Raw genomic sequence first — 144,179 nt, 5'->3', positions numbered from 1 at the left:
GTACTGGAGAGTTGTGTTGTCAAATGTTTTTCACCACTTGACATGTCAGCAACAGGATTTGGGCAGGTGCTATGAGAAAAACAAAGTATGTGTTTATGCACATTCAACACCCCTCAGGAGGCACTCTTGCCTCACACTGTCACACTGGTTGCTTTCAGCACGTACTGTGCTTCACAGGGATAAAAATAGCATAGATACATGATTTTGCAGAACACAGTAGTGTTTAATAGAGAAAGCTGAATAGTTTTGGGAAGAGCTATGATACATGGGCTGATGCTGAGAAAAGGGGAGGAGATAAATGTTGATTCTCTACAACTGAGAGAGCTCTTTTCCTAGGTGTGCCAATACAGGAGGTAAATTACTGTATGGTGTATGCTATTTCCAGTATGTCTGCTTCAACAAACAAGAAATAGAATAAAAAATATTTAAACACCCATAGAGAAACTGCTTTTTAGGTGCCCAGCAGTAGTCAAAGCTGCGTTTCTGAGATTTCATAGTAAGATAGTTGAGAGTTTTTCTACAGATCTCAAGGAAAATTTGCTTTTTATCTAACTGATATTTAGATAAAATTCATGCTTCTCAAAAGGAATTAGCAAATATTTATGTGAGTTAGGATTCTTCCTTTTGTTTCTTATTTTGTCGGGTTTTGGTTTTGTTGTTTTGGGGTTTTGTTTTTTTTTTGTCGGGTTTTTGGTTTGGGGGTTTTTTGTTTGGTTGGTTTTGGGGGGCGTGGATGGGTTGGTTTGGTTTTTGGGTTTTTTTTTTGGTGGTGGTTGTGGTATCTTTTTTTAATTCTGCTACGGAATCATTTGTAAACTGAAGGAAGTAGCTGGTGATTTTAAACTCACTCCACACAATTAAGGAAAATAAAGATAGCCAGGCCTAGACACATAGCAATTTACTTACTAAAAAACTTTTTCAAATCAAAAGTGATATCCGGCTCCATTACAAAAAGTGAAATCACAGAGAAGTTATGAAAGCCTATTGATAACTGTCACCATATTCTCCCTTTTGGAATCTAATATTATTTCTATAGTGCTGACAGATATATAATAATACAAATTCACTACTTCAAGAAAGAAAGATCTGAAAAATGGTACTACCAAGGTCCTTTCTCAAGTGAAGGAGGGACAATTTTTAATTAGTTATTTATCAAAAGATCTCAGGAACATGTTGAAATACCTGTTTAACATTATACAAGAAGATAATTAGAGACTGAAAAAGTATGCACTATCTTAAATAAAGAGTGTCACTGAAGAGACTACTGGTTCTTGCCATCCATGCTGAAGATTGAAATCCAATCAAGCAAAAGAGTCCAATTAATTAAAGAGCAATGATGGAGGGTTTTATTGATACCTGCAAAAATATGAAAATAATGGTTTTTTACTGGTCTTAATTCCTTCATATAACTTTATTAGAAGTAGTAAAAAAAAAAAGCGAGGCCATGGAATTTCTGGTGGCAAGAACCATTTTGAGTGTTTTTTACTTAATGTTTGGACCTCTCTCCCCAAAAATATGATTACATACTTCTTATCACCTCCTGACTCTCCAGCAGATAAAGACAAACAAGTATTTCTCATTAGAAACTAATCTGCAATTACTCTGCTCAGATAAGGAAACAGATAAAGAAAAATATCAATGTTTATATCTTGGATATGTAAAAAATTAAGAGAAAAATACCAACATGTTATATTCATTACTACCAGACACATAACAGTATCAGGTCACTACCCAAAGAAAGATACCTCAGAATATTTAGATGTTGCTGATGGGTTTAGGCCAGCTCTTTTTTTGTCCTGACTCTTCAAAAAGCTACCAGTTTCCCTGCTGATTGTACAAAATCTTGTGTGCAAGTTGCTAAGGGGCTTAAAATTTTTAAGTCCATGTGAGGTATCCCAAGAGCATGAAACCAAGGCTGAAGGTCTTTCCATGGAAGAAGGAAGGTTTTGCACTTTGCATATTTTTTTTCCAGCTAATGAAATGTAGAAAATCACCATCAGATGATGAACAATAGTTTCAAGAAAAACAACCAAAAAAACAGTTGGAAAAATCTAAGTGAGAAAACTATAAATATATGTGTCATTAAAATTCTACTGACGTGTCACATAAAAATAGATAGCTAATGTACAGATCACTGTATCAGGTATTGACCAAGCTAGGAATTGTCCTGTGTCACAAGTTTCATGTTAAGTTTGAAGGAGGAAAAGCCATGCAGAAACTCTTGAGCTACCCAAAACTGAGAAGCTAATTAACCTGACTGGGGCAAGGACAGTGACTGCTCCTTTTCATGACTTGGTCTCATGTCTCTAATTTGAATCACATAGATTCATACAGAATTAGTCTCAGGGCTTAAGTAAGATTTACTGGCCTTCTTTTTAAAGCTAATGAAACACAGTTCTGTAGCCCTCTTGTAAGTCATCTAACTAGAAGTGCACTTTTGGTCTTCCACTTTTGGAAAAGTTGACTTCTGTCTTTAATATGTACTAATTGCTTACAAAAAGCTGCCTTTTTTGTTGTGGTTTTTTTTTGTTTGGTTGGTTTTTTGCTAAGGTGACAGGCCCCTGTTTGAATAGGAAGGGTAATGTAACACAGAAGCATTGCAAAGTACACTATTTTTATTTAAGCTGGACATCATGCTTGTGAAGGTTTATAGTTTTGAGCTAGAAATATTAAAGTGTCATTGTTGGACAACCATATTCAGGAACAAGCCAGACTCCAGTCCAGCCTAGTTCCTAGGTGTGACTGCAATATACTAGAATATATCTAGTAAAGCAAATAATACCAGATAACTGGTAAAGTTATGTAAATGCTTACATGTCTTTTGAAGCAAAATCCACTGGAATAATTCTTTTGGCTTGGTGGGGGATACAGTTATCCCCATAATGAAAAGAAATGCATTATAGAGGAGTTCTAATACAGCATGGGAAGAACTTACCATGTCATGGAAATTGGACTTTTTTTAAACAAAGTGAAATTTTTTGGAACTGCTATTGAAGTTGAAGTTGTCAATTAAGAAATAGCTCACCTCAGCAAAGGGAAGATTGCACTTTGCTCAGTTTCAGGGGAGGCAGAGGTTGTGAAGAACATCATAAGTATTTGTGGTCTCCTTGCAAAGCTGTTTATACAATTTGAGAAATAAAGGACACAGGGAAATCTCATAAACATACATAGGAGGTATTTAATCCCAGTGGAGTCTGTGTGGCTTCAGTAAACAAAGCAGGCTCATCTCTCCCAGAGCCAAACCAGTCTGTAAGGAGCTGAGTCTAGTTAAAATGGTTATCCTCATACATATGTAAATATTTTAGCTAATTTTTTTTCACAGTTCTCTAGTAGGTCTATATTAAAGCTAGCATCTTTCATATGCTTGAAATAAAATCAACTAATCAGCATTACTATCATAACCAAAGTAATATAAAAGGTATAAAACAGTCAAAGCAATTGTTGGAGTAATATCTTAATCCTCTTTCCCCTCATTATTTCTGTTAGGAAATTCCCCAGCATCATCAGACTATGTAAGAAGTCCTCATACACCTCCAGGTTAAAAAATAAAAATAGTAGCTTTAATAATCTGTGTTATTCAGCCTTGTTTCACTGCAGAGTTATTGCCTTCATTCCATTCTGGAAGGAGTTAAGAACCAGCTGTCTTTAATCTTGTCTCCTGTTCGAGTCAATCACGATTCTCCTGAGCAGCAGGGAAAGGCAGATTCAGGTGTTGACACTTGCTCCTGATTCCTGTGTGCTGATGAAGTACAGCTGCCCAGATGAGGTGCAAGTAGCATGCTTCTCCAAGCTTGAGTTTTTCAGTTTGGCATCATATCCTTTGGTCAGTTTTTTGATTAATACAGCAAAGTTTGTGTTGGTTTGGTTTTGTTTATTTGTTTTTGACAGTCTATACTATACATATGTAAGGATAAATTAATATCCACCTAAGGCTAGACCAAGATTCTTGGTATAAAATCTTGTTCTTGTTGTTGTTTCACTTCAAGTATTGTAGTTACATAGGTGAATTTATATTTGCTGGAAAACAGCCTAATTTATCAGGGCCCTTTTTTCTGTGTGTTTCGCTAAAATTCACTTGCCTTTATATTATAGTGAAGCTATGGGTACATAGCATAGAAGCTGAAGGGAGTAAGTAGAAGTGAGGAAAAAAAGTAAAGAATTTTAATTGCTGTTTCACATTAAACGTGCTTCATTATTGGAATTCTCCTTTCTCTATAGTAGAGGAATTGGAACTACAGAATCTCTTTTATTGTAGTGGTTTAATGTTTCAGTATTCTAGCAAAAGAGTGAGATTAAAGGTAACAAATCAACACTTTCTGTGAGAGAAATTATGATGCCAGGAGTGGCTGATATTTTTACTAATTTGAAATTAAAATGCAGCCAGAAAACATGGATTAAACTCTGGGGACAAAAACAAAAAAAAGTTTGGGCAGTATTTTCTTTTTTCCAAAAGGAACTTGATTTGGTCCCTGGAAGAATATCAAGTTGTCCTTAATCTATACTAAACCAGATGACTTTTAATCATTAAAGTAATATTACTTAATGTTATAAACTAATGTGGATAATATATCTTTTGATGAAAAAATTCTGCTGTAATGAGTGGGAAGGGAATTTGGAAAATCTTACAAGGAATTAGTCCATAGGTAGTTAAGGAAGCACTTCCTCACACGCGTGTGCGTTTAGCACCTGATATTTATTATCTTCTTTGGTAAAGTTTTAATTTGACTAGGAGTAAGTCTTATGACATGTAATACTTTATTGACTACTTGTTTTCTCATTTAAGTGCTGGGTTGATTTCATAGAACCTTTAGGTGAGGAAATAAGAGAACAGCATGAAATAGAAAAATCAAGGAAAAATAGCATTAATATCACAAACAAGAAATATGTTTATGTTAAAAAGATATCTAATTATGTATTTCTGAACAAATAATGTTTCAGTAATATTAAATAGGTCACCTGGAGTAAATATGTTGTTAGTTATACACCAAAAATTGCTAGCAAAATCCGTACAGCTCTGTTGTTATGGCAAGTGCACTGTTTTACAGTCTGGCCTACGTTTTCCTAACCACTGAAATCAGTCAAGCTTATTACCTTTTCTAGCTTTTTAGGTATATAGCTGTTAGTGAAACCCACTCAGTGAATGAGTCTTCCTATTTTCTTATGTCTAACCCTGGATAATTTACTAAAGGGGATTGTTCTTACAGAAATAAGATTTTACAAATGGAAAGCAGTTTTAAATAGGTGCCATACAGACTGTGAAAGTAATTTTTTTTGTTGCTTTTTGATGTATGTTTAATTGATGAATATATTTCTGGAATTAGGAGGGAGACAGAATGAGATCCAGGGTAATTTCTGGAACAGTGAAAAGGTATGTTAATCCTTTGGGATTTGGTGATTGAGTCAAAATGCAGGCAATCATACTACTTTGATACACTTTTTAAAAAAAATAATTTTGAATAGGTGTAGCAGATGTTTTCTAATGCAATTTGAGAGCCCCAATTAGTTTTAGCTAGTGGGTTGCTTTATTTAAAGTGAGAGGAGTTGGATGGGCAAATGAAAGAAACTATACCTCAGTTGACAATCTGTAACTGAAGGAAAACTAATGGAGTAAGTGAAGAGAAAAAAATTAAATGAAATGAGATCTTCCTGTGAAAAGTGTTCTTTTTTTCTTCTCAGAGGGGAAATATAGTCCTTAGAAAGGTGTTTCTCTTCTCTGAGATTGTAGTGTTGATAATTGATTTTAGGTTGTTATCATATTTTCTACTCTTACTTAAATTTGTGTCCTGAGTGTCTCATTACTGTATTGTTCCCTACTCAGTGGATTTGGACAAAGCAAACTACAAAAAGACAACTTTACAAATGTGTAAAATGTACTAATTTGTAACCTGTAATCTGACTTTTTTCTCTCTTTTCTTGTGAGTAAAATTTAAACATAGAGAAAGAATACACAGAAAATAGTACTTTTATTTCCCTCCCCACCTCATCAGCACCTCTGGCTGGTTAGTATCTAATTAACAAACACTGCTGGGGTTGTTAAACATTTTTTTTTTGTTTTTAATCTATTTTGATGTGCAATTTAATATTGAATTTTCTTCTGTGCAATCAGATTTCTGATATTTAACTATTCCTGATTCCCAGAAAAGTTCAGTGGAAGAGATCACTAAGAAGCAAAATGTTATATCTTAGTTCTTCAGGCTTTGTGCTGTTTTTATTGCATCCTGTACAGCCCAAAAGTCTGGGATGTTTACGTGCAAGCAAAATTTTGGCCAAAAACATTAACCAGGAAAAAAGTACCAAAACAGTTGGTCCAAATATATTTGCACTTGCAGTAAGGAGAAAGTGACTTGGTATTAAATACAATAAAGAGGCATCTTTTTTCTCAATCTTAAAAATTTATTATATCACTACAAAAACTCCGCTAGTCTTAAAAAAAAAAAAAAAAAAAAAAACCAAGCATTTTTAAGTAAGGATTGTAAGGATTAATAGTTACTCTTAAGTGTCTAATTTTGTGTTACCTACTTAAGGAGAAGACATGGTTTCTGTTGCCTAAACCTTGAAAATAAGGAAATCATGTCAGTTTCTCACCTCCTAAATTAGTTTTCCATTCAGCAGATTTTAAATGTATTTTTAAATTCTGTTGCCTATTTTTGATCCCAGAAACCTCAAATTGCTGTTTCAGGAGCTCTTTCATTGTAGAAAAACAATTAAAAATATAGTCTGAATTTGGTTATGGTCCTGAGGGGAAGGACAAATCTTGTGGTTTTTGCATCTCAGGCAAATGGCCACAACTCTGCATATAATGATCTGCTTAATATGGCTGAAACATACCTGTTTGTTTATTGCTAGTGTTCTAACAGCCTAAATCACATACTAAACACTAAAACAGCTAAAGGAAAGGAACATTTTCACCCTATCTCACTCTTTCTTAGTTGAGGAAAGTGCTGCTGAATCATCGGCAGTTGTCCTGTGACTTCATTCTGTTTATCCCTCTGAATATAGAGTACTGGATGTTGACACATCTCTTAATTCTTGGTGCTTTAAGGTGTTTCCTAAAGAAACTGAATTGAAGGATAAACAAATAAGAGATAATGCAACTTAAAGAGTGAAAATCTTCATTCCGGCAGAAGCCATCCCATTTCTCCTCTAATATCTATTGAAACATGACAGGGTTATATATGCATATTATTAGTTGCAGAAAAGTGAAATAATTAGAGCTTCTGTTCCATTCTTCTGGTGGAAGTGGGGGCTTCTAGTTGCCCCTTAAAACATAGGGTTTTTTTTGATTTTGACTCTCAATTCATAAAACTAAGAAGCAGTACAGAACTCACTGGCAACATCAATACCTAGACAAATTGCTATTCTAGCTTGCATTTTGCTTCTGTTTCTATACAATATTTTAAGTATGTATTTATAACATGTAGGAGAAAGTAAAATATTGAATTTATCTAAGGCAAAAAATCACTCAAACAAATTAGAGATGATAATGGATGTATTTTCCTTTTCATCCACTGTATAATATTTCTAATTAAAAAAAAATCTGAATTGAATATTTATGCTGACTCATACCAGCTAAGTTCCTAAAACAGCAAAGCAACATCCTTATCTACAATTCTAAAACTCAATTGCCATGCCATTGATCAGGCGTTATTTAAAAGGCTTAAGCAGACTTCCCAGGGAGGCTCATTTCCATCCAAATCAAATCTATGGCGAGTGTAACCCCACCTTATTTGTAATGCCTGGTGGGACACATGGGGCTTCTGTTGTTTATGAAGTATTGCAGTGTAAGTAATTTGCCTGCATAAGAGATCTATAGCTTGAAGGTCAAAGGTCTTGATCGCCTGTGACCCAGAAACAAGAAATGTTTAGCCTTTCTGTGTACATAAAATTTGGCCACTTCAAAACCTTTTGAATGTGCCTGTGCCGTGCCCCTGCAGCTTTATGTGGATCTTCTCTCAACAGTAATTGTTTCAAAAATTCCTTTAGAAATAGTACCTTGCAGGAACTGCTTGGCCTCCTCCCAGACTGTGAATAAAAAATACTTTCCCTGTCACAGCTGAGCTCTTGGGAGTGAATGATATACTTGCCTAAATATTTGTTGCCTTAGGTTACTGTGAAACCAGTTGCTTAAACTGTTATTTCAAAGACAGTATTTATTTCCATGGTTTAAATTACCTGTGCAACATGTGATATGGCAATTAGCCTTGTTGATTTTTTCATGTTCCATAAAATCTCAGTTTGCAATAATGCATTATATATAAATAACACGTTACCTAAGAAAAGAACTCAGTTTGATCAGCTTCAGGTATCTTTCAGATGAAGAAAGGATTTTACCAAATGATCTGGAATTTATCACTGCAGCTGCCGGATCAGGCAGCAGTAGAAATTAATCCAAAAATATGCTAAAAATTTGAACAAAACCAGGGATTTTAGTGTGGTCTCTTTTCCAGTCTTGAGTGTGACCTCAGCAACGTTTTAACTCTTTTTATTTAAAGTTACCTAACCATGGTGTGATGATCTCTCAAGGTTCTTGACAATGAGATTTTTATAGTGAGTTGAATGTTTCTCCTGCCCTGGGCCAAGTGTTTTCAAAATATTCCTTTTTTTGGTAGAGTTACTGCCATGCTACTAAGAGCCCTGTTAGAAATAGCCTAAATCCACTTTTGGGCAAAGTAGTTCTGAAGATGGTCAATCAAATATTTATATTTGTCTCAAATTTGTAGATATTTTCACTACTAATGAATGGAAGCTGGTTACAAAATAGGGTTTTAAGAGCAAAAAACAGATTAAACTGTAGAGTAGCAAATTGTGGGTTAATGGGAAGAGTGGCTCATTATTCAATGATTGTTGAGGATACAAATTTACTTCCAATGCTGAGTAGAAAAGCTTTCCCTGGCATTACCCAGCAAAGAGCTTTTCTTATGAAGAACTGTGCTGGTCTCTTCTCACTGGGTACAGCTGAAACATCAAGTTGTGCAGTAGGCAAGTCATGGTGGAGTACAATTGGGATAAGAGTTTACACATGAGAGTTTGTAGCAATTCTAGATTAAGTCACACAGACTTGGTGTTTCATGGATATTTTGTTGGGATAAAGTGTCCATATTGCTCCAGTTACATGCTTATTTAGCTGATTTAAGGCATAAACCAATTAAATTATTCAATTTGACCAAAGTTTTTATGTGAGTTTAATCTCTGAGATACTGCCTTCTCAAATTTCCATGCTTCCCTTTTTTTGCAACCTTTTCTTATCAAAAGAGTGGCTAGAGAAAAACATGTTGTGACTATTAAATTTTTATATTTTCTTCTTAAGGGCTGAGGCAGGAGTAGAAAAAAAACATTATTGAATTTGATTGTAAACAGATAACAGTAATCCATGTAAAGCAAATATGTTGAATTCTTGACTACACCTTGTTGTATGTTAGTTATTAGTGGTTCAGTTCTTTTTTTGCTCCAGCTACCTCAAGTAAACTTCAGAAAAATATTTCAGTTAATTTCATTATTCTAATTTTTCCTTATTGTGTAAAGCCCTGTGATTGGACAGATATTTATCAAGTTAAACAACTAAATCAAAAGGTGGGGTTGAATGTATGTTTTTATGGTGTTCTGAAAGGTCTCTGTCCCCTTGAAGCTTTTGTTTTCTGAGCTGGTTAAAGGTAGGATGACAACTGAGAAATCTAGATGGAAAAAGAAACTAGGATACAGCTCTGTATGCAGTTCGTAAATTACTCACATTGCTATTTCATTTCTTTTTATGATATCATTAAGAAAAGTGCTGAAAATAGGAACATAATATGCTTTCCTAACTACATCTCTTTTGCATTGCTTGTCACACTTTGGCAGTAGATACTAGTGTAGACTTACATGGAAAATGTAAGTTACTTAGGAGAAGCAGGTTTATTGTAATTCTGAGACAGACACAGCATGCCTGCCTTTACTGATTGTCACAGCTTAACTTTAATTTTTATAGCTGACAATGTTTTATCTCTTTTGTACATGGATCTCAGTCCCTCATAGATTAGATCCAGCTATTAATTTTCTTTGAAGGGATGGGGACTTACAGGTCAGTGCTGACTTTAAATTACCATTTATTTTTAAAGAAACTCAAGTAGTCAGTAGACCACATGGGCTGCTTTTCACTTCAGAAGATACCCATAATTGTAATGCTATTTGTCATTTTAAGACTGGGAATATGACCTAAGTTCCCAGGCCCACATAGCAAATAAACACTGTGTCTCTTGGGAGTAGTACTACCACTCTACTACTAACTTTGGCTCATTATACTGAGTTTGCTGAACATTTAGCCCTTTCAGTGTACTGTGTATGTGATAGATGAGAATGAATAAGTGGGTGTTGCTTGCAAATGTCCTCTCTTCATCCATAATATAAACAGGCCATCCTTACTGGTCCCTAGGTAACCAGTTTCTGGCTGAGTGTTTAAGCTGCAGTCTCCTGGCAAGATTGTGTGTTGGACCTGGTTCTGTTTGTATTAGAAAATTATCTAGGGTTTGTAGAACTTCTAATGATTTACTGTACAGGATTCTAGCATATATAACCTAATTTGAATGCCCTGATAACTCCTTTACCCTATATATTATAGATGCTTAAGCAATAAATCATTCTAATCCTTAGGTTTGACCCCTACAACTTCTTTTCTTTGTCTTTTAGAGGCTACAGCCAGCAAACTGAAGTTCATTAACTCATGGCCTAACAGTGTTGTACTTTTTTGCTATTCCTAAATGCCTGCTCCTCAATGTTGTTACCATCACTTTTTAAAATATTTAGTAATTACTCATATAAAGTAAATAAACTCACTATACTGTTTTGAAAAATATTTCTTCCCATTTTAAGTTCTTATCTGAGACACTTAGCATTACAAAAGAGAAAATGAGAAGGAGGTGTATGAGAGTCTGTGCTTCACGAGTTGTAATTTTGTCGTTATGCTTACTTTTATTGCACTTACCACCTCTTGCACTGAGGTTGTGATTTGTTTCTAGTTGTTCTGCTTTGTATCCAAATGACGAATAATCACTCTTTTTAGTACAATGGAGCCTTCATCTCACATTTTCTTTTCCATTAGAATTTGCAAAGGATGCTCAGGCACTCAGGAGAAATTGATTCCTATTTGATTGGGATTTTTTGGTTTGCTTTGGGATTTTTTTGGTATTTGCAGAAAGAAGACTTCAAGGTGAACTTTAGGACTTCCCTCTTACACTAAGTTCTCAAGGTGTCTTCACCTGTGAAGTCCCTTTAGCTGATGCATGTAAAGTATTCCAGCACATATTCCTGCCTGTAGAGTTGTGGCAGGCAGCTTCAGAGTCTGAGTCTTGTCCACTCTTGTAGTCAGTCCTCTCTTCTCTTTTGTTTGCTGCAGACCATACACTCTCCAGCTCTTGTGGTGTTTATCAAACAAAAGCATTCTTTTCACTACAGAATCAATCATGATCGTTGCTTTCCTCTCTTACGTTTGCTAAATTGTCTTTTATATTAGACCTGTGCTTCATCCATTACAAAACACTGCCATAATTTCCCGCCCTGCTCTAGCACAGACAGATCTTTAGGTAGATGATATTCTGAATGTCATTTTGTAATGTTTCCTTATTTTTAGCAGGAGTGAATATCTCCTGTTTCTCTGGACCCCAGCCACCCCTTGAGCACCATGTTGCTCCAGCAGTCATGTCTGTAACACAGGCATTCCTCTGGAACAGCACTTAAAATGTGCAAGCAGAATGCAATACACAGTAATCTGGGAATTGGTTGTGACATGAATTTTTGGAAGACTACTCGAGCATTCTTGTTCTATAGCAGCTGTTAGTTACTCTTAAAGAATTTCAGCCATGAACATAGATAAAATTGCTATCATGAAACTTTTTACATAGTGGTCAATATGGCCTAATGTGTAGGTCAACATATGTTTGCATGTATTAGCATCTTATGACAGAATATTCCAAAAAGCTAATAGAACCTCTTGACTGTTATTTTTAATTATACTTCACTTCTATAAAGTTCACAGTTTTAGTATTTATTTCAGAACTCTTCTTGTTAGGTGGTGCCTCAGAAGCATTTCAAATACTAACAAAGAAGAAAAAAAATTGCAAAAATGAGGCTTATTACCTGCTTGTTGATTACTACTCACTTGGACAAATTAGCTTGTGAGTTCACCAGTGCATATGGATCCATTTATATCTTTTGAACTGCACTTGTGTGGATGCTCCATGCTGGGCAACTGAAAAGGAGAAGTGGAAGTACAGGAAGCCACAACTGGCAGTTTGATAATTCATGTGCAAGAGCTCTTACCTGAAATGCATGGGACTTGTAAGATGAACACAATTAAATGTATAGTGGTATTTCAGAGACCATATTACTTACAAATGTCTGTCCTGTGAGCTTGAACAGTTACAAATATTTTCTGGTTTATAGCCTCTCTTGCCAAGTATTTTTGATGCCTAAAAGTACTGATAAATATGACATGTTCATACCTATACCTTCTGAAAAAAAAAGTTAATAAACTTTCAGATCCTTGCCACACACTTTGTGTTTTGTGGGTTATGAGAGCAAAGTCATTTGATTAAAAAATGAACACTGATGAGTAAATACTCTGTTTTACTAGGAAACATTATGGGAGTTGGAAGAGGGAAAGGAATAAAATAGTTTTTTTTTGTCCAGATTTAAAGCTGATCACACCATCGTAACACCATATGTAAGAATTTGTTACCTTGAGTTTTGTAACCTAGAACATATCTTCAAAAATATCTAGATCTACCTAGAGGACTTGTAGTAATGGTTTGTTTTGATGAGTGCTGCACTCACTGGTTACAAAATGCTCTCTTCATTAGTACTTGCTTTAGTTTGTTGGTTGTGTTACATTTCTGCTACATTAAATGTTCTCATTTCTACCATTCATTTTTCATTTGTTTTAAGCTTTATGGAGCCAAATGTCTGAAGTAAAGGCAACATTGCAATGAGTCCATCGAACCTGGTCAGTTACAATTTTCTGCTCTTTAATTAACCCTAAATTCAAAGTGAAGATCACTTAAAATAATTTTTTATGTTTTAATAGAAAACTCAAACTGAAAACAGTAAATCTTTTGAGAGCTGGCAGCAGGAAACAACATCTTGACCACAACTCAACGGAATAGTTTATCTCCTATATACACATCTTTTCCTATGAATGTAATTTTCCAGAAATGACCGTCAGTTGAGTGACTGTGACAGATGTCACTGTCAGTTGCTCATTGGGCAAAACGGCCTTTGATACACTGACTGATCCAACATCAGCAGCCCTTGCAGAAGATGACTCTGCTGCTGCAAGCCTTGGCTTATACAGGGCATTAATATATTAATTCTGGATGGTCTGGATGAGTCAGATAAGACTTAGGAAGAACAAGTTATTGCAGCATTATATGCTATCCTGGAAACACTAACACTACTTCTTAGCAAGGGCAGGTTTTGTGATGTTACAAAATGGAGAGCTTTTCTTCAAACATTGCTTGATTTCTACTTAACATCTTCAGCAAAACAGCTGTAACTTTAAAACTGAGTCATAGGCTTGGCATGAAACTCTGTATGACTTGCAATATGAAAGAAAACTTTTGTTTGTTTAGATTTCTCTTCAAGGGCAAATTTTTGTAACTATATAGGGAATATTTCTTGACTTAATGATTAGTAATAAAGAAAGAAATCAATGTTAAAAATTACTAGGAATGTAATAAAGAAGTTAAATAGAAAACATCACTGTCATTATTTTTATCTGTAAAAAACATACAGGAACTGTGTACAATTTTTTTTAAAATTCATTTCAGTTATGAATAAAAAAAGGTTTAGAGAAGGATGACAAAGATAATTAAATGTATAAAACCATCATCCGCATAAGTGAAGAGCATACTGACTAGGACCATTCAGTAAAATGAAAACTAAAGAATATGTGGAAGGAGGTTTACAAAATGAAGTGCTGAGGAGAAGGTGGATAGGGATTTATTTCTGTTCCATCACAAGAATGAGAGACATAAAAGAAAACTAGTAGTATTCAGAGCAAACCAAGGAAGAAGTTTCTTCACACAACTTGCTGAGCTGCCACATGGTGTTATGGATAGTGAAAATCTACGCGATCTCAAAGTATGACGGTTGATTCGTGGAAGAAAAATAAGATCTGTTACATAAAAAAATAGATAATGTTTCTGCTCAAGAAGTTTTTAAGCTGCATCTTGCTGAGGTTTAGATAATATTCTGAGAAAACATAGCTACGTGCTTGCTTTGATCTTCCTCAGGTACCTGCTGTTGGTCACTGTAAGGGTCAAGATAGCAGGATAGAGAGACTCTCTTTCCCCCAGTATTTCCACTCAACATACAAGCTGCATCTATTCCAGAAATACTTGAGGGTACCAAACAATAAAACTGAAAGTAGGAAACCTTTTTGTGTAATATGTTGGAATTTATCCCCAGAAAAAATGTCTTACTTCTCTGAGAAAGAAACATTACTTTGAGGATACAACTCCCTGATAAAGGCTTTATGATTTTCGTCTTTCTTGCTTCTCAATCACTTTTGGTTCAAATAAGTTGTTATTTGTCACTTAACCTATATAAGCAATATCATCTACGAATGTTGATTTGATCAGTTTTAAAATGACTAATGCATTGCATCAGAGAGAATTTTGCATTTTCTAGCAAATATGTGCTCAAATTCTTTCATGTCCTTACTGATTTCCTTTATTGAAGTTTTACATAGCTTTCATTGTTATTCCTATCGGAAAACGATATATTCATATTCACTTTTTAAAAGGAGAAAATAAAAAAGAAAATTCTGGTACTGTCCGTCACATATGAGCAACATAATCATGTATCTAATTTGATACATGCTGCCTAATCTAGTAGTGCTATTATTCTTGTCTCTTCTATTGCTTACTTATTTCTCATTCTGTGGTTATATAAGTGAAAATACTGTGGTAATAAGAGGTAAAGTAACTGCTTTATTTATTTTTAATGGAGAAAGTAAAGATATTTTCATCTGTTAACTGCTGGGCTTTTTTTTTTGTCTTAACTGAAATCACATTTTAATTAATTCTTTATTTACTAGTTTATTAAGTCTCTTACTTTATTCTGATGAATACATTTGTTTGTTTGTTTGTTTGTTTGTTTCTGGCATTTTCCCTATTTTTCACAGCCAGAAAACTAGGGATTTTTGTGCCAAATGCAAATTCCTTTCAAAGAATTCAATTTCAGAATCACACAAAAAAGTCCTTGGCTAGGATTGCATTTTCTTTGTAACACTGAATTATACATTTCACATTTTTTCTCTGCCTGGTCAAAGCAATGTCATGAAAATGACTCAATATACAATCTTAAAACTAAATGTTCAATCTTACAAACTACTGTCCCTTAATGATAGTTTATGGGCTGAGGCAGTACACTGTCCATTAACCCTGAAAATAATAAACTCCCATCTTTCTCAATTTGTACTTATTACATTTTATGTGGTACCAAGGAAAAGAAACTTGGTAATATGTGGTTTTGGTTTTTGGCTTGTGCTCTGTAGTGGTTTGCTGTGGGTTCCTAGTAGTCATCTTTAGCAGTATTGTTGGAGTTTTACAGAGACTGACAATTCTCTGCTTCTGATGGACTTTTATGGCTTTGCAAACCCTAAATTACCTTTACAAATTTTTACTCGTATTGAGTTCAAAAAGAATTTTTTTTAACAGAAAAAAAGTAATCTTATCCAATCTGAAGAGAAAAATCCTGAGGTTTTAGCAAATTCCCCCTGTTCTATAGCAGTTGTTTTTACTATTCCTCTTCTTCAATGTTGCAAAACATTAATTTACATGTTTTATTTAAGGGAGGAGGAATATTTTGTTGGTTTTCTTGTTTTGCTTTCAGAAGTAGATATAAATATTTCTAGAGGCATACAGTGGTATATGAGGTTTTCCCTGCTCCATCAGTTGCGATTACAGGGGGGGAAATATAGAAAAAAGTCCTTTTTTGAACAGAAGGAAAAAACTAATTAAGCCTTGCCCTCCATTTCTGAATGCACACACCTGTAAATTTCCACTGTTTAAAAAGAAGCATTTTTATGGGAGCTGTTTGGTAAAATAGTGCAAACTGTGTAGATTCTTGGCTTGCTTTCTTCTATTCAAAATACGTACTAATTTTTAAATGGAAAATAAAGCACTTTTGTAATGACAGAATCAGCTTACTGTAAGCCTCATCTTGTCCTTAAATTACATTTTCATTCCTATAGAATGAAGAAATAGAAAGATATGTTACTGAATGTGCCAAGTTGGAAAAGGAACACTTCCCTTGCTTTCAATACAGGACTAAACTTGATGGAGAATCAGAGATTGGTTTTGCAACACAAAACACTGGTGCTATGTTGCTATCAATTTTGCCAAGACCAACATATTTGAAAACCAAAATGTCTATAGATTTCTTCATCATGTACTGTTCTGCCTAAAAAGCAAAGCACTAGGCATGAAACTTTCTCACTGAGTATAGTGGGAAACTTTGTTATTGATTTTTAGTAAATTTTGGATTTTATTAGTATTGGAAAATCACATTCCCCCTCATCCCCATCCCCAAGGCAAATAATGAACACAAGGCTCTAAATTATATCCAAAGTGTAACTTATAAACACTGTGACTTGAGTCAGATTCACAGGTAAATACTTGGTAAACTTTTCTACTAATTAAGTACAACCATAGGTCTTACTTCATTTTAACATTTTGGTCTTTGAATTGAAAATAAAATCTTACTGAAAGGAAATGGGAAAAATCATGGAAATGGAGACAGCAAATCTTTAGAGTAGCACAAATTCTTTCAGAGTTAAATATTGGACGCCAAAAGAGGAAAATAGCTATTTAAATCCCACATTTTCAGGATCTTTACAGTTTTTCTGTAGGTAACCAATCTTAAGCAACATTTTGGCTACATGTTTTATTCATCTAATTTTAACTATTGTGGTAGCATGCATGTGACTGAGCAGCAGGATATCTTTCATGTACAAAACACCAAGTATTAGTAAATTGCATTCCTGTCAATCTCTTATTTAAACAAAAGCAAAAAGAAGTTAAAGGCCCCAGAAAAAACTGCTGAAGGTTTGTGTTGCTTTCTACTCATACAGGATAATTACAATTGTAGGAAGATATCAAGCTGAAAATTTCTGATTTGTAAGTATAAATAAATATTTTAATAAAATATAAATGTACTGTAAGTGTTAGTGACATGCTTTCTACTTTCCATAGACGTCTTGTGGCCTTCTGCCTGATCTTTAGAAACAATAACTGTGACACTGATGTATTCAGTGCTATTGTGCCTGTTGTATAAGGAAAAAAAAAGACACTTCAGAATAAGATATTCTGCTTAAGACACGTTTGGATGAACCTGGGGTAAATCTGCCTGAGAAAATGGGATTTAAGTGTCTAGAAAACAAGATTAGCCTTTTCCATTTGATCTTTGGTGAAATCATGTTGAACTGAGATGTTTCAGAGTTGACAGCTCCTAGTGAATTCGCTTTTTCTTCACATTACAGAATTGGAGAGCAGAGGCCACAGGCCCTGCTGCCCTTTTATTGTCTTATAGTTCTGTTGTGTCAATTCTCATGCAAGAACTTGTGTTTCATGTATTGAGTAGCTAAAGCTTCACTAATAGTATTTGACATTATAATAGATGTCTAGCCAAAATTATAGAAAAAAGATTAGATGGATTCAAATCTCTGTGATTAATAGGATATGTTACTTCACGGAATTTTTTCTTCTTTGAAGTAAGAATACGTAGTGAATATCATAATGTAATTGTAGTTTTTGCAGCTTCCTAGTATTGTTACCCTAAATAGGTGGAAAAAAAGGTAAAGACAACTACCTGTTTCTTTTTTTAATAAATGTAAAATGTCTCAAATATTAGAGAAACTAAGTGTTGCATTCAGATAAAATAAATTTAGAAGCCCATAAAATACAATATTTCTGCAAATCAGACTACTTATATAGAACAATTGATATTTAGCTATAAAAAAAAGAATACCTGGAACACAGTTGTCTTGTTTCCATTTACTTAATTCTTGTGACATGCACAAAGGGAAAATAATGCTGTTTAAATTATAACCATGAACATGGTTCCAATAGAAGGAATGGATCAACTTGTGGGGAGTTTTCACATCTGGTTTGCTAAGAAAACCTCTCATAATATTTAGGGTGTAAGGACTAACACAGTGCTATGTCAGTAAGGGAACTCTGCGTGCTTCTACACTAGTTTGTGAAAACCTGAGGCTCTTATTGAAAACGCCACTCCAAAATAGTCTTCAAAAACCTGATCTGGACATATAATTAGTCATGCCTAACTGGACAAGGATCTGTTATGATCAGATATGGTTTTCAATCAGAGGAGTTCCTTTGCAATGAGACAGACATGGGAGTGCATTTTGTCTCAGGTATCTATATTTCTAATTCAGAAGATTTCATAGGTGTAGGTAAAATACTTCCTGTTTCTCCCCTCCTCAAGTAGAGTTGGGTTTTTCTTCTCAGTTTCTTTTTCTTTCTTTTTTTAAATCAGTTTCATTTCTACTGGGAGCAGACTTCTAAATCTAGTCTGGAAGAGGGTAAATGAAGCAATGTTGGATTTCAATGCTTAATATTAGGTATTTTAGTCATCCACAATAAAATATAAGAGACTTTGTGTGAGATTTTGTTAAATGACTTTTTTTTAATCTACAATAAAATCAGACTTTTAAAATACCTACCTGCCCACTGTTTTTCATGGCAGGGTTAGTATATGTTTTGTATCCATTACATGATACACACAGCAATTCCAGGTATATTCTATAAAAACATAGCATTTCTATAGAAATCGCTCCTGGTTCATTAAAAAAAAAATACACCAAAAAAACCAACATCCTTACTATCATACAGACTCCAGCAACACACTTCCCTGTGTTAAATTTAAATCCTCATAAAGTTATGATTATCAATAATACATGTTGTAAAGAATTATAGTTGCAGTGCAATGAAAAAAGGGAAGAAAAATGGCATGTTCTTTCTAATGGCAAAAAACAATGAACCTATAAATATTGTTTCTCCTTGATAAAACTGTAACCTTTACTTGTTGATCAGTCTCTGTTCACTTTGCTAGCCAGAATATTTTGAATGCATTACTGCTGAAATACCAAAGGAGCCTTGAAAGAGTCAGTTCCACCTATGTATAACAGATTAATCAGATCATCAAAATTGTTAGCAAGTTTGTCTCGCAATGTAGACTTCTATAAGAAAGGCTCTTTATCTAGAAAGAGACAAATTGGCTTTTAGTTTCCAGAGTTTACAAGATTGGCAGGAAACAAAAGTGGGAGGAGATATGAGGTTTTTCTGGGGTGAGGGGTATTAAATGAGAACCTTTGGACTCAGAGAAGTTATTCTCTGGTTAGGATTACTTTTAAAAGACTTCAGACTGATCAGATGAAATGTAGGGGTTTTTTTCTTTTTTTACCTGGAATCTTCTTAATCTGTTCTTTACTCTACCTCAATTTTTTAAGATTTTTCCATGCCTGCTGTGTTTCAAATGCAATTTCCTTAATTTAATCTGTAGTTTCCTTTCACACTTTGTAGAGCACATAGCTCTTTCTATGGCTTGTTTCCCAACAGATGACTGCGTCCCAAAACTCAACCAAAATGTCGGATCATCTAGCAATATCCTATTTTTACACGGCTTGATTTTGGCAGTCCAAATATCTCAGATAGAAATCAAAGTACTTTAATAGAAATTACTCCATGAGCAAGATGAGAGCATTAAGAACCTAATGACATTTTAGACTGACTTAATCAATTGCAATGTGAATTTTTTTCATTCACTCATTTGATAATTCTCCAGTAAAACCTACTGACATGTCTAAAGACCTTTTGTCACACTTTCATTTTTTTTCAATAGAGAGCTAAAAACATGGGTAACACACCAACTTTAATATGAAAGCATTATCAGTGAATAATCAAATACTCATTTTATCAATTATGCCACTATAATGTTTACTCCATTTTGGCAATCAAATGGCTATGTTGGAGACTAAGTTCCTGTCCCTCTTTCCACCTGTATTTTTTGGGCATCTCCTTATGGCATTGGACCTCCCCAGGGACAGATATTCCAGTGCAGATTCTCAACATGATTCTGCAACTTTAGGGATTTCGAAGTTAGCATTCTCCTTCTGTCACCAATTCAGAGAAAACATATTTTAGCACATGTCCTAAAGAAAGTGCCAAAGAAATGGAAAACTACTTCCTCTTTGGAAGGAGGGTGTTTTGTTTTTCATTGACTGTAATGGGCCATCAGTCACTTGGCTTTAGACTAGAGCTTTAATTCTGGGATGACAGAAGGGAGATCAGATCCTCTCCCATTTGTTCTACTCTTTCTGTGTACAGCAAGTTTTGATGAATATCTGCCCACACATGACTACTGTTGAAAACAATTGTAGTTCTCCGTTTGGATTTCACATTCTTTGGTCAGTAAATGTTGGCATGATGCAAGAGAAATATCAAGGCAACAATGCCCTTGAGGCATCCTGGCATTTGCATGGATTTGAAGATTTCTGTGTATTCTAGAGGCAAATACAGTTCAACTGATGACCTTAAGAAAATGTCAAGAAAACAGAAATGTTTTTTTTAATCTTTGCATGGTAAAAATTAGTAGAAATAGCCTGTAAATGTCTATTTTTAAGATAAACTATCTTTTTAATGAAAGAAAGCATTTAAACATGCTTTGAAATGTCAAACTGACAGCTCTGTTTTGTTAAAGCCAAATGGTTTGGCTTTGCATCTTAGGAAGGGAGCAAAAAGGAGTTTGCTTATAAGGTCAAGTGTTCAAGCCAACCTGAAAAAATGAGTTGTGTTATAATTACTCCCACTGATGTGCAAACATGAAGCTGACTGAAATGAGTCTTCTTAATTATGAACTTTGATATTGTATATCTAGGGTAAGCTTTTGAAAACTTGCTGAGTTTGATCCCAGCTCTTTTTGACCTCGACTGAGAGTAGATTGAATTCAAAAAGTTGTTTTATTCCTACTGGCACTCAGCATTATTATTTAACAAGGCATCTGTTACACAGTTTGGCTAAACAGTAGGTCACACAATGTGCAGAAAATCCTTTGAAACTAGCGTACATCTAGACTTTGAAGTTATGTTTTTAAAAAAAGGGAATACACTTTTGCTACATAGTTTTAAAAATCAAATGGCTTTTCAAGATCTCCTATGAATATTAACAGCTTTGCTAAGAATATCACTACACAAATACAAGTCTTTCTCATTTGAGTCTTATCCCTTTTGGCTTAGATGATTGGCATATGTGGATAAGGTAAAGAAAAGGAATAGGGACTTAGAAAATCAGATGTGATTTGAAACAAAGCTATTACCATGTAAAAGTGTAAAAGGATATAATTAAAATTAATTATTGTTCCTAATTCCTTCCTGTTGCCTTAGAGATTTCAGTCCAAAACTGTGGGCTGTAAACGTTAGCCCATGAGGTCAATAGCTTCAGAATTGTGTGAAAACAAATATTCCTTTGTACTATTTTGATTTTTATGCAGTTTTATCAACTAGAATACTAGAATTCCATAGATCCACTACTAAACACCTATTTTCATTATAAGAGATTAGAAACTCACTAGAAGTAACCCAAGAGCAAAAAGCATGTGGTGAAGCCATCTGCTATCTGCAATGCATTGGAAGCAGAAAAATGCATTTAAAACTATAGTATAACTTGTCTCATCTCTCTTGTGGCTGTCTCTGTGGTCTCAGCAGAAGCACCATGTAGTTAGGGTTCACTGAGCTTCACCAGGTTACATACTTAATATGGTCAGATCCCTGAAAAAAATCCCATCTCTCTTGTTTCTTCTCTTTCCATGTAGCTGAGCTCATGGGCTTGGAGAGGCTGTCCTTGACTGTGTACTAGTCCATAAAACAGATTAAAGTTAATGTCAAGTCCTCTGACAGTCCAACCTCCTCTGTACCTCCTCAGCTGGGGCAACTCAGAACCCAGCACCACACTGGCATGTTCCCTCATTCCACAGTCCTTCCGCAGCAGAGGGGCTCCTCCTGACTGGTCCCATCTCAAGGGAACAAAAAAATAAGATGAAAGGATGACTCAGACTTTTCTCTATCTTGCTAAAGCGAGATATCTATGAGTGGCCATACAGTTGCAGAAAAGGTAATTTTCGATGACTGAAAATTAAAAGGCAGAAAAAGTTAGCATAGATAACATCTGTGCATCTCTGAAAATTATTTTAATGTAATAATCCACAGTTTGGAACCTATTTTTTTATAAATATTTGCAATTTTTAGATTTTTTAATTTACATGCTTGTCTCTCTACCTCCTCCTTCTCTCTCCAGATCAGCTGGTTACCCTGGGAAGATGCCATCACTGCAGGGAGTCTTACTAAGAAGCTGGGGTTAGTTTTAGTGTTGAATACACTCAGGCTTATGTTCATTATCAATAGAGAAGATTAGGTTGAGTCCCACAGCTGGAGCCTGCTCCTGAAAATGGTCTGTTGATCTAGCCTTTGCACTTAAGAATTTTATGCTGGGCAGATTAGTTGAAATGTCCCTGTGGAGTATAGCTACAGGTTAGTGATGGGATAGGAATTCAAAAAACAGATTAGGCCCAGCATGCTACCTGTTTTTAGGTCAGTAGTAGCTGCTTAAATTCAAGTTAGAAAGATAAGCAACCAGAAGAAGGATGGATGTGCTCTGCTGCAGCCTGCTTTGCCCAGCAATGATCTGGTACCATGGTGCATGCATCAGTTCCCTAGTTTAGCCTGAAGTGTTGAACATCAAGACACTGGTCAGAGACAGATTGACAGGTTGTGCTGAAAGTAAGAAACAGTCAAGAACTGGTCTAAGCATGTCTCTTATGGCACAAATTCATTAGTGATAATGCGGGAAATTACCGTGGCTTTCACTGTATTACAGGCAACTAAGATGTCTGTCACCCAGTGTTGACAGCATAAGAAAATGAAATTTCCTGGGCAGATGGTGAAGGAAGGAATTGTTTGTGGCCTCTGATGCAATCTCCCTATCAGTGCACCTCCGTTTTTTAATTTGTTGTCATTGCTTTTGTTTGGTTGGCTGGTTTTTGTTTCTTAGCAGCTTTTGAAAAATGAAAAGGTTAGGGATTGAATTTTGAATTGTTACAGATGGTGGGTCTTCATCCTTCCAGGTCTGTGCCCAGGATGTATCCTTAGGTCTGACAGCAACAATAACACTCTTGGTTCAGCACAAAACATACAACTTTTTGAAAGGAACATGTTATGATTTTTTTAAGCAATTGTTTAGAGAACAGAGAACAAAGTCTTCTTAGTAACTAAGTTATGCATGCTGCAAATTCAAGCTGTTGGTAATGGTAACTTCCTGACTGAAGGTTGGTATGTAGATTTCTTGTTTTGCTTTGCCTTGTTATAAAAAAAAAAAAAAGGAAACAAATTATCTGAAACTGCTGCTTTACTGTTTTCCTGTGAGATATATCCAAAAAGCTGATACACAGGGTTTGATTCAGGCTTTTTCTTTTTCTGACTGATTGATTAAATCCAGTTTCATAGAAGATGGCAATAGCACTCTTTATTAATTTCAGTGAAAAGTATAAAGCCTACGTTACAGATTTGATTTCCTGTGTACTTTCTTTCAACAGTATCTGTTGGACTGACTTTTGGTGCAATAATGATGTGTAAAAATAAGTATTTTTGTTATGACTAAGGATAGTGGCCTGAACATGAGACTATAAGACAAGAACAAATTTACTTTGTGGTTTGGATCTGAATCAATAAGAAATTGATTCAGTTTCCCTCAAAATATAAGATATGTCCTATTGGCTTAGACAAACCATCTGTCTAGACTGTTTATTTTTTTGTCTCCAACAGTTGCACTTGCATATGCTATTTGTGGAGAGCACACTGACTGTCTACTACTGCAGTCCATTTCTTTCATACTTTTCCACCATCTTTATTCATTGAGATATATATTTATTCATATATATACAGTATAGGACTACTCCTGCCTTTCCCCACTCCAACTCCCTTTTTTAAAAAAAAAATCATTTTAAGGTCCTGATCTCCAGAACTATATCTGATCTATACTTAAACTTCACAGTTTAAACCTCTCAAACAACAAATTCCAGAGGTTCACTACCTGGTGTATAAAGAAAAACAAAAAAGACCCCAGAAAATAAACAAACCCACACCAGAACCCAACCCGAACCACAAATCATTTTTAAACTCATCTCCAGCTATTTTCAACTGTGTGAAAAATAAAGTTGGACCTAAGCAAGAATCTCAGACCTGAATGTCCCCACATTTTGGCATTTTTGGATTCTGAATCAGTATGATGGGCTGAAGAAAACCCTGCAGCCTGCATCAGCAAGTCAGGAAGGAATTTTCGACCTTTAACTAAGCTTTGCAATAGGTCAGTAACAACACCTTTTCTGACCACAAGGAAACAAGGGCAGCACAGGTGCAATACACTTCAATTTTGTTAAATATACAGATGAGACTAAGGGAGCAATGAGAGCCAAGACAGACTTAAAATTGGAAATGATTTTCATAAAGTGAGAAAATTACTAGAAGAAATAGGAGACAGCAGACACCTTTCTCTTGGGAAATGTGAATGTTCCACTTATGCTGGAAGAGTCAAATCTACAACTACAGGAAAGGAAACATCCAGCTGGATAGAAAATCCTCAAAAAACATACAATTACATCCTATTGCAAACTGAAAATTAATCTGCCTTAAAAGAAAATATCACATGGGAATGTACATGCAGAAGAATGGGTTGTGGTGGTTTGTTCTGCACAACACAGAACAAAAAGGGTCAGTTTTGAAGTACCCTTTTTCAGTGTTGAGCATCATCTTTTAATGAATCCCTGGATAAATGTTATTCAAATGACAGTTATCAGTGTAATTTTAGAAAACAAAAATTTATAAAAAAATTAGCTTAAAACGAGGAGATTAAGTAAGGAAGAGTAAGTGTTCAAATATGTAAAAGGCCATTTGCAATAGGAGAAAAGAAATTTCTTGACTTCAGTAAAGAAAACCTATTAAGAAAAAATTAGGATCATTACAATAATGCATTTACACTATTCTGAGTTTGGAAGTGAATTGTTCTCAATCCTGTTTGACAGTTTTTTTAAGGTTTTAAGACTTCAGCATTTTACATTTGAAGGGTTTAGCATATTCTTAGTTTCTAGAATGGGCAAAATATTGAACAGAATGTTTGAAGCACTGAAGAAATAGAGAAGGAATGCAGCAGATACATAAGTGGAGAGAGGTATGCAGGAGCAAAGTTAAGGGAAACTGTGTCTCTTTAAAGAAATAATTATTTCTGCTGTTTATCAAATATGGAAATGTCTCGGACTGATTTGGGGCTGTTTTGCCCTGTTATATTACCAAATTTTGTAGGTATAGCTGGGGATAAAAAATATTTTGGATATGCTATCTCATAGCTTGTCACTTGGCAATCTACTGCAGCAAGGTATGTATCTTATGTGTTTCTGTGTTTAGTGGTCATGTGCTGTTAGTTCCTAATATTTTTTGTTGAATCTAAGATTGTTTATTTGGTGACATGGCTTTAGCTATACACAATTTAGATTGTGCACAGCTTTCAGTTAAGAGGCAGCATAAATTTGCAATCAGTCATTTAATTGTCTGTAGTCAGAGGTTATAACAATGGACATCATCAATTTACAGGACGTTAAATTAATATTCTATGCGTACCTGGTTTTGTGAGACCTTACATCACAAGAGGGAAGAAAAACAATGGTAAAGAGAAAAATCCTAATGTAAATCAGCTGAATAAAATGTGTGCTAGGGCTTTCTCCATTCTAAGTTTGGGACAGCTTTAGAGATATGTAATTTACATTGGGTAATCCAGACACTGTTCTTGAGATGCCGTCTGGTGATGCACATTTTTGCATCATACTAACCCCTTATTATAGCAAAGGTTGGAAGGGTTTTACTCTAGTGCAGTCGTTTAGTCTGTAGCACAGAGAAATTCTAATGTTAGATGCCAGTGGTTTTCATTTTAACAGTTTAAAAAGGGAATCCCTGAGAACAAAGAAATCCCAATAATCCTGTAATCCCTGAGTATCAACTGGTGTCAAAAAGCTGAATTCTAAGAATTCTTGTCTTGTTAATTAATTTTCAAAAGAGACCAACTTTTATACTAAACAAAAGAGAAATTTCTAGGTAACAAAGTGCAGGTTGCTAGGTCAAGCATTGCAGAAAATGATTTTGCAGCAATGATGTCTTTCTCATTGAACTGAAGTTATTTGTTCAGGCAATAATGCAAATCAATGGATAAAACTCCATTTCAGGAGTCCTAGCTGGAAGTTTGCTGTAGAACAGTTTCCCATGGGTTAATTTTTACAGTGATAATGCCTAATCAAAGTCAATGAAAATATTTCGGTAGCTATTAATGATCTCCAAGTCACCATGCTTAGATCCTTTTCTGGGATTATATAAGGATGTGCTAAATGAGAACCTGTACCAAGAAGAAGATAGGTTTTTAAATGTGCTTTTGGTGAGTGAGGAAGCACATTACTCTCATAATCAGTACAACTGGCAGTACTCCTAAATACTTCCATTAAATTACGTTTCATACAAATGAGAAATTTAGAGAAGTGGACTACAGCCTCAAATCCCCTGTACCCCCCTTTTTCTAAATCTTCTATAATGGTGGTTACTTTGAGTAAATGAGCAATATGACAATAAATGTAATAAAACTTTGGATTGAATGATTCAATGGCAGAAAATGCATCAGTGAGTAGTTCAGTTCAGTTTGGCGCTGAATCTGAATTATCTTTTCTTCTTTTCCCTTTTTTCTCCTAGACATTTACAGCTAATTTATGGTATCTACACCAGACATTGATATTTTAGACATTGATCAATATCCAATTTTTGGTTTTTTTAAGCATGAGAGGAAGTATGGTGGAATCCTATCTGTAGAGGAACTAAGGAAGCTTACTTAGTGCCTTCATCTTTTGGGATGACTCCAGAATGGCGCTTGCACAGTGTTGCTGCACACAGGGAGCAATGTTTTCTACCTTTGAGATTTACATTAAATATAAATTCCACTGAAACTTACCAGTAAGACTGGTATATGTATATTAAATGTAATATGAGTATTAAAACAAAAACAAACCACGGTATCTGATTTTTACTCTTGGGTATGCTTCTGTCTGTCTGTTTAATAGGAGAATGAAAAGGAGATTGCTTTGAATCAAACACAATAATTTAAATATAAAGAGAATGGAAATTACATTCTGTGAAGACATTTGTTAGCATTTAATTCTATATTAAGCTAATATGACAAAATCATGCTACTGATTTTTCTTGCTGCTCTTAACTTTCCTATTTCCCAGACTCAGCTCACATTTCTTGTAGTGAGTTTTCATACTGCTAACAAATGGACAGGAAACAGGCACTGAAATGCATCCATGTTTCAGAAGCAGACTGTATCTGAAAGGAACACTTCAGGTATGTCTGATACAGGAGAGGAGTGTGCTTGGCTGATGCACATTACACCAGCTTGAACAAGGGATTGGGGCCTGGATTTTTTAAACACATTTTTAAAACAATATCAAAAGAATTCATTTGAAGCAATGTTCTGACAAAGAAAAGATTTCTTTATTTTTCAACAGTAGCTATTGTTGTCATTGAAGCATATAGGAAAGTAAGGCCCAGACCTTTACACTGTTTGGATATCTCTTTAGTAATTTGTGTCTAGAAGGTCAGCTCACTGTTAATGTACACAGTGTCACTTAGAATTTTAAATTGTCCTGTAGGCTGATTTCTACTTAATTTGAAGACAAGAGGAGAAATATGAACCTTTAGGTGGTGGAGAAAGGACAAAATATATTTTAATTTGTAAACCTTTTAATTAGCCATCTTGTATGGGATGGAGACAAATACAGTCTAGGTTGAGGAAAACCTTAGTGTCCCAGAGCCAATGGAATATTTATGTTTGTGCACAGAACATATAAAGTATCATGGTTTTCAACCACTTTCGTTTTCAAATTTTCTGATTAGACCGAGACTTTAGCCACCATGATTACTAGCTTTCAATTATGACACATTAAACTTGCTATACAGGGCAGTTGGTGGAAACGCTCTATTACATAAAAGCCTTTGATCCCATGATGGATGTTCTATGAATTGTGGGGGGAAGAATGAAAGTGCTGGAGAACTGGGGAAATAAATAATGAAGCCAGCTGATATTATGATGGCACAGCAGGAGTGGTATGTTTCATCCTGTTTTGTGATTTAGTTATGCAGCTTCTCCTTGCATGGCACTCAGTTCTTGAAATAATATTATCTGTGCATGATTTGTCAAGCAGGTTTTAATAAAGTGCTGCAAAAGAACCTCCTTTCAATACCAGTCTGTGGTACTTTTGAGAGATTTTAATATGTTTAAACTCAAATTGGTAATGCTGTATTTCTATTTAGATGGATTTTGCATCCTGGACTATGCTCTCTTTAGGCTTTAATCCTATGCTTTGATCTGAAGTGCTCTAAGGGTCCAGTGAAGAACAATGGGCTTTTTAATTTATGTATGCTATTTTGTATCTTCATAGGTTTTCTGTTTAACTTCTACCCCTGTCTTTATTTCATTGCTTTACTTTGTTGTGAAGATGTTTAAAAGATATTAGCGCTTCAATAATTTTCTGATGACTATAAAAACTCTTAAAATACAGCTCTATTTAAATTTCAGATTTTGTTCTGATTGCAAATGAAGTGATTACTTTCAGGCATCAAAATATTTATTTGTGTAGCAGCATGCTGAAATACCATCTTGGAAATGATAAAAAATAAATCAAAAAAGCCCAGGAGGTACCGGAGGGCCTGCTAAAGACACCTTTATGTACAAATTCCCGAATGTCACTCCCAGAATAGTAACATAATGGGATTCCCAAAGAATAAGAGCAGTGTAACATGAGCAGACTGCCAGCATCTAGTGAAGGCAGTAAGGGATCTGCCCCCACAGTTGGTTCCCATACAGTCTAATTACCAAAAGATGTACACAAGTGACGCAGAAAACAAATTAAAAACTTTTAAAAAATTTACACAAGGTTCGATAATCAAGCAAAAAATAAGAGTATAGGGAATATAACATTTTCCTTTTGCACTGCAGAGATTTGAGCAGGCTGTAGTGTGTTACTTTGATAGCAATGTGCATTTTTAAAAAAAACTTTTAATCACAGTGTAACTGGAACACAGGATCTCTGCTCAGTTTTATTTAGGGCTCTGAATGGGGTGTTACTTCTCTTCCAAGACGGCTCCAAGATGTCATTGATAGGAAGGCTACAAATAATTATGGTGCTCTTTAAATTATCGTTTCTAAGATGGCAAAAATCTTTTTTTCTCCAGCCAAAAATAGCTGCATACTGTCTTAAGTGAAGCTGCCAACACTGCTCAACAAGTAACTGATTAGGATTCACAACATTTTTCTTGCGTGATTTCTCTGTTTTACCGAACTTCACCCCTTGGTTTCCGAGCCAAATGAAACGAGCCGGGCACTTCGCTTTTTCCTCGGGGCTGGGACCTGCCGCGGGCTTCATCTCGGCGGAGCCGAAGCTCGGGGCAGGACGAGCCCAGCTCTGCGGGACGGGCGCGCTCGCCTCCCCTTCCCGGCAGAGCCGCGGCGCGCCCCGGGCGGCCTCTTGCCCGCGCTGCGGGGCGATCGCTCCCCGGGGCGCCAGCGGCCGGCGGCGCCGCCGCGCCAGCAGCAGCGGCTGGAGGAGGAGGCAGAGGAGGAGGAGAAGGAGGAGGAGAAGGCGGCCGCCGGCCCCTCTCGGCGCGCAGAGGCGCAGGCAGAGGGCGCTTTCGCCATGCGCGGCCGCCGCCGCCGCCGCGCAGCCCCAGGAGCCGCGCAGCCCCCGGCCGCGCCGCCGCTGACAGGCGTCCGCACACAGCGCGGCGGGCGGAGCGCAGCGCAGCGCAGCGCAGCGGGGCTCCTCGGCACCGAGCCCCCGGCCCGGCCCGGCTCGCGCCAAGGGAACTCCCCGTGTGCGACCGGCCGCTCGGTCCCGCTCTGCTGCTCCCTGCCTCTCTCTCTCCTTCCCTTCCCTCCTCCTCCTCCTCTCTGTGCTTTCCACCTCCCCTGCTCCTGAGTGAGCGCAGCCTCGGATGTCCGGTTTCCTGGTGGGTTTTTTACCTGGCAAACTCTGGATAACTTTGGTGAGAATTTGCAAAGCGGCTGGGAAAGTTGGGAACTCCCCTGCAGGCGCATAGGAGCTGCTGCTACCGCATCTTCTCCATCCCACGGATTTTACTGCCTTGGATATTGCGAGGGGAGGGAGGGGGGAGAGGACAGCGAAAGAAGGGAGGGAGAGTAAAAGAAGGAGCCTCATAATTTCGGCTGCATTCCTCCGACTGCCCCGCGGCCCCGCTCCGCGCTCGCTCTGCCATCTCTGCACCATGCACTTGCTGGAGGTGCTCTCCCTGGGCTGCTGCCTCGCTGCCGGCGCCGTGTTCCTGGGACCCCGGCAGCCAGCCGCTGCCGCCGCCTACGAGTCCGGCCAGGGCTACTACGAGGAGGAGCCCGACGCGGGGGAGGCAAAGGTAAGCCCGTGCCCCCGCCGGAGATGCCAGCTTGCTCCTCTGGGCATGTGGCTGCGAGTCCCTTTGAACGAGCGGCTTGGCAGTTCCACCAAGGAAAAGATGTGGGAGAAGCCTTTTGAAGTGGGGGTGTTTCCTTAAAAGTGGGGGAAGGATTTTTTGAAAAGTGTCTGAGTTTTCAGGGTTACTGGAGGGCTGGCTGTGCGGGGAACACCTGCATTTGCAGAGAGACGCGAAACACCTGATGAGCAGAGGCAGCCCGCGGGCTAGGCTGCTGCCCTGGAGCCGGAGTGCCCCGCAGAGAGCCATCCCGGCCCGGCTCCGCCGTTGGCAGCGGCGCTGGGACGGGGCAGCGCGCTGGGGCTGCGGCTGATGCTGGCGCTGGCAGCTGGGTGCGCCCCGCAGGCGCCTCCGTGCGGGGTCTGCGCTGGGGAGCGCTCCGGGGAGCAGCTGGGCACAGGAGCGAAGCGGCGAGGGAGGCGTGGGGGCACGATGACAACAAAATCCTAGACTTTCCATTTGTTGAAAAGCCTCTCGGAGTTACTGACGCTTTGGGTGAGCTGCTGCTGCGTGACAGAGTTGACGGGAGGTGTAAGGTGACACTCCAGGCTGAAAATCTTAGTTCTGCTCAGACGCATGGTGAAGGCTGGGCTTAAATTCTCGGATTCCAGACACAAATACTTACAATTCTCGGTTAATATTTGTTTGCATATTAAGTTTCGTAACATAAACCTCAAGTACCTTTGGTACTTGTGGTTATGCAGTTCCCGGTATGCTGATGCATAAAAAAGATGCATAGTATGTGGTTGTATAAGCATGTGGCATTGTTAGGAAGACCTTTGATGTCTGTCTTACCCTCACCTCATTGTTTTAAAGATTTCTGACATGCTTATTGAAAGCAATGAGGGCCCAGCTCATTCATTATTCATTTCAGTATGGGGCAGGGAGGGAATGGTGTGGATTAAAATTTAAACTAATATTCTGATTTTTTCCCCCCCATGCTGTTTGCTTTATTATTAAAAGTGTGGGAAATTTTACTGTAACTACATGGGAAGTCAAGTTTTGACAGTATACATTACCTGCACTTCAGGTGTTCAAACTGTTGTAGACTGTACATTGTGCACAGAAGTCATACTTTTCAAATAATAATCTTCATGGAAAAGTTTACTGATTATACTGTAGTGTCTCTTAAAATATTTTCATTATATCTGAATGCTTGCATTGCAATTTTCTGAGTGTTAATACACTATCAGTGATCATATTGCTTAAAAGTCTATAAAGTGTTTTTCACACTTAAGTATTTAAAAGTAGGAACACAAAATCAATTCAGTTAGCCACTCTTACCCCTTAGACTATTTATAAAGGTTAAAAAAAAAAAAGTCAAAACTTAGTGGAGGGTAGAAATACCTCAACTCTTTCCAACCCATGACTGTAAGTCAGTTATTTACTGGGTGAAACTGGCCTCTGAGTGTAAAGCCTCAGAACAGCTCATGCTGGAAGGGTAGAAAGAATCCTAACTGAAGCTGAGCAGATATTTTGTACACTTAAACTGCTGAGGTAGAACAGCTGATAGTGAAGGTAGCCTCCTCAGTGATGCTTTGCGTTCCCATGCATATGGTGCGGAAAGTCACTGTCTTTCTTGAAGAAACCTTGAAGCCTTTGGGAGCTGCCACTCTGGTGCATTGTGTAGAAGTGCAAGTGCTCCCTGGAAAAAGAGGAACTGTCAGCAAACCAAAGGAAGGAAAGGTCAAGAGACCGGGAAGTGAGTGGGATAGCATGTGTTAAGCGATTATGTTAATAGGAAAATGTTTTTGTGCCTGACTACTGCTGAGTAGTAAGCAGAGAGAGAGAGAAAGATTCTGGATCCAAGCAGATTTAGTCATGTTGGAAGCCTTTAGTTGTGAGTTTGCTGCTTTTGCTAGAACTGTTTGAGTGAGTACCACACATATTTGTTTTTGTGAATGTTGAGATGAATATCTGAAGTAATTATGAAAGGATTAAAAAAGTAAACTGCAAATAATTGTTTCAAGGAAAATATGATTGTATTGTCAGTATAAAGTCATCTGCTTGAACTTTGTTAACTTCAAAGAAGTTCATAGATGTTATGCTTCCTCTGTTTTTACTTCCCACCAATATGCCATGGTGCTGCATGTTAAACCGATGCCTAAGTGCAGGTCATAGAGCCCTTTGGGTCAGCTATTTACACAGCATATTTATTTCTCTCCACTCATATTTTAAGAGTTTTAGCTTTAGAAAACACTTTAAAAAGTGTGGATGATGTGGAGGGTCCTCGAACATAGGAGGAAAAGCTGGCCTGAAAATAAGGATATTGTGTTTTTAAGCAGGTAATTTTCACTCATTAAACTTGTCTAGAGATTTGCAGCAGCTTGGAAGTGTTACAGATATAAATAGTAGTAGTTCTTCACACACAGCTCTTGCAAGGGCATGTTCTGCAGCAAGTGGGCACTGATAAGCTTGTGCAACACTGCCTCATCCCCCTCCACTCCTACCCCCCACCCCTGCCTTTTTTTTTTTTTTTTTTGTAAGGGTGAAGTTCGTTGTTTAACAAGCTTTCAGGGCCCAGATTAATACTTTCCAGCTGAACTGTCAGCTCGGTGGGATGGGGATGCATCCCGCCCGTAAATCACCTCGCGGATTTCCTGCACGCAGGGGGCTGTCCCGCCGAGCTGAGCCCCTGCAGCCACAGCCCGCCCCTCCCGGCGGGGCAGCAGCGGGCGGCCCTGGCCCTCTCTCCGCCTGGGTGGCTTCTGGCGGAAGGCAACCTGGTACTTCACTTCTCCCTCTGCTCGAGGCGGGCCCGGGGGAATCAACGCTCCTGCCCCAGATTTCACGCCTTTTCAGCCGCCGCCCCGCAGGGATGCTCGGAGCAGCTGCAGCAAGGGGAGGGTGAGCTGGTTTGCCACACGGGTGGCTTGAAACTTTAGCTCTTTGTACCGTCTGTGAGTGTTTTAATAACTCTTATAATATGTTTAATCTCTGGGTTTTGTTTTTTGAACAGACAACGTGGGGTAAGTATACCGTGCCTGCCTGGGAGAGTATTATTTAAAAGAAATAAATAATTCATTATTGTTTGTTTGCTGAAAGTTTAAAAATGAACTGGAGGAACTACGTGGGCATTCTGTTCAGGAATTAAACTTCTTAGATAATTGAAATGAAGGTGTGGCGGTAGCAAGTTCCTAGACTTCATTAAAGGCAATGAGGTAACATTAGCAGGGATAGCTTATTATGGTAACAATAACTGGAATGAAACCACACAGCTGGGAGGGTTTGCCACACCTGCACCATCATGTGGTTGCATAGCCTAACCTTTAGAATTATGTGACTATGCAAAAGCAGTGTTGGTCAATTGTCCCATGTAATTTGAATATGTTTAAAATTATATTTATGCAAAGATTCTTAGTTTTGTATTAGAATGGGGAATAGCAAATGAAAAGGTATTTCCCTGTTCTAAAGCGCATCCCTGAAAATTTCATTACACAGACAGCAGTAAAGTACAGAACAGTTTGTGCTGTGTTTCTGTGATTTGGGGTTTTTTGCAAGGAAATTACATGCACTTACTTGAGCTGCATTTTTCTCGGATACTACCTGTGATACACCACTTATATTTTATTATTATTTAATTATTTTAAATCTGACCTAATCATGGAATGCTGCTCATTGATAGCTAACAGAGTTCAAATACTGTTAGGTAGTGGGAATATGAGGAAAAGCAGTGGGTCAGTTTCCAGGGTTTCCTGCTGTCACTGTATCTCCATGGTATAATCTCAAACCCATCAGTTTTATGTCCACCCCTAAGTTTATGCAGTGTGCTTTACTCTGTGTTACATGCATAGGTCAGTGATGAGGCTGGATTATCTGTTCTGAAATCAAGCATACACATCCCTCTCAGTACTTAAACAGTGCTAAATTGAGCATGTAGAGAGAATGTTATTTTTTCCTGCTGTTGCTGTTTAGTCTGTTGCAAATTTTCTTTGAAAATGTGTGTAGCCACTCTCTTTTCAGACACATACACATAAAAAGATCTGGGTTTTTTGAAGTATGATTTGTAACAGATGCAATGGGATGAACATTGATAGTAGGACCTATTCTAAAGACTAAGCAATGCTTCTGCAAACATAGCTATTAAACCTTGGTCTAGCCTTTTGTGTGAGTAAAGTGCAGCACTGAGCTCTAAGAGCTCAAGGCACTTTCTAGTTCTTGGAGTAGGTATGTGCATTCCTGGGTGTCTAGTGTAAGCACGCTGGTGTGCCTGGGAGGGACTTCAGCTGTTTGTCAGCAGCAATCCCATGTGTTTATGAAGGTTATAAAAAAACTTTGGTGATCATTTTAACTGCAGTTTTAGAGAGATACAGAAGCGTCCCAATCAGAAATATCATTTTCACGCTCACTTAGGTTCCGTATGCATTCAAAGTATTACCTTTTTTTCAAGGGTTTGTGTCGACTTATTTTAGTAAAAATAAACCAGTACTTCTGACTGTTGTAGCTGAGGGGGATGGTAATAATAGTTTCCCATTGATACCCAGCATCCAGGATAGAAAGTTTGTGTACAACCTTGTGTTCAGCTGCTGCTTTTTTGAATGTGGTCAGTGATTCATTAAAAAAAAAAAAACCAAAAACCCTCGGAACAAAGACAATCCAACTAAAGTCACACTGGTTTCCTATCAAATGTAATATCCTGTTTAATGTAAAAAAAATTGTTACAGCTATTTGTAGAATAAGTTATATGAAACTCCAAGCAAGATCTTTACTTGAAAGTTGCAAGCTCTTTCAAAGTCTAAGTTGCTTCTTAAGAGTTTTGTTTGGTAAAGTATTGAATTTTGTTTGGTGAGTGGGATACTCATCAAGGGTTGTTTTCCTTATCTATTATAGATATTCATTACTTTTTAAATTTCATCTTGCTTCTCTTGAATGTGATACTGTAATACCAAATTCCCCTCTGTGTAAATGTGAATCTACTTCAAAGACATTAATGGCTGCATAAATTGCACCAGAATTTTAATTTAAAATATTGATAATTTATGGGAGCATGGGCGATTGTTTGTTGAACTCCTATTATGTATCAGCTTGTCAACTTGTTCGTCCTGTTTTGTGTTTATCTGTCTCCAGAACTTTTGGTGACAATATTTGTGTTGCTCCCCCTCTTTGTTGCATTTCAGGCTTTAGTTAGGAAATAGCTACACTGTAAGTAATTTATTCTTCCATTCTTCCGTTGTAATCATCATGAATCAATCCCTTTAGCTCTGTGGTAGTTTGTTGGGTTTTTTCTTTTGGCATTTCCTGACTTGTCTAAGATAGCTGTAACTCCTTACAAGTATTTAGAGACTTCAGTAGCTAGTGGAAGGAATTAATATTGTGGTAAGAAGCTGTATTTTAGCAAAGTAACCAAGAGAGATGGTGTTCTTTGGGTGAGGAGGAAAAAACACAGCAGGAAACTGATAAGGAGAAGGAAAAAAATAGTAGCAGTTGGTGTATTTTGACTATATTGTAGTCTTTACTGGGTCTAGATGAGCATGTAATCATCCTATATGTAGTTACTAAGGCCATATATCATCTGCAGCAAACTTTTGGGATCTTGATTATGGTTAATTTCAATGAAAAATGATTGTTTGGGGAAGTTAATGACATTGGTTACCCAATACTGCTGTCATCCTGAACTCTGTAGTACTCCATTCTGTTCACATAATGACTTCACCTACTCAGTGACAGTTTTCCCATAGCTTGACCTTGAGAATGTGGCTTAAAAATTGTTGAAGGTGTTTTATGTCCTGTTTCTTACTGAACTGAGCAGGATTTTCCATACTGGACAAAGGAAAATTCTGGCAAAGAGTTGGACAGTTCTTGGAGGAAGATGCCAGAAGGCTGCTGGGGAGGAAATGACACGTGTATTTCTGTCTAGCTTCAAGTGTGACATCACCTGTATTACTCTGCCTACCTTCTTGTGGCAGAACTGAGACATAAGTCATTTCAGGAATCATCTAGAACAAAATTCTTTACACCATTATATGGTTTAATTCTTTGACTTTCCTTACTCAATAATTGTGTTCTGTTGAGAAAGAGTGAAGAGAGAAATAAAGCAGAATGGAGAGCTTCTGAGAACAGATTTAACAATCGGCTATTTATTAATATTTTTCCCTGAAGATGACCCGTAATAACTCCCCCAGCACCCCACATGCATGTATGAAAATTTCTAGTATTTCTAAATATTTTTAGAAGCAGTAGATATCCTGCTCTCCCGCTGTATTTAGCATTGTTGTGGCCTCACCCTGAGTTCTGTGTGCACTTCTGAGTCCCAGAATTCAAGAAGGATGTGAAGGTCCTTGGATGCAGCCAGAGAAGGGCAACAAAGCCGGTGACAGGGCTGGAAGGAATGTCCTGTGAAGAGCAGCTGAGGACTCTGTCTAGCTTGGAAAGAAGGAGTCTATGGGATGACCTCATTGCTCTCTCTAGCTTTCTGAGGGGAGGCAATGGAGAGAGAGGTGCTGATTTCTTCTCCCTCACATCTAGTCATTGGATGCATGGGAATGGTTAAAACTGCACCAGTGGAAGTTTAGACTGAACATTAGGAAGCATTTCTTTATGGAGGAGGTGATCAAACACTGGAATGATCTTCTCAGAGGGGTGGTTGATGCCCTGAGTCTGTCAATGTTTTGGAGGCATTTGGACAATGCCCATAACAGCATGCTCTAGCTTTTAGTCAGCCCTGAAGTGGTCAGGCAGCTGGACTAGATGATTGGTGTAGGTCTCTTCCAATTGAAATATTCTATCTGAGATTGTTTAAAAGAAGCAAAACTACTGTTGTTGTCCTTCAACTTCCTTCAACTGCCAGATTCAGCTGGCCAAATGCATTTGTGGTGAGCTGCTCCAGCTGTCCAGAATGTACTTGTGGCATCAGTTACAATATTAAGAGCCAAGAGAAAAACTGGCCGAGTGAAGGTTTACACCTTATCTGGTCTTGACTTGCTCATATTTGTGTAGACAATGAAATGTTTGGAGGGCTAGTTAGTTTGTTTCATTGTTCCATGGGTGTATTTGTTTTAGAAGGAGAGAGAGAAAGTTACAGCTGGCGAGTAAACTCTCCAGTCTGCTTAAGGAAAAGTTTCTTTGGTTTTGTTTGTTCCTTAAGAAAAAAAAAGAAGTGAGAGCATTTCTTGACTCGAGTATTGGAAGTAATTCTGAGAGGGTTTTGGCTTTGTTGGGGGGGGTTCTGTTTGTTTGTTTTTTAATAATCTATTTTCTTTGAAATGTGGCCTTTGGAGCCCTGTGAATTTACCAGTCTTGACCTGTCATTCTTCTTGACTCACAGCTGCTAGGTGTTGCAGACTATTTGACAGCTTTGTGACTGCTGTGAGTTGGAGACTGTGGGGATACCAGAATAGTAGGTTTCACTGCAAGTCAAAGACAGTATTTTGTACCCCTGAAAGGATCATTCATTGGTGTGCTTCTGAGGAGAGAATCTCTGCTTATGTGCACACTCTCTATTACTTAGAGCACACCACTCCTATTTCTTCTTAGAAGTAAGGAACTTCAGTCATTCCAATTCTACCTATTTGTAACTGCCCACAGATACACTTGGTAGAATTTGCCTGTAAAAGTAATAGTATCAAGAGTCTTGGCGGAGATAATTGTACAGTTTTTACAAAATTTCTACTTATGGTTAGGTCAGCAGTGCAATTAACTGTGAAAGGAAAATACAAAATAAACTTGTGAGATGATGCCTTATTGACATCTGTCCCTTCCCTAAGGACAGATGTTTCCAAATTAAAACAGAGCCTAGAACTTCCTCTTCACCCCACCCACCCTCCAGCACATCTTCCATAATGGGCGAAGTGCTGCTGCAGTACAAACACGAACATTTCCTTTATTTCATTTGTTTTATAAATGTCAAAATATTCATGTTAAGCTTTCAGTATCTCTTTGTCACAAGGATATTTTTAAATTTTATCTTCTTTAAATCATTAGTACTGATATATTCTGTGATTTGGAGGAAATGAGATGACCTTGTTAATAAGCAGGCTTGAATAGTCAATTCAATAAATATGGAGAATTGGTTTTTTTCTAGGAAGGGCAATTACTTTGACTTTCCAGCTGGATGTTTTTCTGGCTGGTTAGAGAAGGGCAAAGTGTTGGTTCATTTGCAAAATGTTGGTTCAAAAATACCAAGAATCCTGTTGTGCAGCGCACAGGGCACAACTTTCAGGAGAACATTTACAGCTGCTAGAAGTCCCAGTGACACGAAGCTGAATATGCTATGTATTGGACTGTCTCCTTTGTAAAGCTGCATGGCAGTTCCATGCAAACTGCCAGACAACAGAAGCAAGAGGCCAGGCTCAAAATCAAATTCTCCAAGTTTCCTTGCTTGGTGGAGTGTCAGTGATGCTCAAGTTGTTCCTTCTGCCTTGTGTTCCCAGGCGCACCCTGAGGTATGAGAACATATTTTGTTGAACACACGGTTTGGAGTGGTCTGGGCTGCTTTTGTGGCTCAGCAGAGCCCAGCAGGTGGGCAGCTTCTTGCTACCTCTGTGCAATTTGTTTCAGCTGCAGGAATGCCACGTTAATAGTAATGGACACATGAGAATGTCCCCACTAAAGAGGGGATTCAATGTGTGTGTGCTGAGGGAGGTGGTTTTGATGAACAGACTCAGACTGAGATTAGACCAGCTTAGAGTTGCACATTGGTCAATAAAGGGCTGTCTCTACAGTTGCGGTTCCCTCTAAAATTGTGGTGCTCAAGTCAGATGAAATGCAGCTTGCACAACTAAAAGTTGTAGTCTTTTGTGATAAACTGCTTTTGTTTTTCTCATCCAAGAAGAGCTGCTGATTTTTCTCTAATTATCAGCTTTGAAAATAATGAAAATCTTTAAGATTAATGATTATTTTTTTGTCCATATGCTAGGCCAGCAGGTGATCAAATCACTAAAAAGAAATAAAGGAATAAAATCCTATAGAGGAGCTCTGAAGTACTTTCCTTTTTGAAATGTCTGCAGAGGGGCTATAAAACAGTAAAAGCACAATGAACCCTGAATTTGGAACAGGAAGTAGGGAAAGGAGCAGTGAAGAATTTTCAGAGGGCCGGGCCATGCTTCAAAGGAAGGAAGAATTAGGCTGTTCTATTGCATCAGGTAGAACTAAAGAATTAGGCAAACTCTAAATTGAACAGTCACTACTAATCTGGATTAACAGCATAAAAAGGCTCTTTGTAGTAATGAAACTCTTTGAATATCTTAGCTAGCAGTTTCAGAAAATTAATGAAATTTTCAAATCCTCATCTCATATGACAGATGGATGATCTCTGTTTTCCCTTTGAGCCTGTAAGTTGCTGCTTTACTCAATGTTTACTTGGCTTATGCTATATATATGGAGAATTGAAGTCACATAAGAGTAGAGGAATATCTGTAGCTGGTCAGACAAAATTCCTGATTAACCCCATATGCCATTCTCAGCAATCTCATTGGAGAGCCCATGCTGCACAGCCACTAAACTTGCACCCTGTGCCCCACTAATGATGCAGAGGATGACTTGGAGAGTGGCATTGGAAGCCTCATGCTTCATAGAAGCATTGGAAGCCTCATAGTACGTGATGAGAAATGATCTGTCACATCCTGCCCCTGTCCCCCTTCTCCCCAGTTTCTTCCAGGTGAAGGCTGCCCATTGGCCATGGCCATGTCTATTCCTGCAAGACTGTGCCCAATGAGTCCTGGCCCCCCATAGCTTGGTTTTGTATCTTCTGTCATGTGAGCTGCCCTGTCTGATTCACCTGCAAGGAGTTTGTTGTGCAACATCCAGCTAATTTGTCCTCAAACCACCCCATGGAAATTATTTGGGAGATTTCTATTCCACTTGCTTTGCTCCTTCACCTTTGCATCCCACAGACCACATTCAGCAGAAATCCTGATAAGCTGCTGTGTCAAGATGTACCTGCTGCTCACTCCTTGGCCAGCTGGGGACTTCAGTTAGAAAACCCAGCAGCAGGCATTTACAGGATCTCCAGACTGATCGTGTTTGTGAAAGGGCAACCATGGCAACATGCACCTGGCTACAGGCGCTGGCTCTTCCAGTACCTCTTAGTTTTCTTGGCTGGCCTTCTTTTCTTTTATTTATGCCCTTACCACCCAAGACCCTGCCAAATTACAGGACCTACTTGACAACCTCCTTCTGAGCAAAGAAATGGAAAGTGTCACTACATTCTGACGGGCTGTTGGCAGCAGCTTGTGAACTTCCTTGCCTTAAATGATGGGGTGCGTGTGTGTGATTTCGCTTGCTTTAATAGCTTTCAGTTGACTTTTCTCCAGGTGCTTGTTGAGCCCACAGAATCTTTTCACATCAACACTTTTTCTGTATCAACAAGTATGGCTTTAAGTGGATGTTGTTTACTTAATAGTAAATTTAAAAAACAAACAAGAAAGGCTCAAGACAAGCAAATGGAATAGTTCTGACACCTGCTGATGAAATATGAGACTTCCAGAGTCCCTGCTCTGGACAAGGCAGGGAGCAATTCTGTCCATGACACTTGTGATTTTATTGAGTTCCCTTCTCCACTGTTCTTTTTCAGGCTAAAGATCTTCCACTTATGTGACCTGCTTTTAATTCTCTAACTAAACTGTTCTTTACCTCTGATCGTCTGACTTCATACCTTTGTAATTCTCTTTAAGACTGCAGAGCAAGGAGAGGGGAGAGCCAGGAGTGCACACAAGATTCCAGATGTGGGACACCACAGATGTGGCTAGGGATACAATGCTGTTTTGTTTTCTTTCCTAATAATTCCACTTGTGTATTTGTTTTAAAAGAAGTGTGTCTTGATATGCCAGTATTTTGTAACATGTCAGACATGAGTATGATTAAAATGCCTTCTTTAAAGAACTACCCATATTTATACTGAAGAACAGGATGGGGGAAGGCATTTCATGGTTATTACTACTTCCTCAAAATTCACATAAAAGCTGTTCTTAGGGGCCTGTTTCAAGATGATGTATGATTATTTAAACTTTTGTGTTCATTATGCTTTTAATGTGTTTTTCTGCCTGCCACATGTGCACAGTGAGAGATTTAATGGGACTAGCTATCTTTTGAGTTGTAAACCATGAGCTGTATATTTAATGTCCATAATGATTTTTCTTTAAAAATGAGATGTGGTCTCAATGTGATCTGTGAAATATGTCAGCAGTCTTGCAAAGGCTGTTTATGCCTGCTAACAATAAGATGTTACTGTCAGGCAAGATTTGTGAGGGCTTGGTTGTGTGCACTAACTAGGTACATATGATGAAGCAAATTTAAAAATATGCCCATGCTTGCAAATTTTTAGATACATGTCGAGCATAGCCTAAAGCATAAGAATATAGGAAATAACCCACTGGGGCAAACTAATGGTTTGCCTAGGCAAGTGGCCTCTGTCATGTCAGCAGCATGTGCTGTTCTGCTTAAGGAGAATATTTGGACTTAATCAGTCTCTGCAGTTCCCTCCCCTCATACCCACCTAACATCTACAGTTGTTGGATTGAGGATATGAGAAGACCTGCCTCTGCCTCTTCAGTATCTCTTTAAGGACATCTTGTCCATAGGTTTGTCTGTTTTCATACTGAAGATGCTGTGAGCAGTTAGTAGATTCTGAGCTACTTCATACCAGAATGGCACTGGTTTGGGGGCACTGGAGCTTTGATTTTGTTGACTTGCAGTATGTGTAAAGACTTACTCTGCATTTAATATTTATTAATATTTTAATAGTTTATAATTTTAACCTTGTGTGTTACACAGGCACAAAAGTTATTTTCAACACCTGAGGGGAGAAAAAGGCATTTTAATTGAGGATCTGTGTCCTCAAATTTTTGAAGACCAAACTAAGGAAGAAACATAAATGTGTCATTCAATTATTTCATTCTGTATTTCAATCAAATACAGATTTGATTTTTTAAAAATATTTCTCCAGTCAGAGTGACTGGATCCAATGTCAAATTTCCCCTACACTCTTGGTTAAGAGACTGATTTTATTCTCATCTTTAGAACCTTACGACGTACATGGTGTCTCTTTAGTTGCTGTCTGCCTGAGGCTTTGCCAACTTGGGGCAATATTTTCCCACTAGGTCAGAATTAAAATTTATAGCTCTGTTGAGGTGTTTATGGTGCCTGAAACCCTTATTATGGATTTGTCGGAAATTCCATCTTCCAAGTGTTGTGTGATGCACAGTAGTGCAGTGCTGAGCATGGGGCAGTCCAGGAGATCCTTTCTTGCTCTTCATGCCCTACTCCATGGAAAAGTTGCAAGAGTATGTAAAGGAAGGTGGTGGAGCTGGGTCACAAATTTCCCTTAATTCCCTATTCTCCTCTTCTAGGAGAAGGGAGATGATAAGGGGATTACGAGAAGCCCTTCAGATAAGGATTATATAGTTTGAGCTTTAGCTGACATTGAGTGTTACCCCCTTAGAAATATCTGTAGTCTTCTGAAGAAGGCTAAGTCATCTAGGGTTAGGATTTTTTTTTTAAACTTCTGCTTTGTGGTGTTGGGACATTTTTTCCTCTGCCTCACTAGAGAAGTACCATGTGCTCCTGTACTTGAGGAACTGGTGCATCTTGCCAAGGGTCCCGCTGAGGCATATTTGTTTAAATCCTTATTGTTATTCTGGAGATATTATCTAACAAGTGATATATTGAATAAAATTGAAGTTCTTCTGGGTAATCATAACATTTTTAAATTATAAATATTTATTTCATATTTGTGCCAACCTATTGATTTCTGTTATTGTTCTGCATATTTTTATTACAATTGTGAAAGCAATTGCAATTACAATTGTATTTAGCTTGGATTTTGTTCTTTCCTTCCTCAAAATCTTTGTTACATGTGTTATCATAAAGCCCCTAACTTAGACAATTTAACATGTGTTCTTGTAAAGACTTATATGTACAGTGGTGATAAAAATTTATTTCTTGACCTTCAAACTGCCTAAGGAGGAAGCTATTAAAAAGAAAGCTTATTCTGAGCCAGAGCAGATTGTGTTCATTAGCTAATTAGCTTAATCAGAATGGGAATTTCCTTTTCACTTTAAGAGTTAGTGCAGTATTGAGAAATTTAAAGTAAATGCAAAGTCTTACTAAGATGGGAAATCAATTGTTTGTCTCATGGAACTAGCACTGATACCCCAGTAGTAATCTTGAAAGAAAAACAGAATTAACAAACAAAAGAAAAATTGAATAAATTATTTTGATAATCATTAAAGTAGCTGAATTTCATACAAAACTACTCTAATCCACTGCTTACCAATCTTCCCACCTCCTTTCATAAAATCAGAATTAGTTTGCAGCTAGCAGCCTGATACTCTGATGTGTAAGTGCCTTAACCGGGCTGCAGTATTGGTTTCAAAGTCTTCTAGGATATTGAAAGAAAACAAAGAAAGAAGAAAATCCCACAATTTCTCTGTCTTGACTCAGTGATGATCACAACAATTTCAAAAGTTTCTACCACACTCTTCTAGGTCATTATATCTCATGCTAAGGTCTGACAGAGCTGTACCTGGAAAGGAAAAATTACATTAATTATTTTTTCTCACTGAGTTTGCAGTGTTTTTACTTGAGTGGTCTGAAATAAATTAATTTTCTAGTATAATTATGCTGCTGTAGGCAAAACTGATAGAAAGGTGTAATTGATCATACCTGTCTGAGTACAGCCCTAGTAGTTAAAGAAGGTGGAGTCTGAGTAACAAGTAGCTGTGTTGCATCCGGGTTATGGTAAATAAGACTGTACTTAATGTGACAGAAGGGGTGCTCCAGCCAGAAGCCTGTCCCTGTTTCCCTAGCTCTTACTCCTCCCTATACATGTGTTAGAAAAGCTGTTAGTGGGGAGGTAAGTACTTCTTTTTGTAGCAGCATGGATTTATGCTGGATTTACAGTAACTGTGCAACAGTTTACTTATGAGTACTTCAGGTAAGTAACTTCAGGTGGCTGATCTTGCTTTACCGTGTAGTAGAATTAAGTAAGAGTCGTCATGTGGCTCTTAAACACATCCTTATGAACCATGATTACCAATGAGAACAGATTATTCTAACAAAATTATCTTTTTCATTTAATATTTGTAGGTAATTATGTTCTTACTAACCAAACTAATATTTCTGGTTTAGCTTTTTTTCCCCTTCTTACTTACACATAAGATTCAGCAATATTAAAGTGGAGGCCTGGTAATACTGGACTGTATTGCTAATTTAACTAGTCAGCCATGCTTCCTGAACACAGCTCAGGATCAGCTATTAAGCTCCAACTCAGATTTTTTTGTGATTAGACAGTACTGTGGTTGTGTTCTGTGTAGTGAGAAAGTGATCTGGTTAATGATGTAATTGTAAACATTAATTTTTGCGACAAATTCAGTGTAGTTCATGAGCAGCTAAACTTGTGCTGACAATTTGTAAGACAGTCTGTTTGTGGGTTATTTATGTTGGGTGAAAGTAGTTGTCCAAAATAATTTCTGTAGAAATAACTAAACTACTAGAAGGACATATAAATATTGTTTATCTTCTACTTTGTACTTGGACTTTCAGTGACACAAGTCTGGCGTCAGGAAATCTTTCTCTTCCTATGATATGAAGATTTATTATCAATGTCTTGCTGTCGTTCCACATACATGATATGTTAGCCTAGAGCCAAGATAAATCTAGCAGTGCTGACAGGCATTGCAACCACAAATGCATGTGGTATATGAAAATATACACCACAGCTTGCTACTTCAGTACGAATCAAGTGTTCAGAAGTTGCACAATGCTACCATTAAAAACTTACTTTTTTTTTGTCTGGTGTTCTGCTGATACTCTTTGGATTTACCTGATGTGTAGGGACTTTGAATATAAAAACAAAAGTGCCTGCAGCTGTATTGTCCAAGTCTAGAGGACAGCCTACAGTGGGCATGGGCCTGTATGACCATTTTCCCAAACTATGGGGAGTGCCACCTTTTTCCTTATTGGTTCCTTGCTGTCATCCCACATCCCAGCCAGCTCTATCCTCCTCCTTTACCTGTTCCCCTGCTTAACTGAGTGGGCCTGGGTATGGGGAACTGGGAAGCAGTGCCAGCCAAAGTGCTTCCAACTACCTCCCTTACTGCAGCACGTGAATTACATGCTGAACCTAATTTGAGGTCTGTGAATTGATACACAAACTGATCCAGCTGAAGAGATAGAAACCTGTGTGTCTTAAGGCCTTTGGGTGGTTTTTGCACGTTCAAGGCTACATTATGTAAATAGTAAAATAGCCAAGGGGACAGCAAGCTTCTGTCTTTCACCTGTGTTCTTGAGCAGTTCCCATGTTTTTAAATCTGTCTCTAGTTTCTCACTGTTTTCTCTATACCTTGCTTCTCTTCTTCATCAAACTGTGACATAATCTTTCCCTTCCCCTCTTTGCACCCATTATCCTAATTTTTAGTTGCCCTTTCTCATGTGAATAAATGGCAATGAGTTTGTACCAGGCTGTCACAGCTCTTTGACTCCTTTTCCACTTTTTCTGTGCATAGCAAATTCAGTGCCAGCTCAGGTCCCTCTTCAGTGTGTGTCTCAGCCCTGTCTCCCTCCCTAGCTTCAGATCTCAGCTTTCTTTTCCTGTTTCTCCCACTCTCTTCTCTGAGATCCAGGTTTCAGCTTCACCCTCCCACTCTCTTCCTTCTCTGTGTCCTTTCTTTTTCTCATTTTATTCTCAGGGCAGACTGAGCCTTTTTCTGCCTTGTGTTTCCTTGCACTGAAGTTTTTTCTTCTCGTTGTTGCTTCTTGACCAGCTACAGACCAAAGCTCTACCTGCACAGCAGATCTTGTTCAGCAGCTGCAGGGAACATATACTGATTGTTCCTTAAACCTTTTTGTCTTTTAGCAGAGCAATCTGCTGAAGTCTGCTGGAAGTTCATAAGCTGTGATGCTTACTTGTTGGGCAAATTTTGCTGGAGATGTTAAAAGTATGTCCCTGAGGCACCCTCCACTTTTTCTTTCTCTTGTCATGACTCCATATCATACTTCCCTGTCAGTTTAAGGTCCTGCAAATCTTCAGTGAGGAGGCTGCACTATATTAATGTGGACAAGAAGCAGACATTGGGACAGTTCCTCAGTGGAAAATCAAACTTCAGGTTAAAGTCTGTCAAAAATCTTTGAATAAACAGCTAGAAACAAGGTCTTACAAGTGGAAAAACTGGGGCAGTTCCAGCTGAAGTTAACTGCCAGAACCCACATAGTTTGGTGCTGCTAGCCCAAATGGTATTCCCATTGCCCACTTTCTTGTTTGTCCCCTGCACTCTCCCTTCCTGACTGCCAGTAGGAGTGTGTGGGGAACTGAGTTGGGAACATGATCTGAGTGACAGCTTGCCTGGGGGGAAGTTGAGAGGGTTAAGAAGTACTCGGTTAAACTGATTTTTTTAGTCTGGTTTACTTCTTGGCTTGACATGTGCCTAGTCTACACAGGAGACAAGAATTTGTGGGAGGGCATGAACAAGCAGTTGGGAATAAAAAGAGTGGATGTGGGTGTTGGTTTTGGTTTTTTTTTTTTTTTGTGATTGTCTAGGACATTTGTTGATCAATAACTTAGATCACAGTGGTCCTGTTAACCCAGCTGTGAGGGCCTGTTTTCTTTTCACTTTGCAATGTCCCATGGAAAAATACCTTTAGAGCAGAAAATGCCTTGAAGGAGGCAGTAATACTTTGAAAAAACATCTGTGATTATTGTGCCTTAACTGCTCAAAGTTTAAGCAGCTGAGTCACGCTTTCTGGACTCTTGTAGCTACAAGACAGGGACTGGCAGCTATGAAGAATACATGGCATGGCCTCATTAACCACAGCTCCAAGGTTTATTCACAATTTTCAGTTTTCAAAAGTTACCACGTTTAAACGGGCAGGCTGATTGAGGGGGTGTTAAATTAAATAAGTGTGCACTTGCACATTTATCCTGTGTAAGTAGAGCAACTCTTTTCAGTTGCATTTGGTGTTTTCCATTGTCTCTTTGGCAAAATTGCTGAGGGACTTTTCTGAAATATACGAAACTTGTCCTCAAATGAAGTTCAGAGGTTTCTGCAGTACTGAACCTTTGCTCAGTGTTTAAATCCTGTTGGTTGGTGCTGAGTTACACATAGCAAGTAGCTGAAGAAGGTGAAAGGGATAAAGAAAAGCAGTGGTAAAGAGATGGGAACTGCTATCAAGTTTAGTCCTATTGCTCCAGCAACATGTATGCAGAAACTAAGGTTAGTAGGAACGCTGTATAACATGCTTTAGACTCACTCAGCAGAAAGTATATTTCAATTTTTTTAGAAAATAAAACTTTGTATAGATCAATGAATCTGATACCTAGCACCAGCTGCTGTCTTGATTCCCATTCAGTGCTAATACAGTGGAATTAAAGGAGAGATAATTTTAGTATGGAATTTCCTGAGATCATATAGTTTTATTTTAAGGTATTGTTCTGTATCCGGATGCTGTTGCTTAATTTAGATCTAACTATAGAATATAATCATACTGTTTCCACCCTTTTATGTATGGACACCCAAACACACACACGCACATTCACAGTATGTGTCTGTATCTATATATACACAGAGATTCTTTAAATAACTTGAAAATAAGAATATGTATTTAAATGTGTATTTTAAACGGTCAGCTAACAATTCTGCTATAGCTGAAGTAAAATTACACACTTTTTTCCCCATGAATTAGTCTCTTCTAATTTCGTAGTTTTGTTTTTGATAGGTTAGTTGCAATTTAGAAAAGAGAGGATCTAAGGGAAAACAAATTTAAAATGAAAATAGTCTGAAAACCAGGTATTTACTTCAAAATTTTAAACTTTAACTGCCTATTTTTACACAATGTGTAAAACTTTCATACTGGTTGACATGGTTTAACCCCAGCGGTCAACTAAGTACCACACAGCAACTTTTGCTTCCCACCTCTAGTGGGATGGGGAGGAGAATCTGGAAACAGAAATGTGAAACTCATGGGTTGAGATAAGAACAGTCTAATAAATGAACTGTAGTAAAAGTTAATAATCATAATAACAATTGTAATGGAAAGGAGAGAGAGGACTAAAACCCAAGAGAAACAAGTGATGCACAATTGCTCACCACCTGCTCCCTGATGCCCGAGCCCATCCCTCAGCAGTGATTGACTGCTCCCAGTTTCTATACTGTTTGTGACATTTTCTGGTATGGAATATCCCTCTGGCCACTTTGGGTCAGCTGTTGTGGCTGTGCTCCCTCCCAGCCTCCTGTGCACCTGTTCACTGGCAGAGCATGGGAAACTAGAAAGCCCTTGGCTTAGGGTAAGCACTGCCCAGCAACATGGTGTGTTTTCCGTGTCAATCCCATACCAAATCCAAAACACAACCCTGTACCAGCTACTAAGAAGAAATGAACTCTGTCCCAACTGAAAGTAGGATGCTGACTGTTAAATTGTGAGGAGAGACTCAAATTGCAGATTGATAAGCAGTTTTCCAGGACTTGGTGCTTATAATTGTTGCAGTCTTTGTGAGAATATTTTACATAGGTATATGTTAAGACTCCCGGATATTCACTTCTTATGCTTGTTAATACGTTATTGACATAAGATTTGAAGTCTGTATGCTCGTTTACAATTGGAATCTCAGTGTAGTAAAATATAGCAAATCTGCGTAATCTGGAGAACTGTTTTTATTTAGAATGAAACATATTTTCAAGCCAAAATTTGGTCTTTGTTTAGAAAAGATTTTGTAATTGTTAGCTACCTGACTCACCATACAGTCAAATCACAGGGTGCACTTTATCTGATGTGGATGAATAGAAGGCTGACTGCTTTCACTTGAAGTATTGCATTGTGTTCTGTATCACTTCGTAGTATAAAAGGTGGTAAAGATATGCACAAGACAGAAGCAACTGACTTAGTAACCATCCTTTTATTAATGAGATACTTTTAAGTAGTTTTCCAGGTCTTTATTCCCTGATCTGCATGGATTGAATTACATGCATGGCTATAACTTGTTTCGATCTAAACGTGACTGTCCACAAAGGTACCTTTAGATAAACTCAGAGGCCCTTGTGGCAGTGTCAATGGAACAGTTGCCTATGCTCTCAGATGCCAAAGGTGGGGTCTCTTTCACTCCTTCTCCTACCTTCTTGCTTCATCTTCATCCTTCTTTAATAGTTTTATTCTGACTGGGAAGTGAGACCTGAGTCACCTCTCTCATGCTCATTTTGTCTGAGTCAAAAATGTTTCTTAGTTACCTCCTTTTTTTTCTCATATTCGTCCCAAACTGTGAAGCATAATATAATGCATCTCTGCTTTAAGTAGAAAAAAAGTTGCTTATAGTAGACTGTGATTACAATAAAACCCAGGTGATTTGTAGCTGAAGTGCAGTTCTTTACCTCAACACTCCAAATGATAGTTTCATAGAAAATATGACAAATGAGGAACACTGAATGCAGTTCCCTGTATTTTCCATTCATGTTTTTATGGCAAAAGTCTGTTTAATTTCATTAGAAAGGAAAGCAAAAATGAATCAATTAAATCCTTTGCATCAAATCCAGTGGAGTTCCTTGATTTTTTTCAGCTTGATAGTCCTGACCCTGCCAGTCTCATATTTATGGTTGCTAACGGACATTGACAGAAACAAAGCATTAGAGAAAATGTTTTCTTGAATGCCTGGAAACTGTAATTGGAATAATGTTTCAACTGTCCTGCCATGCTAGTTTAAATGGCCTTACTAATAAATTGCGAGTGTTTTATACGGTCTGTAAAATAGCAACCTATAAAGATAGGGAGAGCAATAAACAAATGTACAATACTGCTGCAGAAGTGCTTCCTATGTCTTAGTTATCTGCTGCGTCACATAGAGAACCTTTTTTACCTGCTGTAGTAAAATGCCAGCATTCCCAAATGTGAAAAATCATGACTCCAGCTAAGCAAAATAATGAAACTTTAAACTCATGGTAGTTGAAGTACATTTGATTTGCCTTCTAGTATTTAAGATTGAATATACATGTTACATAGAGGACTAATCATGAAATAGTACAAGAGGATTGGTTTAAAAGCCATAGTATTTTCATTTCTACATTTCAGGGTTTTCAATGAGATAGGATCATAAGAATAACTGGGTTGGGGGGAAGAGATATATAATAATAGAGAAGGAAATAACTGTTAGTAAGAGCTTAAAGAGTTTCAGATCAAGAGATGACTGGGAAAACCATGTAGAAATCTTTGGAAAAGGAAAAAAGTGGCATGGTAGAAGGCATAAAACTGAAGCCAAAAACATTGGTATGGGGCTTTTTTTCTTCTGACCTGTGAGAATAACTAATCTTTGGAAAAAAAACTGTCAAGGGAAATGGTGACTTTAACATCTGTTCTAGTCTTTAAGTTTAGATGCTCTAAGATAGGAGCCTTTATGTTTCAAGAGATTTGATTCAGTGCTAAAATACATAGATTGAAATGACTGTTGCACGCAGGAGGTTGGAGTAGACTTCCTTTGGTGTATCCGGCTCTCCAAGCAGAAGACCTTTGTACCAGCCTATATAGTATGGCATGCCAAAATCCTCTTTGGTGTGATGACAGGTACAAAAAAGCCTTGGAAATACCATGATGAAGTCTATCTGTGTTAATGTTTCATCTGATTGTGATGTTAACACTGAAAGACGGCTTCTGAGGTGGAGATGAATTTTTTCCAGTTTTATCCTTTGGCTTTCACCAGGAAGCAGATAAGGTCTGAGCCAGGGTACCTAGCCCACCAAGTTTATTATCCAGTTATATATGCACCCACCCAAATTAGCTGAACTCCTTTGTTGTGGCTGTTTGTAGCTGTTGCCTCCACAGCAATGAGTTTAAGTTGCATTGTGTCATTGAGTCTTGGAAGAGAGGTTGGAACTCTCTTCTCCACCTCCTTTTCTTTGTTATTTGATTACTTTTCTAGATTTCAAACCGTTCTGGTTTTGTAATAAATAGTGTATAATTATTTGTGTATTGCTGTTCATGATAATATTTGTATTTTACAGCTCTCATACAGAAACAGTTTGGTACTGTGGTTTGGTGGTGTGGTTTATTCACCTTGTCTTCTTGTCTGCTTGTCAGATCCTCTTGGCATTCTGAAGTGCGGCGATCTGATTAGTGCAATTTTTGAAGAGAAAGTAGGCAATTAATGATGTTTTATAATACAAGACCAAAAAGTAGTTATTTCTTGTTGAAACAACTGGTAGTAGCATTCAGTTTTATTCAAGTGATGCATCCAAATGTGATTTCAGCCCTATCATGCTCATCAGTGAGTAACATGTGGGTGTCACTCTTCACTGTAATGATTATATATCTCATCATGTGATTGAAGATGGTGTGCTACCTCTTACATGTCCTTCATGTCTGTAATTGTCCTCTTACAAGCACACATGCTGCTTTTATGTTAGTGTGCATTCAGCCATCATAGGTCAGTAAACCAGAGCAGGTATCATCATGGCTTGCCTGTTTCTAGTTAAGTGAAGAGAGAAGAGCTGTGATCTTTCCATAAATGTTGTGACAGGGAGCAAGCTGTGAGAGTAATTCATGCAGCCCCAGCTTGCCCTTATTTACATCTAGGAGGATGTGAAAAAGAGCACTGGATGGAGGAAGCTGTAGCTACGTGCAGAAGGAATTATTGTAGTGAGCCAAATCCAGTCAGTAATTTTGGGCATCTCAGTCCAAATGACCTTTTTGGCTCTGGAAGAAGGGTTTAATTTTTTAGAGTATTTTGTCATTGCTGGGTTTTGTGTAGAAACATATGTGAAAGTTTGAATTGTGCCTCCAGAAGTTGAAATAAACCAGTAAAAGTTCCATTTGAAGATGGAAATAAGATTTGGCAATATTGCTAACATGGGAAAAAAAACGCTTTCAAGCTGAATAGTTAGGGAATAAGGAAAATTTATTTTATGATTAAATATAAATGCACCTTTCCTCAGCTGAGCATTCTAAACAACCTCGAATACACTTTGCATATCAAAAATATGTGGCTGTTCTGATCTGTTAAGAAGGAGTTTAAAACTCACAAACTAAAGAAGTTAAGTCTATAAATCTAAGAGTTATTTTGGCTTACATTCTCTTATTTACTCAGTTTTATATCTCAAATAAATGCATTAAGTCAGTAGTTACTCTGGGTTTGCACATGTGTGGAAGCAGATTGCAATGCATGTTTTTGTCCCAATCTGCAGACTTATGTCAGATCCACACGTAGAAGGAAACAAAACTTGTAGCCAACATCCCCAGTACAAATCTCAAGTCTTTGCTCTTGGTTATACTTTTGGGTAAAAGATCAAGGGTCTGATCTTTGTGGCAACAAAGTGGGGGAAAAGCACAGCAGGCTGCTAAGGATGTGATCCACCATGACTGCACTCTGGTGGCTTCTTGGCACCGAGATGCTGGGGAGCAGCCCAGTGTGAAGCAAGACACCCTGATGAATTGGGTAGCTGGTAAGACTCCCTGGGTGGTTTTGACCTTGTGATAGAAACTGTACTGGGATAATAGATCCCCATTTCCTGGGAAAGCATTCAGGATACCAGGCTGTACATAAAGAGTGGTCACTGACCCCCTCTACTAGGTGTGGTTTTTAGATGGAAGCACCTGTTGCACTTTGTACAGAACTCAAGCTCATGAAACTCTTCCAGAATGTGCCAAAGTGATCAGCTTCCAAGGGAGTCTCCTTGGTGACCCTCCTTTGTGAGTCCCAAATAACTGCATGTGTGGAAATGGTGCTATTGTTTCAAACTGGTAAGCAGGCATTGGTAAGTGTGGTGCTGAGCATGGTTAGACAGAGCTAGCAACTCCAGTTTATTTTGTTGTGCCCATAAGTGTAGTCTGATAAAATGCTGTTTGGCGCGGCATGTGATAGAAGCATGTTAGGTGCATCTTCAGTGGTCATAATTTTCTGTTGTAGGCCAGAAGAAAACTGTTAGGGGGAATTTTTAGTCTTCACATTCTGAGAGGCACAGAGATAGTGTAGGTGGGTGCAGGATCAGAATGAGCCTTAAGACCCTCTAGCAGCCTGCTGAGTGAATTAGAGCTGCTTCGAAATTTCAGGCCACAGTAACTGTGGCGTGGAAGTTCTTCTGTGGGCATTTGTCCTTTTTCTTTCATTCCCTCACTAAGAGGCTCTACTTAGAAAACCTGTAGGACTTCATATAAAACACTTCTGCTCCAGAAAATGCTCCTTAGAGACATTGAGTCCCCTTCCCAGCCTGTGAATGGAGCTGCAGTGTCATGTACAGAGGGCAGACCAGGTCAGACTAATTCCCTGTTTGGGAAGCATGGGCACCAGCCAGAGACTTGAAATATGCAAGAAGCTAGTTTTGGAGAAGTCACAGACATGGTAGTGAGAGTTGCTGTAATTGTCTTCTTATTTATGGAAAACAAACAAAAAACCACAAACCTCCAAACTACTGCATTGCTCAATGTGTATATATAAAGCCATAATAATTGCTATAGAAAGTGGAGACCGAAAGGAACTCCTTTTGTTTTGCTTCTGTAATTTCCAACAACTAGCTGTTTAGTTAAGGATCACAGGTGGGCAGGGAAGGTTAGAAAGCAGTGTCTTGTATTTATCAGAGGACACCTGTTGTTGAACCCCTGTTTAAGATAACTAGTGGGGTACTTTTAGGCATGTAGCTGGGGCATGATTGATCTCTGGGAAAGCCTGCATGAATTTTCTTGGATGGATTTTATCCATGCTTAGTTCTGTTTTGCAACAGCCACTTTACTGTTAGTGCTTCACCTGTTAGTACCTTCACTAGGTAACTAATTTGCTGTTAACTTGTGCATCGTCACAAACTACCTTCATTTTCTGTTTGAACTTGAAATAAGTGCTGTGATTGAATGTGTGGTAGGTACGGCGAAGCAGTGCCAGGCTGTCTTAATTCAGGTGTCTCACTACTGGCTTGAAGGCCTATTTTGGGTATTCAGGCATTGAATAACAGCTGTGATATCCACTTGGAATTCTAGTTCAAAAAAAGCAAAAGCGTAAATGCGGAAGCATACTGCTTATCACTGTGTATGTAGCACTGGCTATGCAAACTTCAAACTGCAGTTTCAATTTTTTCTGCTAGCTGTTGTAATTTTGAGATCAATATCCCCACTTTGAGTTTACTAGATACATTTGTGTTGAATATTTTGGAGCTGATGTCCCTGTACATAAAGATTATGAGCCTTCTGATAGACATGAGGTTCAGGATTTGATTCAGAGTTTCTGAAGAAGGCAAAAGACAATGGGTTTAGCAGGCTGTGAATTAGTCCTAGTGTGCATAAATAGTTATTTTAGTGGGAATAAAGTGTGTATTTCAAGATCATATAAAAATTTAAAATTACAGTGAAAAAGTTACTTTGCCATTACTTATAAGAGCCAATTAAAGATTGAAGTACATTAATATTATTAGACAACTGCATAGGGATATCTGAAAGTATATTAAGCCACATGTTTCTTTTTAATATCTGTTTTTTAAAAGGCAGTATAGAATAATTTCAAGTGAGTGGTGTTGACTTTTTTCCACAGTCTAAATAAACTCAGTAATCTTTGGAAAATGAGGGATTTGCAAGTTTGTGAGCAAAGGAATAGTTATTACCATTTGAGGACTTCAGTGTGCTTGTTAACTGAATTGCATTTTGAACACAGTCCAGCATCCATGGGCATTTAGCCATGTGCTGTATTAGAAACTTGGTCACCCAAAGCTGTTGTGAGAGATCAGGGAGAGGGAACAGCTTCAAAGGATAAACCCATGCAAATTCTAAATTAGCCCCTGGAAGTTCTCCCTGCATGGACTAAGGCATTGGGAAATTTGAGATTACTTAGTGCCTGAAGTGGAATGTATGTATATGTTAGATTTTTTTTTTTAACTTGTTACAAAATGTTCCCTTTCTGATAATAAAGGTCAAGCTTGTTTCCTACATTGTTTCTACTGAGGCAGATTTAAAAATATTGACTTTTTGGTTCATGACTTGGATACATTTTCTATTTATTTGGGTTTGCAGAGGTTTGGTGGTTTTTTGATTTTATTCTTATTTAAGAATCCCCTATTCATGGGTTTGCTGTGCATGGATCTCATTAGGATGAGTCTGCATAGGTTTGTGTTAATCAAGGTAGGCTGAAGAAACACTGTATCCTGCCTTGGTATATCTCTATCTCTTAGAGCCAGATTTTCAGACACCCTGGGCATCCAGTAGCTTAAACATCTGCTTTCCCAGGGGCTTCTTCACTTCGACTGACATAGATGAGTCAATGAACAGCTTGAGGCACTATTAGAGAGCTTTAGAGGGAAGCCAAGATTTTGCTGCTTCCAGGTGGCTGCTAAGATGGAAGTTCCTTCTTCCTCAGGTGGAGCTGTAGCAGTCTAAAATACCATTCTGCTATGAAACTAAGTTCCTTCACTCTTCTCTGTTCCTTGATGACATCCTGAGAACTGAGTAAACTAGGCTGCAATATGGACTTATGACACTATGTCTAATGCAACCCTTCATTCGATTCATTCATTCATCCATTCAAAAGTTGTAGTCATAAACATATGCTAAGTGTAAATACCAATTATAATTACATCATGCGCTTTTAAACAACTAAGGTTTATAGCAAAGGCTCCTTTAAGTGCTCCTGTAAATGATCTTGAGGAGATGATTAGCTCTGGATTTGGCCATATGAATTATTGCAAAAGGCAGCAAGGCTGAAAGGGTTTGGTTAATACCCCTCGTTTTGGTTATTTCTTCTTGTGTCTTGCACTTCAGATCACTTTCTGTATAATCAACAGGCTGGAGAATTTTGGAGGATGGTGAATCAGGAAGGCAGTAGTTATGCTTACCATGGCTCAAATCTAGTTTTGTAGATTCAGGGATCCCTTGTATGTGTGTGGTTCCTTGTCCACCAAAAACTAGTGGATATTTCATTATTGATTTTAGCGGTGGGTTGGACCAAGATTGTGTATTTGCATAATCTCTTTCCTTTTTACTTAGAAGCTTTACTTGTATAAGTATGGTTTGTGAGCTTCTGCATTGTTTAGAGGAGTTTTTGGGGTTTTTGGGATTTTGTTTTTCATAGAAGAAGGTACTGTTTCTGGGGTTTTGGTGCCTTAAAACTACCTTACTTTGTGTGAAAATGTGATATTATTTTATATTACTGTGGTGAAATACAAAGTAAGTTGTAATATAAACTAATGAAATCCACATTTTTCATTCCTTCACTATAAGTGTATCTCATTGTCATAAAAATTTTATTAAACAAAATTGAAAAATAACTTTTAAAATAATGTCATAAGTTCTATCTGTTTAGTAAGTTATCATAATTCAAAGCTTCAACTTAAGAATGATCCCCAGGGTTATCTGTATGAGACTTAGAAAAGCTGGTATTGGGGTGCATGTATTATGAATGTATTGTTCCAAGACTACATTTTCTTCTTCTGAACAATCTTAAAAACCCAAAAAATTGTAATATTTTTTGTAGTGGGTCAATAAATCAACCATGTTAAGTAAATCAAGTGTCTCTTACACAAAGGACTGGATTTTGGTGAATGTCTGCATGATGCAGCCTAGAAAGGAGGGTCATTTTGTTGCTAAACCACAGATCCTTTTTTATGTAGACCCAGTGCAGGGATGGGTGGCTTATGTCTGAATTCATGAATGAGAAAGGTAGTCAGACAGCAATGTAAATGTGTTCTGCTCACTGAAAGATTACATTTCACTGCTGTGGCTCCCCTTGTGTTTTGTCTTCTAAAAGCCTAATTAGATTTCTGCCTTTTTTCATGTTTGCTTTTATGCACATTTATATATGTGACCTTACAAGATTGAAGTGTATTTTGTCTGAAAGTCATCATAAGTTTTGCACAACTACTAAGAAAACAAAAAAAAAAAAAAGAGCTCCTACATTTCAAAGCATTTGGAACTGATCCATTAATCAGAAAAAGATCTGTTTCCCTTTTACTCCCTTCCTCTTCCCCATCGTCCTAAAGTACTCAGTGACAATATGGTAGAGAAAGTCCTCATTTTGGAACAGGTGTCCAAACAACATTTGTTAGGCTATTTTGTAACTGCAACACAAAGTAATTGCTTAGGAGTACTTCATATATTTTCACAAGGCGGTTTCATTGGCTGGTTGTATCCAACACGTTTGAGGATAAATCAGTCTATTGGATTCCTTCTTGGGCATTTTTAACCAAATGTTCTTTACTTCTAATATATATAAAATTACACAAAAGAACACTTTTTTTCTTGGAATCAGATTCACATGTAGAGCTGTCCACATGAATTTTTAAGTAGTTATTTGGTCCACTGGATCTAGCTGAAGCTTCACAGTAAAAGAAATTTGGAATCAACATGTCCTTATTTTGTTGCATATACTTGGAATATTTATAAAAATTTCTAATAAGATAAGCTCATCTAGTTCCATTAGCAAAGTTTGTCTTGATTCCTTTCTCTGACTTCAGCTGTGGCAATACTGATTTACAGCAAGACTGACAGAAAGCAAGATACTGGCTAGATTCAAAGCAAACAAAAAAGCCTCAATAAGTCTTAGTGTGGCACAGAAAAGGGAGATTATTAACAGACGAAAGGGGAACTTGGGTAACATAGTTTTCCATATAGATCTCTAGAAAATACATTGATTCAACAGAATTATTTTTCCTAATATCCAGTGTTAATAGTGTGTGCTGTAAATATAAGTCTGTTACTCTTTGTCCAAGATAATGTGGGTATGGAACGTTACTTATTTCCTTCTTCCTTGTATTTAGCTCTTAACTTCCCTCAAGCTCCTTTTCTTTAGAGTAAGCACTGGTCTCTTCAGTGTGTTCTTTTTAGTTTCCAACTCATGTTCAGCTTGTGACTCATAGATGGCTTTACTGGAGAGCTGCTACAAAGTCAGAACTTCTTCAGTTGTGTTTGTCCAGTTGAGTATTCCTGCTTGAAGGACAGAACTTAAAATATTCTGAAGAGTAGAAGTGTCCTAACAAAATCTCATAATCTTTTCTTTCCTTTGAGTATTTTTCATATGGACTGTTTCTTTTGAATTCTGATCCTGTCATCCAAACTTTCTACAGCCTACCACTAATCAGTCAGAAGCATATTTTGGTAACCATCTCCCTCTTCAGCGACCCAAATCCAGAATGAGTATGTTCAACTGCACAGCAACAAGTGTGTTAACTTTGACAGCGAACACAGCTGTGTTCACGTTGACAGTGAAACATTGATAAACAACGTAGGGTACAGCTTTCCAGCAGTTTTGCTTCCCTCTTTGTAGTAACTTCCTCTAGACCATATTTCCTGTTTCTTAGAATATCAAGGAAAAAGCCTTACTAACGTCAAAATAAATTACAGAGTGGACAAGATGAGGCTTGTAATTCACACTGAGGTCACAAGCTTTCCAAGAACACTGAGCTGGCAGAAAAAATTACACAGATTTTTTTCTCAAGAATAATTGTAAGAGGAAGTGCAGCTCCATGACAACTGTTTGTATTTATTGTAGTCTTTAACCAGTGCAACACACTGAAGAAAGGGCCCAGTTTACTAATCAGTATCTTTTAGCGGGTCCCTTTGACCACAGAAGTTCACAAAATCATTAATGATGTGTGGCTTTACAGGTTTTGGCTTCCAACTTTATTTAGGCTGCTGAAATAGCGAGTTTAAAAGTGTGTATAGTCTGTCTTGCAGCAGAGGCTATCTGCATCTGACTTGTGGCCACATATGCACTAGAGATGGTGCAAAGCTGGCAGGAGGGTGTTGGGAGCAGTGAGGCTGGCTTGCAGGCAAGCCAGCAGAAAGTATGGCTCTTCCCCCTATGACAGTACTACAGTGCTGCTTATTACCATGTAGAAGGCTTATTCTAACTGATCTCATCCATATTGCTGCTTCCTTATCAGAAAACCATTTCCCTGCTGTAACAGGAAAAGATAATTATACTAATTTGACATGATTGGTGTGTTGCACACAGCTGTAACAGATGTTTACAATCTCTTGGGGTGTAGGGGATAAGGATAATTCTTCATTTTTGTCCCTAAGAACTTGCAAATAGCTTGTTTGTTTATCGTTTGCTATAGTGTTTGTGCAACTGGAATTGAGCCTGGGGTAGGAACTCTGGTTTTCTTTTCTAGTCTTCTGAAACCACTAATCTTCCAGATTGGTTGTCCTCAAAGATGGCAAATAATAGTTCTGTTGTTGCTTCTGTCAAAATCGAAAGTATCATAGAGAAAACTAGACCAAGTAATTTGATTTTTAAAGTGTGCAGATTAACACATAGGAGAATACTTTCCCCATTTGATTGAAGCCCTTTATCATGTTAGCCATGTCAGCTGCCTGGTTGCAACTGACCTTTTTTAAACATGAGTTTAAAGATAAAACATCACAATCTGTCTATAAGTTGCTCCTCTCCTGATTAGGTAGTAGCTCAACTTTCCTTTGAAGGTTAATGCTCTATTTAAAGGAAAGCTATTTCCCCCTTCACAGTCTGAATTAAGTCCTCCCATGTAGTTTGAGTAGACTTTAGAAATATTTGCTCTCTAGTGGTTCGCTCTCTCCTCTGTACTGAAAATGGTGATAAGCACTTAACAGAAGCTTGCTGGACAATCTGTTCTGCTTCATTCTTTCTTTGTCAGATGGGAAAGTTAAAGCACGTTTGTTTCTCAATACTAATGTCCCATGCATTGGGTGGTCGAATCATGAGAAGCCAAGTTCTACTCATCTTTCTGTGGTTAACCTTTTTTCCACTGCCTTTATTCGTTTTATTCTTGTCATTATCCAGTTGCAGTAGATTGTCTGTTTAAAAACAGCCATACTGTAGTAGAGATAATGATGCACAAATTGGAATCTATTGCAAATAGAGCTTTGGAAAAAAAACGAACAGTACTTGCTGATATTCTGATTTACTGGTACTGTGTCTCATGTAAGAGTGTTCTGTGTGGAAGTCAATCACCTGGTTAGAAAAAAAAGAAAAAAAAATCCCCACAAAACAACAGCAACAACAACAAAAAGACCAAAATCCACCCCCATCTGTAAGAGCTAAACTACATACATTTGTGTCTGGTACATAATTAGAACTGATTAGTAGATAGAGGGCTGGATTTAGAGCTGTACCACTTTACATAAGCTAACAATCTGGTCTAGGAAAGGAAAAACAGCTTTATATTTATAAGGACATAAGGTAGATTTATTGGAGTTTGTGTTTTTGGTGATTGATGGAGTACATAGACATAATAAGTGCCAGCTGTTACTCCTCCGTTAATCAGAAACAATAATATTTCCTTTTATTTCAGTGTAAACTATCTGACTTGCTTAAATTCCTTTTTAATTCAAAGGACTTTGTATTTGCAGTTACAAATTAGAAATGTATCTACACAAACAAATTAGAAATATTGCACTATACTCCTGTAATGGAACCTGAGAGCAGCATCCCAAATGTGTATTGTCAGGGTTTATTATCCTTCATGAGCTAAATCAAAAGCATTTTTCCATTTCTTCAGAAATACATATTTCTGTCTTTCTCCATTAAAGTTGATGTAGTTTTGGCTGCTCACATCAATTGGTACTCTAGCTGTATATGGAAGCATCATGTTTTTGTTAATGGAACTCAAACAGATTTGACGGTTCTGTTCCTTTTTATCTCCACTTTGAAAGTTTCTGCTTTGTTAGCAACTATTAAATAACAGATTCATATATTTAGCATGAAAAAATCCAGAGGTTTGATGTACTGTCAGATAAATCTAGTGAGCTACATGCTACAAGTAGTTGTAAACTCATGATTTATCTGGTGTCTTTAGCCCTTAAGGAGAATGCATTTCCGTACTCTTTTTTTTCAGTTTTCTGAAACTAATTGACGTGTTGGTAAATGTCATGTGTGACATAACAGGATCTAAAAATAAATCGTGTTTGCATAGTGTAAAGGGTTGTGAACTATGTAAAATGGAATAACGTAAAGTTGAAATAAAACAATTGTTCAATATGCATAGTCATGTAATGCAAAAAGCACATTCCTGCAGCTTGTTAATAAATTCAATAAATGAGAGTTATCAGTGGCTGGTATCTGTCTTTGTTGTTATCCAAATGAACAAATGGTCCACGGTGACCTTTGATAGTTTATTTTAATTATATTTTAGTGGCTGTTTAGGGTTCTCAGACAGGTCTAGTTAATAAAAAAAATATTCTCCCTGGCATTCTTATAGATAATAAGTGTCTTACAGTGTTTCTCAACCTTCAAGTTACGTAACTTTTGCCTTTTTTTAAATGAGATCATGCTGCTGCTTGTAAAAGAACACCCTGCTACTTGGTTCATGTGTATGACAAGTGGCATCAGTTTCCTTAAACAGCTTGCTCTGGTCCACTGACTTTTAATGCTTATTCCCAATCCTGCTAAGTTGTGTGTGCTTCATATGGTGGAATTTTTACTGAACCCTTAAGTCCAGATGATGGCAGGCTACAGATAGTACAAAATATACAACACAAGCTTTTTATTTGCACTGGAATTGTTTTTCTATTTTAGAATAGATGAAAAAAATTCTTACTTTTGTGGTTATTTGTATTTTTCTGATGTTCTGAAGTTTAAACAGAAATTAACTAAAGCATTTTTATTTGTGGAAACACATGAAACTACCATTTGCTTCTAAAATATGACATTCCATCATTTCAGATATTTTTTATTTTGTCATTTGCATCTGTTTACTCCTTTAAAAGATTATTAGAAGTCAAAAACCAGAGATGCTACCACTTAGAGATGTAAGCTGAAGCTTTCTTATTTTAGGACCTGTGCTTTTCAGAAATATATTTCCCTAATTTGACCCTCAGTAACCCTTGACAGACTTAAGCACAAGTTACAAACTAATTACATTAATTGCTTTACTGGAACTTGTTAGGCATTTTTCTGTTTATACATTAATGCAATATAAATATATCTCAGGCAACAAAAGCCCTTGGGGCAAATTTATGTCCTGAGTAACCCTGTTCTAGTGACCTCAACAGAATTACTCAAAGTCAAGACAGAATTTAAATTGGAAGACGAGATCTTCAGCTGCTGTTAATAATCTCAACTCCACTAAAATCAGTGTAGCTCGGGTCACACCAGTCAGAAAGATAGAATGGCTCCTTCAAGTATGTTTTTTGATTTGCAGGCACTTCTAGCAAAGGGGTTGGGCTGTCTTTTCTTTCCAGAGTTTAAAAATGAGCAGAACTTGTCTATAGAAACAATTCTGATTTTTAGTCTAGCAATTTTATAGTGTACACAACCTTCTTTTTTCTGCATTTTAAAAAAAGCTTCATGCAATGGTGAGGAACAAAGTGTCTTTTGGCCCTGCATCTTTGATTTTTCTATGCTGTTTTCTGTGCTGTGACCTAGCTTCTAAAAAAAGTTTTTCTAGCCAAGCAATATATAGGAAGTTATACTTAACAGTTATATGGTGTTGCTTAAGAGCCTATATAAATATAGGAATGGTCACCTAGGAATAGACAGTCTTTGTGTTTTATAGCATCTTTTTTTTTTCAGAAATAAATTTAAAATTAAGGCTAATCTGTACTTCAGCATTACAGATGTGTGTATCACTTTATTTTCACCTTGGGGATTATCTCCTTGGTTTAAGTCAAAAAAGATGTGCTCAAAATTAACTCTGGATGAAAGAAGCTTCTCAGTTGGAAATTTGGATTGTGAGTATTTTGTTTAGGAGGAGCCGCAGGTGATTTGCATATTTTTGCAATAATATAGCAATAACCCATCAGTGGGAGTTGTTTGATAGAGTTTTCATTTAGTAAACATTAACACTTTTCAGCACATTGAAATGTGTCTATTCCTCCTCTCAGAGGTTCTCTGAACTAACTCTTGGGGTCAATAACATCTTGTTTTTTTAAGTGAGCTCCACTTACTAAACAAATACTAAGTTACCATCAGTCAGTTGACTTGCTGGAAGAGAAACTGCATACACTTTTTATAAATGGCAGCCTGTAATGAACCTGTATTATTGTTCTCTAAAGCTCTTCAGCAGGCTTAGCCAAGGAAGTGTATTTGCAGTTCAGGATGCGAGGCTGGAAATTCCCACTGTTAATTAATGTTTCAATGTCTTGCTGGTCAATATCTTCAGCAGAGCTGAGGCCCTGCTGATTTTTTCTGGCTTAGGAAATGTTTTCTGTCAAGGCCTCTTGTCCATCAAGAGAGTCAACAGCACCTCCCAGCTAGGGAGCCTGCATTCTGATCCAGAGTGTATCCTGTGCCAAATGAAATTGAGTTAGGCAGTCTTAGTACTGCAATCTGTAGATATTCCTAGGGTAACTTTTAAAGGAGGTGGTTGGAGTACCAGTGCAGGATAGCTCTACCTATGTGGCTGTTTGCTCAGTTCAAGATAATATTTTCAGTATTCAGTTCTGGTCTTTAAACTCACTGTGTTAGATGAGATTTTATCCTTGTTTGGTCAGGATAAAACCTTTCTTTCCATTGCCTATCTATGTGATACTGATTGAACATGTTATTGCATGGACTTCTACAGGTTTTTCATCTTTATAATTTATCACAGTACAGCTTCTCCCAAAGTAGCAGTGCTAATTTGAAAGTGTGATAGCTGACAGACAAACTTTATGAGATTGTCTGTACACGCTTTTTAATTAATGTTTTGTTACCAGAGTCGAGAGGGATGGAAACAGATTTTAAAGAGAAGGAAAAAATACATTGGAAGAAAATAATCAAAATTTGGATGACAGACAGAAAAGTACTATCAGCAGATGGTCAAATCTGAGGAAGAACAACTCCAAAGTAAAACATAAATCCTCTGGTTTATAGACTGTCAGGGAAGAATTGCCTGCAGAGAGATGCACACAACCTAGGAATCAATCAGGAGACAGACCTCTGCATGCAGACCCATCAGTAAGGCATTGTTGTAACAACTATGATGGATAGATGCAGGGAGACTGGCAGGGAAAAAAGGGATGGGGGTTTTCCTTTACAAGAAGCGGTTTGACAAGAAGACGGGTTTCTTGTTGATTAGGATCAGAGGAGGGGCTGGTATGGGTGACAGAATGCTGAGCATATTTTATGGCTCACTTGGTTAGTATGAGGACAACGTCATATTTAAGCAACTCTGAGACGCTTATTCTTGGGATAATCTTTAGCCTCCCTACTGCCTGCTGGAAGGGCAATGCATAAAAGCAGCCCAGGATGTTTCTGGACACTGTCAAAAGGATGCTAATGAGGGTGCAATATATCTGAGTGAGAGAGTCCTCACAAATAAAGAGCTGGCCAAGAAGGCAATAATCAAAGACAGCCTTGGCTTGTAGCAGCCATGAATTACTGAAGCTCATGTGAGGAATTCAAGTAGCAGAGTATCATCCTGCCCTTGAAAAGAGCCAACTTTGTGTTTAATTAGAGAGCTGGTAAATGGGATATTCTTAGAGTCAGACTGTGAATGCCAAGGGTAAATCATGCTTGACTAATCTGATCACAATCTCTGATGAAATTACGAGGTTTGTGGATGAAAGCCCTCTCCTGGGATTTGTCCTGTTTTACTACAGTCACAGATTCACATATTATTCTGAGTTGGAAGGGACCCACAAGTATCATTGAGTCCAAATCTTAAGTGAATGGCCCATACAGGGATAGAACCCACAACCTTGGTGTTACTGTTCTAACCACCTTTTTTATATGTTTGTGAGTTACAGAAGGAAAAAAAGGCACATGGTGGTGAGACAGAGCACACCCTCATATGGTTTTTGGATAGCGACAAACTGGATGTGTGGAGGCAGTGAAGCTGATAGACTTCCTTATTGGGTTGGTGTTCAGAAGGACACAGGTACACTGGAAAAATTGATTGGCTGGAATCTGATGAGATTCAATAAAGACAAATGCAGTCTTTAACCTGGGATGGAAGAGCTCCTTGCAATGACAGAGGCTGATGCTCTGGTTGGGGAGCAGCTCTGTGGAAAAGGACCGAAGGGTCCTGGTGGATGGTTAAGCTGAACATGAAGCCAGCATTATGCCCTGCCAGCACTGCAGACTGACAGCATCCTGGGCTCTGTCAAGAGGAGGATGAGAATTGAGAAAAGTGGTTGTTCTCCTCTATTTGACTGTTAAACCACGTGTGGAGTACTGTGCTTGGTTTTCAGGAAAAAGAAAAAAAAAAATTGCAAGGAAGATGTTAATATACTTGACTGAGTCTAGCAGTGAGCCACCAAGATGGACTGAAACATCTTCCCTATGGGAAGGCTCTGAGTGGACTGGACCAAATAGTAGCCTTCCACTTAGAGGTCACTGCAAATATGGAACCAGGGTTTTCACTGAGGTGCACAGGCTTAGAACAAGAGGCAGTGATCATATGTTGAAACAGGAAATGATTCCAAAGGATATAATGGAGAAAATATGTTTTCTGTTGGGAAAATAAAGCATTAGAACTAGTTTCCTAGAGAGACTGAATTTTTTTATCTTTGTAGGCTTGATGGGTATGTTGGACTAAATGGCTGTTAGGGGACCTTTCCAATCTGTTACTCAAAGAGGAATAGAAAGTAACCAGTAGCAGTTGGCCATAAGCAAGCAAACAAAACAAGAAAAAAAGAAAGGGAAAAAAACCCCAAACCCAAGAAACAACACCACAGCCCCCAAGATCCCTCCCTTTCCCCCCTCCTCCCCCCAGTCAGCCAGACTCATAAATCTGCATTTGGAAGACTTTCAAATAAAAATTATATTTCCAAGTTCTTTAACGCTTCATTTACTTATCAGAAACATGATTACCATGTGACCTACTACTATATTGGAAATCATGAAAATGGCAGTCACTAACATATCTGTGATAAATCTGAAGTCATGAAAGAGCACATATGTAATTACATAATCATTTGTTCCATTTATACCATTGCTGTATTTGACTATACTGCATTGCCTATTTAATTTTTCTTTGAAAAACATCACAAGCAAGCTATTTGTTTAGAATAGTGTGCCATATTTTCTGTCTGGGTATGCATTTTCTGACATCTGTTTCTATCTAGAATAGCTCATGCTTTCTGAAAACCAGATTAAGTATAAATCCTGAGGCAATCACTTTAAATATAATGGCAAATCAACATCTTTTTGATATACTATACCTTCTGATTCAGGATATGATACCAAGTGTAACTTCTACATTTTATTAGCAGGTGTAAGGCCTTTTGTCAGGAATTTTAGTATAGTCAATTAAAGAGCAATTTTTGTTTGTTTTTCCCAGAAATTCTGTCGCTTTAAATTTACAGGTGTGACTAAATGGGTATAATTCTGTCTGCTGGTGATGTTTGCCTGATATGGCCATCTCAATGAATTGATATGGATGTGTGTGGTTTTTGTACTGACACAGGGCAAAACTGTGGGAACTGAAGACTTAGAGTATTGCTTGCTCCCTTTTGCATGTATTTCCTGCAGTTACTATGTGGTTTTGTACTAATGTGAATACTCTGATTTTTGTACTAATTTTGCTCAGGGAGAGTATCATGAAATGTTGCTCTTCATATGAGGAATGTCCATGTGCTCTTCAAAACTACCTTCACGTGTGTTTAGCCCTAAGAAGAGTGTTGAGTTTGGCAGCACTGGACTCCATCTGTGGGAAGAATCAGTAAGCACAAATAGCTTTGTTTTATTGACAATCAGAGCTGGGAGACTTTAATGCACATGTCATTTGGTCTTAAAGACAGTGGTGAGGAATTTTAGGCAACTCATGTAAGGAATGCTCTGAGGGACTTGGTGTTGAGCTCAGGAAATCAGCCACATGTGGTTGCAGAGAATAGGGATCCATCCTTAAATGCCAAGTATTTATTGAAAATCTGAAAAAGGCTGGGAATGGAAAGGATATATCTGGATGCTTCAGAGAAGCATTTGTTCTGAGTGCAAGCTGCAAAGTACCATGGCATAGTGCAGGCTTTACTGAAAGAATGTCAAAATAAGACACACAAGAATTTCAAATCACAGAAAAGACATGGTTTTGAGTGCAGTTTAAAGATGTGCACTTACTGGCAGGCCTAGTTACCTTCCAAACTTTGGATTGTCTAGTTCTAGTTCTTACTCTCCATGTGTGTTCTTCATGTTGCTTACAGAGAGGATAGCGAGATAACACATCTTTGATTTAAATTACAGCAGCCTGGCCTTTGAACTGCAGCAATCTGCGGGTTCTGTTACCCAGCCTCCCTTATTTGATGGGACAGAGCACCATGATACTGACTAAGAAGTCCTTATGCAAAGCCTGCAAGCATGTACTGATCTGTACTTCATCTGGCAGTTAGCTGTGCTCCTTACTGCCACTGTATATGCCAGGGGCAACAAGAGTACAATGGTCAGGCTGGTGCTCCAGCCCCAAAGTCAGCTATCCTTGCTGCATGTGGGTCTAGCACCTGTTGACTGTAGCCTTGTAGCAGTGTCCTAAACTTACTGAGTTTGCATCCCTCTTTATCAGTGGGAGTTAAGTGCTCTTTTGCATTTAAAGTAAATAGCTGATAAAATCTTCTGACTAGCATGTGCCTTTCAAGCATGAAAAATACCACTTTGTATGTCATGTGTCAGTGACTGTTTCAAGCTCTATTGGAACATAAGGTAACCTTGAAAGTGGACCCCATTAAATGCTATTCTTATCACTCACATAGTGATATCACAGAAACTGCAAACCTTGAGCAAATTATATATTTGCTGCTACTTGCAACTCACTAGAGACTTTTAAACTAAATAATAAATTAATATGCTTTACCCAGTGTGTTGATTTTGTTCAAATTTCAATAACATTCTATTAAAAGCATGTTAGAGTATTGGCCTCTCATAAGAGAAAAATTAATCAGTGAATTCACAGCTTCCCAGTCTGTAGCTCACAGTTGATGTGTTGCTCACAAGTCAGAAATTAATATTTAGAATTGAGGCTAACAGAAACTTTTGGAGTTACCAAAGACCTGCATGAGCTAAAGACCACTGGGTAGAAACAAAACCTATAGGTTTAAAAGTCCAAATTTTTAACATAAATAAAATACTGAATGCTCACCAGTGTGTCTTTCTAATTGATAGAAAAAAACCAGTTAAGTTTTTCTTGACAATGCATTAAGGAGGCCTGTATTTCTCTAACATAAGATTTTATTTTTCTACATCCTTATCAAAAGTGTTGTGCTACAAAATGGAGAAGATATCACTGAGAACACAAGTACAGATAGTGTGACCTGAGGTAGGATGACAAGTGTGAGGGAGTTCAGTGGGCGTGAGACAGTCAAGTAATGATTTTTCTATGATAAGACCTGTAAGTGCTCAGCTTTCTACCTGGACCGCTTATTTTGGGTTATTTTTGGTATTTTGCTTGAAATGTTTGCAATAGCAGAGGCTAAGTTTGTGATGTGTACAGTCTTTTAGCATTAATGCTTTTCTCTTTAATCCAGCAGACAGTTTAGAACACAAGGGTCAGAGAGCTTGAGGTAGCTGTATTTTCACAAAGACCTTGCATGGGAGCGAGTATGGAGAAAAGCCCATTTCCTAAAAATTTGTCTGGTAGATACAGAAACACAACAGAAATGTAATATGTATCAATAAAGTTATTAGACTAAACTGTAGCATCCTGAAGCTGCTTGGCTTCCTTGTGATACAACTTGCATGGGGAGTTACAGTGTTGTAAATTATGTGAGTTGTCCTGAAGTTTCACTGATATGTTTTCACTTTCCAGGGAGTCCATGTGCCAGGCTTTGCTTTAGAGGTGTTAGGAGTTAATCAAGATTTTGACAGTCCTTGCACCAAATGTATCTCATGTTCATGCTATATCTTAAGGAAGGAAAGACTCTGTCTAGGTTGGATGTTGGTGGATTGAAGTAGAGAGCAAACTCAAGCTCTCAGGCCTCTTGGTTATAGGTCTACCTGATGCTGCAGAGAGCAGGATTAGCACACACACTTGACAGAGCATTTTGTCAGTACCCTCGGCTCCCATTTAATGTCTCTGAGGCATAATTACTGGTTTTGTTGCTTTGGAGGGTCCATCAGTTCAGAGGAATCTGGAGTTGTTGGGGGTTTTGAGTATATTTTGTATTATAAATTGTGTTTCAGCCCCTTGGGAAGATGTTTGTGTAGTGTGATGCTGCAGGTGCCCGTTGCATGCCTGGGAGGTGACAAAGGAGTTTTTTGGTGCTAGAGCAGCTGGGATGTGCTGGGGACAAGCTCATGGTGTTTTGTTTTGTGCTGTTACAATCAGGCACTTGAGTGAACTGTCTTGTCAGCTGTGTCTGGGTCTCCTCATGTGTTTGGTTTGGATGAGGAAGAGACCAGCAGGCCTGAACTGACAACATAGAAACACCCTTCTCTTTGAGTTGTACAGCTGGTCTGATAAAAAAATGACATGTGCTTTGTCTAGATTGTAGTGTTTGCATGATGATGAAAAAATGTTTCATGAACATATGTTGTGGGGTAAACTGAGGTAGACTGCAGGCAACCTGATGTAAACATGTAAAAAAAATGGAATTGAGAATTAATCATACAAACATGCTGTGACAAGTGAAAATGTTGAGAAGTCAACAAAAGCTATTATGGACATTGGTAAGATCATGTAAAAATCATCAGATTGCTTTAATAAGAGCCTGAAATGTAACCAAGAATTTAAGAGAAAGACTTTGGAGTAGGAAAAATACTGTCTTTTTGTATTAGCAGAATGGCTGATATAGTAGTTAGGTCAATAGGTTTAGAAAGCAAATTAGCATGTTTGAAATGAAAAGTATAGCAGCAGTAAGACAGACATGGCCTTCCAGGTAACTATTTTTTAAAGTCCAATTGTGTTGACTACGGAAGAGCCAAAGAAAGAGAAGGATAAAAAAAGGAAACTGTGTTTTAAGGCTTTGGGTTGGTAAAAGTCTTTAAAAGCTCAACATGATATTTAGGGCTAGTAAAACTACAGCTACTGTAACTGTAGGGACTGAAACATACTACACACAGTGATGTATAGATGCAGCAGTTAAGCTAGAAGGCTGAATCCTGTAATCCTCACTAAACAAAAATCCCATTGAAGTTGGTAGAAGATTTGCGTGAATAAGGAATGTATAACCGGGCAATTAGAGACAAAGTTGCAGCCTGACCTTGACTGGGCCTTTGTGCCTGTGATTAGCTGTACCCAGAGCATCTGGGCACATTTGTTTAAAGGCACAGTCAATTTTAATGACATCTCAAAAAGGAAATACAATTATGCTGTGTAGTTTAAGTTCCAATGGATCCAAATGACAAATGCAAATAATTTCAAAGAGACATATTAAGGCAACACTTTTATAATCTGAGTCTTTTGAAACAGCGAATTCTGTGTTCTTTGTTCCTTTCCTTTTCTTCTCAGGAAAAACAGGAATTTAATAGATACTGCTCAAGTTTCACCCCTTGTAGTTGAGAGTGGCAGCTACTTGACTTTTTTTAAATGTAAGAGAGCATGGAAGATTATTGTGTGAGGTATTGGCAATAGCCTCTGGTTAAATTAATAAGAATATGTAATAGCATCTGCAATACATGTTAATAAAGCTACATTAATAATTGCTCTCCAAATTGTTTTAGAACTATTTCAGTATGAAACTAAATGTCCTTAAAATTCATCCATTTACGTTTTTCCTTCTTTTACGGTCCTAGTTCAAATAAATCTGAAAATAAACAAAACACTTTCTTTTGAAGCTAAATTTAATTCAGCATACCAGAAATGTCATTCTCACTGCCAGTTACTCTAATGAGACATGTGTTCCTTGTGTCTGAATCTACTTTGTTTGAAAAGAGCTGCTGTTAAAGCATTGAGGAAATTGCAGTTCTCAGTAAAAGAAATGTTAGAAACATGCAAGAACAAACAGAAGTTGTTTCATGGTCTGGTCCTGTAAATGGTGACCTCAGTGACTACAATGGGCTCTTGGTATTACTAAGTGTGTGTCCAAAATTCCAGTGTCCAGGACTGTAGTGCTGTAAAGACATGTATACTTTGTCATACATACAAGAAGCTACTGGGGAAAAAAGTCAAAGGAATACTTCTACTGTGTTATTTTTGTGTGCACGTAACTCCATCATGATTTTATATGAAAACCATTATAAGTAATCTCTCTAGATTGTCTCTAGGAAGAGGTTTCATATGCTTGAAAAAGCACTTCCTGAAAGGTTGCCAGTAGCACTGAGAATTTGAACTTTCTCTACATAAGTTCTCCTGCTAAAATCTGAGAAAACCTCTAGATCCTTTGATTTTGAAGAAAATTATGAAAATGATAGGATCTATTTTTGCAGAAAGTCAAGAGCCTTTTGTTGTTTTGTTTTGGGGTTTTTTTCCTACTTTTTGTATTAGAATCCGGCATCTCAAGATGTGTCCTTTTGCTGCTGAAGAATAAAATCTCTGGGTGCCCTGAGTTGGAGACTGGGTGTTGTGTTGTCATAGTACTAACCCACTTTTACTCCCTTATCTTTTCTTCCACTCCTGTTTTCATGTCACAAACCTGACTGGGTTTGTTTACCTAAAGTTAGCATGTTCAAGACTTTGTGACCAGGTGACAACGAAATGCAGTGATGCAAAACTTTTTTTCATTACAAATTTGTTCACATCTAAGAGCAGATAAAAAGCTTAACATGAGTAAATATTTCAATATAACAGTAAGGTTTATGCCTATGCTTATATTAATTTTAAACATATTCCTTACATCTTTCCACAGACTTGGAATAACTAGAGACTCTTTCTGCCACTGTCTGCATGCCTTCTTTTAATATATATAATCCCTATAAATTTGTTTTATTTTTCATTAGTTTCTGGGCCTGGATAAGAATGCAGGCAGCTCAGCAAGGTGGTATAGGACAAGTTTCAACGAATGGAAACTATCATGGATTTCAAGATGCACTATTGTGTCTTCCATCAGGGGTTATACATATTCTTGCCATTCAATGGAAGTTGATACCTCAGGGCATACTTCTTGCAATAACTTCATTCTGCAGTCAAGCCTCATTCAAAAAGTCTTCTGATAGCATACTGTGTTCAGCACTGGATTACTCTATGTCCTGTCAGTATAAATTAGGATCTATTTTAATACTGCTGATGTCCCCTGATCCTTTTTAAGTAACATTGCTGTACAATACACTATTCAGAATAATTTAAGCCAAAAATAATGGGCAACATACATTTCTCCTGAATTACTTGCATGAAAGGGAATTGTGACCAAGCCTCAATTTAGTTCTTGGATTTGCCATTCTCAAGATTTCATTTGCCTTTCCCTATCTCTCATGCCTTGCTGGCAAATCTCTTAATACCTGTCAGGTTTTACATGGTACAATAAGCTTTCACCTTCAGTGATACAAAATCATTGCTTCTCTTTTTGTGATCAAAGACCCTTGTTTGTTTGGGTGTTTTTTTTTTATTTTTTCCCTCCCTGTAGTTCAAAGCAGATGTGACAGCTCCACAGAACTACTGATCTTTTTTATTGTAGTTTGTAATGAAGTCAATCAGAGAAAGCAAAAAGAAAAAAAAAGGTGTTACAGGCTCAATATCTAAACAAAAGGGTTTCTCTCTGTATAATTTGTCTGTAACTGGTATCAAATTGTGATCGAAAGGATATTCCACACAGAATTTAGCATGGAACAGATTTCCAACACAGGTGATCAGGACAGGCACAAGCAGGTTGTGGGTAGCAGGTCCTCTGAATTGTATACCTACTCATGTTAAAAAAATTCAGATAATTTCTTTCTTTTGCCTGGATTAGCAAATATTTAAGTAATAGCTCAATAACAAAAATAAAAGCTTCTTCTGGTACTTTTTTTATTAATGAAATCTCACAATTTAACACCTTCGTTTCCAAAACCTCTGTGATATGTTAGTTTCGTGTGTTACTTTGGCTTATTAAATAGACTTGTATCAAATGCTCTGAAAAAATGTGATGCTAAATAGCATAAACCAATAATGATGTCATTTTAATGGCATATACTTTGGACCCCTAAAATTCAATAAAATGCACAGGTTTCTAAGGACCTTTATATGTTTCCTCTTTCATATATACAAAACTTGTTTGTAATAATTTCAAACTAAGATGTTGCAAATGGAATTGCTGTGTTATAACTTGCTCATTATTCTTTAGTTTTTTGTTGAATTTTAAGTAGTGTGTTGTTTATGGCTGGAGTATATTTTTAAATAGTGACAAAGTAGGTGGTCTTGTAATTAATATTTCTCTGCAGATCTGTAAACTGTGCAAGATTTGTTTAACAAAGCAGAAATCATGTCCTTTTAGATTAAGACATTTGTTTAGGAATAAAGTTCAAGTTTTTCTTTGAAATTCAATTGATCTAGTTTCATGGCCTGTGAAATTATTTGTTTTATGAACCATTTTAAGATTATAATTAATTCAAGAAATTTCTGTGACATGTTGCTAAATATTTAGATGGTGGATTAATTATATTTGCTCAGTGCTTCAAATAGTGATTTTAAAATCTCAATGAAAAGGCAAGTTACTTAGTAGTGAGAGAAATGATACAACAAAGATAAGACCTGATGTGTTCATGTAATCTTTCTCTCCTATAAATGGCTACATTTTCAAAAATTCAAGAATAAACAAAAGTGTTGAATTGAAAGCTAAACACTTCCATCACTGTGTGAACCTATGTGTTCAGCATAACTCAGAAATGTTCTTATGAATGTGCAATTTATTTCTGCTCTTAGTGAAACCTTTTTTTACAAACGATTGACCTGTAGAATAGAAAACCTGACGTAAAATCCACCTCCTTCCTTCTCGAAGCCACTCACTTGATGCGTAGCCAGAGCTCCTGCTCACTGACTGATTAGAGTCTGGGATGTATTCATGTAGCACAGGTACTGTGCTCAAGCAGTGTCTCAGAATGTCCTGGCATTCAAATTAAAATGAGGGGGCTGCCCCTTACCTCTCTACTTAGTAACTCTCAACTTGATACTGAGAAAGTTTGTGATTCTCACTGCCTGTGTTACGTGTGCTGGAATGATGGCAGCTCATGGCAGTGCTACCATATCAATAATTTTGTTCAAAAAAAGTCTCTTTTTTTTTTTAACAAAACTAATGGCAGTTGTTAATAAAAGTAGTGCTAGCAAAAGCTAAGCCAAGACTGCGAATAAGCAACCTTCTTTGGAAGGCATGATAGTTTATTCTTTTGTATTGATTTTAATAGGATTCATGTGACTGCTGAAAGGAAGACAAGATATTGCAGGGTATTTTGAAAAAAATAGCAATATTCAGACCATATTGAAAAAAAAGCTTAACTGGCGTTTTATATTTCTCTTGAGAAAGTAAGATTTTATAATGAAGAGGATTTCTAGTAGGAGTGCAAGTTTTACTTTTCAGAGCTGTGTGGTTTGCTTTCATTAACGTTAGTTAAAAGTTGCTTAAAAGTTTTCAAAATGAACATACTGTTTTTGTAATATGTCAAATTCTACAGAACTGCCATGTGGCATCAACCCAGATGTCTTGTAGTCTGCACACAGGCAAGCAGCACCAGAACGTTGCTGGGGCTGCAGGGGTTGCATTGCAGAGGGCACTGGCATTCTCATTCTGTGAGCTGTTTCCTTTCTGCTAGAGTTCTGCATCTGTTTATCACCTTGATAACTGAGTAATCACCACAATGTTGTCCTTTATTTTCACTTTACAAATAGTTTTTACTTACAAGGGGTTTCCCCTTTCTTTTAGTCATGCATCTGGTCATGCATGGTGATCCACACATTTGTCACCACTGGTCACTGGAGCTGCTCATGACCAAGAAAATAATACACAAATCTCATCTGGTACAGATTGCACTGCCTGATGTCTCCAAGATTTAATCAGATGTAAGCCTTTCAGCAGCAATAATCCAAATCTTTATTGATTCCAAATCTATCTGTAATGCTAGCTGGAAGCTTCACTACAAGCCTTTGAATCAATTAAACAATCCAGATGCAGCTGCACTTAGACAGCAAATGGTTATCCTACAAATTTGCAGCCTTTGACCTTCTTGTGGGCTTATCTAGTGAAAGCTCCTGAATAGTGAATTAAGTCAATTGATAATGGGTTTGATCTTTGCATTTTATTTTTCAATTACAACTTGCTATACTCCTAGAAATAGTCTGCAGGGATTTAGGAATGCAAGTTGAAGACTGCTGCTCTGGAACAGTGCAGATCAAGCTGAAGTGTGTGAGAACAAAACCTTTCCTGTTATTATAATCCAGTTGTGAAATTGCTTCTAAAAAAAGAGTTTAGCTAAGGTGCTACAAAACTTCTTTCTCAAAACTGCCCTGTTATAATCAGGAGTGGTATTAATTGCCCAAGTTTGTAGAAACCTGTGAGAACTGGCTTTCTAAAATGAGTTTCTAAAGCAACCAGGCAGCAGACCACAGAGTTGCTCTAGAAAGCAACCAGAATTATTTTTATCTCTGCTTCTCAGGGAATTCAAACTCAGAGTAAAATAAAAGGGTGTTTTCATAATTCCCATTGAATGTATGGTTGAGAACCACTGAGGAATGCAGGTACTTGAAGAATAAGTACCAGCCAAGAAGCATGTTTCAGAACTCAGCAGCAGCTAAATGTTTGACTAAAGGACTTAACGTAAGTACCTTTGTGCAAATCTATAAACTTAGATATATTTTCCAGCATTTTCTAAGAATATCTAAATAAAACATTACCCTAAAAATGCTGACATGCATAAAATTGCATTTTCCTTAACATGGAAATTTTACATAACCTACCTCAGCTTAAATACTTATAATTATAAACAGGAGGAGCAATATTAAATAGTATGAGCCTAAGATGATTCTCTAGCAGTTTATGCACCTTCCTCTCAAAAAAATGGTCCAAACGATAAAAAAGACGTGATATATATCATAAAAGTGAAACGTCTGTAGCCTTAAGCTTATCCTTATAACAAAAGTCTTTTTATTCCTTAGCAGATTCTCTGTTGAATTTCTTCCCAAACTCATTTGTTTTTCCTTGCCTATCTACTTTGTGCATTCTCTCCCCTCGCTCCTCCCATGTATTTGTTTTCTTTCCTGATGTTATTCCTAGTGTTTAAAATGCCATAGTGAAAAGAAGTCACTTAAAGCATAATATAGTCCAGATTTTTATTTATTTATTTTGTACTTTGATTCTTACTTTTTATGTTTGTCTGATATGCTTTGTAAGCTCTTTAGAACAGAGACTGATTCTAATCTCTCTGCTGTTTTCATGTTGTTTTGATTTAGTTCATATTAACTGTGGTGGTCTTTCTACTTATTTGAAGTGATGTGAAATAAAATTTATGCTCACTGTTACTGTTTGGCTTCTGTAAGGCACTGATTTGTAACTGTATTGAATGGCAACTTAAAAGTGCAAATTCAGTCATGCAAGTTTACTGGTGACAAGTGGGTACACAGGAGATCAAAAGCAGGGCTTTTCTAGTAAGATCATAGAAGTAGGCGTAAAAGTTGAATTTAATTCTTAACTGTGGCTACAATAGTTAATTAGAATATTTTTAGTATTTTCTTTTTCTTTTTTCTTTTTTCTTTTTTTTTTGCTGGCATCAACTTCCAAAAAACTAGCACTGAAATACATGAAAGTTTCAATAAATTATTATGCAAGTGAAGTGTTTATAAATACTTTTCTCTTGCAATATTTCCATTTGCTTACAAATAATTTCAACATTCAGATTTAATTATGTGATTTCGATACATTTCAGTCAATCAATAAATACAGAATATAAGCATATTAAAATGGGGATTTTTATAGGCAGCATTTTCATATTAAGTACTGTCAACAAAATCCTTGAAAATGAAATGAGCTGACAAGTGTAGTCAGAGCAAATACGTGAAGTACCATTATAGCATATCGCACCATCAATTATGTGTCAAGCATGCTGCCAAATATTAAGTGTTCTGACCTTTGTTATTAATAATAGAGGCAAACACTGGGGACATATGAAAGATAAATAATGTAATGCGTGGAAAATCTATTACACATTTGACTTCGTTGATGGATGTAGAGCCTACTTGGTATTCTGCCCTTTCCCTTGCAAGCCATAATTTTATGAAAAACTGGACATACCATGTAATGGAAAGGCACATTGTGAAAAATGTACTTTGCTAGAACAAAATACTGTGAAGTTAAATAAATAATAGCAAGGGAACCCTTGTCATCAAGCTTTACTCCTTTATTTGTAGGTGTATTTGTCATTTCCGCTGTTCCTCCTGAAAAATGTGAAATAAGTGAAATAGAGAAATGTATCTTTATTGCATTCTCTGTTCGTTCTTGTATTTTTAAGTCTATATTTTCCTTAATATGACCTATCATCTTGTAGAGTTTTGTTAGTCAAAGGTTTAGTCAATGTTTTTCTTTAGAATATACCTTCTAGCATTTTAAGGTTCTCATGCAGGACAACACTGATAATCAGTAAAAATGAAAAAAACAGTAGAATGGGCAACCAAAGGAGACAGATAAACACATATGAAGGGAGTGGTGATGGTTAAAAAAAAAAAAGTTCAAAACCCAATCCCTTAACTGCCATGAAAATGCAAAGAAAATAGAAAGCATGGGATAAAGAAAACTCCCTCCTGTGCAATCACTCTTGGCACTATTTCCTTCTTCCTTCTCATTGTAGAACATAGATCCCAGAATGCATTACCAGTAAAACATTAAGCAGTTTGTCCACGATTTCATCAGGAGCACACTGTAACTATATGAAAATCAACTGACTGTTTACATGTATCAAAAAGCTTTCTTCAGTCCTAAAAGTCACAGAATTTCTCTTACCACAACCTGTGTTAATGTTCTATTACCTTGGTTTTTTTTCCCTCCCTTTGAACTTAAATTTGGGAATAGCTAGCTTGGTGACAGTAATTGCAGCTATAAACCATATTTCTTTCTGAACTTCACTAATCTGCACTTGCTCAAGATGAATGAAAAATGAGAGCCTCTCTGATCTCTAGTACATACGGTCTTGTGATGAGATCAGTGTCTGCCCCTCTGCTTCCCCTGGAGAGGATAGTGAAGACCACAGTGAGATTTCCCCTAAGTCTCCTTTAGTATGAACAATCCAAGTATCCTCAGCCACTTCAGACCCTTTACCAACCTCATGGCACTCCTTTGGACACTCTCTAACAGGCACCTAACTGCTCCCAGCACTCGAGGTGAGGCTGCCCCAGTGCAGAGCAGAGCAGGACAATCCCCTCCCTTTCCCAGCTGGCAATGCTGTGCCTGATGCCCCCCAGGACAGGGTTGGCCCTCCTGGCTGCCAGGGCACTGCTGACTCAGATTCAACTCGACGCCACCCAGGACCCCCAGGTCCCTTTCCATGGCACTGCTTTGCAGCTCCTTCTTCCTTAATCTATACACACAACCACAGCTGCCTTGTCTCAGGTTGTTGGCACATGGCACTATGGCCCATGGAATATTCAGGATAAAACAATATATTCTATTTGATACAATGCTTAATTAAAGCCATTAATTTCTTCATATTTTAAGTTTTATTCATACACATGTAACACATGTATAACCAATTGTGTCCAGCTGAAAAGACATGACTTGACTGCCTACCACAGAGCAATTCAGCATGCATTGTTTCAAACAATTTCTCTTTTTCCTGGTCCATGCCAGATTTCTTATCAACAAAGTAATACTGAGTTTCAGTACTTGTTCCCTGATGCTCTAGGCCTGTATTTTGAATATCTGCAACAGCACTAGCCAATGTTTTGTCTTCTGGGGACTGCACAGTCTTTTAAGAATTCATCAAAGGTGGTGAAGGTTTGGTTGAATTCTCTTTCCATGTTACCCCCATGATCTGCTATGACTTCCTAGGATCAGCTACTGGATGGCTAACCACAGCTTTTATTCCTGTGCCTTTTACATAATAGACTGGCTTCCAGCCTTGTGACAGGATATACACACTGTGCCATGCATATTCCCATCACGTGGCAGACGTGCATCTGCAACGCTGGCATTGTGCTGGTGCAGCAACTTGCTTCCCATTACTCAAGGGCCATGTGCTGCAGCACTCTCAGGAAACAGTCTGGCAGGAGTGAGGCTACTCAAACCCTGCACTTCTTGCCTCTCAGGAGGTACAAGCAGCTGGTAGCCAAATTAGTTGTTTCCTAAGCTTGGATTTCTGTCTGTGACCCACCGATCGAGACCCTGAGTGGCATCCTGCAGGGAGAGCAGGGGTGATGGGGAGTGAAATTCTCTGTGTTACCATTAAATTTGAAGGCAAAGCCCCCAGAAACTGCTTGATGCATGACGTGGGTCAGGGATGGCCGTTCCTGTGGTGGCCAGGAAAGAGATGAAGACCCACATGGGCACATTTCTGAGACAATAGCTTGGGTTTTGAAACCTCCCAGGACAAAGTTGTCTGCAGGGACACTGGTTAGCATGGCTTCAGTGAAAACATTTTGTAACTTCAGAACACTTTGTCATATAAAATGAATTTAAAACTGGTATCAGAATCATAGTATCACAGAATGGCCTGAGTTGGAAGGGACCTTAAGGATCATCTAACTCCAGCTCACCTGCCATAGACAGGTACATCTTTCACTACATCAGGTTGCTCAGAGGTTCATCCAACCTGCACTTGAACAATTCCCGGGATGGAGCATCCACAACTTCTCTGGGTGACCTGTTCCAGTGCCTCAGCACCTTCACAGTTCCATATGTAACTCTATTTACAGAAATTAGTTCTGTGAATTTGCCTTATCCTGAGATGTTTCTGCTGTATTTGACACTGGGTCGGGAAGTGGATGCAACCACACATGGCATTTTATACTCTTGTAGTTGTTTGTGAGACAGAGAACTGTTTTGATTCAGGTGAGCTGGTTCTGAACTACCTGTTTTACTCACATAATGTTCAAAATCAGTGAACTGAAAGAATTAATTTTTTTAGTAGAGGAGTCAGATAAGAACTTGTAAGTTTCAGTTTACATCGTTTTGTATTTCTGCACCTAGACATGTTTTAGACATGTAGACATTCTTACAGCCATGTGTTTTTCTGGCTAGAGCAATAGTTTGGTAGTAAACTGTCAAGTCTATAGCCAGGTGATGCACTTTGTACAAAGTGTACCTATATATTTTGTGTCTCATACTGCCATCTAAGGGCCATGTGGGCTGAAAAGGTGGCTAAAGGTTCTTCAATAGTCCTCTTTATCCATACTACCCTTCCCTTTGGGAAGTCAGCAATTAATGGATGAGAAGGGTGGGCAGGGGACAAAGGACACCAATCCTTTGATGCAATATGTGTCATATAAGAGAAACAGAGGAGTCTTCCAGATAAATGATAAATTGGAATGTAAACCTCAGTCATTTAGAAACTGCAATTGCAATGAGATTGTGTAAAGGACAGTGAATAAGAATACAAGATTGCAGGATTTGGGGCTAATCCTGAAAAAGTGAGAGAGTGTGAGTTTTAGATTCTTCAAGCTACCAAAGTCCTCATCGCCTACTGATTTAAAGAATTAGTGCAGTATAATAGAATTTGTTTCTTAATGTTTTCCCTAGAAAGGTACTAAATAACATGAATTAGTTTCTCCTTTTTTCTTCTTTTTTCTTTTTTGTTAATTTTGCTGGTTTTGCATTTCTGGGTGTTTTGATTTTCTGGGACTAAGGGAAAATGGCAAAAACTTGGTGTTACTTTAAGACAATGTGGTATTAAAATGAACATCATTTACATATTTTGGGGTTCAAGCATTCAACATTTTATTCAGGCTAGTTTACATCAAACCTTGTGTAATAGCAAAAGTGATTAATCTTGCACGTTACTTTGACAGGCTCATGCAAGCAAAGACCTGGAAGAGCAGTTGCGGTCTGTGTCCAGTGTGGATGAACTCATGACAGTACTTTACCCAGAATACTGGAAAATGTTCAAATGTCAGTTGAGGAGAGGAGGTTGGCAACACAACAGGGAACACTCCAGCTTTGACACAAGATCAGATGATTCCCTGAAATTTGCCGCAGCACACTATAATGCAGAGATCCTGAAAAGTAAGTACAGGACACAATCCAAGTTCCAACACACAATAAATTTAAATCTTGAGGCTTTTCAGTTGCGTCAAAAATATTTTAAAAGCTAAGCATTGTCAGTAAACCAACCTCAGCAGTTTGATAGGATGTTTTGTCTATAATATAAAATCTTGGACAGTCAGCCTTTCATAATGAAAAAAAATCAGTCTGCAGATATATTTTAGGTGTGTCCATTGTAAGAAAGTTGCTTTCTCAGCTCAGTAGAGAAAGAGAAGTGCTTGTCTTCAAGTATATGGAGTCCTACTTTGTAGAGGCAGTAACAATTTTGGAGAAAACAAAGAGGACACTAATAGTTGGACTCCATTGAACTGTTTCTTCTCATTTGCTGCAATTGCATCATGGCTGGTAATGCTTTCTTCTCTTATGCATCATGGCTTTGGAATGCCAAAGAATCCACTTGTAACTTTTTCCTGTTACAAGAGGACAGTTATCATGATGTTATGCTAAAACAAGAAAAACAGCTTTCAAACCAATGTGTTTGAATACCTTTTAGTGTTTCAGATAGGTTGGACAAAAATACATTTGTACAGTTTAAGCAAATGCTTGTAGGCAGAGAATTGCAGGATTTATAGCAGGAGATGTATTTTTGACATGATATTGGAGATCATGTACCTTAATGGAGACTTTAGAGTGCATATAAGGCAAAATTTCCATTTTTGTTGAATAGCCTACTAAAATCTAGTGCCAAAAGGGAATAAAGGGACTTGTACAGCTGCAAGTCTCGGGGCTGTTTAGTGTAAGATTGGATTTGGTTAAAGACTGCATAACATGATACAAAGTCTTTGCCCAAATTTGTGTGGATAATCTGGGCACAAATATCATGTGTCAGATTAAATCACATGTTGTACATAATTGCTAAATAGTAAGCTTTTGCTTTAAATTATACCTCTCCAGTTAACAAGCTAAACATATGTTTAAATTATTTTCACATTAAGTGTATAAAATTTAATGTTTCTAATATACCATATCCAAGTGAAGTGCTGGGTGGGCTGGTTAAAATTACTTTGCAGAGGTGTGCAGTACTAAAGTGCAGACTTTACTCAAGATGAGACTTGCCCTAGGCAAAGGAGAAAGGACATGTGCAGCTTTAGCTGCTGGCCATAGGTTGAGAAAGGGGATTCTCCCCTCTGTGCTCTAGTGAGACCCCATCAGCAGTGCTGTGTCCAGATCAGGGGCCCCTAACATAAGGACATGGACCTGTTGGAGCTGGTCCAGAAGAGGACTGTGAAGATATTCAGAGAGCTGGAGCACCTCTCCTGTGAAGATAGGCTGAGAGAGCTGGGACTGCTCAGTCTGCAGAAGAGAAGATTCCCAGGAGTCCTTATAGAAGCCTTCCAGAACCTAAAGGGGGTCTATAAGAAAGATGAGGGGAGATGTTTTAGCAGGTCCTGTTGTGATAGGATAGTAATAATTTTTAAATAAAGAAAGTAGACTCACTCTAGATACAAGGACATTTTTTACAGTAAGGATGGTGAACTATTGGAACAGGTTGTCCAGAGAGGTGCTGGGTGCCCCATCCCAGGAAACAGTCCAGGTCATTCAGGTTTGGATGGGGCTCTGAGAAACCTGATCTGGTTGAAGATGTCCCTGCTCATTACAAGAGGGTTGGATTAGGTGACAGGTGACCTTTAAAGGTCCTTTCCAACACAAGCCAGGCTATGATTCTATGCTTTAAGGTCTCCCCCTGCCTGTTATGTTCCCTTTTAGCTCCACTGGGACTTTTCTTCTGCCCCATGACAATATGTCACATCCCTGTGAAAAATCAGCTAGAAGGTAACATAGATGTGTATTTCACTGACTAAAGGGTGTGACTCTAGCAAGGCATATTCTGGTTTTGAAGTTATAAAAAGGAATCCTAATTTACTGCAGGACAGTTTTGGTTTTAAACAGTTACTTTATAACATATGAAATTCCCTGTAACTTGGCAGGTATTGATACTGAATGGAGAAAAACTCAGTGCATGCCACGTGAAGTGTGTGTGGATGTGGGAAAAGAGTTTGGAGCAACTACAAACACCTTCTTTAAACCCCCATGTGTATCCATCTACAGATGTGGAGGTTGCTGCAATAGTGAAGGACTTCAGTGTATGAATATCAGCACAAATTACATCAGCAAGACAGTAAGTTCTCACTCTTTTATTGCAATTCAATGTGTTCCTCGCAAAAACAGTTGTGTTTGTGCATATTTTAAGCCTTCTTATTGCTGGTATGACAAAGGAAATAGTTGATTCCAGAATACACAGGAAAAACAGCTGAAGAGACTGCTGCCTGGAAAAAAAATTGTTTAACACTCTTTTCCCAAAAATATTTTTATGTTTTATGGTGAACAAAATAAATTACGATGTGCCATTCTCAATTTTCAGATTATCCATGAAACTTAATTCTCTTTCTCTCTTTTTTTTTTTTTTTTTCATCTACCATATGCCTGTATGAGGCAAGCACTTTATGGAAAACTAGCCTGTAATTTTATTAGTGTAGACTACTGTAGGACATGTGCAGACAGAATACCTGTTGCAAAGAAAGCATTTTAGGAACTGCATTTTATTGTATTAAGAGATATTAGCATTATGTACCTACTTGCTTTCTGGTAGGGCATCTTCAGCAGGTTTATGTGCAGGTTCTGCTCTTCAAGTTCAGGGCTTGTGGTCAGGTGGGAGTGTGCAGAGATCATTCACTGAGCCTGTGAGCAGCCATAAAAGAAACATACACTACATTATTCTGCTTTAATTAGATATAGGAATTATCAAAATTATCTTTCAACGTTTCCCTCAAAAATCATGTAAAAATAGTCATATTTTAAAATGTTTCCTAGGGTATTTTCCTGTTATGGTATTTGGTAGGGTTTTTGTTGGTTGCGGGCTTTTTCATTTTTAGTGTAAATCTTGCTTCCTTTTTCAACTGGATTCATCCAGCTGAAGATGCAGTACATAATGAAGACCAAAAACCACATAGCCAGTTATAAAATTAGAATGATTAATTAAATTAGAAATGTCACTCCTTCATCATGAAACTTCTTAGTGCTCTGAGCCTTCTTCGGGGGAAATTAGGAAAAGGGCATGTAAACAAAATGGAAAAAAACCACTAATTATTTAGAGTGTGTTTTCTGCTCCTTTCTCATCAAATCTGTCTGAAATGGTACATCCTTCCAAGAAATTTCAATCCTAAATTTAAGCGAAACCACACATTACAGGAGTAATGTAACTCAAATAGCTCAAATAAGGATAACTACAACACTGACTTTGTTCAAAGCCCTACTGTTTTTCTCATTATTAGGAGAAGCCATTGTCCCAATTCCAGTTGCTTGAAAGATGTAAATACAGTCTTCATTTTAAAACCCAAGAAATACTATTTTTTTGCACATATTGGTAAAATATAGCTTACTGAAATAAAGGACTTCCTAGTGACAGAGTTGTTCCATGTAACACATTTCCTGGTCTTTGAGCACCATGTCAGTTTGGTGTAAATTATATCTTTCTCTTCATTTTACTGTTCACATCTGTGGAGTGAAGTAATTTTTTTACCCAATAGAAGATGTTTTGTACTGAGTTTCTTTTTGAAGTTCTTGATGTTATTTGTGATGTTATGACATAGGAGTAGTTAAAGATTTGAGAGAATCTGAAAAGGAAAATCTAAAAGGTCTTATCAGAAAGAAGAAAGAGGCAATAACATAGTTTTGTTTTCTTACTTATTCTGTAAAAGCAAGCAATTTGATCACTGTTTTCTATCTTGCTTCTGCTTTCCAGTTTTATCTGGTCCTTGACAGAATGCAGTTTTAAAAAACACTTTATAATGGAACAGACCTATAGCTATATCTCTTCCTCTGTCACCATATCAAATTTTTAAAAATGTGACTACACCTTACTCCATATCCGATGAGAATTAGGAAGGAAAATAGTATTGGATTCAAGACTTTCTGTGGATTCAAGACCCTACACATCTATTTTCACCACAGTTTCTCTTTTATTTACTGAAATCTATGAGAAGAGTTTTTTCATAATTCTTCAATTTTTAGCTTTATTTTTTGTGCATAAACTCTATAAGAAAACAACTTCACAGTGTTCACCCTGCAGAAAAAGTGCTTAATGGGAAATTGATTTTTCAGCTGGAGTTCTTACTGTGAGTGCAAACTCTAGCATTGGTTTCAGACATTAAAATATAAAGAAAGCCGATATTAGTTTTCCTCAAAATTAATTAAAAGTAAAAAAAAATAAGCACAGAATTTATTTTTATAGGGGGTAAATCATTGATTTCTAGGAGAATGGACCAGGTCAGATGTTCCCAGATTGCCTTGTGGAACAGAGTGGTGGTCTACTGAGTGAGGTCAATAGTTCTCTAGTTCATGCTGTGTTCCTCCTTTCTAGCTACTTGACTTTATTAAGAGAAAAGTGGAAAAGTATTCAGCTTTGTTTTTAATACAATTTTTTTTCCAAAACCTGTTTTTTTACTTGCTAAGGGCTGTTTATACAATCAGGGTTGAGATGTGAGACAACTTCTTAATTAAGATGTGGTAGAAGGTCTGTGACAGTATTTGAAGACTCCCTAGGCTAATTCACATAATGCAGCTGATCTCCTGACTGCAGTAGCCAAGATTGTAAGCAGTGGTTTGTCTAGTAAAGAAATATGGGAAATGTGGATGGTTGAGTTTTCCTTTCGTGATGTAGCTGTGTTGATTTTGTTCTCTAATTCATTATCAGACAGCTGTTCTCTGTTTCTATGGCACAAATAATTCAACAGTGGTTACAAAGATTGAGGAACTACTGGGTGCAGTAATAGGCTGTCCCTCAGCAGCACTTCTTAATGTCCCACCTATGGGCACTTGCTTGTTGGTTGAAGGGAAGCAGAGAGCAGATGTCAAAGAGCTGTCTCATCCCATTCTCCCTCTTGGCTGGCAGGATGGACAGTTTTTTGGCTTATTTCAGACCGCTTGTTGTAAAGGTCCTAAATCCTCTTGTTTCACGGTTACAGTTATAGTCCCTCAAGGGAAAACAAGAAGATTGAAATTAGATTTAGAGGAGATTTTCGCACAGGAAACAAGTTAACAGCTTGAAATTGCTTGCCCAGTTTGAGATGTGCATGGTGTTCTTTTTCACAATTCAGAGATATGCCACAAGAATTTTCAGTTGCTTTGAACATGACCATTTCTACCTTTTCCCATGCATTTTTCTGTTAGACTGATTATTGTAGTGATATAGTAGGTACTATTAATAGTGGGAGATATATAAGTTCCAAATGTTTTCTTGTTAATATTTCTGGGAAAAGAAAGGGATTAAAATAGAAAAAGATAGAATAAGGGACCCAAGCATATTAAATAAGTATTAATTTATTATATCAAATACCTGTTGTTATATCCCACATAAGCCTTGAAATAGTTTTTCAAGAAAGTTAGATAGTAAAATAATGATGATGTACCACTTGTCAAATAGTTTATTTTCATTCTAGGGATGTTTTGTTTTGAATTCAGTCTTATGTCCTTAACTTAAAAATCTCTCTAGACATACTGTACTCTGTTACACTGGTTATATTTGGCTGGCCTTACTGACACTTTAGAAAGTGCAAAGATCACAAGTGATGGAAACTTAGGCTCAATCAAGTTAAGGAAAACTTGCCAAAATAAACCACAGTCCATCAGGAGAACATAGTAGAGTTAATGTAAATCTTGGGGAAAAAACCATCTATAAATCCTGTATTTGAAAAGTATTTAGAATGATGGTGTTCCCACATAATAACAGTTTTGTTGTATTTCAGAAGTCAGCATAATGATAATTTTATGTGCGCTGATTCAATGGATATCGGCACATGTGATGATAGTGCTGAATAAATTAATTTAGCTACTGAAGCAAATAAATACTTTGTATAAAAGTCCACAGCTTTTCTGGAAAGTATGGCATGAAGTCCCTGTAGTCTAAAGAAGAAACTGTCAATGCCATGAATAAAAAAGAAATACCTTTTGGGGCTTTGAGTAACCTGGTCTAGTGAAAGGTCTCCCTGCCCATGGCAGAGGGGTTCTAATTATATGAGCTGTAAGGTCCTTTCCAACCCAAACCATGCTATGATTCTAAAGGTCAGTGACAAGGAATGTATGGAAAATTTCTTTTTCAGGAGTCCTGATAGTGCTTTTGAACTGGTTTGATCAAAATCTATTATATTGCTGTTTTACATAAGCTTTTGTAATTGTGCAACTGATGTATTAGGTTGTAACTTACTGTCTTCTTTATATTGTTCTTGTTCTTCAACTTTTCAAAGCACCTTCCAAATGTTCCATTTTGGATTTTTTCAAAAGGCTGCCAATTTGGAGTCATCTCCTCATAGAAAATTGAGTTATTTGTACATTTTCCTATTGTATGTTAAATGTTATAGTAAGCAAAGTGGCATATAACAGCATTTAACACTAAAAATGTTAATTGTCATACCACAGCTATTGTATTAATTTTGCACATAACGGTTGTTTAGCAGTATAATTGAATATGTCACTGAATGCTGGAAGACAGCAAAAAACTTGAACTTAAGTTCCTGGTAGGTTTCTCATATGTCCCTACATTGGTTTTAGTTGGGCCATTACTGGTCTATATAAGAAGTTTTCTGCTTTGGTTTGCGTTTTGCAGCTGTTTGAGATCACAGTGCCTCTGTCCCACGGGCCCAAGCCCGTCACCGTCAGTTTCGCCAACCACACGTCCTGCCGCTGCATGTCCAAGCTGGATGTCTACAGACAAGTCCACTCCATCATCAGGCGTTCCTTGCCAGCAATGCAAACTCAGTAAGTGTGAGGCTTGTCTTTGCTTTCAGGTTGTGAGCAAGCCTACATCATCAGATTTAAAATACTGCTGGGAGGTTTCACATCTAGGATAGGTGAACTGTACATTAGTAGTAGCAGAAAGCATTCTGCAAGGGAGCTGCCATTGTTTTACATAAAGAGAATGTTACTAAATTAATATTACCTTTTTACCCAGTAGATAAACTGGAACAATATGATTTAAAACTGAAGAATAATGTGTGTGGGATTTGCTTGATAAATGAGCTACAATTCAATTGAGACTTAAAGGAAACTTCAGCAAAATCAACATTTTTAAAAGAAAAGCTTAAAACACCTTTGCAAATAAGTAGAAGACACAATTTCTCAATCTATATTTTCATATTTAAAATGCTGTTTTTTTTAAAGGCTTGTTCTTTAGGGAATCTTTAACTTACAAGTCTTTTGGGACATCTTCATGTGCCAGAGGCTCATATAAAACAGAATGGAAGAGGAAAATAAGGGGTTAATTGGCATTCCACAGCAGTGGCATATTGATTTTTTTTTGTGTGTGTGTGTGATTTTGAATGAAGAATGTCACAGAAGAAATCTGGCACCAAAAGAAGTGCTATTAAAATGCTTGAAGATCTCTTTCCTTAATTTAGAGGTCTGACTAATGATTTTATTAAAAATACTAAGTGTTATAAATACTTAGGAGGTCAAAAATACATAATTCACTAACAGTTGCTTTAAGAAAGAATCAATAACTAGAAGCCAAACTGGAATTAATTGCTGACATTTTTAATAAGGTGAGTGTATAGACCAAATTTCTCAGAGGTGTTAAGCATTTTCCTCCGTGATTTCATTCAGTTTAAGTCTGGATGTTTTCTGACATAGGTTATAAACATAGATTATATTCCTAAACATAGATTATATTTGAGTTTAATTTATTTAATTTTTTCATCAAAACATGGATCATAAACAGTGGCTTGGAAATAAACCTATTAATTAATTTAATTATATAGTTAACAGATTAAAAAAATCCAAACCCAACAGTCAATAATAAAGTCAAATTATGTTGACTCTTATCAGCTCCTCAGCGTTTCTAGATTAAGAGCAGTTGTAATTACCAGTGCAAGAGTTTATTCTAGCCAGGAAACAGCTACCTGTAGTTGAGGGAGATGAGAGTACAGATATTAGACTTGGACCAGCACTCACAGGTAGAATTTTGTCCTGTGACTGAGGAATCATGCTTCAACAAAGGTAAGACAACATAATACTAGATCAGAATATATAAAGGCTTCTCTGTTCTCTTTAACTTTGGAATCTGTAGCTTTTTACAATAAAACAGGCATGAAGGTTTGGTTTGTTGTTGTTGTTGTTTGGTTTGATTTGGTTAGTTTGGTTAATTTGATTTGGGTTTTTTTAACAGAGTACAATAACATGTCTCTAAATTATCCGTACTATTTTGCAAGAGGAATCAGGAGGCAGGCTAAAGGAAATTTATGCCAAGTGAGGCAGCAAGAGTGAGATCATGAGTGGAGTGAAATCAGGAAAGAGCAGTTTGATAGTGTGAGGCAAAGCAGGGTGATGTTAAACTCCAGCAGTCTTTCCAAGCAGAGTGATTCAGTGTCTTGAAGGGGAGTGGTGTACTTCCTTGAATGATGATCATGAAGAATGTCCCAGCACCTGCATTTTTGAATGTGTGAGTAATGATCCTCAGGGGAATGAAAAGTGCATCAAATGTGTAATATGGGTGCTGTCTTAACAGATTAGTAGGATTTTAGAAACACTACAGAAACAATGAATAAATGACACAGCCCAGATAATGAAGTTAGGCTTGACTTGTTCAAAGATGTAATGTCAGCTGTGGTGATAAAGAAATTGCAAGCAAGGAAGATGAGATAAAACACATAAATATTCTGTCTGTGGTCCACCAGATAGCTCAGTTCACTCATTCTGTGAAAAGGCAACAGCTGCTGTTTGGATTTTTTGCTCTCTTTAGTACTACTACCTTGGCTGCAAACTGTAGCAGGAAAAGAGGACTAAAGTGTTGTTTATTCCCTTTATTTTTAAAGTGAAGGGGCATCACTGCTGAAGCGCAAATCTTTAGGTTCAAGAAAGTTGGCCAGAATCCTAGTGACTAATGAGAAAGTGTCAGCTGATGACTTAACTTTCGCATAAAGGGAAATGGAATCTGATAAACTGATTTTTTTTTTTTTTTTAAGTTTTGTCTACAGCATTCAGTCAGAAACTATTACCTGCCATCTTTCAACAACTTAAGTTTGAAAACATTTTTGTACTTCAAAAAGCAACATGGAAAATAATGCCTGTTACCATCTGTGCAGTATTTGACATGAAAAAGAGTTTTTATACTTTTCTGTTGTTCTATATGAGGCTTATGTTCTAGGCTTAGGTCTGTTTCCAAACTACATTAGCAAAGTATAAATATCAGTTTCTAGAAGTTAGAGCTTAAACTTGAAATGTGAGAAGGCTTCTTCAACAAATGGTTGAAAATCTCTTTAGTGGGGAGAACCTTTTGTAACAGATTTGACAGGAGAAAAAATTAGATTATGAATGAGCTGACATGTTTAGAAAGATATTTGTAATGGAGAGGAACTAAAGCAATCAACAGCTAAAGTAATTTTCTTTTCTCCTTGAGTTCTTATAGTAGTAAATCAACAGCATTTTTAATTTCACAGGTGTCATGTGGCAAACAAGACCTGTCCAAAAAACCATATTTGGAATAATCAAATTTGCAGATGTTTGTCACAGCATGATTTTGGTTTCTCTTCTCACCTTGGAGATTCTGGTAAGCACTTTTGCTTAAAGGATTAAATGTAGTTCCATGTTTTGATTCACCTAAAGACAAAGAAGAAGTAGTAGTAATTAGCTTTATCGTTTTCTGTATCAATGCAATACTGGTTGTTGCCTAAATTTTCACATATGCTTGTTTTTGAAACACAATAAAAGGTATGGATTTGCTCATTTCTTCACATAAAAATAGGTGAGTTAGTAGACACAAAATTGTGGTTATAGTGCAACTTCTCTGCTGCTTTTCTAGACACGTCTGAAGGATTCCATATCTGTGGACCAAACAAAGAGCTGGATGAAGAAACCTGTCAGTGTGTCTGCAAAGGAGGCATGCGGCCCTCGAGCTGTGGACCTCACAAAGAATTGGACAGATCATCATGTCAGTGCATGTGCAAAAACAAACTTATCCCTGCTTCCTGCGGGCCCAACAAGGAATTTGATGAAGAAAAGTGCCAGTGTGTATGTAAAAAGACCTGTCCTAGACATCAGCCACTAAATCCTGCAAAGTGCATCTGTGAATGTATAGAATCTCCCAATAAATGCTTCTTGAAAGGAAAAAGGTTCCATCACCAGACATGCAGGTAAAACCTCAGTTTTTATTTATTTTGTTGTGTTTATTGTGTAAAATTTTGGGTTGGGGCATCAGCTGTCTTGTTGAATTGCATTGTAGTCTTAATTAAGCAGTAAGCCTGTCTTCAGTTTTATCTTCTATGACTTCTATGATCTCTAAGGGGAAGATACTAGGCATAATAAGTATTTTAAAGCATGTTTAGTTTCTAGTAGTCATACCACTACTTCCTGGGACTTTTTTCCTTTTGGTGAAAATGCATAGTAGGTTCAACCTCCCAGTTTCTTATGCTAACCAAAATCCCACTCTATTTTTCCCCAGGAACTGAATATTGCAATTCAAGTAACTCAAATACTCAATTCAAATATTCTTAATTAGATTTCAGGGCTTAATTCTGGAGATACCATCATTCATTTCCACTTCCTAAATTTTGGAATCACCCTAGCTCTGGGTGATTTTTGTGAAAAGTAGACATACGTAAGTATAAAACAGACTGCTTACATTCACCATTTAAAATGAGATTTAGTCAGGAAGAAAATACTGCAATTTCTTTATATACCCCAGGACCTTTTAGTTCCTTGACTGCTACACCCATGGTATTAGCAGTCTAAATATAAAAACGTAGATGACATTAGATTCAGAGAAACAAACAGTATTATTTCTGCCTTGTACATTATGTGAGGAAAGTTTTCCAGTAGAGTTCTCTTGAAAATTTCTTAAACACCTTTGTTAATTAAATTAAATTTTTAAAATTTCTTAAACAATGGCATTTGGAGTAGAAAGATCACTTATTTCTAATATAGGGGAATTTTTTCTATTATATGAATGACAAATAACAATTCAGGCACTGGAAATGAAAAACAGCAAATTGGGACATTTAAATGCCTGTGGTAACCTGATGCTTATCAAAAATAAACCTTATATGATTTTTAATATAACATGTAATTAGTTGGAATAAATATATTGCTAGATATATATACATCAGTTCATCTTGAAAAATGAAAAAAGGTCAAATATTGACACTTGTGTTGGTCTCTAAAATGGGGGGAAAGATTATTAACTGGCATTACTTGTTTTTCAGTGTTTTGCCTTTTAAGTGAATTCAAAGAGCTGTAAGAAAAATCACAAATTATTTCTTCTCATATAATTTGAATTTTATATTTGCCGAGGAAAAGAAACCAGCCTGATTACACAAGCTTTACATATTGCAAAACCTTTACACTGCTCTAGGTTTAACTTCCAGCTGTGCTGCAAATAGAAACCATGCACATTTTAAAAGAGCATTCACAACTGGAAAAGTCAGGCACTTAAGAAGCTAAGAAATTTCATAATAAATATCTGATATTGATTTAAATATCTCAGTTGGTTTAAAGACTTAGTATTTGAAGGAAGAAATTGAGTTCAGCTTTACTCTGTTGTGTTGTGGTTGAATACAATGAGAGTTTGAATCACTTTCTCACTTCTGAGGACAGTGTAATATAGGATGCTTTTACCTATTTCTCTTTTCTAAGCTTTTTTTCTTTTGTTTTTGTGTGGAGAAAGAAAGATTTATATATGGTATTACTTTATTCCTCTAGAACCAATAGTCCTGTAGATGTTAGCACTGTCAAGAAAAGTACGGGACACAATCTCTCCTCCTTAAGGAAAGATTTAGCATATGTTTCTCACATTTTGGCTCTGTCCAGCACAAGCTGTCTCTAAAAGGAATAAAAATCCTGCAACATCTTTTTTATCTCTGGAAGAAAGATCCCTTTCTGGTTTATAGCAACATAAATGATACAATTTTATTTCTATAATATAAAATAAATAAATTATATCAATTTATGAAACATAAACAGAGGTACTACTCTATACCTTTGTGCTAGATGTGTGAGTCCTAGACATGAACATAATCCTGTAGCCATGTCCTAGACAGCTCCCTGTGGAGATAAGTAATCCTTTTAGCTTCTGGTTTTGAAGCACTAATATTTTTATGCACAGTGCCTAAAATGTCTCTGTCTCTAGTGTTACACCCTGTTTCAAAGGAAAGAAATACAAAGTCATCTACAAAGCACAGGAGGGGAAGGGAAAAAAACCCTCAGCATACTGACTTTTAAGGTGATTATGCTGTTTATCAGCCCAAGCAGCAGCATTTCCACTTGTTTCATTTGTGGAGTTGTTAGACTGCCCACAATGACGATCTGGGCATTCTGCAGCAAAAAAAAAAATCACAATTATTGACCATAAAGAGAAAGTTACTGCTGATTTTCCCAGCACTGTGTGACACTGGCCATCTATCCTAGCTCCTGCATGCTCAGATTATCCTCATTGAAGCAGATCTGTCACATGAAAACACTCCGTAAACAGCATTCAGACCGAATCTTTTGAAAGATGTGGTCTATTGTTCAGCAGTTTCCTAAGGAAACCACATTTATGTAGTTACAATGACTCTACTGCTATTCACCCTCTGCTATCACCTCCAAAATTTATTTTGGTCAGTTTTGGCTGGGCCACATAACTAGGAACTTCATCTGCAAAGCCTTTTAGAGGAGGAGATGGACTTTCTTGCTCTGTTGAAATGTCCCAAATAAGGATAAGAGTGAAGTAACCTGACCTTGACTGCTGTTACACACAAACTCACATGGGAGAGGTGCTGTGTAGCAGTCGCAGCTGCAGGTTGAAGTTCACAAGGAGGCATGAATCCTAAACAAAGTCAGCTCCTCATACTTAATGTTTGCATGACTGCTTTTTGTTGTGTACAGTCATAGGTGTGTGGAAGTGTTTGGCTTTGCCTCTTTTTCTTCTTACCTGATTTCATTTTACTGTCATTCAGTATATGAAATGGTTTGAACTTTCATGGCAGAGGCAGGAAAAAGGTGAGTTTAGTGTTTCATTCACTGCACCTCTGTGGAGTACCTTTTTCCCAGAATACATCTAATGGCAGCTGCTTATTTGCTCATATTAGATCCTTTCACAAACCTTTTTGTTCCCTTTTACCACTGTTTCCAAAAATTTTGGGGAGAAGATCAGCGGGGCTTTGAGAGATTCCCATGAGCTGCTACTGATTTCAAATATCTGTTAAGTTGCACAAATCGTTACTCCCTTAATTACAGAAACCACAGTGGTGAACTAATCTATGATAAATGACATTGAAAACACTGAACAAGATGTGACTAGTTAATAAATATCACATTTGCAGTCTTCCTCATTCCTTGTTACTTTCCTCATAGCCAGATTCATTGGTTGAACTAGATGGTGTGAATTAATGCAATTGTGGTGCAGACCTCATATCATAAACAAATTACTGCAAATGAGTAACTTAGTATCCAAAACAAGCAAACAACTCACTAACTTATCTGCAACAGCACTAAGAGTAGCCACAAGCCTGAAATGAGAAGTACCTCGGGGAGACTGACATTGCCCAATAGATTGTGCTGTATATATATGTTACCGTAATTTAATTTTCATTGATCGTAATATCAGCATTTCACAAACGGGCACACATTATTTAAGTACAAGTTTTAAGTATAACTGTGCTGAAACTCAAGATGTATACTTTTGTCTTTTGACTCATTGCCAGTATCTGAAAAAAATCCCAGACTTGTACTTTGTCTCCATTATACACCAGAAAGTATTTAGCATTGTTATTGTAAGGTTATTTTAGGTCAAGTTCTTGTTTTAATAGAAAAATAAAATAGGAAAAGGAAGGGTTCAGGGACAACCAGAGATACTATCTTTGTATAAGTTTTATTTTTCAGTCAAGGAATTAGTCAAGAAAATTCTGTTGCTGCATAGGTAGTAGAGATTTGTGGTTCAGTATTGTATTTCTGTTAAACTTATTTTAATCAGGTAGACACTAATGCTATTTTTTTTGCATTAAGATATATAAGAAACATGATAAATTTGCTCTGATTTTTCTTCAGAATGCACACATATACAATATGAATGTAGATATTTTCCAACTGGCCTCAGAGACTGCAACTTGAAAAGAAGTATGGTCTCATATTCAAGATCAGAGTCACAGTGTAGACAAGATATGTAGATAAACCTCTCTCAGGCTTATTTCAGTAGTGAATAAGGTGAGAAACAGTTGGGGATGGGAAGATGATTGATTTTATCATCACCCGATTTTGGATGACCTCCTCAAATTTGCTGCTTGCAATAGGTCATAAGAAGCCAATTTGAGTACAGAAATTATCCTATTTTCAAAACAGAATTGAAAAAAATACTACTCAAGATTAGAATGCAACTACAACCAGCAGTGTGCTAAAAAATATGCATGTGTTGCAGTAGAATAATTTCTCTTCAGTATCACTCATTATTATTTCATTGTCTTTTGTGAAGAATACCCCAACTAAAATCAGTTGCAAGAACATAAAAGTTAAAATATATGTATTTGCAGGAATTAAATATCCCGTTGAGGAATGGCAATGTGAAGGCACAGAGATCTCTGCTCCAGTTTAATATAAATGATTGTGTTATATTAATGCCTCCTTTTTTTCCCCCTTCCTTTAGTTGTTACAGACCTCCGTGTACAGTGCGAACAAAACGCTGCGATGCTGGATTTTATTTCAGTGAAGAAGTGTGCCGCTGTGTACCTACATATTGGAAAAGACCACTGATGAATTAGTGAAGAGAGCACTGCTTGCTTTGTTGGTGTACATTTTTCCATTAGAACAAAAGAACAACAGACACTTTGCTAATATTTGGAATTAAATGTTCACCAGAGACCCTGTGGGGCTTTCAGAGACAGACTTGTGCTTTTCTCAAGATGTGGAAAGCAAATGTAGAAAACAACTGGGGTTCACATTTGTAAAGAACTCAATAAGGACTTATTTTCTGTCAATGACCAAACAGCCTAGGTTCTCCTTCTTGTGATTTTTTTTAAGAGATAATGACTATATAATTTATTTCCACTAAAACCATCGTGCAGCATTTCTGTTTATAGCAGTAACAATTGTTAAAGCTCACTGTGATCAATATTTTTATATCATGCAAAGTATGTTTAAAATAAAATGGAAATCGTATTATATAATGGTGAGAATGTTTAATCATCTGCCTAAAAAGGAATTCAGATTCAGCTTTATTTTCAGGGTTCTTAACAGGGCAAAAGGTGATTAAGAGAAAGCACTTTTATGAAGGAAGACTGCAGACATTTTCTTGTACCTGTTGTGTGTGTCATTTGGTATAGAGTTATACTGAGGGTTTCATGAGCCTGTGGTATTTCTATCTCTAGAATGGAAGTGGCAAAAAAGGTACAATTAATAACAATGAGAACATTAGAGATCCTGTATGTTGCCCAAGGACACAGCAGCAACTACTCACATGCTAATATATTCACCTTCTATTTTATTTTCTTGGTGTCATTCCTAAGGAAAAGTATAAAATAATGTCTATTCAAGGTTATTGGTATGAGAGTGGAAATACCAACACTGCTTTTTATTTAGTATAACAGGCTATGTTATAAATTTTCCAGCTAAATAATTCAAAATTCTTTGATGAGCTTTAGTCTTATGTAGTCAGTCAGATGTTTTGATCAATGTATATGAATGCAAATATATTTTGAAAGGGAGATTAAAAAAAATCCAGTGGGGACATGAAAAGACTTATACCAGTCTGCTCTGGATTGACACAGTCTCTACATTAAAAAGTCTCTTTCAGAAAACATGAAGTCAAACATCTACAATTTTAAAACAAGGTAAGATTTTAAACTTGCATGGGAAGAGCAATCTATTCAAAATTAAAATATATCAGAAGTTGGAAGGAGGTTGTTTACTTATGGAAACTTTATTGGATGAAGTGGAACAAGCAAAGCTGCAAAGCAAGATTTTTATTACAGGAGTGGTCACATCTGTAAAAATAATTGTAGACATCAGTGCTGGATTTAAGCAGCTGTTCTTAAAAGAGTTATTAATGAAATAGTATTATATGCTAGAAGGTTGGCCAGGGGGTTTGCTCTCCTAGATTCTTTGCATTTCATAGTTCCTAAAACTGAGTGAAAGTTACTTTTAATTACTCAGTCCCTGTCATGGGTTGAGGCAGTCTAACAGGATGAGAGACAGTTTGAGAGCTCACACTCTCCACTGTATGCCTGGTATGCTCTGTGTTCTTCCTGAGAGGCCAGCTATTTATTATCCAAATGGGATGACAGGGTGAAGTTTAGGCATGCAAATGCTGCACAATGTCTTTGTTACTATAGTGCTTCAGCAATCAAATGCAGGTAGAAGTTTGGATGACAATTTACCATTGATGCACAACTTTAGCTATTGTAACCAGTCATACTTCCCATCAGTAGGATTAGTAGTCATGCAAATCATAAGTGTCTAAATTGGCAATATCAACATAACAGCAAGAGGTTAATGATCAAACTTAATTCAGTATTGACAAAAATCCAAACATCCACTTCTGAAGGTTAACTGCTTGAAGGAAGCATAAAATACTTTAAGAAATCAATTACAGAACAAACTTCTGTGAAGACTTGGGAAACAAAAAAATGTAGATGAAGCTTTTAAAGTTCTATCCCAGCCCAATACAAAAGAGAGGCAGTGAAGAGAAAGACAACCCAAATCTGGTACCAGGAACAGAGCCTAAGCAAGCAGGTATCTAACAGATAAAAAATGTACTTGTGGTTACAAGGGAGGAGGGCAGAGTGAAGTGAAGTGAAGGCAGAGCAAAACCTACATTCCATCAAGTAATTCCATGTAGATTATAAAAAGTGCATGTTACAATGCTATGCAAATAAAAAACTCCAACCCTACTAAACTGAGCAATGATCACTTCACATGTCTAAACTATTCAAAGAGTTCATGAAAACAGCTAATAAACCCACTGTAGCTAAGCAGATACTTGCATTTCTACTGAGTGAACATACCACACTCCAAAATGGTAAAAACAATCTGAGTAGGGAAGGGAAGATGGGAAGTTTGAAAATGAGACAAATAAGCAAAAAGATTCAACTTTATCACAAACATCAGCATTCAGTAAGAATTACTTTCTTGAATGCATTTTTTCTTGTTTGTTCCCAAGTATTGAGACTTATGGACATAAATTATGCTAATCTCTAAGTAAAACTAAGAATTAGAGAAAGCAAATTTTTGACTCGTAAAAGTTACAACAAAACAGTTTTATGTCTGAGCAAAGTGGCTATTTAACCTTTCTTGAAATTATGTAGGTGCATAGACTACTACATAAAAGCAATTGGTAACATTTTCTGATTATCAGGCTCTCCAATTCTACTCTCCATGAAAATAATGTTATAAAAATGCATTATAAACAAGAACACAGACATCAGAATAATTATCACTAGTATTAGATAGACTCTACAGATTCTATGTGATAAAATGTGATTCCATTTGTCTCCATACTGTAATGAAATAATCTGTATAGCAGATCTTCCTTGCATATATTACACAAAGTAGCTTCTAGGTCTACACCATTTCCAGTTTTGAAGTGATATTTGATTATGATCTTCTTGAAATTTTCTTCTTCAAATCTTAATAGTCTTAAAAAATATAAAAATTGGTTATACAGTGTAATAGGAAATATAAAAAGATCATAATTCTATATGCAAGTTATTCTGCACTAGCTCCAAATAAAAAGCTTTTATTATTATTTGTCTAAAGCCCCTGTACTATGTACAAAAATTACAAGGTACTTGGGAGAAGGAGAACACATATAACTGCAGTAAATCACATTTAATAGTAAACAGACTTGTGCTTGCATTTCATCAGGAATTTACAACAGTTTCTGTATTCTTTCAATATTGTACTCTACGGAGACCATAAATTACACAGAGTGAGTCCTCTTTACCTGAGTTACCAGAGGGACAAGCTATTTCCAGTATGAGTGTTGTTAGTCAGCTGACATGTTTGCTTAATTCATGATGACCAAGTTGATAGTAAATCAGTTCTCTTAGCTCTATTTGAAAGACCAGCATGAAATCTTGCATATGTACTGTATCATCTTGAAAGGCTTAGTGTTAGGATTGCTTTCAGTATTCTCATTTTCAGTCTTTAGATCTCAGTTACAACTCCAGATGCCCTTGAATTTTAACATATCTCATTTTTTTTGAAGCATAAGCAGCTATCCTATCTATGCCAAAAGACAGGAATGGAATCATTTATGCAGTCGGTAAGATCATCAACAGATTAGCCTGAGGAGTAGACTATGTTCTTTCAAATATTTCTTATTTTGTATTTAATTTAAGGATATATTCTTAAAGTATTCTGATCTAAAAATATATTTAATTTTGCATTATTTGGAGGTACAAAAGGTTGCTGTCAGGTAGAAAAGTTTAAAAGTGGTCCTTTCAGAATTTCCAGAACTTTTTAATTTAGAAAATATGATATAGTAATAATTATATTATAGGATTTTTGCTTCCTTGAAAAAAATGAAAACAATAGTTGATAATTTATTTAATAGCTTCTTTTTCTTCTCTTTCTCTTTTGCTTTTGCATTGCAGATAAAACTAATAGGAAAGAACACAGGACAGCCTTCTAATTGAGTGATGAAATAATAAGACCAAATGGACCAGGTATTTAATTTTTTTAACTAATTAATATTAATGGCTTATAAGCACTAACAAAATTAGGGCACTTTGATACAGGTTTAAGACTCCACAGTACACCAGAGTTCTTAAAAGCTCTGGAGAGATCAAAACTTTTTTATAGAACACATATCTGGTCCCATCTATACTTTCATGTCCAGATGTTTTAATTCTTTGAGCTGCCCACATTCCATTACAAGGTGACAATTACAATTATCAATTACAATTTACAATTACAATTTCTAAAATTTCAGTTATTTGTCATTACAAAAATTAAATTTTATCTGTAGTGTAAAGCTGTTAGTGTCAGGGGACCTTATTTCAGCTTGAGAATGTATTAAATTACAAAAAATGGCACAGTCCAGAAAAAGTAATAAAAATCTTAAAACACAATGCTTTTCCCTTTTGTATAAGTGTTTCTACTTCTGGCAAACAACTACAGGAACCACTAATAATTATTACCATTTAGTCAGTTTTCGTCTCAGAAAAACCCTGTCATGAAAATAACATCTTGTAGATTCATATATTTTTCCTATTCCTGGGTAAGGGTATTACATTGATTCCTGACAGACACTGACCTTTCAACTGCGTTTCAGCAAACTCTTTATCCCTTTTCTACATTTATAATTAGCCATATGTGGTCATTGAACTCTTCCCCTTTGCCCCCTTTCTCAACTTAAATGACTTCTCTTAAATTTCTGGACCATATCTCAGTCTCCCCATAAGAATATCTGTATTTCCCTGTCAGCCTTTCTCACATATCACTGTTAACTAACCTATAAGTTTCCCTTTTATGTCCAATCTCTCACTAAAAATAGAGTTGCTTTCCTCTCTATTATCATTGAGACCTCTTTCTTCTCTCTACATTAAATAATTGTGGGATTAATCGGGTTTTAGATACCTAGAGTTACTTTTCACTATGCATACATGAAAGCAAGTGTTAAAAAGAAGTCTGAAACTTCACATTCTAAGTTTGCAAATCCATTCTGTTCAAGCGAATAACAATAATAATAAAAATAATTACAGCTGAGAGCTCCCCAAAGCAAATTGCAATAAAGTAACAGGTGCATTGATCACCCTGTCAGGTAACACTTGAAACATAAAGGATAATTTATAAACAAAAAAACAATTTATAATATCATTCTCCTTGCAAAAAATCCAAGCTTTAATTCTGCTCGATACTGGATACTACCCCTGCAGTCTAACAGTGCATTCACCCAAACCTCAATGTCCTCAATTTAGCTGTATTTTAGAGCTAAATTCAGCCTTGCAATCGAGTTTGTGTTCACATCTCATTCATGATGTGAGGAGAAAAATCTTGGGTCTCAGGGCAGATAAGGAGACTTCTCATATATACCCTAAAAACCCTGAGGTCTTTGCTCTTCCCTAGCACAGATGTACCCAGCATCTGCTTTACAGCACTGTGAAAACAGGAGAAATGGGATTATGGAATCTCTCCCAGAAGGATAATGCCTTTTTTAAGGATAGATACTATTTGTAAGCTCAAAAGTAAAAATAAATTAATTACTAAATAAATAAATAGAAATTTTGGCCTCTGAGCATATTAAGAAGAGGTTAGCTAAAGGCAAGTCAATACCATACATCTGCAGGAAGAGGCTTGTTGCTGACATCGCTGATTCTGTTTTCTGATTTAAATGATATTGTTCATTTTAATGGCATCACTAAGACTATGATCAGTCTTCAGAGCAGCAAGGCCTGGTAAATGTCATCAAGCGCTCTTGTTCTTTACAGGTTGTTCTAACATCCTTGAATGCTGAAGAAGGGAAGAGCTACATATACTCTGGAATATTTTACCTGAAAACACTGGCTTTTGCAGATAGGTAACTGTAGCTGTTACAACTCCCTATCTTGAGAAGACATCATCCATAAGTTTTGTTCCTGTTTTCATGCAGAATGAAGCAGCAGATAGCCGTTAGGATTCCTGTTGGCTCTTCCAGAGAGCCAGCAACACTGTGAAGCTCAAAGCATGCCTCAAGGAAAAGAACTGAAAAAATAAAAGAGAAAACTGAACATCTCACCATTTATGAAGTGTTAATTAAGAGCATTTGAAATAACTTCCACTGATAAAAAAACAATTTGTATAAGGTTTGGGGAGTTGTGAAACAGCTTAAACCAAATTGTGGTCTCTGTTGTATTGTTGCTGCCATGAGGGTTTGCAACACAGTGAAATGCCAAAACATAGCTAAGCCTTAAGCATACTTGCCAGTCAGTGCTTAAAATTTCCTTCTCCCTGAAGAATCTATAAAGAATAAAATTAAAGGATACATAAAGGAAAAATATACAAGGGATTAGATCCACAACTGATTATATAATCACTGTAAGAAATACCTAAAGCCTCAATTTAGACCAAAAATATTCCTCATTAATTTGCTCCCAATTCATAGAAGGCAATTTCCAAAGTAATTTTCTCTAACCTGAAGATGCACTTCTGCAAATGCCTAGAATGCAGTATATATCCCTAAACTCCATCAAGACATGTAAACTGATAACTTCTCTACTTAATCTGTGAAGTAAAATTCAGGAGATATTCAGAAAGTTCTAACAGCTTTATACTCAAAACTCAAGGAAAATGTCCTCTTCCTTCTGTTTAAATTATTATATTTTGTATTAAATAAGTAAATAAGATTCAAGTCAGAAATGGAGAACATGATACTCTAAGCTATTGTGTTTGACTTGACCAGGATTCCAGTACTATTTATTTGACTATCATGTTTTTGTGACAGAACAGCAGATGTTAGAAAAAAGGACTGAACTGTCCTGCATGTTTCCACCTGCTGTAAGTAGGTAGTTCTGGAAATTTGACAAGTATGGGAATAAATCCTTTTCATCTAGTTCATGTAACTATTTCCCATCTCTCTTTTTTTTCATGCTTCTCATCTGTAGGACATGACATGCTTTGCTCTCTTTGAGTAAGTGAGTTGCAATGGTTCTACACTGTACGAAGAAATTCCACATCTTTCTGTATTTCTGCTGTGATTTCATTAATTTGTAGGGTAAATTAACACAGTTACAACTTTTGTATACTTAAATTTTCAGCTGCCTTGCAATGTGTACACTTGATTCTTTTGGAGTATTACTTGCTTTACAATTCTTATTTAATGATTATTTAATACTTTATATACCTTGATGAAAGCAATACATTACCATTTCCTAAGCTGTTATCTTCATGGGTAGTGAGGTATAACCACTAAAAGAATTCAGAAAAGAAAACCATTCTTAAAAAGAAAAGTTTCTTTACTGAAATTCAATGGTCTAAAATCTATTAAAGAGGTGAATAAGACAGTAGTAATTCCTCTTATGTCAGTAATAAAAGTCTGATGGGTTTTTTTTCTTTCAAACCATCCAGGAAAATCAGAAAGGAAAAATACTACGTTATTTACACACATGAAAAGTCTGTCAAGCATTCATCCCCAGTATTATCAGTAATTTTACAGTAAAGATTTGGGGCTAAAGTCAGGGCAAGCTCCAATTTGACATCAGTAGAGTAACACATATTCCCTTTTGGCTGACTGTGATAACCTCCCCATTAGTCCTTCTGGCCCCTGCACTCTCCAGCTAGCACAGTGAGCTCTGTATCTTCCACTCATGTTTGAGTGCTTGCTTTGAGCTTTCTTGAAATAACTTTCATAACGATTTATAGATGCTCGTGCAAACCAAGAACACATTTTAGTGTAGTGCTTGCTGTGAAAGAATGAAACACACTAATTTATTCATGGTGCTTAGCAGCAATGCCAAGTCATTGACACACAACATTCTGGTGGGGTGATTTGAGGTGATGAATGTTCAGCTCGTTTTTCAGATGTGAGAAAAAAGGTGAAAAATCCATCTTTTTACTTCTCATCACACACTTTGAATACTAAAGAAAATACAGGACTCTAAGAAAAGGGCTGGATTCACAATTCTAGCAATTCACTTAGTGGGCTTCAAAAATACTTAACCTGAATTTATCTGAGATATGAAAGATATTCACATGGACCATGAAACTATTTTACATCTTATTTGCATTTTTTTCTGATGAAGCTGTCTGCTAAATGAAAAAACTGTTTAACTTGACATTTTCTTGAAGTACAAAACTGTCATTGAAGCAATTAGATAATGTTCTGCTTGTGTATCTTCAAGACTCAGATTTGTAAATTGATACTTAACACTCACATGTTCAAATTTATCTTAGCAGAAAAAAAAAAGTAATTCCTTTCAAAGACAAAAACAACATTCAGGAATTAATGAGAGCTGATCTGTTCTACTTCTAAAGCCTTGCAAGTTTGTTTTTCCCCTTGGGTATTGTTAATTTCTCCTTATTGCTTGCACTGCCTACATTTTACTTTGTCTTTACACCAAAGAAAACAATCATTGACTAAACTGTTTCTGCTGAGCAGAAAACTATAAGCAGAGAAAGTTGCTCAGCTGGATCATTCCATGTGCTGAGGCACACTGTGTATGTGAAAAGCATCACATTTGCCCTTAAACCATTTAAAAAATAATGTTGCAAAAACTAATATATTTCTTTAGTTGGAATTCTGATACATTCTGTTTTACTTTCAGATTACCCCAAACAGTATGCATTCCTAGCAGATCTATTCTCCCTTTCATGCCAAAATACAGAAGAAAAGATGTTACGCATATTCTTTGGAGATACTCAACTACAAATAAGACAGAGAGCACTGCAAGGTTTTCATATAACTCCATAAAATCATCATTCCAAGACCATTCATATATTTCATACATTTTCAACGGACGAAAAAATATATTTAATGACAGATGCATTGAAAAATAAAGACAATAGAAACAGCCTACTCTTGCATCAGCCCTTTCAGACCAGAATTAGGCTGTTTTCTAAACTGTCCATAAACAGCAGACTAATTCCCATGACAAGATGCAAACAAGACATATCTTTTTTTCACTGCAAATTTCAATGAAAATTAAAAATGTTTGAAGTTCTGCACAACCAAGTACTAACATCTGGTATCCAGCACTAGTGAGATAGGCTGTCTCACTTTAACATATCTAATTAATACATAATATGCAGTTTATATATAGTCTGATCCCCTGCGATGTTACCAATACAGGCTCTGGCCAACTTTTCTGATCCATTTCTGACATTTTCCTGCAGCTACTCTTTCTGTGAGGAATACCAGTATCTTCACAAAAGCAGAGCAGCAGTCTCCCTTCTGGCTCAATTTGGTTCATGCATCTTTCTGTATGGAATTTCATAACTCCACATCTATGCACATCCTGCTAAGAAGCATCAAAAAATAAATCTGTATGATCTTGCAGAAAAGGGGAAATGTTGTCCTTGAAAGACAGGAGGAGAGACAGTGAGAAAAAAAAAGCATAACAGTCCTGGATCTGGAGTAAAACCATCTGTTCCCATTTCCCCAAGAGTGCCAGAATTGTTGTTCAGTTAAGGCTATTTTTTTTCCACCCATTGCTTTCTACTGAAATCAGTTATTTCAGTCAATTTGTACAAGCAGTAGGTCTTGAATTCTAACATGCTTTAATTGGGAAGTGCTTCCTAGGCAGAATTTAGATACTAACACCCAAGTCAAGGAAGAAGATGCTTAAACTATAGCATAGCTCACTATTGTGTCCTTTTTTTTAGTGACAGATCAATAGAGAATTATGTTGTTATTTATTGTTAAAAAAAATAAACAGAAAATTAGTATTCCCTTCAAAGTATGGAATATAACTCTTTCTTCCTAAATATTAACAACACTTGCTAAATTCCTACAGATATATTTAGGAAAACAATAAAGCATATATAATATGTCTGTATAAGAAAAAATATATACATAAATGCATATATACATATATATGAAGTATATATATATATGAAGTATATATATATAGGTAACTAGAGTAAAACAAAAATAATAAGATATTTGATTTTGAAGGGAAATCTGGGGGAAAACTCTTGTTTTGAACCCCTTCCTATTTTGCTAGATAAATCATATCACATCACATCACATACAGATGCAAAAATAAGATTGCCAGAAACAGAAAGTATCTCTTTCCAAATATCATAACTTCCTTACAGTAAGAATGACAACATTTTAACCTGAGCAAAGAAATGACCCCTTGCTAGGTCTTAGAGCAAAATTGGTAATGTCAGATGCTGCAGCACTTTGCAAACCTTTCAAGTGTGTCCCATAATACATGATCTCCTCACACATATTATGAATGACTTAGAGAAAATGTTTTTTTATTACCTAATATTATAAAATGGGTAAGAGAACATTTGTTTAGTTTTTTGTAAGAAATTGTATTTTAAGTAGTATTACCTGAAGTTAATTTTATGTAAAATGTACATCAAGTCTGAGTTTCTGTCACCTTTTAGCTTCACCACTTAATTTCATGTGCAATCACTGTCTAGGGATTTCTCTCCCACCATTGTTTCTGTAGCTGTTAGTTGATTCTCTGTTCATCTCCCCAGTTCCAAAACTGAGACCAGCTGCTGTTTGCTCCTGGATCATACCACAGCCAGTGTTGTAGCATCCAGCCTCTTGTGTATTTTTTCTGCCTACCTTCTGTAGTAAGCTGTCGTAAGGAAGGGCTGCATGTGGCATTACATAGTTTCTCTCCTTATAAAGCAGGTCAGACTCAAATTGAGCACAGTTATTTAAAACTTCAGGTATTTACATTGCAGGACTGATATTTAGCATCTCCCCTAATGAGACTCACCTTCTCTTTGATAAGATTTGATAATGAAAATCAATCTTCCCACTGTTCTACATACAACTTCTTCCACTTTGAATTAGTTATTGAGCAATGGAGATCAAACTCTCAGTTCTGGTCTCTATATCAGTTTTCTAAATTTGTGCAGGTGGACAAGAAAAAGTGCTCTGATGAGTTCAGTTTTGCCTTTCCAATTTCATTTTAGGTACTAGCTGCACATTACGTACAACTGAACACTGAAAGCTATGCCACTGGGCAGAAAATTCTGATTAAATTGGCATAATTGTCGTGATTATATGGGGCATATGTACGTTGGCAAATTAGTAAGTAGTTTTGGTTTTTTCAAGCAAATGCACAAATATTTCAGAGCTCATTTACTTCCTAAGTACAAACTTGTATAGTAGTTGCTCACACAGGGTACATAATTCCAGCTGTCTTTCCACACAGCATGGTGAAACTGTACAACTTGTGGATGAAAACAGGAAAAGTGATTACTTTGGATCAAAACCCTCCACGTTTTTTTCTGTGGTAGGAACATAGGAAAGTTATGTGATATTGTACTCCATTCATTAGAATCACGTTTGCTCAGTAGTCAAGTAACCACTTGTTCTAAGTGAATGACTGTGCCAGCAGCATTTTTTTTACACAAATTAAATGCATATTTAATGCTTCTGCGTCACTTAGAATGCTTTCCAGAAATATTTTAAATAGTAAGTCTAGGAATGCTAATTACACATCATCCACCATTACAAAACATGCTTTTCAGCAATTACTGTCTTTAAATATTTAATCCGGTTTTGCCCAATATTTGGAATAGGAAATAACTGCACAATCTCATTTTCAGCTTCAAAATATTGGTAAAAATTAACTTCTTGAAAAAGCTGCCTATAAGATATTCAAGGGCAATAGCTGTCCAACACAGATATGTGCCAAGTTGGCTCCAGAGAACTCTTCTAATTGGTTAAAGCATCTCAAAAGTCAGTAGGAAATCCAAATAAGAGATCCAAAACCCCATAAAAGATGATGGGATCAATAGACTAAGTGAAGTACATCTGCACCAATGCACGCCACATGGACGACAACCAACAGGAGTTGGAAGTGCATCTGGAAAACTAGGATATAGTTGCCATCACAGAAACAGTTCTGGGCCCCTCAGTTCAAGTAAAACATTGAGGTGCTGAAGCAAGTCCAGAGAAGGGCAAGGAAGCTGGTGAAGGTCTGGAGAACATGTTTTATGAGAATGGCTGAAATAACTGGGGGTGTTTAACCTGGAGAGAAGGAGGCTTGGGGAGATGATCTGGATTTCTACAACTACCTGAGAGGGGATTTTAGTGAGGTGGGAATAGATCTCCCAAGTAACAAGCAAAGTCTGAGAGGAAATGGCTTCAAATTACACCAGAGGAGGTTTAGATTGGATATTACAAACAATTTCTTCACCTAAAGGGTTTTCAGGCATTGGAACAGGCTGATACAGGGAAGTGAATGAGTGATCATTGCTGAAGGAATTTAAAAGACACCTAGATGTGGCACTTGAGGACATGGTTTAGTGATGGACTTAGCAGTGCTAGCCTTAGTTCAGATTTGATGATTTTAGAAGTTTCTTTCCAGCCTAAATGATTCTATGATTCTTTGATTCCTTGGATGCAGACACCTTCCCCAACATTTCACACAGTTTGGCACAGAAGAGAAATTCCAGCTATGGACAAAAGTGCTTAAGAAAAAAGAGCATTAAATCTCAGATGTTTAACAATTCTGTTGAATTATCCAAAAGAAGTGATCTTATTCATCCTGTTTTATTAACTAAGAGACAATATTTTATTACTGACCAGAAGATCCTAATACTATTGAATAGTTAGTAGAATAGGAAAAGGTGATTTCTGAGACTGAACATAGCAAGAGTCTTGTTTCAGACATCAAGCACAGCTGACACTTCAAGGCTACCAGGTATAAATGCAAGACCTAGAGAAGAACAGGATTCACTTGGATATTTAAGATGCCATTGGACATCTCTCTCTCTAAGCATTTGGATTGAACTCTGAATGTTTACTTTCTCAATTAATCATTTTTATTACAGTTATTTCTTTTCTTATTTCTGTCTGGGATACTTAATTATTCAATTACATTACTTAGCTAATTTAGATATTATTAAAATTTTAATACGTTCTTATCCTAAGTGGATTCAGTACAAAGTTTTAATTTCATTTCCCCTCCATGGTACTTGATAAGGTTCCCAAATGCCAAGTAGTCTATTTAACCATGCCAGTATTTTTGTGCATATACAAAGACACCCCTTGTGAGAAACTTATTCTAGGAATATTATCTTACACAAATTTCACGTTAACAACCTTCTTTGCTACTGACTCTAATCCCACAAATACCATTTTGAATAGCTCCCATCATTGTCTGTATCTCCTCTTACACCTGAGAAGGGATTTGATCTCATACAATATGTAGCACTTACTATTGTTCTAAAAATTGCCTCTATTGGCTTTTCTGTGTGAACGGTTTCTGAAAATTATGATGGTTGAATTTGTGGTCAAGTCAGTCATTCTGAGAAAGCTCATAAAATCCCAAGAGACTTGCAAAGAACAATCAATCCCTACATCAGGAAGCAAAAAGGAAGTGCCAACCCAGTGGAAATTTATTTATGACATGTTTGAAGTCTTGAAATAACAAAACACTGGACTTAGCGGTCAAACAGGGCATATACAAAGGCAGTGAAATTAAATCTTATTTTCAACAAGGGAATGGTATTCAAGGAACTGTTAAAATTGATTTTAAGTCACTCCTATAAAAGTTAAAAAGGTAAGTATGATCATATAAAATACATTAGGCATCAGTGAGAAACTTTCCTTGAACTACATCCTTGCAGGAAATTGGCTAAACGTAGCCGCTTGGCGCCAAGGAGGTCACAAGCTCTGCGTCACTGCTAATTCATTTTTTCTGACTGCATTGTGTTGGGAAATCCTGATTCCCAGTGCTGAAGTGTAAAACAAGACTTTGAACTCTATGGGATTATGCATATAATATGCCAAACATTAATGAAATTTCATTTCCTTAAACATGCAAGGGGTGTATTTACGCAGAAAATGTTCCACATATCAGTAATTATTTTCTGAGTAAAAGTTTCAGATAATTTTCTCTTCTGAAATGAAAATTGTATTTGGAATTAAAATACTTAATACAGTGCAGTTTTCTCTTTTTTTGTTTGTTTTTCTATGAAGATATAACCCAAATAAAAAATACTTTAAAGGCAAAAATAGCCTATAACCACCTTTTAAGAACCTGTTGATGGCAAATAGATATTCACTAGAAAAGAAAAAATGCAAGCTAATTCTTTTTTACAAGACCACAAAAATAATTAATCTAAGAGTGAGCACAGTAGAGACCAAAAGCACCCAACCAGAAGGCTTTGCCTCCAAGTCAAACTTGCATTTAAACCCTAGCTTCTGCTCAATAGAAGACAATCTGGAATGTACGTCCTCGGAAGCTGAAAAATATAGATACCTCAGCAATTAAACATCACTGTCAAAAATCTGAAAATTGTGTTATCCAGATAAATCAGTAGATGAATAAAAGTGACAGACTATGGTAAAATAGTCTCAAAGGTAAAGGTTCATCATGCTTACAGCACACATCCCTCAACTGACCACCTGCAGCACTCTGCTAGCATTGGCTCTGAGTATGCCAAGCTTTGGTTATACGGTGAATGTTGGGCTGCATTTAATAAAGTTAGGGACAGTTCTGGAGTGTTTCACTAAGGAGAGAAAAGATAATGCTATTTTCACCCAACATGCAACTACTATGCTTGTGTAGAAAGTGACTAGATTTCGGGACACTGTAAACCTGCTTTACAGATTTTCAAATCTTTGCAGACCCTCCTTGAAGGCTCCCAACAGCTCTTTCACTGCTTCACCTGCTGCATGCATCAGTGTTCACTGCTTGTCTAGACAGAGATATGCTGAACTACATCTCATCTCTGCTCAGCTTCCTCTGAAGAAGGAAGAACATGACACAAGTAGCCCTAAACAAGTCATGAGAGTCAGTTTTTCTCTGTACTGCAGGTAGTGCAGAGAAAAACTGACTTTGAAGAGTCACACCTGTAATGGCATACCAGACATATTCCTCCTGCACCCACTGCCACCCACAAAGCAGCCTTCTGAAATGACTCTTGCAGGATCTGGAAGAAAAAAGATGTTTTAAGGAGCAGAGCAGGGAGAGATTCAGATAAGGCAGAAGATCTTTTTCTAGTGCTAACATGCAGTGGCAGGGTGTACAGTAGGACACACAGCAGTTCTATGGGTTAGGAAATATATCAGTCGTCAGCAAGGAGGAGGATCAAACCCAACAAAACATACACAAACTGTAAAGTTGTTCTAGGAGGACAAAGCATGTTTCTCCACCATGGCAAGAATGGTAATTTTAGGTGATATTAGGGAACAAGTTGGCTGCTAATCTCATATGGATGATCTCTTTCTCTCCCTTGTGTGGCACTTCCACACTTACAGGCAGATAAAAGTTGCCAAAAATAAATAAAAATTTGCAGGCACTCCAGCCCTTAGTGAAAATGTTATGAAAGCTTTTGTTGTCAAGTTGTCTATCCTCCCCTTTCTCTGAATACAATCAGTCAACAGTAGCTAGTACTTCTTGAAAAAAAAAGTCTAATAAAATTTGTCTCCAGTTGCTTATGAAAAAGCAATAGCAATTCAGAGCAGTTGGCTCTTTTCCATAGTGTCCTAAATCCTGCCTTTGGAAAGAAAATTTTCTCCAAGCTCTTTGGAGAACAATAGTTTCTCACTAAAGTCAGAGCAGTAATTTCTATTAATAACCAGTGTATATAATGCTTTCATAACACAGCCTTTAAACCCCCTCCAGGCATCACTGCTTAGTTCTTGCAAGCAATAAGCCATTTACTATTATTTTGTATGCATTAGATTTCCAACAATGACATTCAGGAAATATTGGGCCACAGTAGTAGAGGCAAGGCTAGCTGTTGATGTATTTGCACATAGAATCATTTAGGTCAGAGCGCAATTCTAAAATCACTGACTCCACCCACCATTAACACAGCAGTGCCATGTCCACTGCTAAACCACATCCCCAGCACCAAGTGTACGTGTTTGTGAACTCCTCCAAGGACAGGGATTCTCTCACTTCCCTCAGCATCCTGTTCCAATGCTTGACCACCTTTTTAACAAAGAAATTTTTCCTAATATCCAATATCTAAAGCTCCCTTGGCACAATATGAGGCCATTTCCTCTTGGTCTATTGCTTGTTACCTGGGAAAAAAGATGGACTCCCAGAGAAAAGACCTTGAATACACATAGAGCATGTTTTTTGGTAGGAGAAAAACAAGGGAGTTTATGTAGCATGAAAAGGAAGGGAAGTCCCCTGGATGGGAACTCCCTGCAAGCATCAAATTTCATTCCCAGAATCAACCTGACCCAGTAAAAAGAAATTTGTTGGCCCATGGAACAAAAGTTTTAACTCCCTCAGCACAAACCAAGCCATAAAACACTACTCCACAGCAAGTTTAGAATGTTTAATACAAAACACAAACTAGAATGGCCACAGTTGGCACAGACAGCATATGCCTTATGCTTGAACTGAGTCAGGGATATTAAAAAAATAACTTCTAATTCTGGTAATGTAATCAGGTGTCTTACCTAATCTTACTTTAGGAAGATACATCATTGAAAAACATAAATTTTACTTTGTTCTACTTTATTTTTACTTCTCATCCCATTTTCTTAAAAGCTGCTACCAAACTCAAATGGCAAAACTCTCGAGAGTACCTATCCAATTCCCAATTTGGATAGGTACTTTGGAGAGTACCTATCCAAATCCATTTAGCATCTGTTACATGCTGAGCTTATTTTACCTTCATTAGGGAGGTGGTTTCCATTGTCACATGTCCATAACCATTAGCTATCTGCCTTTTGCAGATTTTTAGCATCACTATTTAGAAGTGATTCAAAATACTACTCTTATTTAGGGCCAATACAGGTTACCTCGTACAAACAGATCTTGTTCTCTTCTTTATCTAAAGAATCTTTTTGTTTATTTGTTTTAATTTCCTTACAAAGGTTGCTTCAGCTTGAGTTCTGGCAATTCTAACCCCTTCCTACTTTCTCTGACCTACAAGATAAAGCTCTCTTTCATGCTGTCTTTAGGGCAGGAGGGAAGAGGTTCTTTCTAAGGTCACTATTCATCCAGATAAGCCTGGAAACCTTTCTTTGAAGGGTGATGGGTTTGGGGTGTTTTGCATTTTGACTTGCAATCCTTTTCTGCATTCGAGTCCTTGACCTATTTAGTTCAAGGTAATTAAATCAGTATATTGGAAACAAATTTCTCTTTAAACAATATTTTGCTTTTTTTCCTACTTGTATTTTCTACTGATATTCTTGTCTGTTTTAGCACCTGGAAATATTTTTAAAAAACATATATTTAGTAATTCTTATAATTCCTCACTATACATTAAATGTGTATGCATATAAGCCAAACAAATATTTTAGAAATATGAGTATTAATAGACATATCCACATCCACACACTGAAGAAATAACATATACACACACGTGCTATAAGGGGCATTTAAGCACACATCAGTACTGCAATGCAGCTCTCCAAAAATTCAGGGTTTGCTTTGGTCCCCCACACTTACAGTAAAACGTTTAGTGTCCTTTAAGCAGTAGACACAATTTGAGACCTCAGCATAATGTCCCTCTTCACGTTAATGACTGTGCACAAGAGCTGCCACTCACGCACTGCAGGTCAGGCCAAACGCACATTAGGTGTTGTCCCACATCCCGAGGATGTTATTTGATGTGTCAACATTACAGTTTTTCTTTTTATTAGTCCCAGGAGTTGCACTAATTTTGACAGCTGCTAAACTCGTTTTCCTGCATTTTAAATGCTCTAAGACAATCATAAAGGGATAAATCCTGCTTGGCTCTGCAGAGGAGAAAGGCTTTGCACAAGCCTTTTAAAACATGATGAAAGCAAAATGATTGTTAAGACTTTATGGTTTGTTTGGGTTTTTCTTTCCATTCAAAGCCAGGCAAAGTACCCAAGCAGTGATCTTTGCTCTTCTTTTTCCCTCCCCACAACATTAAGAAGGAAACTACCTCAGGGCTGACCTTTAAAAGTACATATTCTGACAGTCTCTAAACTAAGGATAAGCTAATAAGCATTTATTTAATTAAACAACTTCTGAAAACAATTACAGAATCAAACCACTAATGTAAGTATTTAAATAAATCTCTTCTGAGGCATTCTCTTCTCATTAAAATTTAATTTATAATGAAAGTGAATGTAAATATATTTTAATAGATACAGGAGCCATGTTTTATGCTGCTACTTCTCCAGAATGTTTCCAGATTTTTTCTTATATCTCATACATTCTATGTGAGAGATGTTGGAAAAGCCCCCAGAAGAGTATAAAAACCACAGCAGTAGACGCTTTTTTGAAAGTGAATAAAGTGAGAAGAGCAGGAGGAATTACCTCAAAGGATGCTAGCACTGCAAGAAAAGAAGCTGTACATTTAGCCAAGGAGATGTGTGATATGCATTTCAAAAGGAGAAACTGAAGATGTTCATCCTTCCAGAGGATCCACCATCCTTTCAGAGAAAGTGGCAAGTAGAGAATGTGGTTTAAAATGTGGTTAATGAAATTAAGCATATGAAGTATTATCATAAGCTAAGCTCTACACTATATTAATTTCTTGCAAGTGAAGGATTCTTTTGAATTTTTATCAAAAAACAAGTCTAAATGTGAGTTTTAAAGGCCAGAATCTAAAGACATTGCATATGCTGTCAGAAATTTTACTTCCCCTCTCATTTTCACCCCATGGAGCTATCCAAAATACTGAAACTCACATGTGAACCCAAGCAACAGGCTGGTTTCACAGAAATTAATAATCCTACTTATGACCAGTCCTACATATTTTATTTCTCATTATCCTGCTCTGATTTGATTGGCAATAAATTAAACTAATTTCCCCAAGTCAAGTCTGTTTTCTTCATGAGGGTACCTGCTGAATATCTGCCTGCCTTTATCTCAACCCACAAGCTTTTTGTTATATTTTCTCTCTCCTGTCCATTTGAGAAAGGGAGTGATAAAGTGGCTTTGGTGGCCACCTGGCACCTAGCCAGGGTCAACCAACTACACATATTTATTTGCAGTACATGAAACTTCATATGTCTTCCAAACTCTTAACTCTTCTTCTTCTTCTTCTTAACTCTTGATGTAAGAAATACATCAAGTTCCCTTCTTTGGCTTTTAGCAATCTGTTCTATGAGAAGCAAAGAAAGAATCTCAAAAAGCTACTCTGAGGGGAGAAATTAATTAAATACAATAAATCTCCAAAATCTTTGCTTGTACAAAATCTTTGCTTATGTCTACTGAGTAAAGACAGTAAATGTAATTATTATTTTAAACTTCCCTGTAGAGAGGAAGGAGTTACAAAAATCGTGGTCAAAATGTTATACATGGCAATACTGATTGCACACAGTCTGATGAGAAATGCTGTGGAGTTCTGACACAAGTTTATATATATATATTTTTTTTTAAATTAAAGTTACTTTTCAAAACTTACACAAATTATCATTTTGCCTATGAAATAATCTATGGGGTTAACAGGAGTAGATGCCTACTACATGGGTTGCTCTATCTCAGCATATTTCTTACCCCATAGATGACTTCCTTTGAAACCAGGTCTCAAGGCAAATATTTGATTTGATTTCACCTATTGAGACCCATAGGAAAATGGGCTAGAATTCCCCTCTTAATGTCTGTGACTTCATGAAGAAATAATTAATGCTCCCTTGCAACCTAAAGTTACACTGCAGCCTATTCAACATTCACACATAAAACTCCTCAACACCGCTATAACAGTCATGTCCTGAGATACTGTCATCTTGTGGCAGAACTCAAGGCAGGGTCAAAAAAGACTTAATGGCTATTTTAAAAAGCTTTTCTTTAACAGTTCCCTTAAAGGCATTTCCTTCCATTGTCTTTTGAAAGCTATGTCAGCTGTCCATTGTTCTCCATGGACTAGGCTGACAGCATAATTTTATATGTGCCTAAAAATTTCAGTGTTATTTTCCATTTTTAATGACATTTAAGTTCCAAATTGTTCAAATACATAACTTTCAGAACTGGGATTCTAACACTTTTATGATTTCGAAACCAGTTTTATGGAGTGCAACATGGCTACAAATCATAAGCCAGTGCTGAAGAACACCTCTTTTCCAAGGGTCAGCAACCCAGTGCTGCCTTTTAGCAATTTTTCAGTAATTTTTAGTAATTAATCTGCCTTCAGGTAATTTTTGCTAGCCCTGTAGTTCAGCTCCATGCACATGTATTTTTCACAACAAATATTTCATCTCTTCCTTCAATATTTATATTGAGCTAGACTAGCATCTTTGCAAATTTGGATTATTTCCCCATAGTTTCTAATTAAGAAAATGTATTTCAGCTTCAATGATTGTACTAGAGGATCATGTTTGCATGACAAATTTTATAAAGAACACCAAGTTATTCAAAAGAAACAAAGAGTAACTTAAACAAATCACTAACTGTTTGCCAGTTGTTTGGGCTCCCGAGGACTGCAGCTTACTTATAAGGAATCAAGGATGCTTCCTCATTAATCAGTCATTGAGATTTGTAAAGAATTAAAGAAATTACCAAATATATTTATGTAAAAATTATTTGCATAATCAAAAATAATTAATAAAATCTTTTAAGAAACATGTCCTCAGATTTTCTGTGACTTGAACTGAAACTATCCTGTTACAAAACAAAGAAATGCATGAAGACCACACACACCAGTCAGGAGAATCTGAAGTCAACTACAGCTCCTATGTGATTTCATTTATGAGTTCTTACAGAGTTTTTCTCCCCTTTGCCTCTCCCCTCTTCTCTCAGAGGAACATGCCAGTTTGTAAGGACTGGGAATTCATTTGTATTTATTTACAGCTGTGAACCTAAGAGCACATGCATGCTGCTTCTCCTGATGTTTAGTCCTAGAAAATATTTGATAAATATTTTTAAGAAATATGGATAAAGAAAAAGTTTATTGATAAAGAAAAGTTTAATATTTAATAGGACTGCTCTGCATACATCATCCAGAACATTATTCTGCATGGAACTGTTTGTACTCCTGAAGAGGTATAATACCATTATATCTTGGACTTGGAGGTTGATCCACCACACAAGGATATCTCTGTGTGCTTTCTCACAATTTGTCTTCTTTTTTTAAAGAGATGTTTTCCTCCTTTATGGTGCATTGGCCATCTAAGGGACTTTTTTTAAACACAGAGGTGATTGGTTTGTCATTCTTATTTGCCTGCCATCTAATATCAACCTCAATGCTTGGAACTTGCTACATTTTATTATCTGTGATGTGTTTGAGAGGTGTGCCTTGCAAAGCATCTATAAATATCTTTATGTTTTGTTGCTATTGTCAGGCACTGATTTTACTATTAGCTTTCTCCCCACTGTCCCTTTGCACTTCAATACTACTTTTTAATTTCCTATTTCATTTTTACAATCCAATGTTCATAAAAGACTCTCTGCACTGTTGACAATATAATATTAAGCAATACTCTTCTCTGTTTCCGTGTGTCACCTTCTTCCTTTTTTTAATATCTTGAGGCTTTCTTCTTAATGCAGGAGCACAATATGTCCAATTTTATCCCCCTATTAAAACTGTCAATCTGCATGTGCAAAACACCATATTTAAGACAATAGAGTATATAGAGAGTGAAAACACAAGGAAGAAAAAAGAAAGTTTTATAGGTTATAAGTGCTCTCAAGATAGTCTCTACCAGATTCCTGTGTGTTAAGGTCATATAATTCTTGAACAGAAAAAGTTAAAAATATAAAGAAACTATAGAGATTCTGTAACACCCTAAGCATCTATTCATTTGCCCAATGATAATTTTCTATCTTGCCTTATTTTTCCTTACTGCAATTTGAAGCCAACTGATTTCTGTGTTATCAACTCTGAAAATGAGAGATAACATTATTTTAAAGCATTTTCTCCCATATATATTGGAACGCTACTCAACCCAGTCTTCTTGGAATTTTTTTTAATTTAAGAAACCTGAAATCCTTTCATTTTTTTTTCATGCAATTGTGTCTTCTAAAAGCATGTTTACATCTTTAGTACTGTAAAGCAAAAGGTTCTCTGATATATATTTTTATATAACTTCTATCTTCATATTTCTCAGTATGTCAATATGAAGTTTTACATTTTACCTACTTTATTCCACCTGACTCATGATTTTTCACATTTCAATGTAAACCTTTTCCTCCTGCCACATTTTTCTGAAATACTTTCATGAGTCTTTAAAAAGCATTCTAATCACTCACCCTCTACACTTTATGGCTTCCTTCTAGGTCACTGTTATCTGAAAATATGCTATATATTCTTTTTATTCTGTTATTCAAGACATTAATTAGTATAAATTAGTACCAGATTTAAGATAGATGATTGAGGAATACCATTTAATACATTCTCATTGCAACAGTAATTTATTTCATCTCATAATGCTAGGAAATCCAAATGCGAATATTTATTATTAACATTTATTATTACTTTTTACTTTTTTACTCCCCACTGCATATTTTTGATATGATATGCATGATTCCAAGTGATTACAAGAGGTAAATCTGATACAATCTACCATGGTTCTGAAAACAAATGCTAAAATTGCATTTGTCTGCCACTATTTTTTTTTTTCCTTCTTTATATTAAAGATTTACATTTCTATTATGTATCCTATAAGTAGAAGAGACTATGGAAATTTGAGGAATCACCACAGATACACAGTCTGAAGCAGCAAACACACTGAAAGAATTACTATGATCCTTATAGGTAACTTTTACCTCAAGATATTCTACAACAATTATATTGTATCTTGTAAAAATAATTTGCCTTCATCACTCAGATCCAAGTTATAAGGATAATAGGCCCTAATTTTTTAGATGATATTATAGATTTGTCACATCTTGACACACAATTAAATGTATCTCAAACCAGCGCCAAGAACAGAGATATTCCAAACCTCTTCACACAGAAATTTTGAAATTTTAAAATTTTAATACGGAACGTTAAAATACTGGAATCATCTCAAAAATTTTTCTCACAACAAATAAAAGTGCCAACCTTTATTTTACAGTTCTGACCTAGTACGACTGTCAGGTTCTTTAAAATAAGATTCTTACGGCCTCCAGCCTGTTCTCTCCAACTAGAGCCTTGTTTCCGCAGCAGGAAATCAGAGAGGGAATAACAAACAGGTAATGCAGGTGTACTTTGATTTTCACTTTACCCTTTCCTTAATTAATATAAGGACTAAATTTCAGTTCAGCAAAACCAACAAAAATAAATTCATATTATTAAGGATATACTAGTTAAGTATTTTCTACAATACAATGCAGTAATTCAACATATTTGTTTTACAATAGGAGGTTTTTTCCTCACAATCCAGGCCCCTTCTAGCTGATCCTGCAGGAGAAAGAGCAGATTTTTTTTTTTTTTTTTTTAATGGTCAAATTTTTGAATGGAGAGGACTGTACTACCCTAAATTTATCATTGGGGATGACAATTTAGCTGCGGGAATGTAAGAGACAACATATCAGGAGAAGTCAGCTCTGGTATCACGCCAGAGTTCTGAACTGATGAATAAACTTAAGAGGAAAAAAAATACAGTCAAGTGAAGAAGTATTTCTAAGGAATAAAATCTATCACTAGACATGCAGGACTACATTTCAGAACAATCTAAGAAAAAGACATTATCAATTACAATTGATTCTTACAGATGATGGGGTGAAAGGGGTCAGAAAATGTGTGTTGCTGTCACCTTCTTGTTTACTGAAGATCTTCTAACAGTACTAGATCCCACCAAATGCAAGCAGTAAAATATAAAAAGTAAACCTGGAACAGCCCCATTCAGGTCATCTTTGGGGTCCAAAACTGGGGTAAGTGACAACAAATCTAAAACCTTTGTAAATGCCCAGTATATAATTCCTCTAGAAAGGCACATGCTTTCTTCCAAACTAAGCTCTAAAACCAAGGCCTAAATAAAGTTAAACTGTTCCACCTTTTTCAAGGAAGTCAAAAAAAAAAAAAAAAAAAATCAAATCAAACACAGTCAGAAATCGTGTGCACAACTTTGTTGAAAGCAGACCACTGCTAAGTAAATCTTCAGAGCCACTTTGTAAACAGCCAGAAACATCCAGCCAGTTTTCTGTAAACAGCTAAGTCACGCACCAGCAGAAGACAGCAGCCTTCTGTGAAAGGCTTTGGTTGATGTTTAACAGGGTTACATTTCAAACCAGCGAATAATCACAGCTATTATCATTGCAGTTTGACTGCACGAACCAGAAAATTCCTCAAAAAATGAGCCACAGCCCTGCTTTGGTGATACTGTTGGGCAACTTGACAGAATAAATCAAGGAGAAAATCAATAGATCTCCTAAAATACGACTGGGCAATTTATGCAAGCTCTATTCTAAATCTTCATGAATCAGCAGAAAAGTTTTAGTTCACCTTGAGATTACAAGTTTCTCCTCAGTGTGGCAGACATATATACAAGTATTTATTCCATCCTTTTTTGCTTCTTTCCACTTTACGCTTAACCCCCATTAACATATTTTTTGAAGGAATTAAACTAATCACGAGTTATTTCCTGACCTTCAGAGCTTGAAATATTTAAGACTTGTATTTATTCAAAGCAGTATTACATGCTTTATTCAAATAAATTCTCCTCTTAATTTCAGTCATCTTTCTTAGTTTTCTTTATAAAGTGAATGCATAACCATCAATCCAACAGAAACAAAATTTAGTTTAACAGCTTAAGTCTTGTTATCCTGTTCCTTTTACAGCACCTTAAAATAAACTAAATTACTGTAAAACACTCAAAGTGTCACAACAATGAAGATCTGGCAAATTGACCACAACTCAGATCTAAGCTGTTCTTACAAATTGCTTTGTGAAAGTTTTAAAACTTCCAAGATCTTTTAGGTTGAAAGGTAATGTACAAATTAAAATTGTTAATAGAATGAGAATATTTGCATATTTGCTGTACATTGTATGTTTTCTCCAGAAATAAATTTTCCAGTGCCTGTTCTCCATCTCACTGATATAAATAAAAAGTGACATTGTACGACTTCCACACTAAGATCTTTTGAATGTTCATTTTAGTCTCTAGAAATGTAAGAGCAATAGATATTATATAGCCTGATTATTCATTTTGATTTTGCAGTAATGATGACTATTTTTGATAGTGTGCATAGCCTAGCCCGCTGCTGAATTTAAATACCCAAATTATTCTATTTTTAAAGAATTCAAGGTGGTTCTAGTTTTCCAAATCCTGAGAACTGCTAAAGAAATAGGAAAACTTTTAAATATATGTAAAAAATTACCTCAATCCTGCATTACTAACACAAGTTTCTAAGTAACTTCAATAAAGTACAGACCTTAAAGAAGAAAACTAAAACTTTCAAATACCTGTAAGCTAGAGTATAAGCCTGACTAATGTATTTAGGGCACCTTGATATCTGTGATTAGCATACAAAATATGTTAGGAATTTTCTTATGGCATGGATTCTGAATGCAGTTTTCCAAGTCTAAATTCAACAGATTTCTCTAAAGATGCAGATTTATTCTCAGAGTTGTCTGCTTTTTTGGGCTTTTTTTTTTTTTTGTTTGTTTGTTTTTTGTAATCTTACCGCCAGCTTGTAAAAATTCTAAATTGAAAAGAGGTAATGTAACCACGTAACTTGAAAAAAATTCCTGAGTGATTTAGGTAATTAAAAACTATTCTCGAATGGAAATAATATTGTTTGTGTATCTGGATTATTACTCAGGACAGGGTTGGCCCTCCTGGCTGCCAGGGCACAATGACTCAGGTTCAACCTGCCATTGACCAGGAGCCCTAGGTCCCTTTCCACAGCGCTGTTTCCAGCATCTCTTTCCCCAGTCTGTACTAAGGGTTGCTAAGGGTTCCCAGGTGCAGAATCTGGCACTTGTCTTTCTCATGCAGCTGGTGTTTGCTAGTCCTCTGATTTGTCCAGATTATGTTAAGTTTTTATTTAGTTTATGTCATGAGTTAGTAATATCCTGATGTTTTTCTTTGCTTTAAAAGGCAACATTAGGAGAACATAACTAATGTAATCGTTTCTTTACCTGAGCATTTTCAAAACATTTCTGTGTCTAAAGTCACAAAAGTCATCTTTGTCTGCCTCTGCCCTTTTCCCCAGGATTATATAAGATAAAAGCAGAGGACATGAAAAACAAACTGCATCTTATTTCTCTGGTTTTCCTTCCTCACACTCATAGCAGGTTTACCTTCATGTCTGCTAAGGAAATAAACAAAAACACACTTAGTAGTTTTTACTGAAGGTTGGCAATGATCATCATAATTCTCACAAAGAATTCCATAAATCTGGTCAAAAGCCTCAAAACATTAGGTAATAATAAACTGTATGAGCATCAATTTTTTCCCAGCAAAATATTAATATCATGAGAGATAATAAAGGGAGATGCACAGAAGAGAATGAAGTCTGAAGGACCCTACAGATTTAGCCTTTGTACTGAGTGACATCTGTTTATGACAGTTTGTGTTCAGCCTTTGCTTCAAAGACAAAAAGTAAGAGAAAAATCCTGGAGTGGCCTAACTCTCATCCTGTCTGAATTTCAAAGGAGCACAAGTGTGGATGTGCTTTACTTCTTAAGCCAAGAGAAAGAACTTTCACCTTTTGTCAACTGAGTGAAAACAACACAGAGGACGTGAAATTAAGGCTCAAAAGTTTTTGGCAAAAATTTGCAGGAACAGTTATGGAACAAGGAAGGATGCAATATGAACTTTTCCAAAGTGCTTACAGAGGTTTTTTAAATGTTGCTTCATTAAGCCATTAGAAGTGCACCAGTAAAAAGTACAATTGACAAGATACCGTTTCATCTTTAATGATATTTATTGTGTAATCATAAAATTATGAGATATGATGAGCTTTTGTCTATATAAACTGATAGCATCTTTCTCATCTCAAAATAGGTGTTCATTGTTTTTACTTCCTATGGGGAAATGGCATTTCCTTACCTTGGCATGCTGCATTTCATGATGTAACAATCCATCTCGTTCCACTTATGACAAGTTATCTAATTTCCCTCATCTACTGAAATTAGCCCGAAGATATGATAAAAGAATGAAACTTTTATAGTTGCTGGATCCTACTTGGTGAGCCACAGAGCTCACATAGCCTAGAGGGAATAGAAACCTGGCAAGCAGACATAAGGAACCAGATTTTAGGCAGATGCAAAAAGAATGACGTTAGGTTTTTGTGGTACTTTGAAAGTAAACATTCTGCTTTAGAAATACTGATGTAGAGATTTTAGTTTCAAACAGAAGCAGCTTTGCATGTAGGAGAGAGCAGGCTGGGAAAAAGTCTTGCCATGTATTGATTTATGAATAAAGAATTTACTATAGTTGAGGATTTTCCCACAGAAGAATCGTGGGTCTCACTGAGCTTATACCACAGCATTTTACCCAGGAAGCATCACCCATACATGAGTTTTTAGGTTAATTTTCTTGAACCTGTATGGACTTAATTGCCTTGAGACTTCTATTAGTCTTTCAAAATCAGTTGAAGTAAGCCAACTGATTCAAAATTTTTCAGAAAAAGAGGGAATGTTTGACTGGAATTTTTTTTTTTTTTTTAGTGTGGAGTTTAAAATATGATGCTGCATGATTTCTTTCTCATTATAATGGAAAAAATAATAAAATGGAATACCTTTCTCCATTTTTGGTACAATTTTGAAAGTAGACACCTATTCTGAGTTAACTGTGTATAATTTTGGATTTCAAACATGAAAAACATGTTTTTCTCCAGAAATTAAAGAATTTGCAAGCTGAAAGTGCCACTGCAGAGGTGAATTGAAATGCCCTTTAATAAATAAGGTTAATAGATAAAACACTCAATAAAACAGTTTTTGGACAGAAAACTGAAGGGCAAAAGTAGGTGCAAAGGTTTTCCTAATATGGAGGTTGGCATTTTTTATGTTTAAACCAATTCAGAAAACTCAAAAATAATCAGCGCTGACAGCAACCAAAGTATTTTAAAACGTGTCTCCTAAATCTTCACAATTTTTAGGTTTAATTAAGCGGAGTTACTTTCTGCCATATTTGCCTTCCCAAAGCAAAGTCTGGCTGATGTGATAGCAAACATCTGATGAAATCTTTCCTCTTTAATGGATGTCAACATGTAACTATCATTTAATACAGGACACTTGGCAAGAGAAGGGCTCTATTTAAATAAACTGAACAAACTCTGTTACAGTAAACTAATATATGACTTGTGCAGAACTAAAAATTATATATGTCTTTTGATTTGTTTCTAGGGTATGGGTTCAAACTGCCTAAAATTGTTAATCTAAATGTTGAACTGGAATGTTCTCACATCTTCCCACATGATTCCTAATTCCCATCAAGGCTGGAGAGTATTTCCAGCTGTTACTGATATGTTAATAGGACCACTGTGAATGCATATAATTTTTTGAAGCCATACATATAAAAAGAAGTATTGATAATATTTCCAAGATAAATTCATCCAGCCCTGAAGTGACTTTTTTTTTGCTTTGAAAGTTGTACTCCATTTTCATTCTTCTTACTAACAATTAAATTAGTCACATTAGGTATGACAATGGTATCCTACTAATATTTGCTTAAATACACGCACTTGGAGTACAAAAGGGTGAGAAAGTGCTATGGAAGAGTTACTAAACATCATCTATAAACATACCTAGAAGGCATGAAGTATCAGTCTCTCTCATCCTGCCACTTATAAATATTTTCTTTATCTTCTTTCCCTGGTTCATGCAACAATCCCCAAGAGGGGGAAAAAAATATCTTGCTGCCAAAATGCTGGAGATGGTTCTTCCAGATCACAATCTAAGCTGCCCATCAGTTTGTTGAGCTACAATTTGTGCAGTTTACAGGGGATAAACAAACACCTCACAGGTAAAAACTCACTTTTGTAGATCTCAAATCATAACAGTCTAATAAAGGAATTATTATTAGCCCAGGTCTGCTTATTACAGGAAGAAAAATAAAAGAGAATAATAAAAGAAAAAATATTACTATAGAAAAATCTTCTGAAGTAGTAGTTAAAACTGAGACCTCACATTTGCTAATACCTATGCCTTATTTTTGGTATTATCACACCCTTTCTTTGGGAGAAGACAAAGGCTTACAGTGGAAGTTGATGGTTTTCTTGTCTTCTCAAGGACAAGCATGATGTTGGTTTTCTTCCTCCACTCAAATGTCTGTATAGCACCATTTTGATGCACTTTCTAACATGCTCTACATGTTGCTCATGCCACTGGTTTACAATTCCACCGTACAACCAAATTCCCTATACATAGCATATTTTAACATATTGGATACTTCTCCCCTGTTCACTGACACTGCCTGACACTGGTTTTGACCAGTCCCAAGGCTGCATTTCTGTGGTGACCAGTGACTGACCACATGGAGTGGTTTATAGCAGTGGGGTCTCTAGTGTAATTTAAAAGGCTTTACTCTCATTCCCTGTCCCCTCTACCCTACATTTTATTCCAGGGTCAAACATAGTTCATTCTATAGAGAATAGTTTTATTGTATTATTGCCTATTATTAGGCAATTTACGTAAAAATAAGCACCATACCACAAAATTGCACAAAGCTAAGCAAAAGATAGAGCAAGCCAGTCGTGGTCATCTTGTCATTAGGTAACTACCATAGCAGTTAAACCAGCTAAGACAAACTTCCAGGAAGACTAAGAGAAGGCCCAGGCAGAGCCTGATAAACCTGACCTATGCTTAACACAAAGACCAGTGACATTTTTCTAGTAATGATAACTCCTGTATGTGGGGCCACAAGGCTACATCACTGTGACATGGTAGTGAGAAGCTAAATCTGACATGTTCTCCTGCACTTCTGATAGACCTATTCCAGAATATATGCAGTGGGATTCACTGCTGCTGGTGTTGATAAAGTGTTGGTACCCATGCAGGCACAGATTAGAACATTCTCCAGCGGAATTTTTTGAGCATGACATCCAGAATTCTCCCAAAAATCTTCAACAGGAGAAAAACCCATGTCTGAAACCTAAGGCCTAAGTATGATAAGAATTAAAATATTTGGACTTCATTTCACCATACCAAAAATTGTAATATGAAACATGAAAGGATTCAGTGTTGCTCCCACCAAATGAAAGATCAGTTACAGCATCTGAAAAGTACACCACTGCAAACATTTAAAATTTCAAAATTATTAGAAATCTGTGAAAAGCTCACTGCAACAAGTTATACCTTTACAGGAAAGAAGGAATAAAGCACATGCAGCAGTTGCTGTTGGAATTACAGCACCACCTAGTGTGCTTTGGAAATGCTCCTAAGGGATGCCCTTTTAATTTTGATTTATGTTTGCCTTTGGAATGGAAATCTAGTTAATATAATTTTGTTTCTCATAATTATTGCAATTAGTTTTATAAAATTGCAGTGCAAGTTTCATTAAATTCATTGATTTTGACTCTATCAAAACATCACCAGAGGAAGTGTTACATAATATTACGCTAATTCCCACTCCAGATGCCAAGAAACTACTTCTTTAATTTCCTGACGAAAGGATCTATGAGACCTGCTTTTCCTCCAATCCTCCTTTTAAGGAAGTGAACATAACTCTTCAGGCATGGAAGGAGGAGTGTGTCTGCAGAAGCTAAATGGCCCAGCAGGAGGAATGACTACTCTCATCAACACCCAAACTTGGGCTCTCCAGGTTTGCGGATTTCTCAAGAAGTGCAAGGACACGCTCTTCTTTCTAGTTATAGTGAGAGAGTATGGAATAAACCCTGTACCAAGCAATGAGTCATTGGGGTTTTTTACTCCCCTGCAGGACAGATTATTTCTGGTTAACCCTGGGCAGAATTTGATAATCTTACTTGATAATAATAAATTACCGTTCATAATATTTTTCTCTGATTGCTGTGCATATACATGGGAGAACAGTGAAAGGTCTGGATAGGGAAGGTAGGTTATTTATTTACATACTTATCAAGATGGAAAAACCAGTCTAGAATTCAAAAGGAAGAACAGACACAGTGATTGAGCAATCCTCTGAATTTTCACATATTTGTGAGGTCACAGCCCACTTTTACCACCTGATTACTTTCAAATTGCAAATTAAATTGGTGGGAGGATCTTGCCTGCTTTTCATGAGAATGATCAGAAGGACTGGACAATCTCAGTCTTTTCAAACATTTTGTAACATACTTGTTTATGTACTATTTAAATATATTTAAAACTTTAGAAGTTAAAAAACCCACTGAAATCTAATATGCAAATGCAAGTTTGAAGTGGTCTGGATTAATCTATGCCATCACTAAAGGGGAGCAGGCATAGGCCTGCACAAGACATTGCACTACTCTCTCATACAACTTCTGGCTGAACATAACTGACTGTTGCTCAAAAAAAGGCTGTAAGGAGGAAGAGTCATTCTGTAGAGCTTTGATGTTACTGCAGGTTGTTCAAATCCAAAGCTGAAGACGAAGGTAGTCAGGTTCCTAGATTAGGGGGTTTGCCTTGAAGAATGACAAGAGCACTCACAACTGGTAGGAACTACCTATCTCTGCAGTCATCTTGTGATAAGAGCACCTTTCCAGGAAACAACAAATCCCCATAACTGATAAGTTATGAGAGGGCCATAAAGGGACCAGTCTCCTTCCCCTCTTTGGCAAATGCATATCTGTGCTGAAAAGATTCAAATATTTAATGCACTAGTGACAGCCTGATTGTGTGACCTAACAAGAGAGATATTTCCCATGGGAAGCTCTGAGGTCTTGTTTTTGTTCACTGTGTCCCTTGTGCACACATTTTCAGTGCCTCTAGGAAAGTTGCTCCCAAGAATGGCTTATGAAGGAATAAGAAATGCAGTCTCCTCTGTCCAATGGAATTTACTTCATCGCAAAGCTGAATATCTTCAACTTTCTTAAGAATAAACATATGTCACTTATTAAATCTTAAATAAATAAAGACCAAGACAGCCCAGATATATATGGGGGAAATTGCAAACCTGACTGTAATTGAATTCATCATAATCAGCTTTACCTAAATTACTTATTTTTCACCACTGATCATAAATTTCTGGAGTAACAGTATCCCACCACAATGTTAGATGCTTTAATGCAAAAATTTTTATACACTTCCAAAATTTATGTTGGCAAGCTAAAATGATCCTGAACTTCATAACCTAGCAGGAACACAGAATGAGAATTATAACAGTACTTGTAATTCAAATTTAAGAAAGGATTCTAAGAAGTTCATAAAGAGTTGTTCTTGAGGTTTTTTATTGGACAAGAAGTCCAGCAGGTCAAAAAGATATAATAAAATATAAAAAGAAAATCTAATTAAATTTTATTCTTAGCAACAAAATAGAACCATGTATTATTTATGCAGAGTAGTGTATCACACTCACATCTGGCTTCAATTACACACAGGACATATGGGAGCTGACTGGAGATGTCTCCCAACTCTGTAGACAGTGACATGACAGCTTTACCTGAACTACCTCTGTGTCCCTTCACAAACACTGGAGAGCACTGAAAGAGTGTGTTTCATCTTACCCCTTTTAGAATGAGATTAGTTGTGCCTATTTATTTTTTCTGCCCATAAATGAACCCAGATGACTAATTCTGATTATGATATTTGTATTATGGTTGTCAATGTTTGGTCAGTTACATCCCAAACTGATTGTCTTTTCTCATTGTAAAGTACCATTCTCACAGCAGAAATAGTAATTTTTATATCTTGTATATATGCACGACAACATCTGTAACTTGGGAGTGAAATATCTTAACCATAAATTTTACTTTACACATTATTAATGTGACTTAGAAACACTAGCTTGAATGTGTAGAGGCAATTGTCAATAACAGTATTATTTTTACAGGCTTTTTTTTCCTTTTTGTCTAGGTATGGATCTCTGGAATCTCTATACAGCACACTGTGCTGGCAATCTCAGTGGCATGTTCCCATTGTGCTATCATGATTCATTTAAAGAATCACAGGACAAATTAAACAACAGTATCTTGCTCTCATTGAAAGATAACAAAATTGCCTAGCTTTGTTTAAAAATATATGTATAAAAATTAGGAGATCAATTGACTTCAAGAGTCTGTGAGTGCTGAATGTTTGAGTCTCCCAACATTTTTAAAACAAATGTGTTCAAACATGAGGGAATATTGGAATATTCTCCCAAAGGGTGGGAGGAGGGGAAGGAGAAAATAGGAAAAAGCACACCCCAACAGTACAAAGTCAACATATTTTGGGAAATGGAATGAAAGTCATCCTTATGTTTTAAATCTAACAAATACAAGGGTTCAGAACACCAACATAGTTTCAAATATAGTTTTGTTTAGGAAAAAAATAGATTAGGAGGTAGAAATCACATTAAATATTTGAAGATGTAATTTTTCTTTTATCTACATTGCTATCCAAATTTTACTTCAATTAAGGATTTGGAGGAAAGGAATTGTCTGAAGTACTAAGTAGGTGAAGAAGGCCACTTCTTCAGAAGCTGACAGGCAAAAATTCATAAAACAATAAGAAAATATCTTTCACTGAATACAGGAAGTAGGAGTTGTTGAGGTGTAAGAAGAATGGAACAGTCAGAAAAAAAACGTATATACTCACCTGGAAATAGTTATTTAAATTAACATGTCTGGAGACTATGCAATTATATAAAAGGGTGGAACCAGACCATGTCTTAATCATTTACTAGCACTTATTTCTTTTTTTTTCGAGTTACACTAATATTTGACTCAGGGCCAGGCACCAAATAAAGAAAAGCAATCAAAGGAAATTAAAGTAAAGACTGAAAACTGTTGTACAATCAAAATTAAATCTAGCAACAATTTTTATCATGCATAAGTGAGATGCATGCAGACAATACCCCCTAGAGAACATATTCATCAAAAAAGACAGAAGACAAAAACAAAGAAACAGACGTGAAGTGAGAGATAACATTTAGAATTATTTGTGATGATAAAATATCCTCTCAAGTTAAAAGCAAATTATATCCTCCAAGGAAACAGGCCTTCCTATTTATATGTCATCATATGGCATGAAATCAATTCTTTTTTCCATGGAGCCATGAGTACAAAGACCACTTGACAGTTCAGAAACTTGGCAAAACTCAACAGTAGTGTAGTATAGTGGCATACTTTAAGAGCAGCTAAGGCCCCATTTTTTTTTCATTTATATTCATTAAAGATAAATTAACCATGAAATGTAATTTAAAAACCCCTTTCTGTGAGCCTTTTTCCACCAGAAGATGTATCTAGTCTTTGAATATCAACTAAACTTTTTGAGGGGAAAAAATAAAGTTTAAAGAGAGACCATCTTTCCTTGTGTACTATTAAAAATATTTGAATTTAAAAGTTAATTTCTCTCAACCTATTCTTCATTCCTCACAGATATGAGAGTCAGGAAAGTAACCTTCTCAAAACAGAAAGAGGATGGACTGAATTGCACTGAAGAACAATTATTATATTGCAGCAGCTTTCATTGTGAATATCCAAAAACCGCTTTATTTTTCCAGTCATTATTCAATGATTTTCCTAATAATTCGTATAATTATTAATGTATCTTTCTCAGTTTCAATAGGAAATTCAGTATGTGAAATTCTTAGAGTTGTTTAATAGAAAAGTTTAACAACACATTCTCCTGATGGTATAGATTTTTGCAGGAAAGTTGCATCAAGACAAACTCACTTAGTCTGTAAATTTACCATCCTCCAATTTACCAGCACCCAACAACTGAGAAAATAGTTTTTCTTTGAAGGCAACATGAATAAAATAAAAACTCCAAACACTAGCACAGGTAGAAACTTGTAGCTCTTCCTGCTAATTTTCTCTTCCAGCAGAAAATGCTGGAGAAGCTGCCTGATGTAAATGCCTACTATAAAAATGCCCTTACTTTGCATTGATATGATTCAGCAAAGTCAGCAAAGTAAAACTGGGAGCAAAAAGTTAAATTCTAAAAAAAATATCACATCATATAATTATCTACTCATAATGAATTAACCATTGCTAAAAGAGGCCTTAAAATTACAGTACGCTACTTGTTCACCTAACACCTTTTCCATCTTAGCACCAGATTTTTGCTGATGCCTTTAAAATTTCAGATTTTTCCAATTTAACATTATGACATTTTCCCCAGGTAATACTTGCTCTCTCTCTCTCTCTCTATTCGACCTCTTAGTGATCTCGATCAAATTCTGAGAGCTTTAAGCTACCTGGTATAGGGTATTTAAAATGTCTGCTCCATTTCACCTTCTCATCCCTTGCATACCTTTCTATTGAATCATTCGACTAAGTCTTCACTCTTATGACTAGTATATTCACCCAGGTCAGACCTACAAGAATGGCTCCACAAATAAGTAAGGGGAATCAGTAGCATAGGAATGAATGGTCTGTGGGTAGTGTTTAAATTCCTTACAGATGTCTCATTTTCTAGTGTATTCATATGTATGTCTTATGACTTCCTCTCTCAGAAGACAAAAAGCCAGCCTGGTTGCCTTAGAGACAGCTTAGGTACAGCATCAGCTAAAATGGAACATGCTGCAGGGAACTTACAGGAAAAACGCACTTAATAAAAGAGTTCATTGCCAATAGCCCACCCAGAATAAACATATGCTGGCAACTGAAGATGTAATTGTCTTTACAATATAACCTATTTTTAACCTGAAGCCCTCTTTTTTAAAACTGTTTAGCTGCGTTGCTGAAAGATGGATCATCTGTGAAGTCACACTAAGTACCTGCTAAAACATGTTTTTACTTGCAGACAGTGTGGTCCCAATTGTGTAAAAGAAGATAAGTATTGATTTGTAAATAAAGCCTGAAACTGTATCACTGGGAGGTATATTTGACCTTCTGGACCTGTGAGTGTTGCTGTGTAATGTTTCCCTAGGGCATGTGACAGTTTCAAAGAAAACAAGAAAATTAAATAATTCAAAAGTACTATTGCAATAATGTATTACAAGAATAACACTCAAATCAAGCTTACTAAAAATGTAAGCAATCAAGAAGCAGCAAAATACCTAAACCAAAATATTAAAACAAAGCAGCAATACGATAATGAATCAAAACTGAGTAAATTCTTATAAAACACTAACCTCATAAATATGAGGCACACAGCTTTCTTCCCAAGACCTCGAGTTAATTCCCTTACAGATGTTATTTACCAAATTATTTATTCTTTAGAAAAAATATATCAAGAATTTCAGTCTTTTTCTAGTTGTTGATTGCCCACAAAATGTTTTCAGACAATTGACCTCCGGAATCTCTCTTTCAGCCACTTATCAATTAGAAGTTAAAAAACACCATAGGACTTAAAAAAAAAAAGAAAAAGAAAAGCAACTTAAAACAAATGGAAAGATGTATCTTGAGTAAGAAGAAAATCTGACAATGAAACTGTCAAAACACTGTAAGGGAATTTGACCAGCTTGCAGAAAGACTTTCAGAAGTGTTTTTCCTACATTTTCAGCAGTATGAGTATGAACCAAAGTGTAATTCTGATCCCAAAAAATCAGTGGATATTTTTCACAAAGTTCAATTTCTTGCTGCATACTACTATTGTGCAAGCTCAGACTTGCATTCCTATGTGTATCTGATATTTCAGCTGTAACAAAAAAAAAGCTTTTTAAAATATATTCTGCAACTCGGAAGGAAGTAACATGATGAAAAAACCCCAAACCTGTCTTTGAAAAAGTTTTTGCTTAAAAGATTTGATAATTTATATATAACTTTATGGTCCATAAAATCTCTTTTTTTCCATGACAATTTTTCTCACTTTTAAGCTTCGACTATACCCTTACTTCTGGTCTGTGCCTAACCGCCCAGCTTCTCCATGCCAGCTTTGCCTATTTATCTACTGAGCCATCACTTGCTTTATCTCTTTTCAAATGAGTTTCAGTGCCAGACTCCCAAACAAGCCAAACAGAATCCCTCATTTCACATGGAGATATCAACAACATTGACATTCCGGGACAGAGCTGGGTAGAATGTCTTCCTTGCTGTAATGAGCATCAGTAATGGAAAGCATCACTTTGAACCAAGTAACCCTTTAGTTTCTTGATTCGTGTACTTTGCTGAAGTGTAAATATCTGGTTGTGGGTGTGCTGTTGAAAAGGTTAACAGAAGTTCACTTCTTTCTACTATTAAATGAAGAATTTAATAAGAGACTGTCCCAAGTGTTGTTACCACTGATACTCATCGATTTAAGTAGGAGGCACATTACACCCTGCAAGATCAAGATCTTAGGGGAAATTTTCCAGTCAGCCATGAAGTATTTAGCATATCCCCATAACTGTACTCCTCTAGTGAATCCATTGCAAACATCCAAGTGTAGGAAAGTCTCAACTTACCAACCTGGGCTTGCAATTGACAGAGGAACACCACACCCATTTCCTTTCTTATTTACTTATTTTTGAAGCACTAAACACCCCACCCTCTAATTCAAGGGAAAGAATTTGACAATAGACTTTCAAACTTCATAAAAGTTTTACAGATATATAGAGCTAGCAGTGTGCATTTATCATTACCTATAACTTCTCAATTTATTTACGGATAAGGTTGGTTAACACCCTAATGGGGATTGAGCAGTTCAATTCAAATATCACAATAGCCAGAGAGAGCTGCCAAGTTCCAGTACCATATTCCAGAGCCAAGATTATTCTAAAATTACTTTCTACTACAGTGCAAGCTAATTAGACAGATATACTAACTATATCCAATTTCAATGTAAAACCTGATACATTTTCTGAATCTGAAGCTTTTAAATTACTTGACTATTTGAATCAAGTAAATGTATAAAAAAGCATCATTTTTTTCCTATTGTCATTCAGATTCTTCTGTATGGGTTCAGTCCCCATAAGGGCCATTCAGTTGAAAGCTGAATTCAATGATCCTTCTGGGCCCCTTGCAACTCAGAATGTTCTGTAACTTCTGTAATTAATAGCAGGTTTTGTCTATTAAACAATTCTTTTAATCATCTGTGTTAAAAAAGTTTTCTGAAACAACACACGATATTTCAGCATTGTAATGCTTCATAATTATTACGAAAGAATAAATAGAAAAGAAAAAAATATTAGTTGAATAGAATAAGTGATGCTCAATTTACTTTTCTTGCTCAGCCATGAGGATGTGTATAAGAGTATCAAGCAGTGTTTTTGTCAATCAGAATTACTTTTCTCATCCCTGATTAGATGTTTCATTAAAAAATAGGAGGACATAGATACTACTTTTTGTTAAGACTCAATAAAGAAGGAGAAATGCTGACTAAAAATGTGCATCGACAAAAGCTTGCATTTGGAGGTTTTGCTTTGACACTGTTGATATGAAGATAAGTGTGTACATGTGTTTAAGGCACGTGAGGAACAAAACCAGCCCTTCAGCCTCACCCTGACAGCCCCTCAAACCCTGAGAGACATCCATGCAAGGAGTCTTTTATCAGTACATCTGGAAGTGAGCAGGAAGTACCAACCCACTGGACCTCCACCTCTTACTTGTTTGACAGCTGTGGGTTAATGTATGAGCAAGCAGACAATGGGCAAACACGATGGGGTCATCCTTAATTCAGATAAATGAAATCTGATAAAACACAGGATTTTACAAGGCTGCTAATGAAGGCCCTCAGGAAGCAATGGAAGGAAGACACTCACTATACAGTGTTCTTTCTCTACTTTAAAATGTCTTGTAACAGGACTTGAAATTTTAGACCAAACAATTTGAAGGTGAACTCCCTTCAAGCACTGAGGACAAGAGAATATGACATCCCGCTTCCTTCTGCTCTTAGAAGTAAAATCCACAGCTCAGTTCCTGAGGGTAGAGGTCTAGAGGGATACAAAGGAAATGAAAGGAGATCTCAGCCAATTTAGGTACTAAGCTTCAGTTTTCCTTAAAGTTATGCTTAATACAGTCAGTTAATCAGTGCAGTATTCTCTGGGAATGTCCTATTCAGAAACACAGCCATTAAAAAAACAATCAGAATCCTCCCCTGCCCCAGCCCCCCACCACACAAAAAAACACTCAACCAAACAAAAAGATAACAACAAAAAAACATCCAAAAACAACCAACCAACCCCAAAACCAACCAAAACTCTTACTTTCTCACTGTTTCAAGAGCTGTAATGTGACCAGATTAGTTTATCTAACTTCAGTGGCAACTGACTTTAAGGAGCTGCTCCAATATTGCCCAATGGGAAAAGAGCAACAAAAAACTGTCATTGAAAATAGAAGCCATTCAATAAATCACTTATAAAAGCCCAGGATGAAGGGCATTTATTTATCTGCATACATACTTATTAAAGAATACTTGGCATATGAGTTAGACTTCTCTGTACTTCAAGAAAAGATCATAAACCACTCAAGTGTAATCAATGGTTTCCAGTGATGCAAAGATGTTCTACAGCAACAGTATTTTGATGTGGGGTATTTTTCTATGATAAGAATAGTGTATACAAGATAAATGAAATTAAAAAAACAAACAACAATGTAAAACAAGACTAAAAATTTTTTCTATCTAACAAATCACAGATACCAGAACGACATGGAGTTTATGTATATTTGACATGGGATAAATAATTACTGTAGAATACACAAAATATATGTGAAGAAATATTTAAACATATGTTAAATTACACATAATAATATATACTATACACACATTTTTATATGCATGTAATTATATAACTACATTCAATGAATTTTTATTATTTTAATAGGACATTTTTTTTGCTTTTACATTTGTAATACCAAAGTAACTGGAGAAATCAAATGTTATCAACTACTCCAGTACATTGAAGGTGTTACAGTGAAAGACTCTAATGAAATAAAGAAGACCAAGGTGAAACTGAACTGAAATTAGAAATTAGTTCTGTAGTTGACGTCTCTTTATTGGCTACTATATATTCTATGAAAACCTACAAGATAAGGAAATACTAACAGAAAAATAGAAATTTATCCATTTTAACACCATAAAAATAGATATGTGCCTAAGTACACAGTACTATGTGTTGCACATGTAAAGCATTGTATATAGAGCATGTATAATATAGCAATTTCAGAAACGGTACAGAAAAAAAAGATAAAAAGCATGGATAAGGGTCCATTTATTAACAAAAAGCCTAACTTTTTCAGAGGAAAATTAAGGTAAGAAGACTATTATGCACCAATCTGAACTCACAACTTCTTTTCTTTTGAGCAAACAAGTGAAGTCTAAATCAACACTTATTCAATCTAATATATAGGTATTTCTGTTCTATGCAATTGCCAGATTTTTTTTCCTCCCAAAATCCATTGCCTTCCTTGTGATCTGTCATTTCATAATTGTTTTATTGATATGATTTTCTTTTACTTTTATTTATATATAATGAACTGTTCTTTGCTGACCTAGAAAAACAACAAATTACCTGCCATTTTGGAGCTGTATTTGATTAAATATTTTCTCTAGAAAAATGTTGAAGTCTGAGTTTTATTGTAACCTGACATATCCTTGCAAACAGGCATGCACTCTTTTAGAGTGTTCGGTTTTTCTGTATGTTCATATTTGATTATGTTCAAGTTTTAGCTTTCATCTATTAGTCTCTGTCTGATCAGACGTTGTAAGACACAGCCTGTTTTGATTAAATGATCATTTAAAAAATAAACCTGATTTATACTGAAACTTTATAGAAACTTATTGCTTTCATATTTTAGGTAATAAATTCAGCCTTTATAAATGCTAACTCACAGCTGGTTGTAAAACAGAAACAGCAAGTCAGAAAATATATATCTTATAAAAAACATTAGGGGTGGGGTTGTGTCTTTCTTTTAAACAAATGTATAACATTTCTGTGAAAATGAATAGTTTTTGCTCACAAAGATTATTTAAAAAAAAACAAAACCAACCAATTTCTACAGAAATAAGTCAGAGTGAAAAAAAAGTCAAAGGTAAAAAATGTTTCATATGGTTAACATATGAAAACATCTGCAAGGATACATCTGAACATTCAAACATAATTTATCCTTCTGCCAAACCTATATGTTTGCTGCTTCTTTACTAAAAAAGTGACTGAACAAGAAAGTCTCTCTTTTATAGAGAGCCACAAGACAAACCCACAGCAACTGATTTTGCCAACTGAGAAGTACCAGTGATGTTCTCAAATAAAATGTGGTTTCTCTGCTAAAAATATAAGACGTGAAATTATTCAGACCATTGCTGAAACCTTTCTAGAGCAGGCTGATGATCTTGGCCTGGTCATCTTGATTGATGTTATATATGGCAAGTATTTGTCAGGTACATATGAAGAACTTGAATAAAAAACTGAGATTTAAAATTGTCTCCATAATTTTGCTTAAAAAGCTGTATCTAACCAATGTTTTTACTTCATTGCTTTTGAAAAGTTCTTTCTGCATTCTGAGATAGACTATATTAACAATTATCTCCATTCATCTTTTCAGGGCTACTCAGACATTTCCTTAGTTTAGATAAGTTAATTAGCTAACCAGCTCAGCTAATTTACCTTCTCATTTTGAAGGGCCACTAGGACAAGAAAATATATTGTACTATTACTGTTAATTCATTCTGCTACCAACAGAGTTATATTTTTCCAGTTTGAAAATTTCAACCCCACAGTTTTGGGGCTCCAGCATTCAGGAGCATTCATCTCTATTGCTGTGAGCAATTCTCAGCTCTGCTCTGGTCCATTCACAGCTGATGCTGCCCTCTCCAAATGCAGGTGCTAGCTGCAGCTGGGCAACAGAAGATTATACCAACACAATGCAGTACTATCACTCACATATTACCAATCTCTGCATAAAGAATACCTAGAGCAACAAATGATTAAAGTATTCCTGCGGGCAGGCATTGGTCTCTGTTGGAACAAGTCTCTGCTTTGTGGCTGAGGCACTGCCAGCTACACGGTGTCCAGGAAACAGGACACAGATTCTGAGTGTCCCCACGCTAGCCTAGGGAGTGGTGAGATCTTAAACTCCATAGATACTTCTGAGCAGAGCACTTTTGCCATTCTTTGCACTGCACTGCACAAATGAGAGGAAGCTCCAGTTAATTTCAGCCAGCTTTCTCATCCATGACCATGGAAACCTAGAAGGAATTCTAGACCCTCTATCCCATGAATTAGGGTTTAATGTCACAGGCAGCCATCAAGTATGCTGGAAGTCTATTTGATTTGAGGTCACAAAAAGAGTAGTATAGCTATAGTGCACAATCTGGAGCAGATAGCCAGATACTTCCAGATTTCTCTATGCAGTTAGGGCTAATTAGAACCAGAGTTGGAAAAAACAGAGGAACTCTTTTTCATTTCATCATGGTTCAAGTTAAAAAGCTTAAGGAAACAGTCCATGTACATAAATTCAAATACTCCTCTTCAACCTAGCTAGGCCTTTACAATACAAACTATAGGATTTTAGACTACGTAAAGAGTTCCCACAACTTAGGTGGATGTTTGCACAAGGGAAAAGAAAATTGCGCACAAAATCTTGATTGGGACTCATAATTATAGAGGAAAAATTTATGATGATTAGGATATCCTGCCTCCACCCTATCACGTAACTCTGCTTGCCTACATAAACAAATAAAGTGTTGCATGATTTACAATTCCTAATGCTAATTAGCTTCTCTTCATGTTTCCTTCCAAACTGTAAAAACGTGTTTAAAACTTTTTAAAATGTTCATTATTGTTGGATTCCTTAGAGATACAAAGTGAAACAACTCTGTGTAAACTTTGGATGTAGGAAAATGTGTTAGGAAATGATGTAGGAAAAGATTTAAAAGCTATAGCAGCCGGAGAATTGTTGAATATTCAAATATTGTTTTAAGGGTATAGACCAATATTTTATGTAAACTGTGTTGCAATATCTATAAGTGACATTTCATCTAATCAAAATACAATGAAAAGCATTGTACAGGTGTGTGTAAGAGAGGGAGTTATAAAAATGCAGTTCTTAAATGAATTTTATTTTAATTTATGATAATTTGTCAATACTTAATGTGGTTAAGACAATAGAAAAAATATTAATTGGTCTGATTGAAGATCAGATTTCCATACTGCCTGGGTTTTGAGGAATCCACCTAGAGAAGAAAACCAATTAATGTAAGATGAAACTTTAGGCATAAGTGTTGATTAAACAAGTTTCCTTTCAGTAGAATCATTTGTGTTTCTGGCTCTGTTACCAACTGCCTTGAAAGACAGAATGTTCACAATGATTTTAAGAAGCAGGCTGAAGAGCCAGGTTCTTTGCAACATGATGTTATGCTTCAAAAGCTCCTCAAAATTGTTTTCTTGATAACTAGTGACAACATAGACATGAGATATGTGTCCACCAAAATATCACCCCATCATTTTACTAATTGTGAGCTCATAGCAACGTCTTTGTAAAACAGTGCTTAGTTTCTCCTCAGGATTAATAAAGTTACCACCTATTCCTGTGTAATAGAGAAAGAAATTCCTCAGAAAACTCACAGAATTTTCAGTTTAATAAACAGATTCTTGTCTCTTACAAAGAATTCGTTTTTTGAAAAGGTTAAAGTCCAAAGCAAATCAAATCAATTGACACAATTTAACCCTGGCTAAAGATTTTACTGTTCTCTTCACAATTATTTACTACACAGTTTCAGTGGGTAGAGAAGATTTATCAGACTCAACTCTCCCCACCCAAACAGACTATACAGTATCGTGGTTTCCAAGCTACTGTTTGGATGTAAAAGAAAGGAAGGTAATTTTCAGCACCTACTCAAGCATAAGACATTGACACATTTCAGTACTAGGTAGATGAACATCACTGATAGTCATCATATCTGAGTATCCTGATATCCTGGCAAAAACATCATCTTTTAAACAGCACTTCTTAGCCTGAATAACAGCTTATTTCAAATGGAAGTGATGGTAGTTCTCAGATACAGAAGATATAAATCTTTATCTTTACAAGCTCAAGGTCAATTTCAGGCCATCAAAGAGAGCCCAGCCGTAATTGCTACAATAATTTTGCATTAAATAATTCATAAATTCCTGAAAGAATCTCCTGTGAACACAAACACTTTTAATCCAGTAACATACTAGCTTAATTTTTATAATTAGAGGCAGTTTAACATGTTATTCTGGGCAGGCTAAATTTAGATCCATTTTCTGAAGTTAAAATTTCAAATTAAAGCTTTATATTTATCACCTAATAGAAACTGCACTTCAAATATTCTAGGACTTTTCCTCATTTGAAGAAAAAGCTGTCCTAGAAATCCACCCAGCTTCAACAGTGAAAAATGATAGAAGATTAATCTTTCTGTGTCTCAAAAAACATCTGCCATTACTATATTTTGGAACAGCATAGCAGAGTCTTTCTGGGTATGATATAAAAAAAAATCTTCTATTTTGCACACAGTGTCTCTAACATCATTGTATACTCCTGTGAAGTTTTAAAGAGCAATAGAGCATCATGTCAATTAATTTTTTACAACTACACTAATAAGGTTTTTGGTCTGTTATCTAACTGAGAAAAAGCTGAATAGCTGAATACCAAAACATACCTACTACTTCATAACCTGCGAAGATTGCTGATTGCAATCATCTTGTGCATAAACCAAAACTAATTACTGGATTGAATATTTAAGGAAACAACTACTGTAGTGTGGTTAACTAGAAATAAGACTTAGCTTTTTCTGTGTTTTGATTTTTATGGTTATCCAAGTCATCATTTAAGCAGGACACTGCCAAAGCATTTAATAGTGCAGGCACATCCTAATCAAACCGTGAATGAAACATTAGAAGAGATTAAAATTAATCAGTAAAATGAAAGTTTCTGTCCAATAGAGGAATGTAGACATTTCAGGTCTGGTGATTTGATTATTGTTACTGTCTTTCTGGCCTTATGTCAAAAATTTATTATCTCAGTATCAGATGAAATAAATCTGAAGGGGAATAGGCATCCTCCTCAACTTCGTTTGTTTTGGAATAGCATTCAATAAAAGACTTTCATTTATGTATCATGTGATTTGATAAAGCAAGTTGCAATTACTGCACAAGACATGCCATCGTTCTCACTCATTTAATCCAGGCAATAATTTTTGCTTTTCATAAACCCATAAATTATTTTTCTCCCCTGTGAATTTGCTTCCTAATAATTTATTTATTTATGAAAATACAATTGCTATGGAAATCATGGTTTCTGAAAACCTCTAATTTAGTAAATATTAGGCATTTTATTGAAAAAAAAACAGAAAGAGGATTTTAGCTCAGACAGTTTTTAGAGGTTATAAATAAAGATAGTTACAGAAAAAGTGCATTTTATAGGGCCATAATACAGTTAGCTAATAATTTAAAAAGATATGTATTTCAAACAACAGTAGAAATGTTCAAAACCCTTCAATGTAGGTGTAATCTAGGAGATCTAATAAGATAAAACATTTTAGGATGAAGGGCTGAATACAACTCTGACAAGTAGATAACAATCTACAAAAGCAAGTGTCAGTGACAGGGTTTTCTGAAACTTTACTAATAAAACAACAGCAAAATGAAGTTACGGAAAGTCTGACTACAAAGAACACAAGAAATACCTTCCTGTCTACCTGTCTGTTGATGCAAAAGGAGAATTCAGGGCAAAAAAAAAAAAAAAGCTTTGTTTCTACTATTTTATCCAAACAATGAATTTTGACCACTTTTCCCCTTTGGAAAACATATTCTTAACAAAGAAAGTTAGGACCATTAAAGGATCTCATCCTCTAGAACAGTAGTCAGATAGATAGCATAGATCCTTTTGCGGACGAATGTTAAATTTAACAGTCTGCATCAAGAAGATGCAATTGCAAGAAGAATAAAAACGTTACATGGGTGTTAAATTACTTCCAAGTCTAACACTACAAAGCAAGAAAATTCAAAGTAAAATTTACACTGAAAAGAAATTTAAATACATAAAGGAAAGAATAAACAATAGAGCACTGAAATAACTTCTAGATCATGTTCACACAAGTGTTCTATACTGCACTTACATTTCAGTGTTCTTTTACTTCAATTTCTACTGTCTAAAGATATTTTCATCTTTTTGTTTTACTTTCTTCTAGTGAAAGCTCATACTTATCCCTATATCTTACAGAATATATTATAAACCAATTTGACAATACAAAAAAGAAACTGAATACAACATTTGAATTGTATAGAAAACTAAATTCAATAAAAAGGGGTAATATTTATCTTTATAAGCCCTTCATATTCCAATAATAGCACCAGACATATACACAGGCTAAATTACTTGTTATTGGCAGAACACAATGAAGCTCAAAAACAACTAAGAATTGAGTTATCATTAATCTATCTAAAAATATTATATATTGTAAAACTCTATGCAAGTATTTCCACAAGTTTATATGGGATCAGAAATTCAGATTAAAACAATTATTACATGTGATCTACAAGAGCAAACTTCTGTATTGACACCTATTTGCCATATCATTCAATGATTTTTTCAAAATGAATGATTAATATGAAGTACATATACGTTCATATAAAGAAGTGTTATGTCTTTAAATTTTCCTTAAACTACCAATGACAATTAACTGTGGTTTTGGATGTGCTGACTGGACATTCATTGTTTCATTCAAGACTTATTAAAATCAGTGGCAAACTGTTCTTGGATTACCAATATATACAATAGGACTAGTTCCAATATCCTCTTTCAAAATTTAAAATTAAGGCTTTAATTTTCTATCGCTATCCTCAACCTTTACAACACCACAGAGGACTTTTAAAGCATCTCTTACAAGATGAAACATAGAACATCTGTTAAAAACACTTGATGGACAAGAAAGAAAACTATTTTTTCAAGTTTTTTTATTTTTAATATTAAAAGATTACCTAAAAAAAACCTTGACGTATTTTCATAGGACAAAACTATACATTTTTTCCATGTTCAATACATGTTTTTTCCATTAAATCAGTGTTTGGTATTGTAATTTGTCTTTAAAGAGTGCTTACAGAGATAACATTAAAAGTTGCCATGTAACAAATGAGATTTCCTCTTATTGTGAAAAAGAAAACACTCCCTCTTAGTCACAGTTAATGGAGAAGAGGGGGGAGCACAGTTAAAAGCCTGTTTCTTTATTTAGTTATGGTTGCCAAATTGGACCACATTCACATTCATCAAGTATTTCAAGCAAGTTCCTTTCTTAAGTTGTTTCAAGTGTTTCATTTTTTGAGTGTAGTTTAATTACAAGAGAGGCAGATTAATGCTGAAAATTAATTGCAGCATTGAATTGAAAGCTCTAATGTAACATCAATTTGTTAAAAAATTAAAATTATCTGAAAATATGCAATTATACTAATTTAGAAATAAACTTTTAAGGATATACATTCTCCTAAAAATTCAGCCAGAAAACATACCATTTTAGTAATTTACTCTACATTTAGATATTCCAAAGAGAAACCCCCACCAGAGTCAATGTTACGAACATCAGCACCAGAATGTTTCCCTAGTTGAAGGTAATTTACAACATAATATTGATTCAAATTACAAAAGAGCGTTTCAAATTCTCTGTTCTTTTCATCATATTAATCAAAATTTTCATAAGGATAAAAAAAGGAACCTAAAGCTCACAGGACAGTAGCAAGACTAAACCTAGCTGTAACAAGCCACTTGAAAATTTGATAGAATTATACTAAAAAGATCTGGGGAAAATTAAATATTAGCACTGTCTTTATGCAGTTGCTGAAACTCACACTTTCAAGTTCACTTCTAATTCAAATAATATTGCTGTTTCTTTTCTGAGTATTCTCATTGCCAAATACTAACACCAGGGATTGTTAAGAAAAAAGCAGAGTGCCCACTACAAACCTCCTCATCTATCACCTCCTATTATTTCCTCATTTATCTAAACATTAAACTACCTGCAGCTGCTTTCAGAGGTAAGCAATCTGTATCCCCTAATGCTAAGATGGCTCACACGTAGGCAAAACTATTTTCTCTCAGCTTGTCTGCAATTGCTCTGCTCTTAAACTGAAATTTGCAAACTCATGTTTGATTCTGAAACTTTGTGCCAAGACATTGGGAGAAAAGGAGTGGTAATTTTTATCAGTTGAAGTCGTAAAGGCAGCAGGTTCTCTAAGCTCATATAGCTCTCATAGCTGTGATGTTTCACAACTTCACCATATACATTTCTAGAACAGTCTACCAAAATTTTCAGAAGGGAAATCAACTGTCATTAAACCAACTGCCTTTGTATTCCTTGAGCCAAATCTCTTTTTTGCTTCCATTTGTAAATTGCTTATGCTGTCTATTTTGGCCAGTAAGAGGCTGCAAGACAGTACTGTACATAAATATATGATGTGCTATCAAAAGTTGCAAAAATCGCTTGTCTGATGACCTAG

General features: G+C 36.5%; 1 protein-coding gene across 2 annotated transcripts; it reads left to right on the top strand.

Moving 5' to 3' along the window:
- The first annotated feature begins 29,844 nt into the window (after window positions 1–29,844).
- VEGFC (vascular endothelial growth factor C) lies at window positions 29,845–96,528 on the top strand. 2 transcript variants are annotated; one of them, XM_085058713.1, is made up of 7 exons: window positions 29,845–30,559; window positions 81,154–81,367; window positions 83,335–83,525; window positions 88,008–88,159; window positions 90,835–90,944; window positions 91,197–91,527; window positions 96,009–96,528. In XM_085058713.1, exons 1-7 carry the CDS (start codon window positions 30,416–30,418, stop codon window positions 96,121–96,123), a joined length of 1,257 nt encoding a protein of 418 aa, XP_084914839.1. In that variant the 5' UTR covers window positions 29,845–30,415; the 3' UTR covers window positions 96,124–96,528. The 2 variants fall into 2 exon arrangements, with proteins under 2 accessions (XP_084914839.1, XP_084914840.1); XM_085058714.1 differs by lacking the exon at window positions 29,845–30,559 and adding an exon at window positions 33,317–33,463.
- Window positions 96,529–144,179: the final 47,651 nt, after the last annotated feature.

The sequence above is a fragment of the Lichenostomus cassidix genome, chromosome 4 (assembly GCF_008360975.1).
Source record: "Lichenostomus cassidix isolate B80296 chromosome 4, HeHo_3.0, whole genome shotgun sequence".
Taxonomy (NCBI): domain Eukaryota; kingdom Metazoa; phylum Chordata; class Aves; order Passeriformes; family Meliphagidae; genus Lichenostomus; species Lichenostomus cassidix.
This window is presented reverse-complemented; position numbering and strand designations above follow the sequence as displayed.

Coding starts and splice junctions, on each gene's coding strand:
- VEGFC (XM_085058713.1), top strand. CDS start 30,416: ATGCACTTGCTGGAGGTGCTCTCCCTGGGCTGCTGCCTCGCTGCCGGC. Junction 30,560..81,153: donor CCGACGCGGGGGAGGCAAAG/GTAAGCCCGTGC, acceptor TTACTTTGACAG/GCTCATGCAAGCAAAGACCT. Junction 88,160..90,834: donor TTGCCAGCAATGCAAACTCA/GTAAGTGTGAGG, acceptor TTAATTTCACAG/GTGTCATGTGGCAAACAAGA.